At 42.4% G+C, this 139,615-nt stretch overlaps 6 protein-coding genes and 1 long non-coding RNA gene across 15 annotated transcripts; 3 read left to right on the forward strand and 4 right to left on the reverse strand.

Annotated features, from left to right (window-relative positions):
* Window positions 1-1,532: 1,532 nt before the first annotated feature.
* On the reverse strand, window positions 1,533-8,721 carry LOC105283855 (actin-binding Rho-activating protein). Of its 2 annotated transcripts, none has more exons than XM_011346954.3 (4): window positions 8,162-8,721; window positions 3,116-3,246; window positions 2,752-3,001; window positions 1,533-2,524 (listed from the first exon to the last, which is right to left on the reverse strand). In XM_011346954.3, the coding sequence occupies exons 1-4, from the start codon at window positions 8,186-8,188 to the stop codon at window positions 2,417-2,419; spliced, it is 516 nt and encodes a 171-aa protein (XP_011345256.1). In that variant the 5' UTR covers window positions 8,189-8,721; the 3' UTR covers window positions 1,533-2,416. The 2 variants fall into 2 exon arrangements, with proteins under 2 accessions (XP_011345256.1, XP_011345266.1); XM_011346964.3 differs by lacking the exon at window positions 8,162-8,721 and adding an exon at window positions 3,986-4,177.
* Window positions 8,722-9,218: 497 nt separating this feature from the next.
* Window positions 9,219-14,648, forward strand: LOC105283863 (elongation factor 1-alpha). 4 transcript variants are annotated; one of them, XM_011346990.3, is made up of 4 exons: window positions 9,219-9,343; window positions 11,713-12,555; window positions 12,770-13,263; window positions 13,573-14,648. In XM_011346990.3, the coding sequence occupies exons 2-4, from the start codon at window positions 11,733-11,735 to the stop codon at window positions 13,639-13,641; spliced, it is 1,386 nt and encodes a 461-aa protein (XP_011345292.1). In that variant the 5' UTR covers window positions 9,219-9,343; window positions 11,713-11,732; the 3' UTR covers window positions 13,642-14,648. The 4 variants fall into 4 exon arrangements, with proteins under 4 accessions (XP_011345292.1, XP_011345299.1, XP_011345279.1 ...); XM_011346997.3 differs by having other exon boundaries at window positions 9,220-9,343; window positions 11,710-12,555; XM_011346977.2 differs by lacking the exon at window positions 9,219-9,343 and adding an exon at window positions 9,519-9,827 and having other exon boundaries at window positions 11,710-12,555.
* Window positions 14,649-14,971: 323 nt separating this feature from the next.
* Window positions 14,972-56,941, reverse strand: LOC105283880 (transcription factor cwo). Of its 3 annotated transcripts, XM_011347010.3 has the most exons (5): window positions 54,916-55,621; window positions 35,933-36,062; window positions 17,816-17,996; window positions 17,304-17,540; window positions 14,972-17,013 (listed from the first exon to the last, which is right to left on the reverse strand). In XM_011347010.3, the coding sequence occupies exons 1-5, from the start codon at window positions 54,975-54,977 to the stop codon at window positions 16,412-16,414; spliced, it is 1,212 nt and encodes a 403-aa protein (XP_011345312.2). In that variant the 5' UTR covers window positions 54,978-55,621; the 3' UTR covers window positions 14,972-16,411. The 3 variants fall into 3 exon arrangements, 2 of the variants coding, with proteins under 2 accessions (XP_011345312.2, XP_011345320.2); XM_011347018.3 differs by lacking the exons at window positions 35,933-36,062; window positions 54,916-55,621 and adding an exon at window positions 20,024-20,928; XR_894764.1 differs by lacking the exons at window positions 14,972-17,013; window positions 17,304-17,540; window positions 17,816-17,996; window positions 35,933-36,062 and adding an exon at window positions 49,683-51,371 and having other exon boundaries at window positions 54,916-56,941.
* An 18,484-nt stretch (window positions 56,942-75,425) lies between these two features.
* Window positions 75,426-81,080, reverse strand: LOC105283895 (calcium homeostasis endoplasmic reticulum protein). 2 transcript variants are annotated; one of them, XM_011347027.3, is made up of 8 exons: window positions 80,720-81,078; window positions 79,957-80,127; window positions 78,656-79,319; window positions 78,502-78,573; window positions 77,809-78,205; window positions 77,326-77,729; window positions 76,854-77,219; window positions 75,426-76,726 (listed from the first exon to the last, which is right to left on the reverse strand). In XM_011347027.3, the coding sequence occupies exons 1-8, from the start codon at window positions 80,736-80,738 to the stop codon at window positions 76,432-76,434; spliced, it is 2,388 nt and encodes a 795-aa protein (XP_011345329.2). In that variant the 5' UTR covers window positions 80,739-81,078; the 3' UTR covers window positions 75,426-76,431. The 2 variants fall into 2 exon arrangements, with proteins under 2 accessions (XP_011345329.2, XP_026825209.1); XM_026969408.1 differs by having other exon boundaries at window positions 78,656-79,257; window positions 79,957-81,080.
* A 1,671-nt stretch (window positions 81,081-82,751) lies between these two features.
* Window positions 82,752-85,571, forward strand: LOC105283933 (eukaryotic translation initiation factor 3 subunit G). 2 transcript variants are annotated; one of them, XM_011347075.3, is made up of 4 exons: window positions 82,764-82,907; window positions 83,421-83,509; window positions 83,722-84,180; window positions 84,339-85,571. In XM_011347075.3, the coding sequence occupies exons 2-4, from the start codon at window positions 83,479-83,481 to the stop codon at window positions 84,749-84,751; spliced, it is 903 nt and encodes a 300-aa protein (XP_011345377.1). In that variant the 5' UTR covers window positions 82,764-82,907; window positions 83,421-83,478; the 3' UTR covers window positions 84,752-85,571. The 2 variants fall into 2 exon arrangements, with proteins under 2 accessions (XP_011345383.1, XP_011345377.1); XM_011347081.3 differs by lacking the exon at window positions 83,421-83,509 and having other exon boundaries at window positions 82,752-82,907.
* On the reverse strand, window positions 85,063-114,021 carry LOC105283926. The gene is made up of 4 exons (XM_011347062.3): window positions 112,104-114,021; window positions 105,993-106,202; window positions 103,798-104,078; window positions 85,063-86,246 (listed from the first exon to the last, which is right to left on the reverse strand). Exons 1-4 carry the CDS (start codon window positions 112,999-113,001, stop codon window positions 86,004-86,006), a joined length of 1,632 nt encoding a protein of 543 aa, XP_011345364.1. The 5' UTR covers window positions 113,002-114,021; the 3' UTR covers window positions 85,063-86,003.
* LOC105283920 lies at window positions 86,235-89,207 on the forward strand. Its single transcript, XR_894775.3, has 2 exons — window positions 86,235-86,302; window positions 86,495-89,207. It is a non-coding gene; the product is annotated as an uncharacterized LOC105283920 (long non-coding RNA).
* Window positions 114,022-139,615: the final 25,594 nt, after the last annotated feature.

Consider the following 139,615-nt stretch of genomic DNA (forward strand, 5'->3'; position numbering starts at 1 on the left):
AAATCCGGGAACTAATGTAAAATGCATGCAAAATATAATATATTGAAGAATTCCCGAAAATCATTAATACATCATATAATGAGTCGTAAAGCTGCTAAGAATTCCATCCATTTTACATCACGGCTTTTCATGACGTAATTAAAATTGATGCGATAATCCTCCAACATATCGATCAAACGCGATCGCTGTCCAAGGGAATTATATCCGCGATCGACGCGTGCAATCTCCGCACACATATCCCTCCCTTTTTGACACGAGTTTCCGTCTTTTGGAACATTTTTTACCCTTCCCATTTATCGTTGACATATCGAAATGCGCTTTAAGAACAGTAACATGTCCCGCGAACGAACGAACGAGCGAGAATAGAGAGACTCGACAGAGCGAAGTAATTGTAGACCATCTTGGTTTCATTGTGGCTGTCGCTCGTAATCGGAGATGATAGAACGAAAAAATATATTGCGCTTCTCGAGACTCGCACGTATGCATTATCGTTGCAAATAAATAAAGACTTAGACATTTTTCATATCTATAAAAATGCCTTTTACGTTATATTACAATATTTCGTCTCTCTCCATCGGACTTGTCTAATTGTTTTAAATACAAATAACAAGCTAAAAAGTACGTAAAGAGGCGCGAATGTCTGTTGAGACATCTCGTTTAGCAACTAAAATTTCAGCGAGTCGAAAGAGACGCGGAGACAAGAAGATAAGAGGAAGACGTCGGCTTCCGTTGCAATATACGACTACCGCTACTGCCAATGTAGAAATAGAGACCCTATGATCGATGTTCTACTCGGAGGGAGTGTACATTTGATGATCGAAATATTTATGTATCATCGAGAGTGCTGTATCGAACTTGCTGCCTTCGAAAATGTAAAAGATTCGGACTTGTACTCCCATCGTTTACTTAGCGCTAAACATATGGTCATTTGCATCCTCGATTTCTCTACCGATCTGATACGAATACGTATCGAAACGTAAGTGTTCTGAGCTTTGCTAAGCGAAAACTAGAGATGACACGTGGATAGCCAAAATGGTTTAGCGTTAAACTCGCGATGGGAATTGCGAGACTGCGGTCTGTTCTGTATCACGTTGAAGAGGCTCATCGAAGCTTCCGTTTGAACGGAAAATATCCCTTCAGCGTCGTCGCCTACCCTTTTCACGCGAGAGGTATATGCGGCAGGGCGCTCCTCCCCTCTCCTCTTATTAATTAGTTTTTTTTTACTTTGATATCGTCTTTACCGAGATCACTTGGCGTTCGCTGACCTAAGTAATCGAGCTACACTGTGTAACAAAGTACGCGTTGTAAAGTGATTGTATATACAAATATAAATTATGCGATTATCTCCCGTCGCACAGAGCTTTTCTTTCCTCCCCGGAAAAATTTGTTTCTGTCTAAAGTTATCAACTTTTAAATAAAGAAAAGTACATACCAGAAACAGGTAATAGGTCTTGTAAATCTTGTATATGCATAAGAATATATAGATTATACGTAATACAGAATAACGTTTCTTTCAGAGACAAAAACGGACGGAAGATGTACCAATTATTTATTTTACATCGGAGATATTTACAAAATTGATTGTTCTGTTGGAAGATTCCGTAAAAACTGTGCTAATCGTGTCAATCATTCTGTTCATTCATCACATTAACGTGTCGCGCTCGCGCTGCATGTAAAATATTTACATCGATTCGCATTCATTCACTAATATACTGTATTTCACATACAAAATTGATAAATTATAGTCTGTTTGATAAGAAAATGTCCGGCAGTCTGTCAGAGAAAAATGTGATCAAATTAACTCATAGAAAAATTTATTATATAACACTAAAAATGCATACATCCATTCTACTCGATTAAAATTAAAATGCTTTCATACTAATAGTGTGTCCAATCGCCATCGTTGCCAATAATTAATCATTTGTCAATAATTGCCTGACATCTTCGAGACTATTACTTTTCACTACCTTAACAACATATTCTTGCGGTACAAATCTTCATATCAAGCGAATATGCCTACATAGAACATGGTTTCAAATCGCAATGCATATGCGGCACTCATGGCGAAATATATTTTTCTATTACGAAAGTCGAATGATAACTGAAGTTTTCTCTAGAAAGCATCTTAGAGAAAGGGCCGTTCTATCGATTCCCGTTGGAATTTCCTGTCTAATTGTAAGTCCTTTATGGTTTCCATGTAAAAGTTTCGCCGGACACTCTCTTATCAAGCAGACTGTACAAAATCGAATTAAATACAAATTAGATACATGCTACATAATGGTAATTTGTGACACTAAACTATAGACGAACAAATATAAGCTAACGTGGAACACATGCAGGGTTCCTTAAAGAAAACCGCGACTGTCATTTCGAGGATGAGTAACATTAATGAAAATATACGGAGGCATAATTCGCATTAACTAGCCGGTGTGTCATTTCTGATCTCTTCAAGTCGCTGATTATATTCCTCGCGGATTTCTTCGATAGGCTTGACTAAGAATATCGGTACATCATCGTCTCTCCTCTGCAGAAAAATTTAATTTGTTATATATAATTCATAACATTGCACATATGAAACTAACACATGATAAAATAGATGCATAAAGCAGTAATTATTAACTTGTTCCAGATCTGTTCTTTACAGAAATATGTGACATACAAAAAACAATATATTTACAACTAACTAGATAAAGAATATTTGCAAGTCTCAATATCACACAGAATCATCTTAGCAAGTTCGAGCAAACTTACCTGGAACAGGCATTCGCCTTCGAATTCTAAATACTTCTGCTTCCTCGCCCTCAACAGCAGTCCTACACACTTGTTACTAATATTAGTGTAAATGTTGAAGATATCACCGAACGTAATGCCAATTACGTTGGGTTGATCCCGGCAGGGAGTGCCTTCTTGATTGATAATGTCGCAAAGCTCAAGGATCTCCTTCAATACATGAGCATTTGCTTTGCGGCCACGTAGATCGGACAAGGAACCCGCTTCTGGTCTAAAAAGATAATAATAAAATAGTTTAATTATTAATTAAGAAAGATATATCAATTATTTATGTTTGTCATAAAAGAAAATATGAGATCGATTTAGATCTTTAAATTTCGCGTACCTGCCGTATTCTTCCTTGGAGAATTTTGGCTTTTCGATGTTCAGACCAGACGTGAACGGGTTTTTGCTCTGCTTGTCTTTATGCTTGCTGGCATATTGATTGAACATAGCAACCTTGGCGCCCAAGGATTCCTTTAAATATATGGATACGGAGACATTAATTTTTAATCCGCTATTTGTCAGTTAGAAAATATACTATCATCATTTTTCAAATCGAATAAACAGCATTCTACGTTCTACAGTCTCAGATCCAAGAAATAAAAAAGTAAAAATGCGAATTGTAAAACGCAAATTCTGAAAAATTTCAAATTCGAGATGCTTCGGGAAGACTACACGATATAACTTCACAGACGTCATTTGGCGCCTAATGATTCAGAAATTTTTGAAATTCTGCCAAATTGAACATACGAATTGACCCTGACCATAAAAGACGTCTTAATGGCATCTTGACAAATTTCCACAACCATATCTGTAGTTACATACATTCAGGCATTGATATCGTATATATCTCCGAAGGAGAGAAAACTATAAAATTTACATTATTTCTAGTTAACGGTATATATTTCCAGTGAGAAAACAGGATTGTAAAGACATTTCAATTCAAATATTATAATTTTCTAAAAATTACAATTTTTACGTACTATTGAAAAAGATCATGCAAAATAGTTTTGAAAAGAAAATATTACACATCGTAGAAAGTTATATTATTTATCAAAGTTTCTAAAGCATAATAATCTTTTATCTGTTATTTTCTTAATTAGTCTTGCATAAAAATTAAAAAAGAAAATTCTAATTTACATCACATTATTTCAGCATGTTATCGTTAACAAATCTTTCGACGATAACAGAGAAAGTTTTCCAATATACTCACATACATAACTGGAGACATTGCAACGTTGCGATTAATCCAAGGAAATTGCGGAACGATAATACTATATTTTAAGGCGAAGGTATTATAATTAATAAAAACTGTCTCTTTAACCGATACAGTACTTGCACTTTCGATGTCTCGCTACCAAGTGAACTGTTCACTCGCTTCTGTCGACGCGAATACGGCGTCGCGACGCCGCGCGTCTCTTTTTATAAGAAACCGACGGCATCGAGAGGCTCCCACCGTTCGGTATTTCTGCCGAAATATGTGCCATATTTCCGAGCTGATTGCCAGACTCTTGATTCGCTGCCAGACGACCCTGCGCGCACCGGAAATGATAACTCTTCAATAGCGAGCGCGACCCAGGTGGCCCTCGCGAATTCATTCATGTTCCGCTTTCAGGGATCAATTCACCAAACTATCTTGGTATTCGTAAATATACGCAAATAGCCCGCCAATAATTTAGCTAAGTAATTCTTCAAACACATTGAGATTCTGTAGGAACCTTCGATGTATACCAAAGAAAGAAAACATCCGCGCTTCGAGATTCGTAAGCACACAGATTCCTCTCTAATTTTGGACATCGCAATCTTCAATTCACAGCGATTTCATCTCGATGTTGTGATAATCATGTATCGGAAACTTTATTATTTAGACTTAAATTTGGACTATTTAAATACATCAAAATGCATTATTTTCTCCATAATTGTGCACACAAATGAACACAAGGAATTACCATAAAAACTTATATTAATTATATTTTATTAGGTTTTTAATTCGCTGAACATTTCGACATTTCAGTAAGTTACAGTGTCTACTTCTTATATCCGTCTGCTAATATGTACATAAAACTGGAATCCATATAAACCTTTGCAACTACAATTGCAAGTGAGTTAAAAGTAATAAATTAATTCCATGCAAAGGCGTCATATTGCAAGAGGACCATAAATCAATACTCTCGCCCGTTGCAATTATATTGATTCGCGTGCACGTTCTTCGGAATTGGCGGCCTTTACATAACGAACGCGCGGACGTTCAGGAAATCTAAATGCACGTGTCCAGCAAAGAGACATGCGACGAGTACAGCGCGTACTCGACGGCATGGCGCGAACCTGATCTACCGAAATTAACTTTTGACGACAATTTGTCACTGACAGGCCGACGATATACGAGCTGGATCACGCGTGTAAATCTCGGACGCGCATAAATCAGGGCACGAGATAGCACACATCGCTAAGAGCCTTACAAATACTCGGCGTTCTTAATTTGTCGGCCAGGAATTGAGTAGTTTTGTGAATTACGATGATTTCTTTATGTGTGCGTGACATTTTCTATTGCTGCATTAAATGTTAAGCATCAAAATTAAATGTATCTCTCGAGTCATCACAAATTCTGCTTTTATTTAACTCAAAACTGCACATTGCACACGGACTTTTACTTATTTTTTTTAAACCGTTCATGAGTTTAAAAATATAGTTATTGCATATGAAAATTATAATTTTAAAATATGATCGTGATTGTGATGGCGTCGCAGCGCACGATTTACGTAATGTATTGTACATAGTAATAATAAATCATAATAAATCATCTCCTGCGTGGAATTTAATACTCTTTAAATCAACACACAGAGATCGATCATTCGTAAACATCAAAGATTCACGAGAAATATTCAACTACGCACGAATGCGTCGCCGGATGGCCAGCCATAAAAGGGGCTTCAACGAGTTTCAGTGACGCTTATGACGCCGTGTTCTCAGCACTCCGGAAACGCTGAATTAGATCGGATTCTGCGTCGCGCGCTCATCAATGGACCAGTGTATCATAACGTTCTTTCTGCTGCGGTAAATGCAAATTCTAGAAATGAAAATGAAAATCTTTATTCCGAAATAAGAACCACTTCCTTCAAAATCCTGATTAAGTCTAAGAATTTCGCAAAAATTATTTTCTACTTAAACTTTAAAAATTTAGAGTCATCTTCATATATGAAATCAGTCAGTAATGTCAAAAGATTCGACAGATAATTATTATACAAAAAGTCTTTATGTTTCACAGCGACCAAATATGCGCTTCAATCTGAGGGATCTACGCGCGCAAATTTCACACGTGCGTCAACGTACGTAAATGCACGCGCCATTGACCGGTGTCAACGATACGTGGGCGTCAGACGAGACATCGGTATTCGAGTCTTTTCCACATCACAATCCCAAGGAGTATTTGGCACTCGTGTCCACCTCGCATTATTCACTGGCGATATTCGCGTGACAGAAGCGGCGCACTCGCGCGTCGCCTGTTCTTAAACGGAAGATAATACCGGAGGCAACTTCCGGAAGTGTCATTTTATTGCGAACTTCTGAGTCACTGACATACTTAGATAATCAGAAATGCACGTGCTCGTTGGGGATGCGAGACGACGTGCTAAAGTTTTGAACGAATGAAGATGAATCCCTCTCTTCGCGCTTTTATTTTATTTTATTGACATATCTTGTTGGTCAATTTAAAATTGAATAAAATTGAATACAATTGAATTTAAAATGATATTTAAAATTGAAAAGAATAGAAGATATTCTTCTGCGATATTTTCTCTTCGGCGCTACGAGAATACATTTTGCGAATCCATTGGAATATCAGCCGAAAAAGTTTGAAACCGTTTTATTGTAAGGGAAGAGATAGATCGGGTCATCTCGAACAGGGTCACCGAACAGAAAGGGTCGCAACTCCTTTATCCGTGACCTTGGTCGGTGCCAAACATGACCTCGTTCGACTGGTTGCCTTCCTTCGTTACATGATAGTTCAAAATGCACACGCGTTTGATGTTTGTCGCGACATCTTCAAAGACCCTTTATCTTCAAAAATAGCTTAATATAAAAATAAAATATAAGAAGTAACATTTTTTCTCCCAACTGGCCATTCTTGTTGCATTCGATATTTCTATCACATCACAAATTTATTTAACGCGGCTAGATTTTTATCGGCTAGATACGCAAATGATAAGACTTAGAAAAGTGTAATTTATTAATGGGTAATCATAATAATAAATAAAGACAGATTATGTAACAAACTTGCAACAACTATCATCGAAGGGTGGAAGAAAGTGGGTTATTTTAGCATAACGATCGACCTGGTTAAAATGAAGCGTCCCTTAAGCGGGTCGTTCATGTGCACGCTCGGCCAGAAGCGGAAACCAAGAAAAGTATCTGCCAGTTATTAATCACGCTGCTGGAAGTCTCATTTACATTTCTAAAAGATTGATCAGATACGTATTTCGCTCTGCACATCTTCAGCGTCTGAGTTCGCATTCCATTCTCGACGTCGACGATTAATCGGAATTATCGTTGATACCCTTTTAGTATCATGTAAGTCTTCAACGTACATTAGAATAACAAATGAGTCGTAATGCCAATCATAGTACGCTGTACGCGGAAATCGCGACCTAGTACCTCTCTTTTCCTCCTTCTGCGTTATTTCCGACCGAGGAACGGTATTTTCGGCCGCGTTCGTCACGACTCCGGAACTTACGGTGATCAACCGCCGTTTTCGACTCTATTTTACGCGCATCGGCTTTGACGATTATCCTGAGTTATCCGCTAAAGCGGAAGTGATTCATCCAAACAATGTCTCCTCGGAAAGGAACATTCGCGGCGCAACGATGAAAGAACTAGAGTCATTCTTTGCTTTCATAAGTCATGTTGCATCAACGTGAATCTTCATGTCTCTTGAAAAGAAATATCACTAAAAGATTCTAAAAATTCTAAAAATAGAATTGATTTATTTGCATGAGCGAGGAATGTGGCGAGAGAATTGTGAGAAAATTGGAAGTGACATGATCAGCAAGCCGATTACTTCTCCATTAATCAGATCCACCAAGCGGTCATCGATCCGGCATAATAAATAAACTCAAAATCACTCTTTGTGCGATTAATACTCGCGATCTGCACACATCGTATATCGTATGAAAGCGGGTATAGTTATAGGAATACGAGAGTGTTAGTAGAAACAACAAGAAGGGAAGAGCAAGCAGAGAACAAGACACCCAGTGAGATCAAGAGAAAGAGCAGCTTTATTCGATATAAGTTCACTGCACACAATTGCAAATTCAATTTAATTGCAAACTGAACACGACGCAGTTGGTTGAGATGTTTTGCCAATGCAGACGGTGCAGACGATCTTGCTACTGACCTCCTCCGAATCGCTGCAGCACTCCATCTTCGGGGCGCGAAGCAATCAACGCTAAAATCTTGTCTCAAAACTATCGAGTTACGTAATTCGATCAATTAGGAAATATTAAGTTACGTTATTGCGCACATCAAATTTAATTTTCCTCGCGATCTTTGAAGGCAGCACTGACCTCTCTCACGATGACTTTGGAATGGCTGCTCGGTTCTATTTATGAATCTAGCGGACACGTGACGCAGACGAGCGCCTTCCTCGAGAATTAAAATCGCGTTTAAGCGACAGAGGTGCAATAAAGCGTTTTATTATCGTACGATGATTATGATTTTTGCAAAAAAAAGAAGTTTTAGCAGAACAATAACACGTAAATAAAAAAGTGAGTTTGTACAAAATTTGAAGTAGTTAAAATCGGGTATGGTATATGATTCGTTTTTATTTTCCTACGATATTTAAAGATCTTGTGAATGTTTAATAGTGTTATTTGAGGCTTATAAATTCAATTTATTGTAATTTACAATATAGATTTTCTAAAAACAATTTAAGAAAAGCAGTGCTTCCTCCTCTCTCATCAGTCATCACCTTTCCTCATAGACAACTTTCAAATGAAAAATAAGAAGAGACAATATTTAATAACATTTTTAATATTTAATAAGAAGAGTCGAAAAAAACTACAAATAAGTAGGATCGATATATAAAAAAAGATAACGCGCAAGATACGTCGCCGACAACCCGGACATCGTCCAATTACACCCACCAGGGCTCTTCCTCACGGATCAGTCACCCTGAAGAACGCGCTTTCAGCACGGGGTTGCGGCGCAAGCTTGCGTGTCGTGGCGGAATGCACGGGCGAACGAGCGACGATCATAGTCATCGCCGGCGAAGTCGTTCTTTTGTCGTCGCCGACGAAGAAAATAGACGCTCGCCGACCGACCCGGGGCCAATCAGGGAGGATCGCGATGCCGGGAACGTGCGAGCGCAAGCGCTGCTTGGACATGTTCAGATGGCACAGCGGTCGTTTGTTCGTTCCCCAGGTAGAGCTTTCTCCCTTTCTCCTTCTGCCCCGTCGTCCACTCTCTTTCTCCCTCGTCTCTCTCCCTCGCTCCCCGAGCTTGCGCGCGCGGCAAGATAGGAAGCACGGTCTCCGCGGTCGATCCTCAGCGGCGAGATCCATCGACGTCAAATTCCCGGGTGAGTAAAGCACTCCGTGCACCGACGACAGTCCCGACGGTTTCCGCGATCGGCGCGAGAGCTTTCGCGAAAGCCGGCCGCCGTGAAAGCTCGGAGCTTCGATCGGTCTCGCTCGGTGCAAGCTTCGGAGCCGGTTCGCTCGCTCGCGCGCGCCCGCCAGCGAGAGTATCGATTCGAGCCGGCGCGCCGCTCCTCGGGCGAGTCCGCCCTCGGCTCCGTCGCTCCGTCGTTCATCGCAAGCGCGTTCGCGAGCGTCCCTCGCCGGGCTTTCGTCCCGTCCGTTGCAGGTGAAGGGTTTCCCCGTGCGTCCCGAGAGCGGCAGACGGTGACGAGGGAGCCGGCCATTACGCGACATCGCGCCGGATCGAGCTTGCGGTTGCTACGTGCGCGTCGAGCTTTCGCGGCTGCGAGTTTTCCTGGGTGCGCGATTTCCCGGCAGGTTTAGTGCCGCTCGGGGGTGCTCGTTGTTGCGATCGATCGATCGGTAAGTGGTACCGCGACTTTCCTGGTGACAAGCATCGCCGCAAATGGTGATCCTGTTGCGCGATGTGTCGTAATCGTATCGTAACACGCGTTACACTGTGTCCAAGTGCTCGAGAGAATCGCGATCTCCGCGATCGCCGATCGCCCTACGTACCGTTCGTACGATCGTAACGTAATGTGCGAGGAGTGACGAAACGGGAACCTCCTCGAAGGTGGCGGTATCACGGGGTTTCCCGTGATGGCACCGCAAAGGCGCGGTGCTTTGATGCGAATAATCGCCGCCGAGAAATGGCCGCCTTCGTGGGGGCTACGACTATTATTAGAAAATGCAGGCCGTTACTCGCTACGAGTAGACGTGCGAGTCGCAACGCATCGCGCGAGAACCAAGAGGCGATGATAGAGGAGTGCAATTAATCGCGCGATGATGATCGTCTAAGTACTCCGAATTCGGTCGTCAGAACTAATTCGATTTTTTCTCCCTCTATGGTGTTATAGCGTGCATTTCTAGTGATCCAAACTTCAAGATGCTACGTTGATCTCGCACAAGTAGTTTGAATAAAAAACGAGTCCCGTATTTTTCTAAATTAAAATATTTGTGTTTTAGTTACAGAGATCATTTATTTTCTAATTATGATTGCCAGATATTAACTGATATTTACGTTATTAATTTGGCTCCCCGTTCATTGTTATTTGAAAGGAAATACGTGGCTTTTTTAAAATCCCTGCGCACCGCACCCTGTACGTGGGACGAGAATGGCTAAGACAGCATCGTGCACCCTTTATTGATCTAAAAGGCAGACTCGCGGGACGGATTACCTGGGCCGCACGGATTACGAGCCGATTTGGAATTATTGGAACACAATTGTCTCCGCTAATTAAGCTCGCACCAACCGACGTAATTGAGCCGCGAAATCATTTTTGCACGCTTCTACGCGGCGGATCGCAACGCGTCGACCAATATCCGGGGAATAACCGCGCACACTCGATCCGATACCACTCATATTTATACATACATATATGCTGAAAGAGAGAGAGAGTTCACGAGCCCTGCGTGGCTCTCTCCTTGAAACGAATCAATACCCTTTGTGGCTTGCGAAAGGTTCTCCGTTCTCTTGCGCGCGTCAATATTTATTGTCCCTTTAATGTCCGATCAACGCGCTGCGCGTGAAGCTTTTTTATATAGTCATCCAAAGATAAAGATTACTGTTTCTAATAAAAATTTAAAATTAAATTACTTACATTACATATTGTAATTTTATAATATTGATATAAAAATTTTATGTTTTATGTAATTAAGTCTTTTTGTAAAAATTATGTGTGTATATAAATATCTCTATATTATATCAAAGATATTTTTTATGCGATACATCATCTCTAAACATAGATATACTATAAATATCTTCTAATGAACAATCATGTTTAGATTACGCTTAATTCCATCGCTAGAAGTCTGTAAAATTATTATATTATATTGTTGAACATATTTTGATATTGATATTTAATTATCATTTCATTACCATTCGAACGCGAATAACTGATACAAATCGGTCACTGCTGTTTACTCCATCTCTATATACTCTATATATTTATACAACTGTGCTATTAGAATACTACAAAGCTGATCTATGCGTGGAAGTCCAAGATTGGCTTAAAACGGTTCTCTTCGCGTCTATATACACCGATTTAGTAACTGCAAACTGTCTATAGACAGACTGCTTCGTGACTATATCTATTACTAGCAAGAAATGTTTGTGCGTACAACGTTGGATACTATGACCGTCAAACTCTCAAAACGATAGCTACGCACCAAGCGTTACACACGCCTACCTTTCACTCGTTCACTGTTAAATCATCACTGATAATCATTCTTGCAACTGTTCCAGCAGATAATTAGACTCTCGCCACCATGGGTAAGGAGAAGATCCACATAAACATCGTGGTGATCGGCCACGTAGACTCGGGTAAATCCACGACCACCGGCCACCTGATCTACAAATGTGGTGGCATCGACAAGCGGACGATCGAGAAGTTCGAGAAAGAGGCGCAGGAGATGGGCAAGGGCTCGTTCAAGTACGCCTGGGTGCTGGACAAGCTTAAAGCGGAGCGCGAGCGCGGCATCACCATCGACATTGCCCTGTGGAAGTTCGAGACAGCCAAGTACTACGTCACCATCATCGACGCGCCCGGACATCGCGACTTTATCAAGAACATGATCACCGGGACCAGTCAGGCGGACTGCGCGGTGCTGATCGTCGCGGCTGGTATCGGCGAGTTCGAGGCGGGTATCTCGAAGAACGGACAGACCCGCGAGCACGCCCTGCTCGCCTTCACGTTGGGGGTGAAACAGCTGATCGTTGGCGTCAACAAGATGGACATGACTGATCCGCCATACTCGGAGACCCGCTTTGAGGAGATCAAGAAGGAAGTGTCGTCGTACATTAAGAAGATCGGTTACAATACCGCCTCGGTCGCCTTCGTGCCGATTTCCGGCTGGCACGGCGACAACATGCTCGAACCGTCCCCGAAGACACCCTGGTACAAGGGCTGGAAGGTGGAGCGCAAGGACGGCAACGCCGACGGCAAGACGCTCATTGAGGCTCTAGACGCCATCCTGCCGCCATCCAGGCCCACCGACAAGGCCCTGCGACTACCGCTTCAGGATGTCTACAAGATCGGCGGTATCGGAACCGTACCTGTCGGTCGTGTGGAGACTGGCATCCTGAAGCCTGGTAATTGAAAATATATAACTGAATTCAAAAGATTATATAACTCGTTTGTGCAAGAGTAGTTTGAACATGAACCAGGATTTATTAATAACACTCTTATAATTAAATTCCAGTTTAAATTTGGACTACCCTGATACATATGTTTCCTTCGACTTGTTTTTAAATGAATTGTAAAAGAAGATTTGAGCACCTTTATGTAACTTTCTGATTCTTTAAGGTATGCTGGTGACCTTCGCGCCGGCGGCTCTCACCACTGAGGTGAAATCGGTCGAGATGCACCATGAAGCGCTGACGGAAGCCCTGCCGGGTGACAATGTCGGCTTCAACGTGAAGAACATCTCCGTGAAGGAGCTGAGGCGCGGCTACGTGGCGGGTGACTCCAAGAACCAGCCGCCTCGCGGCGCCGCCGACTTCACTGCCCAGGTGATCGTGTTGAATCATCCGGGACAGATCAGCAACGGCTACACGCCGGTGCTCGACTGCCACACTGCTCATATTGCCTGCAAATTCGCCGAGATTAAGGAGAAGTGTGACCGCCGTACGGGCAAGACCACCGAGGAGAATCCAAAGAGCATCAAGAGCGGCGACGCCGCCATCGTGATGCTGCAGCCGACCAAGCCGATGTGCGTCGAGGCCTTCCAGGAGTTCCCACCTCTGGGCCGCTTCGCGGTCCGCGATATGCGTCAAACCGTCGCCGTGGGTGTTATTAAGGTACGGGGGATTACCTTTGAGTCACGGGATCCGGAGGATTAAGAACGAAATCCGCTTCGGATATAGAGTGGACTTTGGGGATTATTCCCGCGCTTTTGCTCTAAAGCCTCGGAAGCCCCGAAGCTCTGGAAATCCTTCTCCAAGCTTGATATTTTACGATCGATCCTAAAGTGCCTCCCAAAGCGCTCTTGATTTTCAATTCGACGCAACTAAAGATTGTCTTTGAAAAATAATATATAAATAATAATTTTTCATACTACACTACTTTTGACAAGGATGTACTTAGCGATTGTTAATCTCTTTCCGCAGAGCGTCACCTTCAAAGACACCCAGGGCAAGGTAACAAAGGCCGCGGAGAAAGCACAGAAGAAAAAGTAACCATCAAGCTTCCTCGGAAGCTCGCAGTCCGCCGGCTGGTATTCTGCGACAGCAGGCGTTACCGCCCAGCAGGGACCCACCGTCAGGACGCAGCACGCCGCCGCGGCGGCTGCTCCACTCGACTCATACTCGTCGACTAATACCAAAAATCATAAGATGTTGTGCTTACCCCCGTTACATTACCCGGTAGTGTTGAACCCGCGCATCTATCCAAACCTGCACATTCAGTTCACCCACGCCCCGCGCACGCCTCACATATGCTAGGAGGAGCCGTTGCCCCGCGTCTTATCGCGTTCAAATCAATTATTACTCAATATTGACGATATGTGTCCGATATTACCAGGTACTCAGTTCCCTTGGACTCTTGGTGTAGTTAGGTTTTTCAATTGATACAACACCGAGCATCACATCACCAACAGCAGCAGCAACTACAACAACAAACAACAACGGAGTGTCGCGAAGACAGCCATCTTCACGCCGGGATCTTCTCGCCCGTGAGGGAGAGAAGAAGCGTGGCAGCGGCTGCATCGTCTCTCCTCCTACCGGATGCCGTCGCAGGGACGCGGCGGATCTGTTACTCCGTCGCGAGCCACACGATGTGATCGGTGACGATCGAGGCGAGCGCCGCTGGCACGTCTCCTGACGCAGATCTCTCTCGATCGATTCTTTTCGAAGGGTTCGTTAAGGCTGATTTGTTCCGAGACTTGGTTGCCTCGTTGTGCGATTAGTTTTATTATATAATACTTATAAGATACTTATCGTAGTTAGGGATCATTAGAGAGACTATGCTCCCTTGCCCCCTACCCCTTCCTAGTCGTTGCCGGCGGATGCCTGCCCCCTCGAAGAAAACGGTGCGATCGTCTTCTTGGAGAGGGTGAGACATCCGTCGCACGAGTCGCCTACGTTAATCTCGGCGCTCTCCCATCCGCTGACCATAGACGCGTTCTATGATATTGTTTTGACCCTTAGCCAGTATTACGTTGATGTAATAAAAATCTTTAATTGCATTCAGGTCTTTATTTTCTTCTCTTCCCGTTTCCCCTCGATTATTACGCATCTCCCTATATAGAACGGCGGAAAAAATATTCTTATAAATATTTATAAATAATTATTAACGGATTTACTAGGATTTTATCCAAACTGAGAAAAGGATCTGCTTGATTCAGCTGTGAAAGCAGGCAGAGAATCTACTGCCAAGAATTCTCTATCTATTTTTCAGATAACTTACTGTCACTGTATGGATGTTACAAGTGCGAACGCGTGTTCAGCCCACCGAGATAAAATCCGAGATGTTTCAACTTCTATCTTAAAGGGTAGACGTGAAAACGAGTTTTTATGGTAAATATAATTTATTTCGCATAAATTCTTTTGTTAAAGTTACAACTAGACATGATATGTACAAATATATTTAAGCGATTTTGCAAGAATTTTTCTCAGTGTAATGCAGGTTTCGGTCAGTCTTTAGTTGCTGAGGCCCGTTCCTATCGGGGCGTCAAGCAGACTCAATCCTCTCGTGATCGAACATAATACAGGATCATTATATTTTTACGCGTGGGCAAACAAAAAAGAAAAGAGAAAGGATGAAACACTTCTTTCGTACATTCGTGGGATCACATAAGTGGAATTCACGAATCGATATATAATATATATGTAGGCACTTTTACATTAGCTAACTTAAATCTCGAATACGAAAAAATCGCCGGATCAACTCGTCGGGATTTCGAAGGAAAGTCATGCGTCTCTGCGTGCAAATCGATATACTTTGTTGGCTCGATAACATTTAACTATTGTCATGTATTTGCTTACAAGCTAGCGGAGATAAAATCTTCTTTTTTTTACCGATTGCATGAAAAACGATTGTTTCGTTTCGAGATCCCTTCTTAGACGCAACGTGCCTCTTCACTGATTGGACGCGCAGTCAATGCGCAATTGTCATACTGCTGTTTTGACTTGACATAGTCAACGTCGCGGATGATTTTCGTCGAACTGGTAAGTGGAAAGTAAGCGTCGGACGAGAAGTAGAAATGCGGCGAGCGGACAAGAGGATAGAGACAGTGTCCATCGGGGGAGGGGGGGGGGGGCGGAGAAGGAAAAGGGAAAAAACGGGGAGAAGTGTGCTTATGCGAATTATATGAATTAACGACGAAGAAAGACCCACCGAAGCCGAAACGACTTAGAGCTTTCTATTCTTAATACCCTACTTATGTACAACCCTTAACGCACGTTCTTTCTCTCTCTCGAACACTCGTAAATGCTAAAGCGACCCACAGCCTCAGTAAATGTACAGACATCCTTGACTTCGGGTTTCCTGCGCAACGTACACCAAAAAAGCGACCCATACACGATGCGATGTGTTTGTCACCTTCAATTGCGATTGCAATATCTCGCCAATAATCACGATTTAACGTAACGTTAATGGGATCTAGCAATAGTTTTAATTAATTTAATTAAGTGATTACGTGTCAATAAATATCGCATATAGGCCGCTTGATTCCGTCCATATTACATAAATTACGACTAACAGGATAGAGGAGGTACCACAAGCACCCCTCGTGGTTGTCGGGAGCACCACGGATGGCCTCACCATCGCTTTTGACTCTGTGAGGGCACCTCAAAGGTACTGTTCAACAGTATCTACAGCTGCCCGGATAACGAGTTCGATTTCCGATTTCTGTCTCACGGAACACAGCCGGAAGAATCAATAGACGCGAACGATGACGTGCCGTTCGTTCCGCTCGCTCTATCCCTTCCCGCCTCGCCCTCTGCATGTCTAGTGTTGATGAGTGGGACTGTGGTGTTGCGACCACGCAGGCGGCGTCGAGTGGTTGAAGTTGACCGAGATCGTGACCGGGTGGAGAACAATGTCGGGCCCGGTGTCCGGTATGAAGCTTAGGTGCGGCCTGATGAGAGACGCCTCGACCGTTAGCGGCACGTAGAATGAGCCGGCGTCGTGCAGGGCAAAGATCGGCACCCCTTGCGACGTAGAAGAGGGTGGCTTGTCCAGACCGATGCCGTTGGACACCGGCGGCGAACACGGCTTCACTCTCTCCGCCGAGAACCTCTGCTTGATCGAACTCTTGAACTTGTAGTTGGTCGGCCGGTCCTGACAGGACGTAGCGCCGGGCGGCGTGCTGTGCGAGTGGGTGCTGTGATTGCTATCATCGCTGACTATCGTTGGCGGCTGCACGATTGCCGGTCGCAACAGCGGGCGTTCTGGGTCGCCGAATGAGCTTACGCCTGAGCTTGAGCCGTGGTCCGAGTGGCCGCCGTTCGGTTGGCATATTGTCGGAATGCTCGCATGCGCGTAGCTGGCGCCATTCATCGCGCCATTCATCACCGGCAATTCGGGATGCGGGAAGCCCAATCGGTCACCTGCAATATTTAAGACAAACTCTAACAATCGTCCCACGTCTCATACTAAGCGATTAATCGTACGAGACGCTCATTAGCAAGAGCTGGTTAAAGTGACAGTCCGACAAAAAAAGGAAAAATGTGAAGACAATGGGTCAAACAAATTAAAGGCTTCGGAAAATGTTAAAGGGATTGAAGAAAGAATTAAAGCTCGCAGTTTCCATTTTAGTTTTAGTTTAGTTTTTATAGAGAGTCTTGAGCTGTTGCGTCTTTCTCATTACTTTTCTCACATCAAAAGTACGAATGCATACTCGTGGCTAAGATCTTGTCGCAGTGCTGCTGCAAGTGGCTGATGAGCTGCACACAGATGGAATCCCTTGCGAAGAAACCCTCGATCTCCACGAGGAAGTGCATCGTCTCGCTCAAGCACTCTTGAAAGCCCAGCCTGTAGTGTTCCGCAGCGGTGGATGCGACAGTCGAATGGGACACGCTGTCCACGCTGTCTTCGGGATGCGTGTGCACTGGCGTTACGGGCAAATGCTTGGTGTCTAAACAAATAATAGGAATACATTGGCAAGTGGACGATCGGCGGAAACGGCGCGTTATTAATTTTCGAAGGTATTATCGAGAAAATGCAAATTTCTGATTCGCGCTCTGCAAATATCAGTAATCTTACGCTTCACGAAGTTTGCGGATTGAAACTGACTGTTCTATTTTCAATTCGTAGAAATACAATACGTTACGTAACATTACCGTCTCGAAAACAATTTTATTTGAAAGATTGATTGCGATTGGATCGATCAAACTTGGAGAGCAAACTCACCCTGGAGGCCTTGAAGATGCTTCATATGGCGGATTGCCATCTCAATGATCTCCGTCTTTTCGACGCGGCCTCGACCCTTCTTCAAGTATTCTGCTGGTATGAGCCTGCTTAGGTCGGCCAGGCAGTTGTTCATACGATCTCTTCTACGTTTCTCGATGATTCTGTGTGACATAGGATCTTGCTGCAACAAAAATGGACATAATCATTATTTACTGAACACGTTCGCAGCTCTTTTTTTATTCTCCTTACATATAATCACATAATTCATATTGCATCGTTGATATTAAAAGAGACACACTATTTAATAATAAAAATTGAAATCCGTAAGATATTCTATTTCTCAAAAAATACGAATTTTACCTTATGACACAATATTGTCGTGTCTGATTTGTTTACTTCGCATATGTTTAATACCGCGTAAAATAAAAAAAGATGCTAATATACGGTAAAAAGTTTACAAACAAGATTCGCGAGAATATGACTCCATCTACCCAAGTCTTCATTCAGTTCGCAGTAGTAATAGTCAGATAATGGTCAGACAAAAAGTAGCGCTCATTTTATCGTACGTTAATTTTTTAATCCTTTCCATGTTAATCTCGCTAATTAGCTGAGAAATACTTAAGACATCAAGGTCTCTGAAAACCAATTAAATAAAGTTATAATAAAATTTATGATACGTTAACATCTTAATTACATTTTCTCGGGAATGAAATACAGCATTGTGCAATATTCACTGTCACCGCCAATATGCATCTTGAGACAACGTTGATCCGTCACGAACGAGGGAGATTATAATTACGCTATCGCGCGTGAATTAAAAGCACTTTATCGTTTTTAAAGGTCACGACTGGACCGCGATTATCTATATGTACGTGCTGTGTGTCACGGTCTCGTGGCACGTATCGCAGTTAGTTAAGTAACCGTTTAATTCGGTAAAATGCACGTCTACGCGCAAATATGCGGAAATATAATTCCGAATGTATGAGCATGAGGAAACGTAATGCAACATGCAAATCTTGCTGGATACATTTGATAGAATCGTACGACGCGCTCTCTGCAATCTCAATTTCCGCGAGTTCTTTAAATAAATTGAAACGACACGAGCACGTATTGACTACTTCTGGAATGGACATTTTTCACTCGCAACTACAAAAGTGCATTTGTTTTTAACGAGTAAAGAATTCAGGCAGTTTGCTATTTTTTTCTATAATTTTACGACGTCCGAGCAGAGTTCTCATATTTTGGAAATTACTATAATTTGCGCGTTTTTAATATTCTTTAACATTTTTCTTTACGTCATTGGACCTTACACATAATTATTTTTCAAAACTTATTTTGTCATCTTCGAAATAAGCAACATATACTTGACTCTTTCAAATAATCATGGTTTTACTCTTTGAGATAATTGATGAACTACAATACGAATGCATAGATCTGTATATGTGTCAGATTCATAAAACTTTCCGAGATAATAAGAATGCTTGGATTGCAATGAGAGTATGTTTAAAATAACAAACTAGCAATAGCAACGTCACAATGACGCCACAAGTTTTGTGGTAATTTACGAGCGCATTCAAACGGCGGTAACGTAATGCTCGTTGCTGGCACGCAGCCAGCATCGGATGTATTCCAGTGAAGTTCATTCATGCGAAATTACGCAAGCGAAGCAGATACGAAAACGACAGTCGACACGAAAATGACGTAAAACAATGTAAAAATTTATAAATTGAAATAAAAAGGCGGAGTAACCGCAGAGCAACTCTGAAGATAGTTTTAAATGAGACGCTCAAAACTTCGACCGACTTACAACAATGTTCTTTCGAAAAAAAATTTAATTAGACGTTGTTTTATTTCCAATAAATTAAGTTTAAATTCAGTTAGTATTGAAATAAAGTTTATCTAAAATTTCAAAAAGTTATAATATTAAAGCGTCATCAGTAAAGGGCAATATTATACTTTAAATTTCCAATTTTTTATAATGCACAAGTAATAAGTTCAAAATCAAACGCGCAGGACAATTCGCAAATGAAAGTATATATTGGTAGAGAGCATGCAAATGTGAAATTAAGCATTTTCCAACGATAGTAAGAATCCTCTCTTTTCTCTCTCTCTCTCTATCTTTCTCTCTCAAGAAATGGACATCCTCGGGAGGCAGGAAGAAAATATCGATTCCGCTTCCAAAGCAACGTATTCTTGCAATATATTCACCTCTTTATTCAAGCATCGTCTCTTCCTCGGAGGCGGCGAATGCACCGATGCATCAACGTGACTGTTCGTCGGATAGTATTGCATATTCAGGATATTATCCATACTGTGCGTCACCATCCTGCCTTGAGTGACAAGCAACGTGAAATAGAAAAGGCAAAGAGGAACCTCGTCGAATATTCCTCCACAAAGTTCTTCAAGCGCAGGAGAATATCGATCCTTTGAGAGATCGATCGCTCTCTATTTCTGAGTCGATCTCTCTGTCGTTTCTCTTTCCAAAAATATCCTCATGCGCAGATACCACGTGATACACGCGTGTATCATTTAAAGGTTTCACGGTGATCGATACTGAGGTCTTCGTGCTGGCCAGAATTCACTTTCGAAGAGATATTTCCACGGAGGAAACTTGGTCCCGAATCGTATCCTTTTCGGTCAAGTCGCACAAACAAGTTCGTCACTATGCAAACGATTGTACTTGCAGCCTGAAGAGTAACAGTTCTCCCGCAAGCAAGATATTGGTCCGTCTTTAAATTCACTTTTCAATTCGCAGTCTTGTATCTCCCGTGCGACTTGAAGATGTACTCTCGTCCAAGTACACTGTTCAAATTAAAATCCTTAAAACACTGTTCGATTCACTGCGATATATTTATACACATACTGCGAAAAACGTCTATATTGTATCACAATTGCTGCTCAAAATTATTATTCTTAAAAGCAGATTTCTCCAAAGTGCGAGCGCGGTGTGCAATTATCAACACTCCGTGCGAGACTTCCTCTTGACACTCGAATCGGGGACGAGCGATGTCTCGCGCTCAATCGAGCAACAAGCTCCGTGCTGTGCGTGCTCACGAACGGCAAGCACGACGACGACTACGCGCGATCGACGGCGACGCTCGAGTTTCTTCGGCGACCCGGGAGGGAGAGACGTCGCGCCGCGCCGCGCCGCCTCGACGGCGACGGGGACGAGGAGGCATCACGTGTCGGAAACGCGACGCATTACGCCCAACACGTGAGGCAACGCGCGCCTTGGCCGGCCAGTTCTGCTTCTGGCCGCTTCTGGCTGCGAGAGCCAGAACTACCGCACGGCGCACACGCGTGCGAGTGACACGACCACCGTATCTGATCGCGCCGTTTGACCCCCTCCGGGTTTCGTACCCCCAGGGGCACCACCGTTTGCTTCCACGCACAAAGCCCGTATCTTCCCGTCAAATCGCGCGAACGACTGTGACGCGTTTACAACGGCTCGTGAATAATGTACGAATATTTCGCGAGCGCAACACGAGCTAAGAAATATCGAAAGAAACGACTCTATGTTTATTTAACAGCCACGAGACATTTACGACGGTTCTGTGCACGTGCTACACGGGCATACTGAAAAAATAATCCAGTTTTTTTAGAAAAAATTGATTATTTTCTCGAAAATTGGTTATTTCTGCCTTAAACTCTTTTCAAAAGCGTATTTTTGTAATCCTTTTGTGTTATGTACTGTTATTGTATTGTACGTGTATTTACAAGATCTTTTTCGTTCTTTTTTTGAACTGCATGAACGAACTAATATTTTATGGAAACAGATTTAGCTGCGATATTTCCAGACATGTTATGTATAAAAGAGTGCAATTTTGCTTATTGTTATTATTCATATCGTACCCCATTCAACAATTTGCGTTCTGCGAAAGAAACTAATTTTGAAATTCGTTAAATTTAAACTATATTTGTTGGATTACGATTATCAATTGATCAGTCAAAGAAATTCTATATATACATTTGATGTGATTTATGTTGAAAATTATATCCCCACACCTGTCTCTGCATAAATCGTAAACATATTAATTGCATTAATTAAATTTAATATCCGTTTATCTCTGTAATGAAATATTTAATTATCACCGTCAGCAATTTCGTCCAGTCTATATTCCAGGGAATATTACGGTCCATTTAACAAAAGAACTGGTGATTAATAATAATAGAATCGCAAGAGAGATACGAGGAATTAAATATTGGCTTATGAAAGCGAGCCAGGATTAATAAAGCGCACATTTCAATTCATTATACAATAACTTTTAGTATAATAGATCAATTAATCTATGTTTTCAAAACTGATTGCTGTTATCATAATACAAGGAGTTATACGAAATTTATGCAAAACGGGAATGACTATCGAATGCATCGCTAAACCTAAGGCCACTTTCTTCTTGCGTAGTGAATGAAATAAAATGACACAATCGACAATTAGGAAGGCATGAAATATTCATACGGCACGATGCTATTAATCATTTAATTGTTCGATTCAACATTAATGGATTCAATAACCGCAGAGAGACGTTTACCGCGAAACGCAAACGCGCTTTAATGATGTTATTAAAATTTATTAGAAATCCGTAAACGATGTGATGAGGCAAACTTAATTGCATTATTTTTACAATCTATTTAATACCATACGTTGTAAAAACGCCAGTTCCTCATGAGTTAGTCACTCTGCTTGCTTTCGATGAATTGCTATATGTGCGTTTCTATCGCTATCTGTTGTATGTATCAAATTCATGAAATATTTTTCATAGGTAGATATACTTGCAAACCCTTTAATAACAATTTTGAGAAAGAAAGAAATTGAAATTTAAGTTTTTCTAATTTCTAACTTTTAAATTTATGCTAACAATTAATAAAAAAATAAGTCATATTTGCATACTCTGCAAAACATTTTCTTAACTTAGCAATTTCTTGCTAACTAACTTTTACTTAAAAGAAATTTTAAAGTTATGAGGAATCGTTTAATTTGCATCGTACCATGTGTAAAATTTTTAAATTCCAATTAAAAATTATCTGAGTTGAGGTCACCGCGATAAACGCGTATATCCGGTTAACAGGAGAATTTTGTTCCCCAACGAACAAATAAAACTTCATTTTACTGCGACACTTTGCTTTCACCTAATTTGACGTAATTTCCTTCTCTCATATTCTCATATAAACAAATTATTCTATCCTTATCTATTATATACAAAAACACATAAAATGCGGCGTAGCGAAATGTTGTTCACTTATCTGTTTCTTGCTAATCTCTATCGACATAATTATTATCGTTTCAGTTACAAAGTCTAACTTAATACATGGAAAGAAATATAAGCAAATGTTTCCTCCATTACCATTTCAATAATAAAATAAATAATTAATAAATGCAATTCTATCAAAATACATTTATGTAAATTCAATTCAATGCTAAGTAAGCCAACGTGACTTTTATATGGAAGCATTAATGATCCTAAATCAATAAAAAAACAATCCATAATTAATAAATCTCGTGACATCACATCGCCCGAATTCATCCAACAGATTACATTTCTCCTCGATAAGCGAGCAAGACGTCTTCAGAAAGCTGCAGCGGCAAGTTGGAGAACAGAGATCTCAAAGTGCACATTGACCGGCGATTGCTTCAGAGCGGCGGGACAGCGAGCGCGTCGAGAGAAAAAATCTGACGAAGGAAAAAAGCAGCGCGAGAACCGCTTTAACGGGGTCGTGTTATCGGCGTACCGGATATAACCGGACCGAGGTGATCTCCGCGCGCTGCTCTCTCCTCATGAAAGCTCGCATTATGACCGGGGGTTTATCAGCGTGCGCGCTGACCGCGGTGGTCCCAGCCAGTGTTTTTCATACGATAACCGGGCATCACCGGATCTCCTCCAGCATCTCTTGACGACAACAACCGGAGCCGGCGGCTCTTATCGTCGACCCGTCTCGTGCGCAAATCCGCTTTTGTTTGGATATCGCCGATATGTCCATAGTCTGCGGTCCAACAGCATCCAGCAGCGCTTTAAACTTCGTCGTTAAGACTACACTGCAAAACATGTCCACTTTAAATATAACGGAAAAAAAGGAATTTTTTTCCGCTTTTACTTTAAGTGTGAAATTAAAGCGGTATATATATATTATATATATATATATATATATATTATATATTTGTCTGATCATCCGATGGCAATTCAAATTCGTCACAATCACATGCGGTACATTTGTCTCGAGGATTACCACGTCGATCGATTCCCATATTGCTTGGATTACGACGATTAGACAAAAATATATGTCTAACACTTTATAACCATGTAACTCTACAACTATAAAGATGATCAGAAGAAATTCACGCTGCTGCCATATTGCGAGTTGCCATAGTTACGTTATTTTCGTCCGCTTTAAATATGTATGACCGAAATCGTAACCGATGATCACATCCTTTATAATATCCGTTATAATGCTAGATTATTCGATTTTACATAAAGATTTTATATTAAAATCCTTTATATAAATAGGACTGGTAATAATCTAGCATTATAACGGATATTATAAAGGATGTGATCATCGGTTACGATTTCGGTCATACATATTTAAAGCGGACGAAAATAACGTAACTATGGCAACTCACAATATATTATATATATATATATATATATGATTCCGATTTAATTTCACACTTAAAGTTAAAGCGGAAAAAAATTCCTTTTTTTCCGTTATATTTAAAGTGGACATGTTTTGCAGTGTACGGGTGCATCTTTAGATCGCTTGGAGTTCTAGCTAATTTCGATCTAGCTAATTTCGAGCGTGAGACTATAATAATATTTCTAATTTAATCGTTAATACCTATATATTATATTGTACAAATAATGGTGTATTTTTATTCAATTTTATCCTATGAATAGTTGATGAAACCATTCCTACGTTGTTAAAATCGGATGTGTGGATAATAGATCCCATGCGGAAATTTATGCGTCATTCACATAGCTGATGGGGCAGCCAAGTGATGTACGAATGCACGGAATGGTGGCAATTCATCATGGAAATTGCTGGTTTGAAAAGGCTGAAACGGAAATTTGGGAGATTCGGATGTCAAGTGCTCTTTCGTCGGTAAACTTTTCAACTTTTTCGATATAACGAGGAGCGGGTTATTGGCAGCTTTGAAGAACCTCTCAGTTTTCACGAACTATAAAACTTTGCGCAGATCATCATCAACAAGAGTGCTTATTGTGCATTGTTGAAGACAAGATCAGCGCGCATGCATGAGCAATGAGGTGTACGCGAGGAGGAAAATCCAGCCCGCTTATGCAAATCGGTGCATGGTGCACTCTGTGACACGCACATACGTCTATTTTAGATGCTTGAAAATAAATTATCTGATGCGTCGAAGCAGCTGCAGATCAACGATACACGGAACTGACGGAAGACGTACGGGATTCTCTTCAAGCGGATTTTGTGGCACGCTCGATGCGAATGATACGATTATCAAATATTCATCATCACTTCAATCCACATTTACGCTAGGCTTATGTACGCTGTGCATTTTATCAGAGCATGAAAAATATAGAAATTATTTAAGGAACTTTGCTGGAAGAAAAACGGTATGCGCGCATTTACGACCAAGCATGTACAATTTACGTCGTGCCCTACATTGCGAAAAGCGTTCCTCCAGATGGTCGTCAAGAATTTCTGCTCTTCTGCGTAATTTACGACTGCGACCTTGCAGCCGCAAAAAGGTGGCGTTAAATGTTATCTGCATAAATTAAGATTTGTTTTTAGCTAGCGCAAGCCAATGTTAAAACCAGATCGAGAGCTCTGGGAACCTTGAACGGTCCCGCGAGATGCACTTTGCAAACCTTCACGTGCACGTGACGTTCGCGGGGTAAGTGGTAAGTAAAAACTTTTAATACAACGTATCTGTAGAAAAGGATCGATAGGAAAGAATAGAATTTATTGTAACGACAGACTAATGAAAGCCTTGAAATTTAAAATTTTATGCACATCGTGGCATTCAACAAATATTGTATTTTGTCAAACAGCTATTTTTATCACTTTTCTGATGAGACTTTTAGAAATCGACCTGTGTGCCGCTGAATCGCAAAAACAGAGTACTAAAGAGCATTTTCGAGATCAAAGATAACATCCTGACGATCGAGAGCATAGATAAAAAGAAGAGAAGCTATCGACAAAGATAGATGATGTGTAAAATTAAAAGCTGGCCTAATCTCTAATGTGGAAGCGAAATATACATATAATTTGTTCGTCATATTAATGCTAATTGCAATATTACACAACAATGATTAAAATTTACACGACGAAAATACTGTAGATTCTCGATTAATCACATTTTCTCATTAATAGGTGTTTTTTATTTCCACTAATCGATTTCAGTTCATTATTTTCCCCAGATTATATAACTTTCTCTTTTATCGTGTTATCGATAACGAGCGAAAGGAATGGCTCATCGAACTGAAGCCTCGGCTGACGTCGCTCCCTGACTATGAGCAAAGCAAATGTATCGCCAAGGAGATACATTAGCGAGAAGAAACATGTGACCAAGCTCGGATGGAGCGTACGCGTTGGCGGGTAAACACGTCCTGTTTTCAACCAAACGGTGACGCATTCGGAAACGCACTATTTTCGCCGCGGTGTCGCGTGTCCGAGCCGGATCGCGCCCTCATGCGAGCAAATATAGACGAACGGCAATTGGTCCATCCGCCAAATATTCAATTTTTCGGAAAAGTATACAGAGAGAGAAAGTATCTCTCCTCCGCTTCCCAGTCAAAAACGTCTCGATCAAAAACGATGTTCGTTTCGATTCTGACCTGAAACACGCTGTTCGTTTGCATACAATAACATTTCGCGCACTAAGTGCTAGTATGCAAATGCAATTACGATACACATACATAAGCTCACACGTGGCTTATCGGTTTCTATTTTCTGTACTTTTGTTTTTTTTTAAATAAGCGGCTGGTTATTCTTACATAAAAGGAAGAGAAAAATGTACAAAACGGAAACCGATAAGCCACGTGTCGACTGTATACTTGCCGGTTGCCGTTTGCGGCGTTTGCAGCAGAGAAGACTAGTTGTTTACTGATTCAGTTGTTTACGAGTTTAATATTAACGCGCTCGCGCCGGCGGGTGCATTTTATGCACGACGCAACTCGTATTAATGTGACATTTGACAATCGTTATTCGGATACGCGTATGAGTCATCTATTATTAGCACCGCGGGGAATAAAATTACATGCACTCGGTTGCGGCACGTATTGTCGCGTGATATTTTCAGCGTGCGAGGTATAAGTGACCAGTAATTTCCTATCTCGTTCCATTGATGTTACGGAGGAACGCGTTCGTCGGCAGAAACCAGAAAGATTGCCAATTAATTTCTCGCGATCAGCTGCATTGAATCAAACGAATTGGCGATAACCAGATCCAATCAATGTATTGAAATCGATCAACCGACCGAATCGCGATTCTAATTAATTAATCTAATCGCGATTAATTAAAAACGAACTGAGCGGCATTTCTGCCGGTGCAGAAACCTCCAGCGAAAAACAGAGATCCGATACATCCTCCGATGTACGAAGCGATCCAGACATAACAAGCGTTATCGAAGTACAAATTTGTTTATTGAATCTGTCGGCGAGTTTTCGTTCCGCGAAGAGTTTAATTGAAGGTCGCTCTCTCTTTCCTCGAGCATTATTAATAATTTAAAAACCGTGGAGCGCTTGAAAATTAGCGGTTATATTTTCTCGCATTCTGATGTAGCCTGAGCAATCAGAACATCGATGCTGATAAATACGCGCATACGCGGCCAACGGCGGCCGCTGTATCGCGCCGGTTCATAGCACGATCGTAACCCCCGATCAGCTATCGGAAGGAGCAGCGTTATCGGCGCCATTAATGACCATTGCACGAAGTCTACTGTGCGATACCCACTGATGACCATGCGGACGGAGCACGCTCCGATACGCGGAAAGCTCGAAATAATCGCTACGTCAAAGTCTCATGACGCCATATCGCCCCCTAATGAGCCCCCCACGTAGCACGTGATGCCGAGAGAGCGGCCGTGACGAGCCGCCATCTCCGATCGCACATCGTCCTCGTCGATTAATCACCGGGCAATTAAACCGACACGTGCAAAAACGCAATCACGCTATAACAGATATAAATCAATGAACACTTTTGCGCGATATTTATACATTGTATCATCGGCTGTTATTCAACTTAAAATCGCATTTAGCAATTAGTCAGCTAAGGAATTGTTCGCCAAACTAATACGCCTTGCTGTTTTGTACGTAAAATATTTCATGGAAAACGTATTTTTTATATAGATAAATACGTATCTGTTTTCGAATAAATGCATGTCTCGACTTTTATATAAATAAGTACAATTTTTATGAGATATTAAAATGTGGCCGATCAGTGCACAGAGCTCGGTGGATCGCCGGTTAGATGGAGTCACCAGCCTGGCGAAAGTCAGTATTCGGTCAGTCGAAAAGTTTGATTCGATTTTCAATAGCTGACGCTACATACGTGCAACACAGGCAACGATGTTGATAATGTCTACATGTTATATCCCGCCATAAAAGTGACGCTTTCAGCTATCTTTACAATGCACTTAGCACGTGGCATTAGTGCATTTACATCGTGTTTACGCGCTGTATTTATTAAGTGAAAATAAGCATTAATAGACTGCATTTGCGTCATATTATGCTATTTAAATTTAGAAAAGCTATAAATGTCTCTGGACACCCAATGACAGTGGATCACAATTTAATCATCGATTTAATCACTCCAAATTGAAGAATTTCTACTGCAAAAACCGCGCAGAAGTTAAACATTGCATGTGTAGTATATTTAGTCATTTAGTAAAATTTGACACAAAACTCAAACCAAACTTTTTATTGAGATACAGACAAGTAAACTCTAACCGACGTGATTTGCCCGAGCCTTCATGTAAAATCTTCATGTAAATTCGTGACGAACGATGATTCAGCTTTCAAAAATAAAAAAATGCTTATTTCATAGATCACAGTCCTATTAATTACTAATTATGTCTCGACATTAAAAACGCACGGATTTTCGCTCACAACGTAATCCTCCATCGAAAAGTGCTGTACCCCTCGTGTGACTTCGTTTTCGACAGCTGAACAAACGGTCACACTTACATTGATGTCATTGACTGAGAAAAAAAAGTTACGATTGATTAATCAGATATGTAAGCCTGTGCGGGCGAGAGTCAAACGGCAGGTATATAACACGTGCACAAACAGACAGAGAGAGAGAGAGAGAGAGAGAGGGACGGAGAGCAACAGCGCGCGATAAATGCGTATCGCGGCACGCGTTGAGTCACGCGGTAATTCCGCTCGCTCGATGCTCGGTAGCACGTGAAACTCGAACTCGGCCTCCGCGAGAAAACAACCTTATTACGGGGAATCACGCGAAATCAGAAACCGCACGGGAATCATCCTCCGCAACGACGATGATTCTCTGCGTGACGCAGAAAATCCGAGCCGCGCCGAGGAGCGTCCCTTCCGCGAGCTGTTGCCGGGAAATGCGACTTTCGCCCATGAGCTGCGAGCACGGATTGCATCATGTCTGTTTACTTATTGTCCCGCAAAGTTTCCGATCGCACAAATACCGCTTCTGCCAAACGCAGGAGCGCCGCGAGATCTATAAATAATGCGCGTGATGTTTTCAGCTTGCGCCGATCCGCCTCAACTTCGCGGCGTTTAAATGTCATCCGGTGCGCTATTACCGGCTTATCGCGAGCAATTGCACGAGATTAGAAGCCGTGTATTCGCAGAGCGCAAAAAAAGAGTCTATCGGTAAGATCGATAAAGCGCATCGTTACTTCGATTTGGTGAAATAAAATACGGGACATCCGCGTCGTATATATTCGACCGATCGACGACGCAAGTAATATATCGGGATACGTGTCGCGCGCGAACGCAAATCTCCGTCACGAAAGTTGTTTCTGCCAACGGATCTCTCGATATAGCACGAAATTAAATGTGGCCCGCGACGAATTTAACCTGGTAGCCCCGAGACTGTTACAGCGAACGTGTACACGCACGTTCTAATTTTAACGGGTTTGCCATTTGGATCAACGACTTCACGCTTTCAATGTGACGCTGACTGCTATAAGAAAAGTTATTCGCGATTAGGAGCGACATATTTATTGCCTGTTGCATGAACGTGCATTTTTAGTCCTAAAAGCATGCATCTTAAATTGCGTTAGAAAGAGAGAGAGAGAGAGAGAGAAACAAAAATGAGAAAAAAATTGTCTTCAAGAAAATTGTATAATTAGACAGTTTCTCTTAGATTTGTGTACAATTTTCTTGAAGACAAATTTTATATGTTTCTTTATGTTGTTTTCTTCGCATTTTGCAGAATTTGAAAATAGGATCTCGAAGTTCTAGATGCAACATCCTGCATGTGACGCCGCTGCAAGCATTATTTGGGTCATGTGTGATCGTCGTCGCAACTCGATCGTTTTCCATTAGTAGTTTTCTGGTCACGTTACTCATTTCCATGGGCATCGTCGCCGTGTGCTGCCGAGTTGGTGATATTTTATGGAAATAAACGGGAACGGAAAATGCAAGCCCCAGTGAATCAAGATCGATGGAAACAAAATCTGTTTTATTTTTACGAGCAACATCAAATCGCAATCAGATAACAGACTACTTTTATACGCATTTCCCGTATAAGTAACTTTTCAATTTATAATATCAAATATTCCATCATATTATGATTGTGATAATATTCATTTACAATTAAATTTAAGTATATTCAATTATTTGTCATTGAAGAAAGAAGCCTTTCGTCTCTTCACAAATATCACGAGAGACACACACACACACACACACACACACACATCACACGTCAGCCGACGCGTTCCTGGACGCAGTTGGACGCTATCAGACAGCCGCCTTTCGAAACTCATCGCCGTGCGAAGCGGCGTGCTTTCAACGACGGTTCCAGAAAGCGACCAGAAGCGCGTGACTCGAATTATCTCGTCTGCCACGTGCAGATCGCGACGAGGGGAGCGAGAGAAACCGCAGGTAGAGCAGCCCCGAGGTTATCTCAACTTTTATACCGATCCACTTGCGATGCATGACATCCTCAAACCGTTAGAACGCGCTTGTCGTGCAAAACCGCATCCCGGGGACGTAACTAAACTAAGCTCGCATAATTAAATTAAGCTTACGTAAATGTTGTAAGATCTGGAAAGATAGTCGAGACTGACAGGTCGTATAGAGGATCGGAATGAAAACAAGTTGATCACAACAGTAGCAGTATTGGCCGTACAGTCTGACCTAGGCGTGTGAACCAGGCATCCCGGAGAGTTCGAGTTCAAATCTAAGGCAGTCTCCTAGTTATTTTTCGCCTCTTACAATTCAGAAGTGGGATAAAATCCGCTACCCCTCGAAGACAGTTGAGATTCATCCGCTACCCCTCGGAGAGGAGGGAGTTGAGAAGCAGCTGGCCGGTAGTGAAGCCTGAACATGGAGGTCGGGACGGACTCAGAGGAGTGAACCAACATGGGGATTGGGAAGGACTCAGAGGAGTGAACCAACATGGAGGTTGGGAGGGACTCAGAAGAGTGAACCAACATGGAGGTTGGGAGGGACTCAGAAGAGTGAACCAAAAATGGATGTTGGGAGGGACTCAGAAGAGTGAACCAAAAATGGAGGTTGGGAGGGACTCAAGTGGAGTGAACCGACGATTTGGAGACATTCGGGGACGAATGTAATGTCAGGCTGGCCGAGCTGTAAGATCTGGAAAGACAGTTGAGACTGACAGGTCGTATAGAGGATCGGAATGAAAACAAGTTGATCACAACAGTAGCAGTATTGGCCGTACAGTCTAAGACCTAGGCGTGTGAACCAGGCATCCCGGAGAGTTCGAGTTCAAATCTAAGGCAGTCTCCTAGTTATTTTTCGCCTCTTACAATTCAGAAGTGGGATAAAATCCGCTACCCCTCGAAGACAGTTGAGATTCATCCGCTACCCCTCGGAGAGGAGGGAGTTGAGAAGCAGCTGGCCGGTAGTGAAGCCTGAACATGGAGGTCGGGACGGACTCAGAGGAGTGAACCAACATGGAGATTGGGAAGGACTCAGAGGAGTGAACCAACATGGAGATTGGGAAGGACTCAGAGGAGTGAACCAACATGGAGGTTGGGAGGGACTCAGAAGAGTGAACCAACATGGAGGTTGGGAGGGACTCAGAAGAGTGAACCAAAAATGGATGTTGGGAGGGATTCAAGTGGAGTGAACCGACGATTTGGAGACATTCGGGGACGAATGTAATGTCAGGCTGGCCGAGCTGTAAGATCTGGAAAGACAGTTGAGACTGACAGGTCGTATAGAGGATCGGAATGAAAACAAGTTGATCACAACAGTAGCAGTATTGGCCGTACAGTCTAAGACCTAGGCGTGTGAACCAGGCATCCCGGAGAGTTCGAGTTCAAATCTAAGGCAGTCTCCTAGTTATTTTTCGCCTCTTACAATTCAGAAGTGGGATAAAATCCGCTACCCCTCGAAGACAGTTGAGATTCATCCGCTACCCCTCGGAGAGGAGGGACTTGAGAAGCAGCTGGCCGGTAGTGAAGCCTGAACATGGAGGTCGGGACGGACTCAGAGGAGTGAACCAACATGGAGATTGGGAAGGACTCAGAGGAGTGAACCAACATGGAGATTGGGAAGGACTCAGAGGAGTGAACCAACATGGAGGTTGGGAGGGACTCAGAAGAGTGAACCAAAAATGGATGTTGGGAGGGACTCAGAAGAGTGAACCAAAAATGGAGGTTGGGAGGGACTCAAGTGGAGTGAACCGACGATTTGGAGACATTCGGGGACGAATGTAATGTCAGGCTGGCCGAGCTGTAAGATCTGGAAAGACAGTCGAGACTGACAGGTCGTATAGAGGATCGGAATGAAAACAAGTTGATCACAACAGTAGCAGTATTGGCCGTACAGTCTAAGACCTAGGCGTGTAAACCAGGCATCCCGGAGAGTTCGAGTTCAAATCTAAGGCAGTCTCCTAGTTATTTTTCGCCTCTTACAATTCAGAAGTGGGATAAAATCCGCTACCCCTCGAAGACAGTTGAGATTCATCCGCTACCCCTCGGAGAGGAGGGAGTTGAGAAGCAGCTGGCCGGTAGTGAAGCCTGAACATGGAGGTCGGGACGGACTCAGAGGAGTGAACCAACATGGGGATTGGGAAGGACTCAGAGGAGTGAACCAACATGGAGGTTGGGAGGGACTCAGAAGAGTGAACCAACATGGAGGTTGGGAGGGACTCAGAAGAGTGAACCAAAAATGGATGTTGGGAGGGACTCAGAAGAGTGAACCAAAAATGGAGGTTGGGAGGGACTCAAGTGGAGTGAACCGACGATTTGGAGACATTCGGGGACGAATGTAATGTCAGGCTGGCCGAGCTGTAAGATCTGGAAAGACAGTCGAGACTGACAGGTCGTATAGAGGATCGGAATGAAAACAAGTTGATCACAACAGTAGCAGTATTGGCCGTACAGTTTAAGACCTAGGCGTGTGAACCAGGGATCCCGGAGAGTTCGAGTTCAAATCTAAGGCAGTCTCCTAGTTATTTTTCGCCTCTTACAATGTATAATCGTATTCATGGAAATTAACTGTTTACAGTACTGTTTGCTGCTATTATCAATTATTCAGCAGGTAAAATGCAGACTTGTTGCAACGCTATGATTACAAAAAATGTGAAACAATGTCGAAATCGAGTCGAAGGATCGGCCCAAAAATTTCCCTTCGTTTCTGACTTCTTCACGTATAACTGAACGAGTGTAATCGTGCACAAGTCCTGATTCATAGCCGTGACCGATAAACGACGTGCCTGGTATTCCCCGCCGATGAATCGTTTTCGCTCATGGCAAGACGACCACTACTTCGATGTTACAAGACGCGTGAGTCGTGCGTGCGTGCGGGCACGTAAGCGCACGAAGGCGCGCCGTCCTCTCCCTATTTCGTCAGATAAAAAAAATGTTCGAGCTGCGGATTAACACGACGCACACAGGGACACGAGGCAATCCTCATGGACGAAGCCGCGATGTCGATGCGCCGCTGATTCGACGTCAATCGTGCCGATTTATATAATTCGCCAACGCAACGCGGATTAGGCGCGCTTCACTGGCGAACGCGCGCGCGAATAATCTTTTGCGAATTCTCCGTCGGTGCGTGCAACTTCGCGCGTGATAAATGACCGATGAGAGAAATTGCCGATTGCAACGTTATGCAATTCGGGGATTCATCAAGCGATTGCGCAAGGGGTGGATAGGAGCGCGCAGATTTCTCTCTCGCGATCTATTCTCACGATAATGCGATTAGGGACTGACACCGTCTTAGACGTCGATCGCGGATATTCTCTAGTTTATTCACATCGCAGTCTCTTATGTACGCGAACACCAGCTTGGAAATCGATAACACGCCCGTACGGCTCAAGTCAATTACTCGCCCCATAAAGTACTAGCTTCCTTAGATTCGTTCGATTACTTGAGATTATTAGATTTTCGGAGAGACTCGCTGCACGACTCGCGAGGCGAAATAATAGCGTTAGTCGCGCTTCTATCCGCGGGCAACTTCTATCACCGGACAACGCTGCTTTCTCCTAATTATCATGAATTCGTACGTGTCAGAAAAAAAAGAGACACTCCAGACGAACGCTCTTTTCTCATTCAGACTCACGTAACCGTTGCAGCATCTCGAGGAGACACCTAGTCACGCTTCCGAGATACTTCCTGAACAAGCTTCGGTAAGAGCAGCGATTGCGACACGAAAGAAAAAAGAGAAATTTACCAAACAGATTGTCAACTGGATAAGATCCGAGTGAAGGATCACACAGTTTGCCGAGGGACAATTCTTGTGACAAGTAACATCCGCTCGATCATTAATGCCGTCTAACAACGGAAAGAAAATTGCAGGAACACGTAAGACGTGGCGCAAGACGATTTATCGCGACGTAAAATATCGGGATACGTCATTTTGCTAACACTTTCCTGATAATAAAACTTGTATCTTAATATCAATGTACGTACACGTACGCGGACGTTTACTGAAAGTACGTTTACACGTTGCTCGGAATCCTGGAGCGGAAATGACATTCAGCGTGAAGCACCTTCTGCAGACGCATTACAATGGAAACGTGTGTCACGAGTAGCAGCAGAAGCATCGCGTCAGCCATTATTCTCAGCCTCGCTTATCACTACTATAAAATGCGCGTTCTATAAATACGACATTGATAGCGTGATACGTCAGGTTCCTGGCGCTATAAACTATACATAACGATGCAATGCTATAACATAATAATGCGACGTACATTATTGAAAACCACGAATTGTTTTTTCGTGATCAGAATCATGTGTTGCGAAAGGACTGGAGGATTTTTCTCAAATTTAAGCGACACGACGATCGAATGCGGGTTAACGCGATGATAGTTCCTGGTAAGAATTTAGCACGTCCGATTTCGCGCGATCGCGCTGTGTCACAATCCTCGTTTTCAGGACGCGACGTGACTAATGCGTAGCATCGTCGGAGCACATTGTTGCGTCATCGCTGATTCGACAACACGGAAACCTTTCTCCACGTGCGCGATGGCCTAAATACCTCGCGGTTTCTCGTGCTCCGATTTCGGGATCCATCTTCCGGTCACCGGAAGATAACAAGGGAAGACATGCTTTACTTTAAGAAATATTTTTTCTTTATCTGTTATTTTTATTATTTTATATCTTTTATCTGTGCATATATATATGTGTGTAAAATGTAATTTATACGAGGTAATGTGTACATTTAAAAATTAGATATTCTTTATTTAGTTAGTAAATGGAGTCAAGTTGTGCGAAATAATAATCAGCTTTTTTCCACACGTAGACAATATATGCTTCGAATTAACGTTGCATCGTAATTTTCTCAGAAGATCTAAAATATTTGTGCGCTTTCATTTAAAGAGATGTTGCGAAACGCAACGAACCGACGCAGATATCTGACGGGCATAAAGGAACGAAATGCAAAGTGGTATCGCATTGCTTTAACATTTTGCTGATCGATATGAAAATTATTACGGAACCAATCGTGTACAAATGAGTGTATGACTCACTCTAGAAACCTTCTTCTTGGTGTAAACCTCGTCATCCTCCGAGGCCGTGGCGAAGTTCAGGTTGCCCTCGCAATATCCCGCTCCTATGCCCATTCTGTATATCTCGTCCTTGCAGGATCTACCATCCAGACTAAAAAAAGAACAGAATGCTTAATTAACTTATGAACTAATCTATAAACTTTCAATATATGTATATCCGACAACGTAGCATAATTCACAAATAACTCAACATCTTGTTGTTCCCATTTAAAGTCATATGCATGAAAATATAATTGCGATTTACACGTATATATAATATTTGTAGATCTTAAAACAGTGCAAACGTATGCAAACTGTTACAAGCAAGTTGTGAATTTTATTTAATGCGTGATACGTAACCATGTCCTCGAAAAACTAGAACATTCATGCTGAATCATCGAATGAATTTAAATTTACCCCGTTTTGCCATTCGCTTGTACAAAAAGTATTTATGCTACAAGCGGAAGATTTTTATTTTTATGCGACAAAGTGTGCAATTTTTACATAGAAAGTCAAATCGCACACGTATAAACGCGAAACTTGATACACAGAAATGCGAGCTACGACGTACTTGGATTTGCGGTATATTTTCCGCACAAAGCTTACGTAACGTAACGACACGACACGAATGTTTCAGTCAATAACCCTGTGCATGTCCCTTGCCCCGTTATAGATTTTCCGCTGTAAATAGAGTGAACGAGAGAAGCACCGAGTCCCCGCGACGCATTATTGATAAGCCCGGTAATGTCGTTGCTTATGAAACTTGCAGGCGACACGGTTTCCCTCGTCACTACGAGCGCAACGGCTCGTCGGGAGTTCGGACCGTGTGCGATGTGAATTTTTAACGGTCGGGTTAAGGAGTCCCGCTGTCTTTCCCATGCGATGGCACGGATATGCAATTTCGCCGACGCAGTTAGAAGGTCGGCATCGGTAATCCGCTAATAAGCCATCAGCGTGTCCTATTCGATCGTAACTGATGCACGTGGAAGTCAGTGTGGAGAAGCTAGTAGGAGATAATTTTGACAAGACGGTCCGCTGGACAGGGTGTATGCCGGCAAGAAATATCACGGCCACTTCCAATAACTGCTTAATTAGATAAATATATGCGTCAGTAAGTCGCAGACGCTATTCGCTATTGTTTCTCTCTTTTGCCACACGCCCCTCTCACACTTCTGTCTCTGTCTTCTCATCTGTCGCTATTTATGTCGGTCATCAGGCAAACGGTGCCTTTCGAAATTACAAATCGCGACGGCATACCAACTTATTTGTTTCGCGTTAGAAACCGTAAATACCGGTTCATTCAGGTGTTTATCCCGAAAACAGTTAGCCCGTCGACGTTCCGAATAAAATCCGCTTACACTGCTCTAGTCCAGTGGTCACGATCAATTGAAATATGCTAGTTCTAGCTTCGTCTATTCTATTAAATACATGACGTCAAAAAGATTCTTACATCCAATGAGATGAATTAAATTCATATCGTTTGGCACGTGGACTTAATCGAAGTTTCAAGATTAATTCCATGTGCCAAGGATTTACCGCTTGTGTCATCAAGAATGTCACTGATTGCTTCAGGAAGCGTACGACAGCGTGAGAAACTCTCAACTAAGCTCACATTTCTCTAGGAAAGAGAAATGTGAGCTTAGTTTTCCTCACGGCTACACGTGGATGGCACAAAACATGTCCACTGATCATGCATACGGCTAAGAACGTCATTTATCGCACGTGCACGAATTTCTTACGACGATGCACTTACTTATTCGGACCTAGTGTTTCGGCGCACGTCGTATATTGATATTTTTCAATACGTATACTAGGAAGCATTCCTCGTTGGATTGGACCCTCTTTTAGCATGAACATATTACTCTCTTTTATACGTGGCGCTCGCTATCGATACACTGCAAAACATGTCCACTTTAACTAGATTATTACCAGTCCTATTTATATAAAGGATTTTAATATAAAATCTTTATGTAAAATCGAATAATCTAGCATTATAACGGATATTATAAAGGATGTGATCATCGGTTACGATTCCGGTCATACATATTTAAAGCGGACGAAAATAACGTAACTATGACAACTCGCAATGATTCCGCTTTAATTTCACACTTACAAGTTAAAGCGGAAAAAAATGACTTTTTTCCGTTATAGTTTCGCGGAATTTAAAGTGGACATGTTTTGCAGTGTAGGACTGCCTTGTCGATCTCGGCGCAAGCATTATAGATGCAACAATTATCGACGTAAGAAATTCGAACAGTGTCGACTAGTAAAATTTCAAAGTCATTTTTAACATTAAACATTGCAACATCAATTTTAGTTATTTAATTTAATAAATATTTTTAGGAGTCCAATGTAATCGCGCGCATTAAAATTTTTAAAATTTTTAATTTTGAAAATAAAAAAAAGTTAAAGTAAAGAGGAGAGATTAGTCGAAAAATTATCTGTGTTTATTTCTTCAAAGGATAACGGTGAACATTAATAATGAAAAGACAGATTAAGAGAAATTTGAAATGAAACTAATCGTTTCCAGTAATATCGACGGTATTGGTAATTCATATACCAGGGAAGCGGATTGGAAAGCGCCGTATCTCCGTGATAGCTCGGCGATAACACGTAATCAATATCGGCGACAGATATCGATGACTCCGCCACGTCGTGCAGATAGTGCCTAGCGAAAAAACGGCATAAATGCGTGAAAAAAATCGGACTACCGTGGTGAAAGTGTCGTTATTTCGTATTGTCAACATCCCTTGTTAGGCGTGACACGCCTACGCGCGTTGCATGTTACGTGCATCCTACGCGGTAGTAGGATGAAACTCCGGATTATTTCGTAACACGGAGCTCCGTGTTACTCCATTAATAGCAGCAACAATTACGCGAGGCCGCCCGCCGTCCAGAGAATGACCGGAATTTTCTGACTATGCACGAGGAACGACGTCGACGATGACGCAACGTCGCGGTACACGTGGAGATGAGACTTCGATCCGGTGAAATGCCCTTTCCCGAGCCCTTGCAGCAGCCCACGCTTACGTACGCTCCTACGTAACGTCTCTTGGAGGGTTTATCGTGCTTAACCCTTAACATTTTCGGATAATTTCTTGCCTGTTCACGGGTATTTAACAGAAAATAAACGTTTACAGAGTAGAGAATAGAATAGCGAAGGAGATACAAAACAATTCGGAGAACTACACTGACAAGTAACACTACCCAAGTGTCACACGCCGATTTTGATAAGCTTTGAATATGTTGTTGTCTAGGTCAAAATATGAGATACATATTTTTTTATATCGGCCCGTTTTGCCATTAAGGGGGTGAAACACCCTCTTGAAAAAAATCGGGTTTTATATTTCTTAGCGAATACCGTCGAAACAATAAAACATATAAGAAAAAGTTTCAAGTAAAAGTTTTATGGATTCTAATGTACTTTATAACAGTGCAATCAGATTTATAAGAAATGTTAGTATATATGCAATTATAGAGAAAAAAACAAACAAATTTAGAAATATTGAAAAAAATAAAAAAAGTAAAATTTTCTTGTCAGCTCTACGTTGACCATTTCTGGGTCCGGCAGAGGGCGAGAACCTGACTTATTTTGTTAATTAAAAGTAATCCCCCGACTTCATTGTTATCTCTGTGCGAAAAAACTGTTGCCAGGAGTAACTAGCGTATTAAATACGAGAATACGGACGGGGCGCGTATGTAGCGATATAGAGGTACTTTTAGCTTATTTTTGAAAAATGCGTTTTCAGAATATGACCTTATCATATATGGTTGAATTGTCGTTAAATATGCTTGAAGTTTTGCTGAAAGATAAATTTTAAAATTTTCAAAAATTGTGGAGGGGGAAAGGAATTTCGAAAAATATGACATTTTCGAAAAATCTGATTGCACTGTTATAAAGTACATTAGAATCCATAAAACTTTTACTTGAAACTTTTTCTTATATGTTTTATTGTTTCGACGGTATTCGCTAAGAAATATAAAACCCGATTTTTTTCAAGAGGGTGTTTCACCCCCTTAATGGCAAAACGGGCCGATATAAAAAAATATGTATCTCATATTTTGACCTAGACAACAACATATTCAAAGCTTATCAAAATCGGCGTGTGACACTTGGGTAGTGTTACTTGTGAGAAAAATTTTTCATCGGATAAACCGATTAAATAGTTTTCCGATTGTTAATTTTGTTTTCCGATTACCTTCATCGGATATGTCCGATCATTTTCCTTTGTCTTTTATGCACTTTAATCGGATATATCCGTTTGTTACTATGTAATCGGTTTATCCGATGAAAATTTTTCTCAGTGTAATTTTTCCTGAGTACGCAAACAATAAATGGATAATAATAAGATGTAAGAAAATTGATTGTACGATTAATCTCAATCTCAAGAATTTTCTCGACTGTTAGCTTGTTCCATTCCAACACTAAGATGAAATTTAAAGCGGTTCTTCGGAAAACCGCAAACCGTTGCTGATCTTTAATCATCTTGACAAAGCTGCGCGAACAACCCGCATCAGAGGCGAACCGCAAAATATTAGCTCTTAAAGTCGGTCTGTGAAATCGCTCATGTCTTTTTTTCCTTTTGATTTTTACGGTTGTCAGATGTCAGATTATTTATAAGCACTTGCCTAGTTTCAAAATCGGCTTTAAGGCGTCGGCTCTCGATTGACAGTATAATAAATATTCCACCACTTCCTCCGCGGAGAATATGGATCAAAGGAGGACAACAATGACGTAATAAACCACTACAAAAACATTGCACTCCGGGTACAACAACATTCTATCAATGAAACAACCAATTATTCATGGATTTACGTGTTTTTTCTCGGTTCCAAAATGTTCTTAATTTGAAATTTCAATTTACAACATGTAATCGCAAAAATAAAATTATTAACCATTACAGTTTGCGAATTTTTTCCAGGACTTTATTTTACACAGATGTAGGTATTTATCTTCAAAATATCTTTCTAAGAATTCGATATAAAAAAATGTTGGACCCTTCCTCAGAGTCCCGTCATAAAGAAGATTTAACAAAGACCGAAGCGTTTCTTTGAAATTTCGAGGGATCCGACGTGCCACGTCAATCTCCGGACTGCCGCCAGCCAGATCCTGCAATTTTGATCGGCCAACCGAGAGATCCGGCCTGGTGAGATCGCGCACCAGCAAACCCACCGTACCCGAGATCCACGCAAGGCGTCCTTCATCGACCTTACTGCCCACCACGTCGCTCGCTCGCGCGTGCATTCACTTTCACGTTCGGCTGCGCGGGCGCACGTGCGTGTGGCGATTCATTTAATAGCGATCTCTCCTCGCGAATGGCCGTGGTGCCGTGGGCATCGTTCTCGGAAATTTGCGTCGATTACACGACGAGATGCGCTCGCGACGTCCGGCATTTAGATGATTCAAAATCCATATTCGCGAGACGATCCTCCCACGTCTTTCCACCCCCAGCGCTACAAATGGAACACCGAGAGCGGGGAATTCGAGTTCGCGTGGGCGTTCACGGAATTCAATCGCCCGTATTTTCCTGCAACCTCATCTTTCGTATTGCCGGGAGTTCATTTCGAGGATTTAGCGATGCAAAGATGATAAAAATATTTCGGATCCGGTGTCACGTTGGGCCTGACGTCATCGACTTTCGTCGTTTCAGGCGAGACGAGCGAAATGCGAAAGTGCGCGAGGCGGATGTTGTCTTTCGCGTAACTCACATTCATGGAAATCAGGATTTCGTTCGTGAGATCCGATCGCGAGATTGGGTATACCACAGCGATCGATAGACTGGCAGAGGACGCGATACCACGCCTGCCGGGTCTAGGTCTCCAAGGAGGCGAACCAGATTCCAGGCCGAGTCGAGCTAAGATCGAGATCTGGAGGCGTCCTTCGACGACCTTTTTGCACGCCATAACTCTACGCATCGGTGCGGTACCATTCACTTTCACACGGCGCTGCGGCGTACGCAGTGCGTGCGAATGTGCGTAGGCATGCGGGTAGGTATGCGCATACCTACGCATAAACAAACGCCGACGGTAGTAAAATGCAGGTACGCATTCGCCGCGCCGTTTAATCGCTGCTGCTATTATTACGCGTTTATCATCTTAATAACGCATTCTTTGCTGTGTCCCCCCACGTAGCAGTTCATCATTCCGGCTCGCTAGACCGTGCGTTTATACCCGGAACGTCGCGCTGTGGTGTGTTGCATTCGATTATTGCGGAATTATTCGTACCGAAACGAAGCAAACTTCTGATACGGTCGTAAAAGATAGGCTTTTTCATGTTACGTTTGATGGAAAACATTCTTTTGCACAAATGATACAAAAACGTGATGCAAAGATAAAATATTTTGTTAATAATCTACAAATCTACAAATTTATTTACAATCTCATGGTAAAAAAGCCACAGTTAAAGCCTGATAAATTTGTCATGTAGTTACGAATGAATTAATCTGTTTAAAAAGTGCAAAGAATTACTGCACGAAATGATCAAACGGCTATCAAAGATTATAGACAATTATTGATGAAAAATTGCAGAAAGTTACTGGAAAAGATAAATTTATTTCAAAAAGCGAAATGAAACATTTCTATCTATCCTTGCCTTTAATTTTTCTAATACTGATAATCGACTCTTCATGGGCCTTCACGGCCCTTCATTTTTGACGAAGCTGCTTTATTCAGGGAATGACGGACCGCGGTATGGACGTCATACCAGTGGATAGGACGTGGTATGTCGCGACACGTGAATAGCAGCAACGTGCTCATGCACGCATGCAGGCACGCACGCACGCACATCGTGTGCGACCACGGTCATGCGTGCATCACTGACGTCAACGATCGTGTCTCCTTATCAGCCGTCCGAGCGATCGATCGATCGATCGCTGCTTTGCATTAATGGGTGCGCTTAGCGCTAAAAATGCTTCTAAACACTTTCTGTCCTTTTATTTACTTAACAAGAGCAAAAGGTTACTTGCGTGGAGCTGAACGTAGTGATGCGTAAATACACGCACACCGCATGCAAGCGCACGTGCACGTTACGACCGGAAGGGAAGGACGTACTTGTCACTCGTCACTTTGCCATGATTAAGCACCGTGGAGTGATTCGCAACAATCTCATTGTTAATCGCTTGGCTCGGACTTCTCTTCCTTAGACTCGCGATTCAAAAGTTACGGGGAACTGTCAAGGCCGTCATTCATAGCGTTTTCAATGCTGGATACCTTGCTAATCGAAGACTGGGACTGAAACTTGTTTAGACGCGCAGTTGCGTCATTTTTGGAAATCGAAATTAATCGGATAATAATAAAGAGATCTCGTTCTTCAGTTTCTGAAAAGGTTTGACCAATGATGATGCGTTAATTAAAGTGTTAATCCACATAGCATGGCAGTGGCGCGATTCAGTCGGTCCAGACTCCAGACCGCGTATGTATAATATTTATAATAGCAAGCGAACTGAACGCAGCAGCCCGCCGCGAACGATGCGATTGACCGGCCGCTTGATGAGCACATAATCTTCAGTTTTATCTGCAATTATGCAAGAACGACGAGGATGATGATTTATGCGCATGATTTACAGCCTTTCGTGTACCTCGCAACGAGGACTCCGCGGACGGACTGCACTGATCCATGAATGCCGAAAGCGGCGGCTCTCGCTCTGTCGCATTTTGCAATCGATGACGAGGCTCGTCTTCCCGTCGTCGATGCTTAATTGGCAGTTGACAGCTGCGGAACAGATGCACCGACCGTTCTAGACGAGCTCTCGCGTTCTCGTTCCTAGGCCTTCCCAGCAAAATCGAGCGATCGGCCGGCCCTAAGTTATTCTCAGCCCGACTGCCCGAAGGTCGTCGCCTTGAGTGGCCGCCTCCATTAGCATAATTCGCGAAATCGTACCTGCGGGCATCGCCGATCCGTTTCGACAGCTCGAGCTCAAACCCGCCGGCTCGCGAGCCGTCGCGGTCACGTGAAATCGCACGCGCGAACCGTACATGTCATTTATTTACGACGGCATAAACAATTCTTGCAAACCGCGACACGGGAACGTGCATCGGTCGCTCGTTCCAGGTGGTCTGTCCAGGCCGAGCGTGATTTAAGCGTGTTCCGTGAATCGATCTTGATTCGTCGGACCAGACGGCGCGGCTCGAGCTCTCGCAAGCTTCAAGAAAAACCTATGGGTTTCTATCGGTTTCCTCTGGTGGAATGTCCAATGAAACGTTCGTTACAAGTGTCGTGTCTCTCTCGAAGGGCAAACGTCCGTTCTCGTGTTCTCGTTGCAAAACGCCGATCCATTATGTCGATCCATCGGCCGAGCAGGTATTTCGAGAGGCAACCACTCGCACTACCGCGGGCATCGATTAGCGCGGTACGGCGCGTGTTCTCGCATGCGTCGGGCATAATTCTTTCGCGTTACGCAAGCTTCACGAGCCGAAAGTCCCCGCGAAATCGCATGCACCTATTCGCCGTCGATCACGCGCACGGAGCTACGAAAGGTCAAGGATACATTATAGTATGTACGCCTGGTTCACCATCAAAATCACTGAATCGTCAAACACTATTTGTAGCCTCCAAACCGCCATCCATATTCAGTGATCTCAGAATATAAGAATAAATAAGAGAGAAAATAATATAAAAACTGCGTATAATATATTTCATGATATTTCTACAAAAGAATCTTTTTCTCGATGCTCAAAGAATGCTGAAGAAACATAATAATGAAACACGTAATATCCGTATAGTGAGATAAGTATTTTTATTATATACTATTATTTGTCATAAATAGTTTCTCTTATAACATGCTATCCTTAATGCTCCTTATGATAAGGAGCTATCAGATGCAAAAGGAAGAAAGCCACCAGCTGCATCTGTTCTCGCATTGCGTATTGTTTTGCTCGACTATATGGTCGCGAAGAGAGCGCGCCGTGTATACTCGTATATACCGGGTCGTTCGTGTAAAAATACTAACCTACATCCCGCCGAGCGCGTGTCATGCAACGTGACTTCTGGCTCGCCGCCGCTTCGTGCCAATGATCGTACGCTCCCTGGCACGATAGTCGTTTGATCCGCGAGTTCGTCAGAAACGAGCGTGATGTTATAGATCAAACGTATTATCATGCAGCAGATGCATTATTCAATACAGTTAAATTAGCCCGATTACATATAAATGTATGTACAAATATGTGTATAATAATTGGTCTCGAATTAATCAAATATAATAATATTTTTCTCAAATATTTGTGATGTATTTAGTCAGAAAGAATTGTGTACTTTTATTCCGAAAATTATCAAGGTTCTTGAATTTATTTTCCAAGTCTCACCGACCATTTGCTAGTCTGGATATGATCCTGGACATCAGCTTGGTTTCATCTCCGCATAATCCCACGGGAAGCAGAATATATTTCACAATTCTAGAAATAGTACGACCGACACCGGTTAAATCTACTGGCGCCGTCCTCGATTTCGTAATTTCGTCGAGGCGAACCTTGACTTCGTCATGGTGTCAAAAAAATCGAAAGTCAAATGACGAGGATATTTGCAAGGTTGTCTCAAGTAGGAGGCGTGCGTTGCGGATTGTCAAAAATTGTTGAAAAGGACCCATCGCTTTATTGAATCTCGCAATATATTCTGATTGCAGAGATGACATAGTGGCGAAAGGATGAAACAAATTTCTCTCTTTCCGTCCGTTCGAAAGTTAAGCGATTCATCAATCGCGAAAGTTTGAATATAGCAGAACGGAAGATCAAAGTTTGAATATAGGTGAACAGAGAACGATCTCTAGAACGAGAGGCGACAGTCCACAGTTTTTCGCAATGAATCATCTGCCTGTCCGATAATGAGATCGCTGTACTATTTTCCACGAGCAGCAGCGCGTGCATTCATCGCTCGCGCGCGCTCGTGAGGCACGCACACACGTGCATATACGCGCAACGAGGACGGCGAAGTGCCAAGGTGACTCTCACTTTTTCCCGAACGACACTGAATCCTTCTATAACGATAGGAGTATCGACCTCGGACAGAGAGGCTACGAGAATTTGTAAACCGATAAATAATTTCACGAAAGCAACTACGGACAGTCACGGACAAATAGAATTAATTAATCATTTCTACGATGTTTTGCACCATAAAATCGTTAAGAGATGATGTACAGGGTGTCCCGGGTTTTAACCGACAAACTGCGGGAGCATATTCTACTAGTGGAAATAAGAAAAAATTCTTATATCGAGTTTGCTTAGAAATGCTTTATTACAAAGTTATAAACCAATATTGAAAAGAAATATCAGATAAGTAACAACGGATTTTTTCACAAAAATATAAATTATCTACGCAATGATTTAGTGACGCATTTCAAAATGTTGTCCTCGCACATCGATACAAGCTAGACATCGACGTAGTACAGAATTTGTTACGGTACGACATTCCTGAAAATTTTGTTGCATCTCAGTAACTGAATTAGTAATTCGTTGCTTTAAATCTTCAAGCGAGATTACTTCTGTACTGTAAACTTATTTTTTAAAGTTCCCCATAAATAAAAATCAAGAGGCGTTAAATCGGGCGATCTCGGAGGCCAGAAAACCGGTCCTCCTCGAGCAATCCACCTATGAGCGTAATGTTCATCTAACCAGTTTCTAACTTGTCTAGCATAGTGCGATGGACAACCGTCTAACTGTATCCAGCTGTTTTGGCGAAACTGCAGTGGCACATTTTCCATCAAAATTGGTACATGTGAATACACATAACATAAACATCTTCGACCTTGCAAATTCTACGCTATGTTCCGTTGTTACTTATCTCATATTTCTTTTCAATATTGGTTTATAACTTTGTAATAAAGCATTTCTAAGCAAACTCGATATAAGAATTTTTTCTTATTTCCACTGGTAGAATATGCTCCCGCAGTTTGTCGGTTAAAACCCGGGACACCTTGTAGATCTAGCAGTAACCGCGAGGAGTTAGTCGATGCAAATAATCATTAAATTCGCTGAAAATATTACGCACATAAGATTAATATATTTGCGCTTTTCCTATTAACGAGAACTCGAAAAGTCTGGCAGGAAATCAAATTACGAGTGACAGCTGTGTTGAGAACTTGCGTTCGCACTACTAATAATACCTCTCGCAAGTGATCTCGATAAAAACAAGGTGAAGTCGCACTTGTCCGATCATCCCCCGTCCAAACGACCCCATCGTCCGATCATACTATCTGGCGGTCCTGCGGGCGCCTTTGTCCAAAAATTCGACTTACGACAAGAACTTGAACAAAGCGATGCGAGGGAAACGACGTGAATCTTATTTCGTACACTGCTTGCTGGCACTTTGTCTCGCCTTATCGCGACACGAATGGCTTTATCGTCGAAATTTTCCATCGCGCGTGAACCGAGCGAGGAGGCCCCGACGAATCGTGATCGCGTCGCCGTGCGATGTCGAAACGTCTGATACATACGCACGTGTTGATTTTCAGCTCGCACGCAATGACGGACTACAGCGGGGATGGGGGGGATCGGGGAGACGATTGGCGATCGATTAACCCGACCGCGCCGGTCGAAAGTCGATTTACGCGCAAACGGGCGCATCTGGGTGTCGTCGCACGAGATGCAAAAGCCCATGGCCGGCGATAATAAATAGCCGATGACAGGCGCGGCTGCGGCGGGGTATGTATAAATATCGCGCGACCGCCACGTCGCCAGAATTATTGGTGCTCGTATCGAATTCCATTGATGTCATCGCCGGACTCCTATTTCGGAGGTCCTCGCGCCGCTAGGCCTCACTCGTGTACTCCGCAACCCCGCAATCGTGAATGCATTGCCGCACGCACAACGCACGCATACATACATGTGCAGGCAGTTTTGTCAAGAAATCTACCGTCTCTATTCTTTAGACGAAAATCCTTGCGTTGTTGATTCGCTTGCCTAATGCGATGATGTTTCTGCGAAACTAAAGTCGCGTTATCCTGATAAGAACCGATGATGGCGTGACTATTTGGCGTGGCAATTCGCAGATAATTAGCCATTTAGACGCAGATAATTATCGTGCGAGTACTTATTACTCGCAAGTATAAAGAATGGTTGTATGAAAATTTTATAAAGCGTGAAAAGAAATCAGCTTATGTTTACCTCCACCTGATTTAGTCTATTTAGTTATGAATACATGATTTTGTTATTTACCTATTCAATGTAATTTAGTTAATTAGTAGTTATCAGATATAAACAAGAAACAAAAACAGATTTCTTTTCCTGGGGTAAAATAGAAGAGGGTATTTTTTAATTCTAAATACATAGAAAAAAGAGCAAAAGAAAAAAAAGCAGAGCAATAGTCGATAGATTCTAATGCGATATGCATCCAAGAGCAAGTAAAGTGATTAGAAGATCGAACTCATCGATCAACACCTTATCATGACAGACAAGTGCTCTTTGCAAAACCGTATGTACCGAAGACAACAGCGGAAAGTTTTAGTCTCCCCCTTACAGAGAAGTTATCGATGTTGATTGCAATTCCGAAATCATAAAGGAAAAGTACGGAGGCTAAAGATGCAGCTCGTAATATTCGTCTGATGCGCTGCTCCAAGAACGGGGAGAGAACTTGCTGCTGAAGGAGGTCAGAGATTTAGTGTGCGAGGGAGCAGCGCTCTTAATTCATATCGAATGATTTAAAAACGCTCATACGGAACGGCCGTGATTTATGCCGGAGCACGTGTCACGACTCATTTGTCATCGTTATCCTTTTCCGATCCTGATCACGTCGTGTAATGATCATGCACCGAAGAAAAACGTTCCCAGAGCGTATGGGGAAAGCAGTGCTCCAGAAAGGCGATCGCGAAAATAGAAGAAATGTGATAGCATAGTATTCTCCAGCGATAACATTAATATCCATCGGTCTAACAATTTCACAAAGACACTCTTAAATAATCACCCCTCGCAAAAATTTACCGGTAATTCTATCGCTCTCGTATTTATCACATCAGCTTACCGTTTCACCATTTATTTACCGTATCATTTGTCTCTATTCTTTACCGCTACTTTCATTATTTCGCTATTAATTTCATAATCAAACATTATATCGTCCCTCGCATGATACATGACTCGCGACCGTTGTGATTAGCCCCTTATTCTCTCCTGCTCGATTGCGGGCGTTACTCGCGGGCATGGCATTTTAATTCCAGAAAGATAACGCGCACTGCCAAGACATATTTGCGTCAAGCGCGAGACACAATGCTGCTAGGAGGAATTTATACTACTTGAGCGCAAAAAGTCGGCGCGCAATTGCGGCGGTCGTGGTAACACGCGATAATTATCGCGATTTGCCGTCGCACTCGGAAAATGTGTTCGGAATAGGCCTCCACAATAGCAGGCACTTTAGAGATTTACTCTGCACATGGAGCCACGTGGAGCCATGCAAAATGCATGCAGGCACGCTACACACGCGCGTACACGTATGTTAATTATGCACATTTCTTGAATATGCATATCTAAACACTCGCAGTCAGCGTCGTGCGCGCGCAACGTTTCGCTACGCGCTATTATACTCTCTTGAGCTGTACGACACGTGTCACTAATTCGTATGGATTAATTCTTCCGACAAACTGTTTGTTGACTCGTCAGGCTGCTTGATCGACAGGTGAAACGTGTAAGAACATTCATGATGCAGAACGCAACAGGCGCTTCACGCATCGTCATTTTCCATTAGCGTTTCACAATTCAGCCTGTTGAATTTTGCGGTCTCGTGAGTAAACTTGGGAATATTATTTTTCTTTTAAGTGCTTAGCATTTCTGAAGAGGAATTCTCGCCGGCTACACTGCAAATTCAAGTGCGCAGTAACTGCACATTTCTATGTAAAATCACACGTTTATTGTGTGCTTAACTTGATTTTCTATATAAAAATCATGCATTTAGATATCGAATCTAGATGTTTTCAACAATGTGACTGAGTCTTTAATAGCATTCTTTCTCAATACATCGATTTTTTTTCTGTCCTATCAATTCATATAATGAAACTGTAACATCATATTGAAATACTAACAATATTAGTGAAATTCTAATATAGTTTAATGTTACTTTTTGCCCAGGGTACATTTCATCGATGTATCAATTATTTACTTTCACTTAACATTTATTATTACATTATGTTACTCTCAGTAGTAAATAAATCGCTCGTAATAAGCGAATATGTAATACCTGCTAATAGGCGATTAATTATTCAAGATTAAATACGGTCTTAAACACGCCGTAATATAACACGTAATATTTTTCGCAGAAATAACATCTGCACGTATACCGTGAGAAACTCGCGTACGGAGGCTTTTCACATAATCCCAATTTATCATCAGTTACCCCAGATTATACTCCCAACGTTTCCAGAGCTCAATAAAGGCGAATGTTGCAATATAATGCATAGCATTACTCAGAAATGCTTCCGTGTTGCAACTGAATCTAGGAAGCACGGACCGAATTTGCCACTGTTTTACATCTTCAAATTAACTAAAATAGAACGGACATAGAAAAAGAGAGAGAGGGAATTTGACAGTCGAATAAAATCAACAAGATTCCATCATGTCAGGAATGCGGTCGAGAATTCAGAAATTCGTGCGTGTCACCGACGTCGCCGAAAAAACGCGATATACTCTTATCGACAGTATCAGAGTACGGATAACGCTGCTCCGAAATACCTAGTATCCGCCCGGCGCCCGGTATCTTGAATCGCGACGCGGCCCCGTTCAGGTCGCGGTTCGTTTCCATGACGCAGGCACTCATCCCGCTTACGTCAGTCGCCATAGCCTTCGTCGCGACGTGCGTCGCGCGCGTGTGGGTATTGTTACCGCGACGACGTTACGACGTAGCCGATATCAAAATTGCGAACGGCCGAGACTAGTTCGAAAGCTGCTTATCTCTTTGCCAAATGCGAGTTCGTGACTCGCGAGGTGAGATATCGCGATCTGCCGGAGCGATATTTCCGTCAGACCGCGGGACGTGTATCCCTAAGGAAGAGAAAAATAAAAATAAGGCAAGGAGGTGCAAATCTGGAATCAAAATCGCACGCGAGAAAAGCACCGATTGATCTCAGACATTATATTTTGCAGATTAACGTTGTGTCAAAGCAAGGGAAGGTTTAAACTCCTTGACATTGTATATATTAATTAGCACGTTAATCCTTTGTATACTTTTTAATTTTATTTTTTTAATTTTCTATAATTTCCACAAGTTGTTGTTTGGACGCTGTCAGTGTCTTGGCGCTCCTTTCGATTTGATCTTCGGCATCTGTGCGCGACAGCTTGCATCCTCTTCATAACTAATTGCGTTAACTAGCGCAGGTGGTCGGACGTGCGGAAATCGCGTGTGGATATCCATACGCGTGTATCTACATAGGTACGCAGGCACACACGCGAATAAATCCGTGGGTATCGATTGGCGGTGTCAACGGCCGATGCGATAGCTCGTATCGCCAATCTGCGAAATGTCGTTTTATAGATAGAACAGCTCGGAGCCGACTTGGCCTCGCTCGCCACGTATGCTCAAAGGTTACATTCCAGACGTTATGGACAAAAAGAGTTTTTCCACATTGCTGTACATATATATAACCATGGAACAATAATATCTAAGGATTAACAATGTTACCTCCACAATAAAAATAACATTAATAACAGAATCACATTTAATTTAAATTACATTTAGTGGTTACTAGAATAATGTATAATTATTTGTACTATACTATACATCGTTACTTTTAATATCATTTAATATCATTTTTAATATCAGACGTTTTTAATATAAACGATAACCATCACTTTAATGTCCAAACTCAAACGACGCATTTTCGATATTGAAGATGCAACCTGCATGGTGACTCTTCGTTTTCTCGATCACACATATCGAGCTAGTAACATGTACGTTTAATTGACGCCCGCCGATAGTCTGCAATTTCTATCTTATCTCGCACACGCGGCCATGAATCTTTCGGTGGTGCGCTCTTTCAAGGGGATACAAATATAAAGCATATCTCTCTCTCTCTCTCTGTATAAGTCTAATTATCTGAATGCGAACGGCGGGACCGCGGGGAGGTGGAGGAAAGGTATACGTCACGTTCGAGCCGAGGCACCTGCGTGTGCTCGCGATAACGATAACATCGCACGCGGTTTTCCGCATACTGGAAAGCAGATCATGCGATAACGTCCCTCTCGACATCGCGGGCTCCGAGACGTCACACTAAAATCATGAATGAAACCGATCGCTATGTGTGTGCGCTATACCTTTGTTTGTTTAATGAGATCCGCGATGAGACGAAAGCGGATTGCATAATACAAGTTTTCCGTTATCCAAAAATTATCGTCGCTCGCGGAGGAAAACTGGGTATCTTACCTCGTGCGCTGAAAGTTTAAAATTATTTGAGAAAGGCGCTAAAGAAGATTAAAAAACTCACATTCGCGTGTACTGAAAGATCTAAATATTCTACTACCCTCGTAAGTCATGTTCCGGTGTACAAGTCTCACGACAAAGAGGACGAATGGCGAATTATTCAGCTGTTTTCGAGACCGATGAAAGAACTTGGATGTAAGAAAAACAGCAAAGCGAACTATCAGAATAGAAGACTGGAAGCACCGTGTGCTTGGCGATGTTACGCAACGAAAATACGCGCAGGCTTAAACACGTAAATATTTTTTTACGTAATAACCCACTTGTGAGTGTAACAAGAGCAGAGAAGGGAATGTACACGTCGCGAATTTTCAGTTCCAGCCATTTTTCTCAGATCTCGCATTACGTTCAAGCATCATAATTTAACTCGCCGATGACCGGAAGACAAACCAGAGATAACTAACGAGCACGCGAAGCCGCGAGTTCTGGGCAGGACCTCAGAGAACTCTCCGCTCATTATGTCACCAGTTGACGCAAAACTGCCCCGCGTTTATCGCTCTCGCTCTTTTCCTCCTTTTTTTCCAATCGTCACGCGCTATGCCGTGCGCACGCGTGTCGTGTCTCTCTTTTTCCTCTCGCGTGAAGCAAAAAAAGGAGACTCCATCCTGCGAGTTGCGACTCCGCGAAGCCGTCCATCGGCCATCGCGCCGGCGATCCGCTCGTGTGCGACGTGCTCGCGAAGTGCTCGAATTGCGAAACGAATAACGACACGTCGCTCGTCCCTGCGTGGTGCAATCCAGAGCCGACAGAGCCGCCTCCATCTTGCACGCACGTGCACGCGACGCTGTAAGAGGCGTAATGACTTGTATTTCGCTGCACGCGTCTCTCTATACACGTGACGAATGACGGCAGCCGGTTGACCGCGGTGAAACACGTTCCGACCCGTGACTCCGCCGTTTACGCGCGACAGCGTGAACTCGTAGAAATCTCGCATTTTTTCCCGTTCGCGTGCTCGTAAACAGCGCGGCGCGCATCCCGAACGCGGTTAAACCGAGCGGTTTTAAACCATTTAAAATATCGGTGCGCGCAGCAGCCGTGCCCGCGCTCGCATTATTAATATTTACCTGGCGATATTTATATTCGCGTTTATCCGCGATCGCATTTATCTGCGTCAATTTATGCCGCTCCGCTCTTTATTTGTTACGTGTTTTTTTAAATATTTTTCGAAATATATATTTCAAAACGGAGACAGCTGCGCTCCCGGAATGGAAGCGGAGCTGTTAGCTCCCTCGCTGGAATCTAATTGAAATTCAAATGCGAACGGAAAATCGCGTTTGTGTGTACAAATAAATGCCTGTTATTTCTCACGACTCGCGCGCACACGTCGAGTTGACGGTAATCGATAGTGTTAGTAGCAGTGGTTGCGGTAATTGATAAAGCTAAACTTTGTACGAGAGAGATCTCTATTAAATCTCATTATCTTATATGGCCTCACGCACAATCAACGAGTCCACTTACGTTTTCGATATTATCCGGACTAAATTACTTACGCTGCCTACATTTTCTTTCTCTATATCTAATCTGCAGATACGCACCCACAGAAAAGATTTCTGGACTTAATGCTATTACTCTTTAAACTATCATAAAATAAGATCGCTATAGCGACAATCATATTTATTATTGAAAAGAAGCATATTTTAATCTTGAATAGAAAATTCGAAAATCTAGATTCAAATAATCTTGGTGCTATCCCATTAATTTTCTCAGAAGGATTTAGATACAAATTTGTAGCAAGTTAAAAATATTCTTGATTTAAGAATATTGTGAGATCTAAAAGACATCTTATTCTATTCTTCTAAGAGAATTTGTAGAATCTGCACAAAACGGCCAATATTTATGTGTTGCAATCGAAAATCGGGAAAGTGTTTCTGTTATTTACAATGAATAAGTGCAATACTCTACAAGAAATATTAAAAGATATGGAAATGTCTTATCTCGAATCTTATTTCTCAAGTAAGTATATTGTATATACTTACTTACATTTCCATGTCTTTTAATATTTCTTGTAGAGTATTGCACTTATTCATTGTAAATAACAGAAACACTTTCCCGATTTTCGATTGCAACACATAAGTATTGGCCGTTTTATCCGAATAAAGGACGCAGGAGCGCCGAGTCGACGAGCGACCGTGAGAAATGATGCGTCGACATCGACAAAGCCTACTATAAAGTGGCGCTAATATCAGGTTATTCTACATACAAGAATATATGAGCATAAATTTGTACACGTTACTCTTGTCTCAAGACAGTAAGACAATCTTATTTAATTCGAGAGAGAAGAATAGAAATTACTGATTTAAATTAAAAATTGTTTTATCTTCATATTTTTTATACTTGTAACACGATTAAATTAGTCAAGAATATTTTTCGTCTTGGTATCAGAAATCCTTTCTGGGGGTGCGATCTTAGATACTGCAGCTTAAACAGAGACGACAAACTGGCCAGCACTCGCTGAGCACAAACTACTGGCGCGTGCGCAGCTGATCTTCGACCTCTAATTAATTCGGTTACTTTAAAAGCACTCGCGTGTATACACGCACGCACGTGTGCATATGTACACCTGACACGCACGTGCACTTACCTCTCGTATTTCACCTGCATCGAGTGCGCGGAGTCCTCCCAGTAATTCTGTGTCTCCATCATCCTGCCGCATAGAACGGCGGCGGGTACCGCTGGCTCTTCCGGATTCTCGCAACGATCACTTCCGCCCTCGCTCCACTTCGCCTCCTCTCGTATCTCGCGCGTCCGCGCTGCGCTGCTCCGTTACTCGGCTACTCGCGTTCTCTCGCGCTCCGCGAAACTCCTGCGGAGTGCCGGATGCACAGGCGCGCGCGCGCGAGCGGCGGGAACCGTAATCGACGGAGCGAAGCGCGTAATCACGTGACGGCCCGCTCGAATCGGGCGACGCTTCTCGGATTCCTTCGCCCGTCCGATTCGGGAGCTCTCGATCGATGCGTTCGTGCACGATCGGCGAGTTTGAATTTGAATTCGAGTGCGGAGGCGCGCGCTGCTCGCGGTCGATCGCGCCGGCGATAACGACGACGACGTCGATGACGGCACACGCGTGGGAAGAATCCTCCCGGCTCGCACGCACGCACGCACGGCACGACGTTGAGAGGGTGTACCGCGCGCGGAGGAGGTTAGGTTGGTTTCACGTCCACGGGCTCACTGAACACGCGACGGGGACGGCCGGCGGGCGCTCCGAGAATTCGCCTACGACGCTCCGAGTCCGGTCTCGCGACGCGCGATATCCGTGCTGGCGCCCTCTTTCTCCTGCCTCCCACCTTCTCGCGCGCGCTCTCACTCTTCTCACCTCTTCTCCCTCTTTCTCTTCCTGTTCTCCGCCCTCCCGTCCTCTCCTCTTCTTCTCTCTTCCTCCGTGCTGCCGCGCACGGGCCAGCGACCGACCGGTCACGCCGATCCACCTTCGTCGCGAGGACGGTCGAGAATCGAGAACTCGCTCGATCTCCACTCTTCGTCCTCCTCTGCAAGTCGCGGATTATCCTTTCGCGCGCTTCGCCTCCGTTTTCTTTCTTCGTCTCTCCCAGCGACCTCTCGCGTTTCAACTCGCGACGCGCACCTTCACGACGAATTGCTTCCGCGGGAGATCTCTCGGCACGGCGCGCCGCGCTCGATGTCCGCCACGCCGCTTCGCCCGGCGTCACCCTCCGATTCCCACGCTTCTCGGCTGCCGCGCGAGGACACCGCGGACACGGCGATAGCCGACCTCGGGGTATGCCGATGGCAGCCGGGCACCGCTCTTTCGGAGCGCGCGAGGGAACACGCGCGATGCCAGGGGCGTTCGGCGCGGCTGATAAGGCCGTTGACTCGCGACCGCGAAATTCCGCGACCGCTGCCTCGGGACAGTCGGCAGCCTCGCGACGCGTGTCGCCTCGCACTCGCTCGCAGTCGCGATCGGAAGAGGTCGCGGGGACGAACTCGCGGAACCGCGGCGGTACTCGCGACCGATCCACCTCGTACGGATGCCTCGATGCGCGATCGCCGATGGGTGGATGGACAGATCGCGCTCCGAGTGACTCGGCGGGGCGAATGACGGTGCGGATGCAGGTGCGCAACACGCGCGTCGTCGCCTCGCGGCCGCGCCACGCGTGATCACGCGCGGCCCTACTCGACGCGAGCGGCGCGATCCCCGCTCTGGTGGGAGTAAATCCGGAGCCGCTGCCCAGGTGCGGCTGCGACGACCGCGAGATCGGGCACGCGGGGAATAGTACTGTTGCCGCGAACAACATGGTATCAAGCATTAACTCGAGTCGCGGAAATTTTCAGAAATTTCCTAGCGTTGTCACAATTATCGGGAATCGTAAAATAAGAAAATACATAAGCATTCCTGTGTGACAGACGTTCGCGGTTCTTTTTTAGCAAATAATCGCCGAGGTTTCGTTATCGCTTGTTCTAAATATACAGTGCTGGCAAAAAGTTCCGGAACGGTTAAAAATCTTGGAAAATAATGATTTAGTGGAAAAATGTTTCAAACAAAAAGTATAGGGCTTAAAAGAATCTATTAAATGATGATATGTATTTGACCTTGGTATGACCTTGGAAAGCCCGGTCATGGTCAACATAAAAATCTTGAATGGAAACCCCTATTTTTTATTACATATTCTTGTAGCTTAGCTCGAGAGCTCTTCGAAACGCTATAATAAATTTTTTTTCTCTCACGTACTTTTTGACTTATGAGGCTCGAAGGTTACACAGTACCGCCGGCATTAGAATTACCCAAGGTGTACCGCGTGGAGGTTGCACGGTCGGATTTACACCTCTCTTGTGTGTGTGTGTGCGTATGTGCGCGTGTATGAGTGTGCGTGTGTTTTTCATAAAACTAACTTCACAAAAATAGTTTATACTCGTACGTACGAACAACGGCATTAATGCCGTCCGAAAATACGCGTGACGCACCTAAGAAAGCGCGTCACTTACAAACTTTCTCGCGCATAGGTGCGGTGTTCCGATAACTATTTTGCTCGCTCGTGTTTACCTCACCTACAACCGGCACTGTGTAAGCGACCCGATTTTTCCACTAAATCATTATCTTCCAAGATTTTTAACCGTTCCGGAACTTTTTGCCAGCACTGTATAAAGGAATTCAATACTTGATAGTAGTCGATATTGGGGACATCCGAGAAACTTCGGCATTAGCGAAATTTATTCCGAGACCGGAGCGACGTAGGCGAAATTGATTTCCTGACGGGAGGTAGGTAGCGTCTGCGGAAATTATAAATAACGAAATTTTCTTTCAAGAATCGCGCGGAGTCGCGAGTTCTCGTTCGCAAGTTCGGAGCGTGCAGTGACGCGAGCGGGCGATGGCGGTGAGCGAGCGCGCGCGATAAAGCCCTGAAGCGTTCTCGACGCATCACGTGTCGAGATAATCGTACGCGGAACGATACGATACGGCGTCTGAAAATAGCTCGGTGCGCGCGTGCACCACATGCGCGACCGTCAAAACAAAAACAAACATGATCCCGAGAAACGTTGCATCTCATCGATCGGCAACGATATTTCGGCGTCAGGAAGAGATCGTTTTACGCGCGGATGATTACGATCGGTAACGGCACCACCAGTCTACAGACCTATATGTGTTCTCGTCATTTCCAAACGTTCCACGGATAAATGATCTCGCGGATTTATTCGAGTACGAAGATAGCGTACGAGCACGTCGATATCGCCGTTGGAAATGATCGTAAAATCGGATGAGGAAATACCAGAAGACGGCGTACGATTTAATCTTGAAGATAAAAGAACATTATTGCTGTGCTGTTGTCGTACCGAGTTCGGATGATTCAGATCACCGTATAAATAGCGATGACATAAAGTAACGTGATAACTACGAGTTAACTTTTAAAACCGGCGAGTGAGTTTTTAGAATCCTTAAAAAAGGATTTGAGAAACCGTAAAATCTTCTGGCTTTAGTCAAAGTTAATAGAACTCTTCCCTTTAATAGCGTTTTCATTGCTGATCGATAATAATAGGGTGCTTGTATCTCGGTATTATTACTCTCTCATCGCTCTTCGCATCGCTTCCTATTAAGTCCACGCGTGAAGCGCAAAATTCGTGACGAATTTATCTTTCAAGTACATCTATGAAGAATGTGGTAAAAACACGTTTCTGTTGTGAGGATTAATAGTTGCTTGCAAAATTGCGATTTTATTCTTTCCGGCGATTTATAAAAAGACTTTTTGTGCCTTTTTATAGATGCTTATATAAATATTTGTACGTCAAGTTATGCAATATATTCATTATGAGACATTAATACAATTAACAGTGTCGGTATGCATCGTTTACTTTGTTTAATGTAATTTATTATTTATATTTAATGTAATTTGCATTTATATATATTACAAAGATTTTTTACATACGAATTATTTTATTTGGCATAATATGACGATAATATAATTTTAATAAGCCTAGACCTAATGCCACACCTAAAACTCTTACATCTAATCGTATGATATCATGTTCGATGCGTTCTCGTAACACCGGTGACATTGAAAATCAATCCCTGATAACTGACGCGTCTCAGATCACGAATTTTATTGCATCAAGTCGAACGTATGTGTTTTTATCGTATAAAAAATCATGCACAAGAAAAATATCAGCACATATACTTTTTAAAGACTTAACAGAAAATTTTGTTAATTAAAAACTAATTTTTGAAAACTGGAAAAACGTGTAAATGTAATGTTGCGGAATGCAACAGCCTAAAAGTAATCAAACGCACTCGAAGTTGCAAAAAAACGATAAATGAATTTTAAAATTAACAATATATAAAGACGACAAATGTTTTTAATTTGTGCTCCGTATCTATAGCATAAGAGAACAGAAAGATTCAAATGTCATAAATTTATAAATTATGTGTGTGTGTCAACGCGATCGATAGGTATAAAGTAACAACTACATGCTAAGTCGCTGCCAAGTAGCTTTCAAACAGGCTATCGAGGATCGAACCTGAACTGTGCAACTTCGTCCTCGCGGCGGGGACGCCGGCCGATGATGTGAATGCACGCGGGTGATGGGGACTGCAGCTTGCACGAAAAAATAAAAGAAAAGAAGAACAAGAGAGAGAGAGAGAGAGAGAGAAAATATTGGCAACTTTCCAGGTGAAAGTCTCCGCGCAACTCGCGTGGGCGAAGCGGGGACTTGAGACGCTACTGACCAAGGCACGTAGCATAACCGTCCCATGACGGCGGCGGGGGATGGACGGGGAGGCGGCGAGGAAGGTGAGTGGCGATCGGGGGCGTGGAGTGGGGAGCACGCGGCGGTCACCACGCTATGCGACACGTGCGCGTGACGTCACGGGGCCAGTCACGCGAGCACCGTGTGCTCCCGGTCACGTGTTCTGTCACGCGCTCGCCGCTTCGTCCCTCCCTCTGCCTCCCCCTCCTCCACAGCCACCCCCCCCCCCCGCCGATTGACCGTCGGTTCTCCTTTCTAACGCGGCTATATGCGCATGTATATCTCATCGCTTTTCTTTCTCTCTTTCTCCCGCGACAATCTATTACGTTCCCCCAAGTGCATGCTCTCTCCTCTCTCTTCCGTCATCTCCTCTGGCGTAATCATTTTAAGACGATGATTTCGCGATTACCTTCTGATGTCTGCTGACGCTAAGATTTTACGATTGCTCTTCGACCCTTGGATTCCTGATTCGAGTCGTTTGCTTCTCCACCAAATAACAACTAATGCGAAATATTTAACGTAAACATAAATAATGTATGCTTCTCAGTACATGACGCAACAAACGTCCCTGTAGGTTTGTTTTGTTCGTATGTAAATTTTAATTAATGCCGATAATTCTGATAATGGCCAAAGTTGTTTGCCCGCGGTATATTTACATTCTCTGTAAATATTATTCTTTTTTTCCTACATATTTACATTATATATATATATATATATTTAAATGTTGTATTCAACGTTTTTTTTGTGTGCTAGACTTGAGCTTAGACTTGTTTCTATTAATGCTAATTGCAAGTCTGCTTCTGATCTGAGAAATTGTTTTTGACTGAAAGAGGTCACAGAGAGCAGAGGAGTAGGTACTTGAAGAAAAAAGAAAGAGATAAGTCTTCCCCGTCCACGCAGTGCGCCGAGAGGGCAAGGAGCATGACGTCGAACTGCGAGCATCTCGTAACGTAAAGCGCTTTGTGAAAGAACGATTGATCGCGGGGTATAAATATGACGCGCTCCAAGTATGCGCGCAGCACGTGCAAGTGCCGCCCACGCGGGAGCACTATTTCCAGCGTGAGAAATTCAATTGGAGTGAAAAAAGGGTCAGCGCTTACGTCGCGCGTTGCCTCTAAAGAGACGTAGGATGGTAGGAAACTTTGCTCGCGCGCGCTCGTGGGATTTTCAGGTTCAAGTACGGAGGCGAACGTGCATCTTGGGAACGCGAGGACCTATCGGGCCTGCGTCTGTCGTTTCCACCCCGTGCACGGGAGTCCAAATACCAGGACGAGAAGGGAACGTCGTCGTGACGAGCGAGCGCTATAATTACGCGCCGAGCGAGCGAATGTTCTAATTTGTCAAGGACAAACGAGCGGACAGACCGCGGTTTCACGAGGCGCGATTTTTCAGGCGCGACGATTGATGAGGAGGCTTGGCCGATACTATTTACCCTCGCGCCAGCATTTTCCGAGCACTTTCATCCTGCGAGGAAACATGCGCGGGAGGATCTGGCGCGAACATCGAGCAAGTCTGTTTGCAAGACTTGTCGCTGAGTGAAAAGTTGTGTTGAGCTCTCGGGAGATTTTTTTCGATACTGTATCATTTAACAATCTATTGTGTTAGCCAAAAAGTAATTGCGTTTTTTTCCAATAGAGGGACATACATGTCTTGAAATGTAACTAACTTCATTCTAAACCGCAAATTCATTATGTAGGTTAACAACTCACGGTTCAAGCTTGTTTTAGAAAAAGAAAGTACACGATTTCGTTAACAATTGTTTGTTTGCCGTCGATTTCAAAATGGAAAATCAAAAAGAACATTTTCCTCATATTTTCTTTTATTACTTCCGAAAAGGGAAAAACGCTGTGCAAGCTCATCAAAAGTTATGTCATGTATATGGCGAAGATGCTTTAAAACTGCGGCAGTGTCAAAATTCGTTTACTAAATTTCGATCTGCAGATTTTAATGTGAAAGATGCACCACGCTCAGGAAGGCCAATCGAAATTGATGATGACAAAATAAAGGCACTGATCGATTCGAATCGGCGTTTAACGACACGAGAGATTGCTGAGAATCTTAACATATCGAAATCGAGTGTTGAAAACCATTCAAAACGACTTGGATACATTGGTAAGCTCGATATTTGGGTAGCACATGAGCTGACAGAAATTCATCTCACTAAGCGTATTGACATCTGCGATTCTCTTTTGAAACGTGAGGAAAATGATCGATTTTTGAAACGCATGATAACAGGCGACGAAAAATGGATCGTCTACAACAACGTCAAACGAAAAAGATGGTGGAGCAAGCGTGATGAACCTGCTGAAAGCACTTGAAAAGCAGATATTCACCAAAGAAAGATTATGCTGTCAGTCTGGTGGGACTGTGTATTTTGAGCTGCTTGCAAGGAATCAAACCATTCATTCAGACGTATACTGTCGTCAACTGGATAAATTAAATGATGCCATCAAACAGAAACGTCGAGAATTGGTGAATCGCAAAGGTGTTGTGTTTCACCATGATAACGCTAGACCACGTACAAGTTTGGTCACTCGTGAAAAATTCTTGCAGCTTCGATGGGATGTGTTACCATGATGTTACCACATCCACCATATTCGCCAGACCTGGCACCATCAGATTACCATTTGTTTCGTTCTTTGCAAAACGCCTTGAATGGTAAAACCTTTACTGCTGATGAGGATATCAAATCGTTGTTGGAATTGTTTTTTGCTGAAAAAGATAAGAACTTTTTTGAGCGCGGAATCATGAAGTTGCCTGAAAAATGGCAGAAGATAATCAAACAAAATGGACAATATATTGTTTAATAAAGTTTTTGTTTCCCATGAAAAATTCGCCTTTTATTTATATAAAAAAAAACGCAATTACTTTTGGGCCAACCCAATATAATTACGAATGTTTCTTTCTCTTTGCTGAACGATCCCAAGATCTGCCCTTTTCAATTTACAATTCAACGCTGGCCGTTTTCACGTATCATAGGAACGTATCACTAACGCTGATATCCAAGAAACTCGTCAGAGGTTGTTTCCGCCCTCAGTTAAAGGCACGTCGATATTTGTTAGCGTGCATTCCTGCCGCTTTCGCACCAAAAAGTCACGTAGCCCGAAATGACGATCGCCGTTTAAGCGACGCATATAATTTCATTCCGGCCGGCGCACAGAGAATCCCGTCGAGCGCCGACGAAGGAATTTAAATTGGCTCGTCTTGTAGGCAGGATCCGGAACTACAGGTTCAACAGCTGCTCGCGTCTCGGAAAGCGCGGGGCGAGAGGAAGGAGAGAGAATTATTTCGTTGAACGAGTCGCGCCGGCGCTCGAGCGACTCGCCTCGCGCTGCAAAAGTTTGTTTAGTGCATCCAGTGATACAATAGAAGCAAGACATAATACAAGCGAGACTCTGCAAAAGTTTCTTTAGAGCGTTCACGTAGTATTATTTAATATTATTTAATATTCAGAAAATCCATGTTTATCGATTTAGCGTCGTGGATGAAAAAGAGAGTTCCTCGAAAAGGGACCACCGCGAATCAAGTCTGCTGAGATGGCATTTATAACTGTCATTTATCTTTTCTTCCCTTACCCGAGGGCGTCGGTGGATAAGGATTGATTATTTGTTAGCTCGCGTGAATCAGGGGTGGGCGCGTGTCATGCGTAGAGGAGAATCCCCTATTTATGAGATATGCTCCTAATATGAGATAATGGAGTTTCTGCTAAACTAGTGAGCACCATCTGTTAATTCCACCATAAACTTATTACTCTTGGTGTAAAATGTATTTAGTGAAAAATTCATTGTTCGTTATTGCGTTTAGCTTTTGCAAGAAAAGGTTTGGGAAATTGTGAACATGTCAAAGAAACTTAAGGTAAGTCTTTAAACCTTGTTTATTACATAATAAAGAAATGGTTGGCAATAAATTCAGTATGCAATGATAGAGTAGAATCGTAGTAACAGGAAAATACGCGATTTGTTGAATTGCTTAATTGTAGAGGTTAGATTTCATGATCGCGGAACCGCTGGGCGTGTGGCTCGTATAATGAGATATTCAGGGTACTCTTAATATGAGATAATTATTGCTCGAATATGAAGATTATGTAGTGTAATAAAAAGAAAGATAATACTACTTAAGGTTAAAGAAAAGTTAATACGAATTTATATTACGAATTTTTGTGTATTTAAATTTTATAGAATCTGACTATGGAGGTTAGAGAAACGAGGAAGCGTTGACAGTGGAATCGTGAAGATTTGGCGAAGGCTGTGGCAGCAGTATTTTTATAAAAATATCTAATAAAGTTTTTTACTTGCAATACTGATGTATTTTGCACTTTTAACACCGATTTCTCAAGGTCTTATTAATCTTATATTAGGAGCACACTTTCGCGATCTTGCGTAAAGCTGTTTTTTCAAATTTTTTTAATTTTCAGAAAAAATAATATTTAAAGTAGATTTTTCATTTCACCAAGTTTTAGCTTATTAAATTCTCTCCAAGAGAACGTATTACATTTTTAAATTCTGCCTATAGATTTCCTTACATTCGGCAAAATCGATATGGTATCTCATAATCGGGGACTTTCCTCTAATACTGCGCCAGAATCAAGAATAACCCGGACTCGGCGTGGATCGCGTTTATTTCCTCGCGTTTCGCGTGCACAGGATAAGTCCGGCTATTTTCGTGTCGGCCGGCGCGCACGTTACGTTCGTCCGCGCATACGTCAAGTTCGTGCCTACTTTGTCGCTGGGATCCGATTTTGGGATCGCCCCTTCCTGCTTATATCAAATTCGCGCGCTAATTTCGTCGCCGGTTCTGAGATCTCGTGCGAAACACACAGTCGCGGCCACAGAGAGAAAGTCGTGCTCACGATCACATAATTAATTCATAATTCATCCGATGAATGTATGCTAATCGCGGCGGAACTATTTTTACAGAAAGAGAGAGAAATAATTCACGATACTGTCACAGGGAAAAGATTCGCGTGCCGCTGAACTCTCAACGGAAGCATTGCACCCCATACAGCACCGATTAATACAGAAAGCTTTCAGGAAGGTTTTAAAATCATTTCAAGATTTCACATTTCATATGCAACATTTCTGAAAGGATTCCGCAATATGTCATATGAAATGTTGCAACAGAAATGTTTCTAAAACCTACCACATGCAATAAATTTGAAAAAATGTGAATATTGTAAAAAGTAAAATTATATATATATACAGGGTGGCCCATTTTAATTTATACAGTCGATTTTTTAAAAAACTAAAAGAGATACGAAAAAATGTTTCAGACAGACATGTCACGATTTCGAGGGGGACATAAGATGATACCATTGGTTTGACCTTGAATAGTCGTTTGAAGGTCACGCGAAGATCACCTTCAATTTCTTAAATTGAAACCCCAACTTTTTATTGCAGATTCTTATTCTCCATCGAAAAGTAAGTAACTTTTGTCTGAAACATTTTTCCGAAAAATGTTATCTTATGTCCTTAAAATGTCCTCAAAACTTATCTTGAAGATCATTTTAAGGACATAAGATGACATTTTTCGGAAAAATGTTTCAGACAAAAGTTGCATGTTTTCTCGCGTAGAATCCGAATCCGTAATAAAAAATACCATGTCTCATTAAAAAAAAAATTTCAGAATTCTAACTTCCGGTCTGAAATTTTTTTTTTAATGAGACATGGTATTTTTTATTACGGATTCGGATTCTACGCGAGAAAACATGCAACTTTTGTCTGAAACATTTTTCCGAAAAATGTCATCTTATGTCCTTAAAATGATCTTCAAGATAAGTTTTGAGGACATTTTAAGGACATAAGATAACATTTTTCGGAAAAATGTTTCAGACAAAAGTTACTTACTTTTCGATGGAGAATAAGAATCTGCAATAAAAAGTTGGGGTTTCAATTTAAGAAATTGAAGGTGATCTTCGCGTGACCTTCAAACGACTATTCAAGGTCAAACCAATGGTATCATCTTATGTCCCCCTCGAAATCGTGACATGTCTGTCTGAAACATTTTTTCGTATCTCTTTTAGTTTTTTAAAAAATCGACTGTATAAATTAAAATGGGCCACCCTGTATATACCTAGACCAAGTATTCGATCTTTAGTGAAGCTAACCAGTTGACAAAAAAATGCATTATCTTCACGTATCCTTTTTTTCTTTCAAATATAAGTGTTGGTTGAACAGAGAATTATATATCTATATAATTCTTTCCTTTTAATCAACTATTTGGAGGAAGAAAAAGGAAAATATATAATATAAGAATGGCTCTTTGTCAATGCGCCAACAATTCACGCTTTTTAAAGGGAAACTTGGTGAATACTTGGTTTAGCTATGTATGTGTATATCTATATATCTTATATATATATATATATATATATATATATATATATGCGTATCTATATACATCTTATATATAGTATGTATTTTTTTTATTAAGCATATTTCAGAAATCATATTTATTATATTAATTAGATTGCAAATATTAAATAAAAACGTACAATAAAAATAATAAATACATTTTATATATAATTTTTATTATAACTTTTTAGTATTTGCAATCTTCTGAATACTCGTATAATAAATTTAAATATAATTTCTGAAGTATTTTCAATTTATTTTAATAAGAGCTTTGTAATTTGTGTGCAACATCATAGGAAAGTTTCAAAATTATTTCAATTAACCTTTAGTAATATATCAAAAAGATTTCAGCTATTTTAATAATCTTTCGGCAATATTTCAGTAAGGTTGCAAATTGATCTATACCTTTCAGCAACCTTTCTATAAGGTTTTGAATGCAAGTGTCACGGACATTTTGCTATTCCGGAGTTGTCTCATAACTGTTGCAGAAACATTTTGCAATATTTATGAGATGCTTTCATCCGTCAGATGAAATACTTCTGAAATATTTCTGAAATGTTTTCGTGCTGTATGGGACGTGACGAGAGCGCGGCGATAAAGTACTTTAGGGGAGGTTTTCGCGATTTGATTTTCTCAAACGTTAAGACGTCACGCTGACAAAAAAACTTTCTCATGACCTGAACATTTTCCTTTCAGTAATATCTTACTTTTATTTCGCCAGCGAGTTCACCGTTAAGGTGAAAGACGTAGTAGGCGGTAATTAAGGCTGAATGTAGCTGGATTATATCATTGCGAAACGTTTGGTCTTCCGTAGGTGCTTCGGGACAAAAAGGCCACGTGAAACGTAACCGATGGACGAGGCGAGGCTATTTTATGCGGGACGAGTGCGTGACATAATCGTTTGCGCGGCTCTTCCGCGACGATTATTTACCGCGTCACCTTTAAATGACCATCCGCGTCGACGGCCGGGAGACGGCGGTGGACGTTTACATAATCCCGATAAAATACCTCGCGCTTTCTAGTTCAGCACTCGCGTGTCCCCCGAGGCGGCCTTACGGCGCTTTCGTAATGGACGAAAAAGGTCCGCACGTGTGCGCCGTTTAGCCGCGACCGCGACCGCTCTTTCCGTCGTCGACTCGATTTTAATTTCCAATCTCGCCGGCGCAGCCCGGCTGCTCAATCGCGTGTAACTTGATACGCGCTCGCGCGCGCACGAAAATTCTGTCGAGCGTGTGAAATAAGCCTTCCCTCGACCGTTCGAGATCGTGCATTTAGCCATGCATTTTGTGCACAACTTTCCGCAAATGTGTGTGCGTGTTTTTCGTTTTAACACTCCGGCTAAATCTATCTCTCTCTGATAATTACGCGAAGGATTGCTCGATGATAATGATGAGCAATGGTTGCACGTTGCCGATTTGAAAGAACGTTTTCTGATTTTGACAGGCAGAAAAGAGGTAGATAAATTTGTCCGAGGGCAAAAGCGTGCGTTCGTATGGCTGAATGCAGCGCGATCGCGCATTCCTCTTGCCTTCCCTTCTCCTCGGCCGTCCACCGGAATCCGTGTCGACCTCTTCGGCAGAACAAGGTTCATTTTGCGATTCCGAACACTCGCTCGGTCGTTGCGTGTGCGTATCCCCAATACGACGCTGTGCCGTCGCCGCGCTTATTGCGTATCCCGTCCTCGTTGACTACTTGCGTTGTATTCTGACACGGTGACAGAAAATGGAAAAGAATGCGAGGCGAGGTTGATCGAGGAGGTGGAAGAAATATTTATTATGCAATGTGTCGAACGGAGTTTCGCTCAAACTGAACAATTTGGAGAGATCTCTCTTACATATACTTAAGATAAAGGATGTGTCAGTTTTTTTCTATTCTGTATAGTGGTGTTTACAAGTTTGAGGAGACTCGTATCGCGTTCACGATTGCATAAGAAGATAATACTGAAAAGCGTATTAAAAATTACAATATATGATGTTATTAATAAAACATCCGGAAGAAGCCTTTACAAAAAGTATTTCTGGAATTGAGAATGAGATTCCACAGATTGTGCGATCTATGGGTTGGCCAAAAAGTAATTGCGTTTTTTTTTATATAAATAAAAGGCGAATTTTTCATGGGAAACAAAAACTTTATTAAACAATATATTGTCCATTTTGTTTGATTATCTTCTGCCATTTTTCAGGCAACTTCACGATTCCGCGCTCAAAAAAGTTCTTATCTTTTTCAGCAAAAAACAATTCCAACAACGATTTGATATCCTCATCAGCAGTAAAGGTTTTACCATTCAAGGCGTTTTGCAAAGAACGAAACAAATGGTAATCTGATGGTGCCAGGTCTGGCGAATATGGTGGATGTGGTAACATCATGGTAACACATCCCATCGAAGCTGCAAGAATTTTTCACGAGTGACCAAACTTGTACGTGGTCTAGCGTTATCATGGTGAAACACAACACCTTTGCGATTCACCAATTCTCGACGTTTCTGTTTGATGGCATCATTTAATTTATCCAGTTGACGACAGTATACGTCTGAATTAATGGTTTGATTCCTTGCAAGCAGCTCAAAATACACAGTCCCACCAGACTGACAGCATAATCTTTCTTTGGTGAATATCTGCTTTTCAAGTGCTTTCAGCAGGTTCATCACGCTTGCTCCACCATCTTTTTCGTTTGACGTTGTTGTAGACGATCCATTTTTCGTCGCCTGTTATCATGCGTTTCAAAAATCGATCATTTTCCTCACGTTTCAAAAGAGAATCGCAGATGTCAATACGCTTAGTGAGATGAATTTCTGTCAGCTCATGTGCTACCCAAATATCGAGCTTACCAATGTATCCAAGTCGTTTTGAATGGTTTTCAACACTCGATTTCGATATGTTAAGATTCTCAGCAATCTCTCGTGTCGTTAAACGCCGATTCGAATCGATCAGTGCCTTTATTTTGTCATCATCAATTTCGATTGGCCTTCCTGAGCGTGGTGCATCTTTCACATTAAAATCTGCAGATCGAAATTTAGTAAACGAATTTTGACACTGCCGCAGTTTTAAAGCATCTTCGCCATATACATGACATAACTTTTGATGAGCTTGCACAGCGTTTTTCCCTTTTCGGAAGTAATAAAAGAAAATATGAGGAAAATGTTCTTTTTGATTTTCCATTTTGAAATCGACGGCAAATAAACAATTGTTAACGAAATCGTGTACTTTCTTTTTGTAAAACAAGCTTGAACTGTGAGTTGTTAACCTACATAATGAATTTGCGGTTTAGAATGAAGTTAGTTACATTTCAAGACATGTATGTCCATCTATTGGAAAAAAACGCAATTACTTTTTGGCCAACCCAATAAAATAAACTATGCAACCTTGTTCAATATTTATGATCCTTTCTTTTCTCTATCTATCGTCAATTCTTTTTCTTCACAATAAAAATTTTTGCTTTTCACAAAACGGCTATTGAATCAAGGAGCCTGATTGAACGAGCAATTCGGGCGAATTTCTCGAAAACGCCTCGCGAAAGTGCGAGTGCACGTCGTAGTGCCGAACGTGCGCGTCCAGCGCACGTTTCCAGGTCTCGTCCAGGCATCGCCACGCGCATCTACGGGGGGAGGAAAACGGAGGAGGCTGCCCGGACTATTTTCCACCTACTTTCCCGTATTATGCAAGCGCGCGAGCGCGACGGCCGGGCGGTTTGAGCGTGCCGCAATTTGCGCAATAAACCGCACCGGTGACGATGTCATCGAACACCGTCGCCGTGCAGCGCGAAATATACAGCCGCCACCGTCGTGCATACTGCGTGCACGTGTCGGAAAGGGTGAACGCGTGGTCGCGCGCGTGACACCGCGCGGCCGAGGCGTGCCCTTCTCCCGATCACGTGGAATGTAACGCGGTGTACATTCTCTCTCCTCTCCTCTCCCCGTCCTTTCCCACCCTCCCCCCCACCCCCTCCTCCATGTCACGCCACTGCACGGACAGCGTGCACTTCTCGCGCACCGTCACGACTCTCCGTGCCTCCCTTTCTGTCACGCTATTTCCAACTACTTGTATGTACGTATGTACATGTATGAACGCGTGGACCACGCATTGCAACGCGAGAACCTGCTCGGTGATCTTACTTAAACTGCTAAACGAACACAGAAACGGAAAGGCTTGAGAAACAGTGTAGGCTTCGTTTATGTTTTTAACCGATAATTTCGCATTTTCTTTGATTTTCATCCTTGATAAGGAGAAATTCTTGGAAACATGTTAAATAATCACGCGCCAATTCGAAGAGATATTCGGAGAAGAGCTAGGTGATCGTGGTGACCCTGCAAAGGAAATATTGTCATTTCTCGTCATTTCTTCGTGCTAATAATAATAGCCTGTCGTAATAATTGCGTCAACGCGCAACACATTGCTGCAGCACGATTGCGCAAGCCATCGTTCTCGGTTTGAGCCGTTTGAGGAACGTGTCTGCTCGCTTTCTTCCTTCCCTTCCTTTCAAGCCACCAACTTGCAACAAGTGGAAAGTCTTCCCCGGCAGGGAAAAGGGATGAAGCCCCACACGCGAGCAAGCGTAGACTCGGGCTTCCCAGAAAGATCATCGGAGGTAACGCGACTTACGGGCCAGCCAGGTCGTACAATTAACGGCGATTATCACAATTAGCGCCGATAATAGCCACGACGCGCCGCGCCGGTACGATCAAACGCGCGGTAAGAAACGGCATGGCACAGGCGTTTATTGAAGACCAAGCTGCACATAAACGACACACTCGATCCCTTCAAGGCAATAGCTCTCCGGCGTCTGGAATGTGTAACAAACTCAATCTATCTATATCCCCAGATTAAGTTTATAACGTTTTGATCTCTCGCTTTTTCTCATTCAAACGTCAAGCAGGTTCTTAAGATAGACGATCTACGTTTCCATTCGCCTGTAGTTCCCACATTCAGCGGGACGGTTTGCTGCGAACATGACTAATACCATTTCCGAAAGCTACGCTTAATGCTCGGCTCAGCTTTAAAGCGGATTAGCGGTCGCGATAAGGATGATAAGCGAAGTAGAACGTTCGTACCATTGCACAGTGGGCTAAACTCGAAAAAAGCTGGCCAAAAGTAATAACTCGAAAACATGACGTTTTAGAAAAAAATGTTTCAAATAAAAGTTATAGGGTTTTAAATCAGGTATTAGATAATAATACTAGTATGACCTTGAATAGCGTTGCCAAGGTCACGCAAAGGTCACCTTGAATTTTTTAAATGGGAACCTCCAGTTTTCATTAGATATTTTTGTAGCTTACCTCAAGAGCTTTTCAGAACACTATAACAAAGTATTTATCCGTTAAATACTTCGAAGTTATGAAGCTTGAAAGTTACAGTCGCTACCGCGCCGCGTCGTACGTTTCGCGGCATTTAAAAATTTCACGGTGATCTGTACATGATCTTGACAACACTATCAAGGTCATACTGGTATTGCTATGTAATGCTTCACTTAAAAACCTATAACTTTCATTTCAAACATTTTTTACCAAAACGCCAAATTTTCGAGTTATTACGATATGAAAATTAAAATGAAACATCCTGTAGATAACGCAAAGGTGTGCGTTGGTGTGCACAATTCAAACGGAAATACTTAGTTTGAATCCTACACAAGATGATAAAACAAGAATCCCAAACAGCCTTTTACAGCTATTTAAAAAAAATGATATTGAACTTTACTTCTTTCTTATATTTTAAGAAACCAAAAACTTAGATTAACACAAATTGATGAACAAACATTTTTAATGGTTATAACTGTTTGGGAAAAGAGTTTCAATTCTATTTATAGAGTAAAAAGCAAAATTACTTGCATCCGCATACAAGAATGTAAGCTGTAGCCTATACTCATTCATAATTCGTTTTTCGGAACATTAACGCGTTGCCTCCTATTAATTGTTGATTAAGGGGAAGGAAATTTTTCCTACGAAACTCCATTCACATTTTTGAAAATACTGATATCCATGAATCAAAAAAGGTCGAAGTGCACAGATTTCCAAGAGTTGAAAAAATTCGACTTTTGGCCAGCTTTTTTCGATTCTAGCCCACTGTGCATTGATAGAGTATGAGGCGACTCGATGCAAACGGCCCGTAAAGGAAACCGAGCGGTATAACCGTGACCACTTAAAACTGTCGCCAGACTTGCACTTCCGGCCTAAATACGCGCCTCGTGTACGAGATCCGGTTTTTACGTGACAGCTACGTGCGAGGTCACTCGTCGCAGAATGCGATTTAGTTTTCGAAAGTAGGTACGGTCGTGGCGAGCAGGTGATACCTTGCAACGCGTTCGGTTATCAACCCAACGATGGCAAACCATCGTTCACCATGGTCGACACTCGAGATAATGAAGAAAACATTTTTCAAATTTTCGCGATACACATAAACGACAAAATTAAAATTTGATTCTGCACAATTTGCTACCAAATCTCGTCAAATAACAATAATAATATTCAAGTAAAACTATACTATTTACATAAAAAAATATATAAATGTGATTGGAAAATAGCTACGAATGTATGATATAAAATTTATTATTACATAACGCCGTTAAATAAAAAACCCTCTATACTGTAAATTGGAGCTTTTTATATCTTTATCGAGGAAATAAATTTTTATGTACCTATTAATTAAAAAAAGGTCATTGCGTATTAACTGCATTACCGTTTATGTGACGTTGTTATAGGTTGCACTCGCCTTAGAGGTCACAAAGATTAGCTCTCCATGAGAAACTGTGTTCTCCGGCACACCATAAATAGCCAACGATAACGGCACCATTGCTGTTGTATCGTAACGTGCATCATAAAATTAAGTATTTGCTTCATTAATGATCCGCATCAAAAGGTCAACAGTTTGAACCCCTTTCAGAAATGTCAATTTGCGTTGTGCTGGTTGGCTCCCGAGCTACCGCCGCGTAACCGTGGATCCGTCAATCCTTTTATCTTCTGCTTTAACGCGCGAAGCTATTATTTATCGTAACTATTTTCATTTCGCGTTTATCTATTTTATTTTCATCTTATCTGCAATAAAATGTAATAAGCGTGCACGCGAGAAAATTAATGTGTAAAAGAATAACATATTTCTCTGAAGGGGATCCTGGAGTCGTCTGTATTACCGGCGGAATTGGTCGATCTTACTGTACTAATTACTCTTTAATGATTGTATAGAATGAAAAATCCTTCTCCACGATTAAAGTATACAAAGAAATATACCGAGCGAAACTCGACTTTATGTTAAAAACGACAAAAAACATTTACAGTTTTATTATCGGCTTATTGTGACGTCACCTCGTACATTAATGTTCTTAATATAAATGTTTTGCAGTTTGTGTGGCCAAACTTTGATAATCGCAAGGACGGGACAAAACGAAAGAATATGGGGAAGCTTTTAGAAATGAGTTTAGAAGCCTAGTGCAAAAGTAATTAGTGCAGAAAGATTCGTGATCATTTCGTGCCTACGTATGCCTGTGAAATAGTGGCTGAATAAAAAATTGTGATTTTTTTCCGTTTGGAAAGTTAAGTCCTGCTTTTCACATTACATTATTGTGTGTACTTTCATCGTGGAAAAGGATTTTTCATTCTGTGAATTCAATAGAAAGAAAATGCAGGAAAATCACCGATTCCGCCGGTAATCCAGACGCCGCGACGGAGCTCACTGGCCACTCCAGGATCCCCTTAATAAATTTCAATCAAGAACAGACTTGCTCGGGAGAAACTGCCGGAGAAGACGTTGCGTCCCCGAAAACTGCCGCGTTATCGGACTTGCCACTTTTTTCTCGGACGCTCATTTCTCGGTACGCGATTGTTCAACGAGTCGGCGATTTTTATCCTGCGTTTCTATGAACGACAGCTTAAACGCCCTGACAACCGAGATGCCACGACGTTCCAAGAATAACGTTCAGCGTCGACGGCGCGGCGCATCCGCGCGCTCTTTCTCTCCCTCGCCAAATCGTCGACGTAATCGGCTTCTTATCGGCTCGCGGATTTCTTCTCATGCCCGGCGTCACGTTTACGCCGAACGTGCCGCATCGGTTGCACGAGTACACGCGCGCGCACGTTTCTCACGAACACCCTGGGACTCCCCGATAGCCTGCCGATAACGGACCGCCCGTCGCAGCGGAAACGTGGGTTTCCGATGGTGGTCGCTCGCGTTTGCCGGGCCGGTTTGCTCGCGCTTCGCAACTCGGGATCCGCCAATGCCGGTTACCAATCTGCGATCTGCCAGACGAACGTGACAGCGTCCGCGTCTTCCCTCGCGGATCGGTCAATTATGTCAATCACATTGGGGGTCAGCCGGCGTTCGCGCACGCACCACCGAGTGCATCGACACGCGTGCACCGTGCGGACGCGAGAGACGCTGATGCGGCGATGACGCGTGCATCGAGCTGTCTTCCATGAAATTCTGATAATTATCAGTGTTCCTTTTAATAATTAAACGCTATCGCACGCTGAAGGCGTATAATCGAGATATCGTCTTTCGACCAACCCTGTTTCAACGCTCCAAAGCTTGTACGCGTTTGTATCATATTGAAAATTATAAAATATGAAGTGTCTCTAAGCACACACACACATATACTCACATACACACGAAATATAGATGCATAAAATCGAATTACAGACGAGGCTTTAAAAATTTGCAGAATTGAAAAAGCTGCATTGAGTCGCCGTTTTACATGGCTAATCTTTGAAAATAAAATTTCGTTTTTTGCGACACTCTGAATTTTCTGCAGGCTCATGGAAGAGCAAATTATCGCTTTCACTTGCTGAACGCGCAGATTTGTTTGCGCTCGTGCGATAGTTGCGAGGCGTTCCAGCTAAGTTCGCAGGCCAGCGGGTTAACATTCTACGCAACTTTCGCGCAATCGGTGGCGGCTAGAGCGATCGCGCGTATCGCACGACACGGAAAAAGAATCGCCGGAGTTGTGACAGAAACGGCCGTAGTCCGGCTTTTGTTTACGTCTCGACGCGACGGCCGAGGCACCGCTATCGTCACGAGAAACCGGTTCGCCGTTGGATTCAGTCGGTTTTGATATCAGCTGCCGCTGGGGGAGTTCAGAAAGGCGACTCGACGATTAACTTGTACCCGGTCATTCGTCGAGCCGTTCGTAGCCAGTTAAACCAGGCTCGCTTGCACGCTTTTTCTTTCTTTCATCTCGTGCACGCACGTGGTGCGCGACAAGAGATGCTTGTGCCGCGAAACCGAAGAACGCTCTATTACGCCGCGCGATATTCGTGCTGCAAGTAAAACCGTTTTGGTCTTATCTTCTTTCTCTTCGCGAAAATAAAGGATTCCGTCGATATCGAGCAAGGCTGAAACAAAATTTTAACAATTTAATAAGTTAAGTTTGCAACAAATTAGGCACGCAAATTGCAAACCTTGATTAACGATGGAACGTAATGAAATTGAAGATAGCCAATTGACAAAATGAAGAAAATATGAAAAAGAAAATGAATGCACTATTTTACAGTAAAGAATAACGGATTATAATCGACCTAATCGAGAGACACGAAGGAAACGAATGGCAAATATGTATAAAAGTTCACATTTGCTTCCGTAATAAATGTACAGTTTTTATTTTTGAGCTATCATCGTGTATGCAATATAATCATTTGTTAACGTACTAAATACAAGTACTCTTGCGTTCCTTGCGCTCATGCAATAACCGCATGGAACAAACTTGTACTTCTGTACGCGGGTTGTATAGCATCCTGCACAGCAAACGCGTGAAAATCGAGCAAGACTGTAATTGTTACGCGCGCGTGAAACGATTAAAATGTTAAACAAGATCGAAGATTTCTCCTGACGGACATTGACTTGGATCGCTTTAATCTCGCCCGACGCGAGACATAGAATGCAGATATCTATAATCGATCAATCTCTTTTATCAGACTTTCGTAACGAGACTCCTTCGATACTTGTCTTTTTATTAAAAGACGTACTCTGTCTTAATTTCCCTTCCTTTTCAGCATTTTGCATAGAATCTGCCTGCGAAACAACAGAATCAAGATCACCAATGTAGGCACAATTTTTTTACATTTATATAATGTGTCACATAATAGATCATATATTATACGATATTATTCTGAATATTTATTAAAAATCATGCGCATATATGATAATTATCGAAAATTCGAGATACATTCTGGTCGTATCTATAATTTTATCTATGATCGAAAATGTACAATTTTGTCCCACGTGAATCAAGTTCTCACTAGTCGCCGTCTGTTACGAGTAGGATTGTGACAGCTGCCGATAAAATCGTGTAATCGGAGTGGTACAGCGTAAAAACATTCGATATCCATTTGTGATCATTGAAAATCGAATAAAAGACAATTGCTTAATTTGGAGTCGATGAAGTGCGTCGATTTTCGAAGTCAGCCCTCATAGGCGAATCAATCGCATATAAATGCTTCTGAAAACTCTGAATCAATCATCCATCATCGCGATGCGAGAGAAGATCTCGAGAGACATTTTTTCGAGAGAGGATCTCGTGTCAGGCAAAGAATCGGTGCTATTCAGTAATATTCGAACAGTTCCACACTTCGCCGATAACGATCAATCGCGTTCAGCCCTTTCTTCGGCTCGCTCCTCAGCTCGAGCTTTCATCCTGGTGATGAACGCCTGACCCTTGCTCTTCCGAAAAGTCTCGTACGGGTCGTTCAGGTTGATACCGACTCCCTTGTACTGATCGTTCTTGTCGCGAATCTCGCCACTGGAAATCGGCGCCTCGATACCTTGCTCGTTCGCGCCGAGACCCGCGCCAGCCCAGCCCATCTTTTTCAGCAACTGATGTCCCTTGTTGCTCTCGTCGATGCCGATCTCTTGCGGTGCCTTGCTGTACGTGGAACCACTGCAGGTGGGGGCAATGCAAAACACAATTGGAATAACAAAAACCCGCAGCGAGTATTGTCGTGTCGTAGTCACTAAAAAAAAAGAAGAAAAAGAAGACTAGAACATCGACGCTAGAAGACACTTACAGAAAACTGGGAGGAGTCGGGCTTCTGTCCTGCCTGTCGATCCTTCTGTCCGGACTGCGATCCTTATTACTGTTCCTCCTTCTGCGGCTTCTGCTAACGTGATTGCTGTTGCGACTGTTGCGCCTGTGATTAGCTGCGGGCGATCTCGATCTACTCCTGCCACGCGATCGTGAGCGCGATCTGCTGCGCGACTTGCTCCTGTATCGTTTCTTTGGCGGACTAGGACTCTTGGATCTCGGTCGCAGGATCGGCGATGGGGATTTGGATCTCTGCCTAATACCAGTGGCTATGTCCTCCTCCTTGCGCTTACGAGCGGCATTCTTCGCCTTGTAATACTCGTACAGTCCCAATTTTTCCCATCCATCACTGCAAGTTTGATGAAAAATTAAATTAAAAATTTATATATAGAGTATAAAAATATCGTGTGACTCGCGACCACATCGAGACTGTTACGATTGCCCAATGATCCCACCTATCTCTGGGAGAATCATGATTCGGCGGCGCATAAAACGCCTCTACCGCCGCAACTAGGCGATCACTCGGTGGAGCCGGCGGCGGAAGTCTTATCGCGTCTGGATCCAATGGCTTATATTCGCCGTCCTCTAGCTTGATCAAGGGTACCATTAGACCAGCTGGAAGCTCGAAGTAAGGCATACTAGGCATCAAATCCTCCACGGAAGGTTCGTGGATAACGGGTGGCGGTCCGAAGCCTGGCGGCGGCTTCGAGAAGTCCGGTAGGGGAACGTTGGTGAACGGTGGTGGTTCGTTCGACGGCGGTACGCCCCATCCTGGAGGTGGCTGACTGAAGTTTACGTCCGTCCCCATCGTACCGGGAGGACCGGAATGACTAGGCGGCATCGGCATGTTTTGCTGATTCTGCACAAATAAGATTCTGGATAAGAACACGCGAAACTTCAGATTCAAACTTAAGCCAGAAGCGCAAAAATAGTATTACTATTTGTGGCGGTGGCGGTGGTGGAGCTTTCAGCTGCTGATCTATCGCTATTTTCTGCTGCTCGATATTCTGGATTTGTCTCAGCGCGTGATTGACGAATGCCTGATGCTGCGCCTGGTAGTTATCGAACGTCTGTTTCGTCGACGCTGTGATAGGGGTGATCGCAGTGGCGTGTTGTGCTACCAAATTAGCTTGGTATTCTGACCACGATGTGCTCGGTTGTTTCAACTTATCTATGATCCCTTCGTCAAAGTAATTGTTCTTTGATTCCCACAAACTCAACAGCTTATTCAGCTTATTCAGCTGTTCCTCGGATGCTGCTAGTGAGGTGTTACAGAACATGGGAACAACAACACTTTCCATTGCCTTGCGAAGATCCATAGACTTTTTTCTTGCACTGAAGAAGTTTCTAATTAAGTATCTCGTACGGAGTTGCAGAGGTGTAACATCTAGCTCATATTATTGTTCAACACTGTCGCAACATGATAGATGTACGTATCAATAGGTTAAAAAAATTGGGCAATTTTTAAGAGGGAGCTTTGAAATGTGGGAGATGTGGGGAAAAAATGAGATCGGTGAATGCACGGATGTACCTTGGGAATTAAATTCATAAGAATAAAATATAACCTTGCTTTGAGTAAAATTGTTAACGGGATCTTTGTTACTTTGCGCATTATAGAGTTCTATACTAACCAATGATGTAATACGTCGTTCACCAGATAAATAATGTGTAGTTTATGGCTAAAAGTCGTTCCTTGAATAACCCTGAAAAAGAAATATACATAGATATGAATAAGTATCTAGGACGTAAATACGTCGGAGCGGCAGTTAAATTGTTTATACACACTTCTTCAGCAAATGATCGGCGACGACTTGATTACTTTGCGAAGTGAGCGAATTCTGAAGTATCCAGGCCTTTCCCGCGCTTATGCTGTCCTTGGTGCAGCTATCGATGATTGGTTGTAGCACCGTGTCAAACGCAGCCAGATCTGTGTTCGTGCTTTGCGCGCTGCTTTGCAACGCCTGTTCCTGTGCCTGCCTCACAGCGTCCTCTACTCTTCCCTGCTGTTGTGCCATCAACGCAGCATGCTGCGCAGCCAGGTTCTGTTCTGATTGTCTCACTTGTTCCTGCAAGGTCGTCTGCTGCGACTGTAGATTCGCCAGCTCATTCTGCAGCCACGCGGGTGGGCCCGCGATGTTAACCGCTTGCGCGACTCCGCCAATCGGCGGATTCACACCTCCCATGCCGCCGGGAACCGGTCCAATCGGCGGCCCTGCATTTCCCGGCCCCCCGCCGATCTGCCCAGGTAAAACGGGACCGCCTTGGCTTCCGACTTGGGGTCCGATCCCGACCACCGGATTTATGCCATTGTTTTGCGTACTCAGACCGGACGCAAGATTGACGTTATTCAGTGGCTGCGAGACGGTGTTTGCGGCTGTTTGCTGCTGCTGCGAAACGTTTAAACGTGGGTCTGCATTTTGCATTGGATTTATTCCTTTTTGCTTTAAAACTGTAAACGAATGACGGTGGATTATTGTGAGGTGCCTGAATCCTTTTCAAGCGATATTTCAAAAATTTGTATACATATAGTCCGATATTGTGTTTTTTTGTTCTTATCTGCCGAGTCTTATCCTCTACCATAAGAAAATTCTTGGCATTTACACGAGAGAAGTACGGTATCGGAAAACTCAATAAGTCTTTTGGGAGCACTATACTTTTTTTCTGTTTCTTTCTCTTTTTTTCTTTTACATTTTGACAGTACTAGTATAGTTTATTACAGGGCACACTAGTTTAGACGGTAGGTCTTATTTTCCCATATGGATTGAAGCGATACACAGAGAGAATATATGCCGTATTAGATAAGCTCCAGCAAGAATTTCAAACTACATTTCCTCAAAATTGCCATTGCCAAGGAATACAAGATGTCGTTAGTGTAAAAGCGTTTTCCGCATATACAAATAGCAATCCCAAAATCTTGAAAGGAAGATCGTTTCCTATTCGACGAATAATACATTTTGTACGTTTGCAATGATGGAATCGGATCCTGTATCGCTTTTCAAAGTCATTCCTTTGCTCCTTGCGTAAAGCATGGCCTTTTTTTATGCTTCTCGATTGCTGTAGCTGTTAAGGGGATATGTCCCACTTACTGGCTTGCTCTGTAGTCACTTTGTATTGATAGTAGTTGAAATGCTCCCCGCCGAACAGGAACCCAAATTTTGGGTTGTCTTTCTGCTTGTTTTTTGTCATCTGCTCGAACTCTGGGCCATTGCGAGCGACAAACTGCGCCAGTTTGTCTATGATGTTCCGTAACTCTGTATCTAGATATTACATGAAAAATAACCAAATTAAATCCAACCGAATAACGAATTAAAATCTAATAAAAGTATTTAGTTACATCAATTTGCTATTGTTCGTAGCTCCATTCCTTTAGAAGCTTATTTATACTCTAAATTAATCAAATTACCAAATTTTTAAGTATAACTAAGATATTACACTTATAAAAATGGACAAAATGATAAGAATAACAGAAATGAAAAAATCTATTAAAATAGGCAATAAATTATGCGAATCGCATAAAATGCACAAATTTATCCATAAAAACTTCATTTTTATTATCTTCCTATTGAAACTTTCAGAACGCAACATAATTTAACAAAACTTTCACAGGTAACCCAATTGAAGAAAACATCCAGGCATTGAAAAATAAAATATAATTTATCATTTTTTCGGGAAAGATCGCTTGATACAATTCAAAGGGAACGATAAAATGCAGAGGTAAGATTTATTACATCTTCAGGTTACTATGCGAGTGTGCGTGTTTGGCATGATCGTGGAAAACGAAAGAGGAAATGGTACGTGCGAGAGAACATGTTGGAGCCGGATCGACGAACCTCAAAATGGCTTGCATACCTGCGGGAGCCTGGTCCATCGTCTTGAACGTTCGACTGTTGCGATCTTGCAATAACCGCCTGTCAAAACGTTACGTATTCACTTGTTCCACCAATGTCTTGTGCATCAACGTGACATGTCTCCGTGCAACATGATTCACTCACGATGGACCGGACAACGCGCTAAGCATCGCCATTACAATCTCGCGGCAGCGAAGAGTCTCGCCAATCGCGTCATAAGTACGACACTAATGCCAGCCTAACTGTTTTTTAGGGACTTTAGTTGGTGCTACTTTTTCCCCTGAAAGATTAAAGATTTTTATTAGATGTCTAATTATCTTTAGATTTTGACGTAAGAAGACTCAGGGCGCAGTCCCATGGTGCGGAACGTGCGCAATGCGGAATTGGCGGAACGCTCGTGATTGGTTCGATCATTGTTACGTTCGTTCCGCCGAGTTCTTTCCGCACATTTTCATTTTATCGCGGAGTTACGTTACTCGCGTCTGTCGTGGAGTTAGCAACATGACATTTCGTGGAGGTCGAAGTAATAGCAATGCTATTGCAATCAGAGGGGCATATTCGACATACTTCCAAGGTACTGGTGCGTTAAGTTACCAGTGGGAAAAGGCGTTGCAAAATGGTTTTTAAGTTGTCTTTGCAAAAAATATATGGTAAATAGTATTGTCAGTAAATGGCTTCACAAATCTCGAGTATAATGTTTTAGATTGTATTTCAGTGTAATCAGGAGCCGCATTTCAGGCGAAATAGATTCTCGAACAACATATTTTTTAATGATGATTGGTTGGACCAATGTTAATAACGTTTTAAATAATTGTGATGGCATTCGAAAATAATCTATATATTTTTCTATGTCTTCGACCAACGTTTCTTTTACAAGATTATCGCTTGCTCCTTGTAGCAATCTTCTTTCGGCACTAAATATGCTTCGTACCCAACACTTCCGTTGATTCTGTATATTTTCATTTTTTCTTGCAATTCTGTATAAAAAATACAGTTTTACAATTTTGCGACGTATCTCCTGTTTTTTAAATACACACCAACTTTGTTTTAATGTTTTTAGTAGCTCACAAATAACAACAAACAATTCTTCAGAATTCATCGTTTTGCCTACATGCATTTCGCCTACGCGCATCGACTCGTAGTAATTCCGACCCGCTGAAGTTTATTTTCCTATGTCCCATGCAGCGGAAAACGCGGAAGCGTAATTTGTGCGCGCCAATAATATATTCTATTCCGATAGACACAACAGAAGAATCTACGGAAAACATCATGTGATTGGCGGAGGCCAATTGCGCTTCCGCAAGTTCTGCCGCATGGGACATAGGAAAATACATTTCAGCGGAGTACAGTTGGCGGAACGTCTGTGATTGGACGGACTTCATTCCGCCAATTCCGCATTGCGCACGTTCCGCACCATGGGACTGCGCCCTCATTCGATAAGAAATAGTAGCGAAATAAAAAATATTTCATGCACGTCGTAAAGTCGTACTACTCAAAAATAAAAGTACGTCTGACACGTCATTGAGTCGTACTACTACCTCGTGTTTTAATCTGTAGCGAGCGTATTATTTATTTGATTGTTATGCTACATTTACGGCAGTTTTAACGCACGAGGAACTATTACAACATCTCGGTTTAGGTGAAAATATATAAAGATGCTGACTTTATTTAATACAGACTAGTACTGCTTAATTAATGCACGTGCGACTTATCGCGCGAGCAATTAGCTTCTCCTTGTTCTTTTGATTCCTTCCAAGGCTCTCCATCTCGGTATTCGTGCTGCCCTCTCATTGGTCGGGCTAGTTCTGCCTTGCACTCCTTAGATGCCGCCACAAATCACAGAGAGTGGAGGCTCGTAGCGGACTTTTTCGGAACTAACTCTCTTGCAGATAAATTTTTCATGTAAAAGTGCGACTGCGAGGAGAAATTATTAATGCTATATATTACTACTGCTAACTTTTTTTCTATTTGTACGAAAAAATTGCATTATTATAATTCTGGCATATGTGGTAGCACTGATGAAAAATGTTTCAGGAACCTCCGATGAGAGCGCTACGAAACTAGCAACTCCTCCATTTTGAGGAATCCTTTCCGCAACGTGTTCAGTAGTTTTCATTTTTGCATGGTGTTTCGCTTACAGTTTGTCTCGTATCATCTGCAAATTGTACCTTTCGTACGATAATTCTACGGTAAGCAAATAGTACTTTCTTTAAACTCATTAAGTTTTGCTTTCTCGCATCGAGCGGTTCGAATTGACGACACGTGAGAATTTCGTCGACAGTTGTGATATGTATTTTTATTTATCTAAGTTTTATTTATATACGTATTTGACTTACTCAATGGAAACTGTTAATTAGAAAGTGACTCGTTAAAGATTGCAATTTTTCGAAGCATTAGTGCGTAGAGTAACTTATAGGTTAGGTTATCATGTCTTACGTGGGTGCGTTCGCGATGGACGCTCATATATGAAATAATAAAGCACTAATTAAATAGTCTATTAACATTGTAGAGAGAAATTTGCTTTTGTAATATTGCTGATCTATATTGGATCATGATCTACCAGAATACCTGTACATATACAAATATATGTTAAAAAGTATAATGGATTAATAATATTCTTGCAAGAAAAAAATCATTGATATTTCTAATGTTATTAATATGTTAAAAATAGAATGGTATGTAACATGTCTAATTTGTTTCAGCACTTGTATTTACATTTTCTGGCTGTATAATAGCATTTTATTTTATTATAAAAATAAGATGATTGACATAAATGATGTGACTTTAATAGGTTAAGTATATCAAAAATATCTATATAACACTAATATTGATTTAACATTGATGATTCATTTGCACAGACTCGAGATTCATATTTAGATAAGGCATTTAATGTATTTGCGAAGAAAAAATTAACATTTCGGTATTTTGGGACTTGACATTTATTTGTACATATAAGAGATTTTATAATTTTCTTACATATGTAACTTATATACCTTCAAATAGTTGCAGACATGCCAGTTGCACAATCCGAAGTAAAGTCCAGCTGGGCCGATGAAGTCGAAGAGGAGGGAGGAGCATTGCCATCTCCTTCGGAGGTTTACGAGAACGGTTTCAAGATTCTCACCGAGTTTAAGTACAACCAAGAAAACAAGAAAGTCAAGGTTGTGCGTACGTACAAGGTAGAGCGACGCGTCGTTTCGAAAACGATCGCGGCTCGTAAAAACTGGGCGAAATTCGGCGACTCCGCCGACGACAGGCCGGGCCCTAATCCGGCCACCACCGTCGGCGGTGAAGATGTCTTCATGCAGTTCATATCTAGCAAAGAGGAGGAGAACAAGGTCGAGGAAGATTCCCTGGACAAATTGAAGAGCATGGGTGACAAGGGCGTCGTCAAGTGCCGTAACTGCAATGGTGATCACTGGACCTCCAAGTGCCCCTACAAGGACACTGTTCTTGCTGGTGGTAAGTTAAATATTGATCATAGGCAATCAGCAAAGCATAAAATATTCACTAAAATCGAATTAAATATGAATTTTCTTGTACGTTGAATAAATCGACGTGCAAGTTATCTATTATCCGCGCGAAATCTCCAAGTCGCCAAAAAAATTCTCCGTTTTTAGGAAAAGTACCAGACGACAAGAAACCTCTGGTTAACACGGGAGTACCCGGCGCAATGGCTGAGCTGAAACCGCAGAGTGGCAAGTACGTGCCACCCGGAATGCGCGACGGCGGCAACAAACGCGGAGATTCCATGCAGATGCAGAGGCGCGATGATACGACCGCCATTCGTATCTCCAATCTGTCGCAGAGCACCACGGACGCGGATCTGGACGAGCTGGTGAAGCCGTTCGGCTCTGTAGTGAAGCAGTTCCTCGCCAAAGAGAAGCTCTCCAATCTCTGCAAAGGCTTCGCTTACGTACATTTCAAGCACAAGGCCGATGCCGCAAGAGCGATCGCCACTCTGGACGGTTACGGATACGATCATCTTATCTTGAGCGTCGAATGGTCGAAGCCACAAGTGCAGAATAACTGAACGCGAAGAGACAGGAACAGTGGACGCGCGGACGGAAATGTGAAATGTGTAGGTCGATTGCTGCACAAAACCTCTATGAAAATAGAACTGTATTTCTACAAATACAAATTCTCTAGTGCTATTCTTGCTTGTACATCCTTAATTATCTTCCTCTCCTTGTAATTATAAATTATTATCACAATAATTTATAATTACAAGAGGAGGAAAAGGAGAAAATTGTTCATTAGATTAGCGGATGTAGATTAGATTTATCAGATTGGGATTAGGTGAGCAAAATCTGAAAGCTCATTGACTCGTTGATCGAAAGTTCAGATTGCATATAGACAGTTTTATTTCAGTATATTACATAGATTATATTGAATCACAATGAACGTAATTACATTTGGATTTGACCGCGTGCGAGCCGCATTTACGAGTAGACTTGGCTACATATTTTCGAAATCGTAACGTTACGTCTAATACAACCTTACACAATGGCTTATAGAAGATTTCTTGAAGGTACATCCATGGCTAATTACAATATAATACATCATTTGTCGTATACTTCTCGGGACCAGTTTGCGACGACGCGCGTCGTTGCTCTTGAAGAATAAATTCACAGGTCGCGTGATTCGACAAATGTTATCGAGGATGAGACCAACGATCACTGAACAATGGAGCATTGTATCGCTGGCAATCGAGTGAGGCTCGAGAGAGACGGAACATCGCATGCAACTCGTATTTATGTGTTAGGCTATTCGTTCCATATAATGAATCGAATAATCGAGAATATTCCCTGTGATAGTCCAATGTAATATCGCCAATAAAAGATCGGTCAACTGGAAAGGTGCATGATTAAAATCAATCGGCATGATATCTCTCTTGGACTCGCGCACTGCTTGTTTCTATAATATATATTCTTTAGTATAAAAGAAATCGTGATTTATTTTACGCGTATGACGCAAAATATGTCAACGAGAAATGTATATATTTTCATATCCATAATTAATTAATGAATTCATTTGGTTAATTAGTCAATATTAAAATTGCGCGCGCGTGTGTTATTCACGTATCGATGATACATGTATCCTAAAACAAACACTTTTGGGTGAATTGGTTTTTTTGGTAACATTTTAAATGTCTATTAAACTTATTTTATGATGACTGATTTGTTTCCTTTTTTTATCCAGCTGAGGTATCCTTGATTCACAAATTACGAATTGTCGCTACTTCATCAAAATTCGGATGGGAGATGCTGAAGCGGTGAGCTTTATCACGTGACATTGATCTCCTCGTCTTCCTCGTTCTCCGTTTGTTCCTCGGGCCTTTGGGGGCTCGTGAGCGGACTCACGTCGCTCAGGTCCATCCTGGGCCGATCACCGTCAGCGTCGCTCAGATCCGGGTTCGGGTTATTCTTGTTCGGTAAGGTCTGCTCGCGCGAACCGCCTGTCGCCAACAGCTCTCGCTCTTTGCTGTTCCGCCATTTCATACGTCGATTTTGAAACCAGATCTTCACCTGCGAATACAAAACCACGACTCATTATCTGTTTGCGATGGAATCCAATTGCAGAGGTATAACGCTATACTTAAATTTAATAAATTATTCGCGACTATATTAAAATGCATTTTACGTTCATTCCCTCTTTAAAGCTAGAACTAATATTAAAATGAACAAACAATAAAAGATCTTGCCATAAAGCAAATCTATATTATTGGACGGCAAATCTCTTTCACAATTTAAACCCATTTTCATTCTCGTTTCAGTTTTTCTCTCAGCGTTTGCGGTTGATTCAACGCAAATCGGTGATCTAACAATTATGATAATAATCACACATTTTACTTGTACGGAATTTTTGGAGGGGCGTATCTTTACATAAACAAGTAATAAAAAAGGATGTAGTAGATCATTCAGCCCAAGCAGCGTGTGTAATCAAGGAAGAGAGGAAAGTCGTTACTTTCCTGCGTGAAGGACTCACACGCTTAACAGGACTGCCGGAACGGGCCAACGTCAAACGCACACCCCCGAAAGTCTCGCCCACCCTCGTTTCCGCCTGGGCTCGCCTCGCCTCGCCGTAGCAGCCCCATTAGCCACTTTATTATACGCGTTCTACCTTGAGCGAATCGTTGACCCCGGGGCGCGGATTGATCCACCTAAACAACTTTCTGAATTTTCATTCGCCATCACCGCCGCCGCCACCGCCGCGGTGTGCACTTGACACCATCGACGGACTCACCACCTTTGGGGTGAGTCCGTGCTCACTCACACGAATAAAATACTTCGCGCTGCCCCTGATTGATGCCGCGGGACGTGACGTTCGATAATTCGCAGACATTCGCCGAGCGTCGTTCAGAAAACGCGATAGCCAAGTGGCTTCCGCTTCGAAAGCTCGCGATCGCTCTCGGGCGATTGTAAATCCCGCTCGTTTCGATTGCGCTTTCTCTATCCTTGTGATACGATGAATGCAACTGAAGTGAACTTACCCTTATCGCTGTGGAATACCTATACGTTCTTCTACTTGATTTGCGTCACTTCTAATCTCTAAAGTTGCAGAGAAAAAGCAGACGCGGATATAATATTATGAAAAAAATATATTATAGAGTAAATATGCGCAATCTCTCTTTTCTGCAATCGCACATTGGAAATTTATCATTATTTGTATATTTGTCGTTATTTGAATATATCATTGTAGAAGTTTAGAACACAATATTTTTAATTAGAATTAAGTTCTTCGAGGAGCTATGAATACAATGTCCCATTCTCGAATAATAAAAACAGTAACAGCTAATTTAAGAACGATTAAGCGAGCGAGAGGGTGCAGCATGTTACCGAATTTAATCGAAGCACAATTCAACGGCAACGCTATCTTGTGATTTTAAATAATTTTTCGAAGTGTTTCATATGCACCGATAGATGGGCTGGGATGACGCGGACAAAATTTTCGACACTTTCGCAATGTATATCTTATTCGGCGGACGCACGCACGTATTCGCCGGACGTGCGTGCGTTTGACACCGCGCGCCATCATTAATACGGCTCTCGACCTAGAGAGATTGAAATTTAATGTAATTTATTATTTTTTAATATCCTATGAAACGTTTTACGCGGATATTTTCGATGCACGGCCCCGACCGGTCACTCTCGACGGAGGGAGGACGGGCGGGCAGGCGTGTGCGCTTGACATCGCGCGAGTTAAACGGGTTTTGACGCGTTAATGTGTTTTTCCGCTTTATAGCGAGATCACCGGGGACCGTTGCATCGAGAAAGAATCACGATCATGAGCGCTCGTCGAGTAGAATTGTTTACACGAACGCTATTTAATGCACGAACAATCCTAATCGTGTACTTAATCGCGTCAAATTATTTATAAAACGGCATTTATAGTTATGGCCGTTTAGGATGGCATAATTTATTCGTTATATTCGTTATTAATTGCGTATATGTGTAAATCGAATGTCCAACCGTGACATCGTAATGTCAGATATGAAGAGGTACTGGGAATATAAAATTATATTATAAAAGAAATATAATTATTGTACAATAATGCCCACGATCATTTTCGAGCTTTTAATATACGAGAGCAGAATTAATAGTCTCAGCGCGATAGTGAGTAGTTAAAACTTCTATGTGAATCGAGATATCTGTTTCTTACAGATCGAGCGCGTCACATTCATTCTCATTAAGTGCCAGAGCGTGCAATAAAGCTATTAACGCAAACACGTTCGATCCGCAATACGTTCCCGGCATCATTATAGACCTCAACGCGACACTAATAATTCTATCAATTACATGATTCGTTTTATCGGTGTAACGCGCTGACTCACCGCTCGTCCAATTGCGTGTCAATAATATTTGTAGCATTTATACCTAATGCTCGTAATATTGCAGAATACGCGTTTAACCAGAAGTCAATCACAGTTCACACGCACGTAGAGCTAAAATCAATTCATGGCGAATTACAGTGAATTTGATTGTACTTGCTGATAGAAATCTGAATATCGGTGGAATTTTGTAACAAGTATTAAATTTTACTAGTGCGGTAATCTGGATCTCAAAATAAGTACGTGGAAGATATAAAAACAATTTATATTGAACGACTGATTATTCCATCAGAGCTACGGATTTGTAATTTAAAATATGAAAAATACTTAAAAAATATTAAAAACAGGAAGATTAAATTAAATTAGAGATTAATTAATTATAATTATAATTAAGTATAATAAAATTAAAATTAAAAATAAAAGCGTGTGTGTGTTCCTCATATCCTCGTGTTATTTAATTTATATAACTTTTCTTTAATTTTTCAAATCTTATTAAGAAAATATCAGCTCGAGAGAGTTAATGCGACAATTAAATTGTAATTGATGAAAAAATTGAATATCAATTCGCAAACTTTGTTTAATAATCATAATAATGCTCTCTAAACAAATGACATAAACTGGCGACTTGTTATACAGAAAATACAAATCTATGCAAAAATAAGTGTGTCCTGATTTTACATTCTAACAACTAGTTAGTTCATAAGTCCATGTACAAGTATTCCGTTCACGATTATTAAAGCGTTTAAGATTTTCTTTTCTGTTATATTGTTGAACATTGTTGTCGATAAGTGAACAAGTTAACAAACTGGTGCTGTAGTGTTTGGGAAATTACGCGTCGAATGCCGTACAGCATGAGAGAGATTCTAAAAGGTGAGGAAGTTATATGCGTCTGCGACGAATTAATTCGCCTATACTCGCCCAGCAAATTTTCATATGGTGGGATGTATGCGCTTGACACCATGTAGACCCTAACGATCTGACGCGCTAATACACTCTTTAGCTCTAGGGTGTTAGCCAGACCAGGACCGTACACCGTTACTGACCGTTTACAACCTCCGCCTCCACGAGCAACGTGTGTGTATGTGTGTGTGAGGGAAAGGGGGGTGTGCGCGCGTCCACGTAAATGACGCGTGCAAGTTTTAGGATATTTAACCGCTTCGTGTCTGAAAGCGATAATTTATGTATTCGCTAAATATCGTTTGACGAGCCCTCTCCAAGTTGCCATTACGTGTTAAACCACCCTTAAACAATATAGGATGAAATGTCACTTCTGCAAGAGTAAATCTCTGTGCTACATTATGAGGGAAGGCTGCAGGATTATCCGAATATTTAAAAGGATAATAAATGAGCGACAGGACTCTCGTGAACAGTGAAATTATAAAGGGTGTGAAATTTTTTTCTTGAATATAGTACTAACTTAGCTTAGAAGGTTCTAATTACATTGCACGTGCTATGCTCCCGAGTCCGACAGAAAAATGGACCTTCTGAAGAGAGATTGCGCGCGCAAGATGCTCGCGTCGCGAGTTTTCTCTACCGTCTGACGATGATAGTCGTGGAGAACGAGATTAAGCATCGTGGGGATGAACGGACAGGGTGACGAAATCGGTGAAACGGCGGCGTGCAATTCAACTTCGCCGAAAAGCGTGCGGCGACGGCGGCAGCGTTCTCTCAGGACGGAGGTGCTTTGTTACTTTTGTTAGTTCCCGGCCTGCCTGCCGCTGACGGGACAATCAATCACCGCCGTCTCTCGGTAAACGCAAAACGAAAAGAAGGAATGAACGAGAGGAAGAGAGAAAGAAGCGGGGAGAGGGGAAGAGTGAGAGGACCGGGGGTGAGAAGATCGAAAGTAGAGTTCCGTGGTTACCCTACGGTATATGTGCGAGTCGCCAGTTTATGCCGCTTGTCTGGAGAACATGAATGACGAAGTCCAAATGGTTCTTCAAGCAAAGCCACAAGATATTTGGAAACCCCCCCTAGAAAGCAGTTAAATGAGAGGAAAATAATCGTGATTATTCATCATTACGAAAAATTTGCTTCTAATGCGATAGAAAAACATCTTAAAAAGTAAATTTAAAAGAAGAAGAAGAAGTTTAATCGAGAGTGAGAAGGAAACCGATGATAAAAATCAATGATTATTAAGAAAAGAGTTGTAAATAAAAGAAAATAGAATTCTATGCAAGAATATGCAATCAAGTGTGACGGTCCTGATTTTACATTCTAATAATTGATTCATAAGTATAAGTATTCAATTCTTGATTATTGAAGAAAGTTTGCGAGTTAAAATCTTCTTCGGATTATACCTGGTTTTTTTCAGGATCACGGATAAACAGTTGTCAAATTCATGACTGCGTGTACATCGCGGTTCTAAAAAGACCCCTCAACTCGAATTTCAAGCACGCTTCCTCAGAAAATCCAGCTGCGAGCGAGCAGCGTGTCGATTTCAATATCTCCTCCCTCGGCTATAAGAAATGCGATATAGCTATAATCCGTAGCGCACGGTTATGCAAAATGTTAAAAATCAAATGTCAATGAATATTCTTCATCCGCGATAAAGGATGATATAGATAAAGACAGAAATAAATGTAGATAATAAAAGATAAGCCATTGCTTCAAAATACAATATGTGAATACAATCGAAATGAATATAACAATACAATATCCATTAACAATATGATTAATAAATATTAGTCCATTAAAAGCGAAAGCTGCTTATTTATACTAAATAGGACGAAATCGATAAAAAGAGAATTAGTAATTACAACATCAGAAAATATTACGATCTTTATACAATAATTATTTTCATAACTTTCAAAGATAGACATTGACCAGTTAGAATAATAAATAGGCAAATCTTCATTATTGCTATTTCATTCTGATATAATGCAAATTCCAACTGAAGTTGAATCTTGGAAAATTAGGTAACTCGTCAAACAGCTAATCGTTCATTCCCGATCATCCCCTAAACTACAGCCGATCGGTCCACCCCGATCGTTCAAATATCGCTATAGTCGCGAGGATCGGGCATAACGACGACATCCGAAAGGCGTTATATAGAGTGCGCGAGTGGGTAATCGTTAAACGATTGGCTGTGGCCTCTCTCTCTCCCTTTCTTTCTCTCCCTGTCTTCCACCCTTTCTCCATCCCTCCTAGAGGAAACCCCGGGCTGGAAATCCTCCTCCGTTTAACTCCCTGCCCCATTCCTCGCACTCACGCGCCCGCCCTTACTTCCGCCTACCCTCATGCACCCCCTCATGTTTCACCCCTGTCCCCGCAGTCGTCCACCCCCGGCCGCTCTTTCACTCAACTCCCTGTGCCATCCACGCTGTGCCTAGTGCGGTGGTGGCGCCATCTGGTGCAGTTTAATAAAAGACGATCGATTATGACGTCGGCCTCAGAACTACCCCTCAGCTCACTCTAGCCGCTCCTCCCTCGACCTCCCCCGTCTCCGGTCTGGTCACAGATCCTCATCCCCTCAACCTCTCTTTCTCTCTAATTCACTCCCGCCTCTTTTTTCAGGCTCCCTCTCACACACTCGTCGATTCTATGTCCCATAATAGTGCAGAAAGGACAGAGAGGGGTAAAGCGTAAGAGAAAGAGTCGTGGAGGGTCCAGTTTGTGGAGAGAGAGAAAAAAATTATATTCCGTAGGGTACGAAAAGGCACTAAGAGATATTTGCCCGGCACGATCTTTATATAACGCGCGACATGGCAACATGGTCAAGATTATTTATGTATTTCTCATTCTTTTACATCTCTACAAATATCAAGAATTATTTTCTGATTATATATCTTCATAACTGTGATACCATGAATAACAACACATCATGTCAGGTAACGTAATTAAGTTAATTGTAATCGTATTGGATTTCGTAAAAAAGGAACAACAATCTATTGAATATTTATAATGAAAATCCGCAATTAAAAATTTACTAATCCAAAGATCGCCGTATATGTGCTGATCTTGATCTCATTTATTTAAAAATTATTTTTTCTTCTTGGAGAGGCTTTTTTCCGGAAATAATAAAAAATCCTTTCTCTCCGAATTTTCTCTCCGTATTCGTGTTAATTCTTCACGTGGAATAGGCAAGGTAAGAGAGGAGAGAGCGGTCCTGGAGGGTTGAGGGCACGGGGTGGAGGAGGACGAAAGAGACGATAGAAAGCCGAAAGCAGAGGTTACCGTCCGTACAGGGATACACGGGGGTGAGGTCAGCGAGGCTGGCATGGACCGCGGGGAAGGGTGGATCAAACGTAAAAAGTACGGCACAAAGCTGCCGGCGTGGCGCGATCCTGCGGGCGAAGGGCAGACGGCTGCCTGATGTATGGAAAGGAAGTCGCGCGATAATAGAGGGGAAAAAGGGCCTTTGCGGATTTATCGGCGCCGCGCCGCCCCGGTGACGATTTAATCGATTGTTTTTCTCGGAGCGGATAAAGGCGATAATTGCGAACACCGGCGGGGTTTCGTTTAATTCTTTGAGGCGCGGTGGTATGAAAAATCACTTATACCGTTACCCCTTTGCTGATTGCCTATGACCGTTTGATTATTCCGCTAATCGAGACCTAATGGTGGATAATTTGCGCTACCTCATATAAAGCAAATTTATCAACAAGAAAAATAAAATGTATCTTTTTATGTAACTTTATAACATGAAAGATATATTTTTCACTTGTGTGATGCTGGTCATCAATTTCGGATTGACGTTCTTGATTCAAAGAGTTAATCCTGCACGTTGAAAAATTCTTGCATCAATAATAGTGAAATATTTTTTATCATATATTTAGAAGAGAAAGAAAGAGAATATCATTATATAAAATTTTAACAGTAGTGTGACACAATTATTTATTTTCATGTGTACCAATTTTTCTGAAACCTTAACTGAAGTAAACAAGACAAAGCCATTACAAAAGAAAATCTTAATAAAGAAAAGACACATTTGACAGCTTCTTTTAAGTACTTTTTATTTCAGAAATTTAATTATTGTCGATATTAGCACATAAATATTATATCAAGTAAAGCTTTTTATACATGAAAGAGTGCAGACATCAGTTAGGATGGTGCGATCGTAAAAGTAAAAAGAGCAGCGCAAGCTACGCGTCACGATTCAACTAGAGATGAGCTAGCAATTGCTGATGTAGAATGAAAAAAGTCATGCGATTTCATGTCTGGGACATGTATGAAACTTTCTCGTTCAACGAAATATCAGTCGTCGTCGACGTCAAATTTCGATGTTTTGTTCTCCACAAATTCTGATTTTGGACTGAGTATTGCTAAAGATTTTATTTAGATAGAGATAATAAACGCGCAACAATTTGCATCAATGTTCAATTTCTAAGCAATTGGTGTCTATTTGTTTCGCATCAGTATCTTGATGCGAAAGAATGTTTTCGTGCGACATGAATTACTTTGGTCATTGCTAATAGAAATCTTTCTCGGCGTAAAACTCGTAATAGAACGACGCGCGATGCGGGTCAGAATATTTGTGAATTGCCGCGGGGGCGAGAGAGGAATCCTGTATTTACCGTTATACAATCGTTCGATTTTATGGATACGATCCCGCGAGCAGGGGTGTAAGAGAGGCGAACATGTCCCGAAATTGACGTCAGTCCGTGATAAGAGGGAAGGGAAGGGGAGATTTACTACAGTCGGGATACAATTTGCGAATTTACAATCCGTCTGCGTGCAGGTCGTATAACGGCGGGCTACAGCTGCGAGAGTGGCTACGATCTGGCACGAATCGGAAGTGATATTTCCGGGAAAAATGTCGTGAGAGAGCGAGATGCGAGCGCATCGGTCCACGACGTTGTCGCAGCTCGCATATCCGATATTGTCCTTGTTAAATTAATTTTAAATGTTTTATACAATACATATACCAATCTGTTTTCTTTTCTCAAGCAATAATAAATAATAGGATATTTTAAACAAAATTAAATGTCTTAATTCCACACATGAAATGTGAAAACTCCATACTTCATTCAATTTGAAGTCGTTTTAACAGAATCTATATTTGATAGTTAATTTCAAAAATGTCTAAAGCTGAAGATAAAAAATCAAATGTGTTCTTATCAGATTCGTTATCAAAACCGTTTCAGCATTCATCGAGATTTTGGATTTTTAGTAATCCTCACTAACTGCATACTTGAATTAATTTTAGATATTCATAACTCGCTTTAAAGTTACATTTATTTCGGAAACAGTGACCGCAAAGCGACTTTCGTTGAGAGGAGTCATCGATGCTAGATTCGGATCTTCAGCTCTCGGCTTTACTGTGATGCGGCCACCATAAGTGATTAAAGTTGATTCACAAAGGCGAGATCTATATGCATACCGCGGTATTGTATATTCATGGTTTCTTAGCTTTCGCGTCCGTCTCCGGCGCGCGCGAGGGGACAACGGTGCTTTCTCAAAGTAAAATCCATAATGCATGAAGGTCCACGGGCTAAGCCGAAGAGCTTAAAGCCGTAAGATATTGCGCGGCGTTATATTCATGTTATGCCCTGAGAGAGGCAGGCCTTTGTTTTTAATATCTGCAGCAGATTGTAGCTGCGCCGAAGCGTTTAGGGTAACATTATGGTGGTCGTCTTCCGCCAGACTTTGATCCACCCGCGATCAAGATGAATGAGCTTCCCGCCAGACCCAAACGTTTAAAAACGCGAATTTATCGTAGTACAAGAGTAAAATAATTACGTAAAACCGCACAAATTTTATTACATAATTATGAGAAAAAATTTAAATTACTATAAAAAATTTTATAGTGCCATATTACTCTCGTAATAATATAACGTAATAATTTCTCATCGTTCCGTATGTAATACTGTAATTTATCAAAATTTTTCTTTTAACTATATTATTATATTATAATATTAATACATTATACATCTTTTCGCAATGGAAGAACTAGTCGAGGGGATTGGGTGCAACCAAGAGAGCGCAACGGATCGTCAATCTATAAGCGGGTCTACGTTATCGCGTAACAAATATATATCTTGTAAGAGAATACGAGTCCGGGGAGCCAGACGAAGTTGAGGAGAATCGAATCAGGTTCTCTCTCGGGACAGGCATCAAACGTACATATTTCCGATTGACTGGAGCTTTTTGACGATTGCAGCAGATACTTAGATTCTCCTTCGCCGACGGTGAGCTGGCGGCGTCGGCGGCGGATTGCTCTCGTAAAAGCTTGCCCAAAGCAAACTCGAATCAACGACGGCCCTAATGGCTACAAATTGATTTGACCGACGGAATCCAGGAAACTCGATATCCTCCTCTTGAAACGCCAAACCTAATGGCCGATCTATCTAACGTGTCAACGTCAGTGCCGTGGGAAAGGGCGATCTGCGCGACCGACGTAGAAATTGAATCACGCGAAGAACGTTTACCTTCGCCCCGTCGCGATAATAATTAAATGCTGCTCGAGTTCATGGCGAGTTCACAACGACTTCCCTTTTCGTCTGTCGACGACTCCGATGACTCGAGCTCTAAGAAGTCTTTTTATTTATACACGTTATTTTCCACGTAAATTTATGTCTATTTAACAAATGATTTAATTGTTCCATTATCATTAAAGTGATTGAGCATGACTGCGATTTAGAAATCCTCTTTGCTTTATGTATGAAAGAAAAGTTCCACGATAGCGTTTTATCGCGTACGTTTTTTTTCTTTTGCACAGATTATATAGGCTCCTAACAGTACGAGAGGAGCAAGGAAGAAATCATTTCTTTTCCCCATTCTTTATAATATAATTCACGAAATCTATAAGAGATCTGAACAGGACACTCGCCCTACCACAGCAAAATGAAGAAATGAGATTGGATAACACACACGTACAACGTCGGGATTTAATTTAATGCTTTAAAATCTCGCAAATAATGGCATTGTGCATCTGTTGATTAGGCAGGCATATTAAAAAACGCATAAATTTGCACAATTTAATAATACTATAATTTTATCGACATAAGTATAATTTAATATAGTGTGCGACTTTTTCTCAATGATATTCTCTGAATAAGATAATCAGGCAGAGTTTAGAATATTAATATTTATAATAAAAATTATGCATTAATCACAATTTCCATAAAACAATACTGCATCAACTATTATTTAATAAAGTGGAATGAAATAAAATAAAAACGCACAACTTCGTAACGATTGAGATATTAATATGCAAGTAATAAAAAACGCGGCCTCTAATCGTGGATTATGTTTAATATAAAATACTTATTTTGCATTACAGTTCATTCGTGCAGCGAGGAAAATAAAGCAAAATAAGGGCTCGCAGTGCGTATAAAATGGCAGATTTCTGCCGTGGCCGAATAACAAGACTCCAAGATTCGTGGGACGTCGAGTAAGTTCTGTGAAATCGGCCGGGTGCAAGTAGGATCCGCGCTTTTATATCGCGAATTAAGCTCGCGGCGTGACTCTGACAGCTCTGGCAACTTGTAAGAAGAAGGGAGACCGCCGCCCCGTGCCCGTCGGTTCTGATTATTAAAAAGATAACAAGCCCCGGAGGCTCTCTTTAATTTTTCCGTCGTTTCCGCGGGCAGATCCGACATTGCGGAGACGTCCCGGGCATAAAAGTGGCCGGCCTCCTCATAATTCCAGATAATTTAAGGTCGACGGCGTTGATGAGTTCTACCTACGGGCGACGCGAGAGCGATTCTCTCTGACAAGACGTTGCGCTGCTGTCTTAATGTTCCCCGGGGCGGAATTGAAAAGCTACGTCTTTTAATTCCTCGACATCGTGTATATTTCTTAATAACTTAAAAATTTATTTACGGTTGTAGCCGAAGCTGCGATTAATTAACGATATTTTTATTATGGAATATCGCAAACTCTCTAAATTTGTCGATTCCGTAATGAGTAAATTTTGAGAATTATGTCTTCTTTCAATCCAGAATTTTGAAATAGATATAAAAGCAAGGTATAAAATTCAGAATAAAGACGGATCAAGTTTAAAATTAAATTTGCAAAATTTATTTTAAATATGAAATCATATTTGAAGGTACAAATTATGATGAACTGTTCATATAATCAGCAATCTATGATAGTTGAGACATGATTTTGATCTCATATGAAAGAATTGTGAATAAAATATGCAATATTATTCCTGATACAGAAATCGATGATGAGCGTTCATGACTTTCGAGAGCCGGTTTCTCTCGCGATAAATCAACATCTTCATCTCGTTAAAGGCGCTGAGTAGGATAAGGGTGGTATAGTACGTACAGCCAAGAAAGGGGTTGGCTCTCGCTCGCCATCACTAATTACTTTAGTTATCCCCCTTTAACCCTCGACGTTCCTCTTAAACCCACCCTCGTCATAAACTGTAGTGAAGCCTCGAACCTGTGTGAAACGGCACCTCGCCTTCCCTCATCCATCCCTGTTCCCCCTTCATCCCACCGCCATCCTCTGCCGTCCCTCAAAGTACAGATTACCTCGTGGAAAAGCTTTATTATTATCATCCACCCGTGGCACCGCAAGTCCTTAATTAAATTCGAGAAAAGATTCATGGGTCCGGCACAATCCGAAGTTCGATAATTTGAGCCAATCTTCGCATCGCGATATCACACGCGTGTCTTCGGCTCTAAAGCCATCGTATTAAAAACGGGTAGCAAGATTGTTCTTAGAAAATTTCGCTGTTAGAGAAAACTTTACTGCTTTGTCGGGTCTTGATTAAAAAATTCGAGGAAGTTTCCGCCACGGTAATATTGATGTTTTTATGCGAACATTGAAAAATCATGAAAATCACGATCAGTTTAACTAAAAGAGCGAGAAAAGTATTTTCGTATTATTTTTTTATAGATTAATCTAGGTGTACCATAATGTGCCACACATAACAATACAATAATAGGCTACGCTGGCGGTAACAATGCCACTTCGCCAGGAATCCGACAAGTCGATAGCCCGATAACTTAGATTGCAATATCGACGGGAGTTCCGATAGCGATATTATCGCGCTCGCGCTTGGTACATTAAGGGAGACGTGAAATTCGGCATCTGCTACCAACACTTCGCCGCTATTAAGAGACATCGAGAAGGAAAGCGAGAAAAAGAGAGAGAAAGAAAGAGAGAGAGAGCGCGGTGGCAAAACGCGAAAGGCAGAGAGAAAGAACTATCATTGGACAATAATCGCTTTTATGGGTGTTCGTGTGGCGAACCGTGATATTAGATAGCCGGCAGACGAGTGCGCAGAATCGCAGCCCTCAAATCGCGGGAACTCTCGTCCACGGAACCACCCTCTAATAAAGTTGGGAAAAGTTTCTCTCTCGCGCGATAAAAAGTAATGTTAGAGATATTGCGGGTGCGTTCAGTTGGAGTTCAATTGCTTTTAACGGCGGGATCAAGTTCGATATGTACTTACGAAGCTGAATCGCTTCGCGGTGCCCAAGTATCGTTTCATTGGGATCGGGTGATTGAAATTGCCATTTCGAAACCGTACCGAAACTTGCTTCTCGTTTCGCTCGCTCGCTCGTTCGTTCGTTCGCGCATTCAGTAGAAATCAAGTTTGCCGGAAATTCGAATCTAATTATATCTGTATGAAGTACGAAGAGGGAAGAGGAAACAGGAGAGATGTTATACTGACGGTGCTCGAACAGCAAACTCGCAATTTTCAAGCAAGAGATATTCAAAGACATTTCGACGTTCTGCGATATATGGGACGTCTGAAATTTCAGCGATCCAGTTTCGGAGAGAGAAGCGCGTGTTTACGTCTTATCATAGAATTCAGGAATCCGGAACGTTTTCGCCGAAGCATGTTCGCGAGGAGAGAGTTTGCTCGGATTGCGCGGATATCCGCTCGAGCCTCATCACGCTGTTTGCAATCGCTCAACGAGAAGGAGAGAAATAAAAGTGGTCACGTGGCGGAAGAAGGATGCAAAATTTTGGTATGCGGATTGCGGAGCCGCAAGAAACGTCAATTCACTCTTCTTCGCGCGAGGGTTGAGAGGATCGGAACGCGGGGAACTCCTTGCATGCACATGTCTCTAATACGTGTGCATGTATGCGCGCTCGATCCTTAGATTTTCTCGTAAAACCAGCGACAGAGTGAGCCTCGACCAATGGCGGTGGAGGCATGGCGCTCGAGGTGTGAATTATACATGAGGATATATCCCTACACTGCCCTAGCTACCGCCTGTCCCTTTCTCGCGCAGGGCACCGTCGCCGTCCTTGCTCCCCCGTATATTCAGCGCGCGACCACCATTCATCCAACCAGACATCGCTTCTTGTTTGCTCTATCTTCTCACGCACTTCCCGGTAACAGATTTCGAGCAAAGCGATAATTATTTGGAATTTTAAATGATCAGAGATTCGATCAGTGGAGCAGCTCATACGTGCGATTATCAGCTGATTTCATTAATTCGGTTTTATCTCTTTTTGGTATCAGATAATGTCCGTTAAATTCATAGTCTTTTAATATAGTCTTTTTGACTTTTTACATCTTGTGATAATTGCTGTTCTCATATTCATCCGACTGGAGGTCGCTTCTTGCTTGCGCAATTTTGCTCAATTATCGATATAATATATTAGTTGAAGTAATTTTTTAATATGAAATTGAAGTATTCGAATAGCTTATCACCACATATTTCAACAACGTTGATTCATTTAAAAAAGGAAATGTCAGAATACTGACACATGAGGCATCTTCCTCGAGCACGAGAATTAATTACAAAAGAGCAATCTGGGCTTATCGTACCTGAGCAACAATCTATTCGCTTCCACATATTACAGAGCGAGTCTAATTATCTCGGTTGGAGTCACACACCCCTTAAGTACCGGCGTACTACGTTTTACGTACGTGCATCGCGGATACGGTATCGACGTGCCGTGATACGTTCGCCAGAAAGAGCGAGCTCTCTGGCTGTGTTGGAGATAGATAGAGAGAGAGAGAGGGCACATAATATCCACGGGTTGGGGTTAATCGGGCGATGCCAGTTCATTAGTTGCACACACGTAGGTATGCGTAGCCTATACGGTGTTATACTCTGCACATTGCACGGGCGTCCCGACGCCACGCCGCTGCAGCTACACACACACAAGACGCAAACGAACAAACACACACACACACACATCGCTCGACTGCCGGACCGACCCGGCGACGCTAATGAAACTAAACGGTAGCCGGAAATGGTAGTGCGAGTTAGTTTCATTTGATTTCATGAGCGTACTTCCGGCAAGCATCGTGACGACCGAACGCGCGGCCATCGAGCTTTTATCTCATTTCCACGTCGTCTGTATCGTCCGTACACTTGTATGAACGTTCAGATGAAAAACATATCACATTAATGCTTTAGAACGAGTCTTCAAAAGATAATCCGTGTGATAGATACTGCGCCAACGCAGAAACGTTCTTCTGAAGCTAATATGCAAAGTTGGTGGAACGTGTAATATTAAAAATGTAATTTTAATACATGTATAAAGATCGTATTCTTTTTTCCTACCTATCGCGATCGTAATTATTATTTTCTATCAGCAACAGGTATGTAATGCGCCGTGCGCTATGTTTCATGACACTCGTTGCTACATGGACGATCGCGTTTATCACGCTAAATTGCATCTGGTTTCGCATTAAATGTTTAACAATAATCTTACGAGCGCGTATCGAATTGTGAAAAGAGAAAATTTCGATATAGATACGTTGCATTTGTTCTATTGCGTTTGTTCTCCTGACGGATGCTGCGTGATTGGCATTAAAATAATTACGTAAAGCTAATTATTATTCTACTGCAACTTAGTGAGCTGCGATCGCTCGATCGTTTCTTGAAATCATTTATATCGCGCGATTAGACGAACACGTGCACACGAATGTGTGCAATTTCGCTCGCACGTACTGGCATGGTGTACGCGGTACTCGACAAAATCGAGCATTAGTCCCTATCAATCTGTCAAATGGAGTCGCGAGAAACTGACGCGGTGGCGGAACTAAATTCGCTCGGCGCCAAGTACGAGGGATTCGTACTTCGTTAGAACGACAATTAGTGCCCTAATAAGGTCATTAAGCACAATATATTATTCTCTACGAACAGCCCCTTCTCTCTTCGCTTCTCTTCTCTTCTCCTGGTCTCGCACGCGTCTAACTGCTCGATTATGGTAGCCCGTTATCGAGAAGCGTGATTATCTCTCGCGCGAGAATCATCTTGAAAATCGCTATTCACTCCTTCTAATAAGCTCTTACCGTCGACCCAGTTTCCCGGAAGTTATCCGTGATCTATATATCATAATCGAATTCGGAACTCATCGCGAACGATCTTGATGAGAAAAGCAGGATTATAAAGTTATGATGACTCAAATGAGCGAGTGATGCTAAATCCGATGTCCACTGATTGTTAACGAAGCATCTTTTTTATTTAGAGAAATTACATGATTACGATACAAGAGAGAAAAACCAAACTCAACGCAATTATCTTGTCAAGTATGTGGTTGATCTCTACACCCTCAGAAAGGATTTCTGATAACAAGACGAAAAATATTCTTGACTAATTTAATCGTATTACAAGTATAAAAAATATGAAAATAAAACAATTTTTAATTTAAATCAGTAATTTCTATTCTTCTCTCTCGAATTAAATAAGATTGTCTTACTGTCTTGAGACAAGAGTAACATGTACAAATTTATGCTTATATATTCTTGTATGTAGAATAATTTGATATTAGCGCCACTTTATAGTAGGCTTTGTCGATGTCGACGCATCATTTTCTCACAGTCGCTCGTCGACTCGGCGCTCCTGCGTCCTTTATTCGGATAAAACGGCCAATATTTATGTGTTGCAATCGAAAATCGGGAAAGTGTTTCTGTTATTTACAATGAATAAGTGCAATACTCTACAAGAAATATTAAAAGATATGGAAATGTCTTATCTCGAATCTTATTTCTCAAGTATATACAGGGTGTCCGGTAATGATCGCCCCAGCTTCCGTACACGAGTAGAACGGATCGAGACGAAGAGAAAAGTCCTATACCGTTTTGCGATATTCGCAATAATAATCGAAATATTGAATATTAAAGTCAAGCGAATCCAGAGCGCGGAGGCGAGTGCCGAGCCGCTCGAGGTATAGGATTATTATTGCGAATATCGCAAAACGGTATAGGACTTTTCTCTTCGTCTCGATCCGCTCTACTCGTGTACGGAAGCTGGGGCGATCATTACTGGACACCCTGTATATACTTACTTGAGAAATAAGATTCGAGATAAGACATTTCCATATCTTTTAATATTTCTTGTAGAGTATTGCACTTATTCATTGTAAATAACAGAAACACTTTCCCGATTTTCGATTGCAACACATAAATATTGGCCGTTTTGTGCAGATTCTACAAATTCTCTTAGAAGAATAGAATAAGATGTCTTTTAGATCTCACAATATTCTTAAATCAAGAATATTTTGAACTTGCTACAAATTTTTATCTAAATCCTTCTGAGAAAATTAATGGGATAGCACCAAGATTATTTGAATCTAGATTTTCGAATTTTCTATTCAAGATTAAAATATGCTTCTTTTCAATAATAAATATGATTGTCGCTATAGCGATCTTATTTTATAATAGTTTAAAGAGTAATAGCATTAAGTCCAGAAATCTTTTCTGTGGGTGTAACTGATCTGTTGGTATTAATAACGGAATAATTTTCTCGTTAGGAGTACGTTAGTAAATTTTGTAGTTCAATTACGGTCCAGATTAGCACATTGTACAGATTTGCTTGAACTACTATTGCGCCTAGGAGATCATTAAGCACGAGATTAAACACCGCACGCCGTCTCTATGCTCACGGCGCAGCCTCTCGATTGTAATACAACGCGAGCACATCCGCCTATCATCGCGCATGCAAATCTGCCTGCATGTGACATGCCTGATACGATTATCGAGAGCGAGGATTCTGGATCACAAGGAATCGAATTATACGCTTCGATGCGGGCTGTAATTGATATGCAACTGATTTGCGTCGCTTGGAAAGCTACAACGCGAGAAGAAGAGAGGATGTATCTCGCTGCACTTGCGCGTGTATAAATTTATCGAGATCGTAAAGTAAAAATGTATAATTAGTGTAATTACATGTAGCGTCCTGATCGCTGTCAGATTGCACATACTGCAAACGCCGAGATAACCGAATGTTGGAGAACAGTACATAATTATACACTAATTATATTCGAATATTGCAACGCGCGAATTATATTTGATGGCTATTTAACATATTCGAGTAATAGAATATATAAAAATGTTCGGAATAATTTCTAGATACACTAATTCTGATGTAATCACTCACCTGTGAATCTTTGAGACCCAATTTCTCGGCGAGTTTCTTGCGATCCGGTTTGCTGATGTATTTTTGTAACTGGAACCTTTTCTCGAGTCCACGTCGCTGGAGATCAGAGAAAACGGCTCTTCTCATCATTCCACGACGTGGTTTTCCGCGCGCGTTCGTCGCCCACGGAAAAACCAGACCGGTCCCGGAAAAATCGCCAATGCTACCTTGAATGGTCCCTGGAAATACGGCGCCTCCACCGGGTGTACCTGGATGATGACTTCCGGTCCCGGAACTAGCCACTGTCGATCGACAATATAACATGATGATGTGATAAATTTAGTAAATTTGTTGCGTTATTCCGATAATAATTTAATTCAGAACGAAAATATTGACGTCGACCTCGATAAAAGATTTACGAGTACAATTTAATATATAAGAAAGCCATCAAGAAGAAACTATGTCATGTATCCAGTAATGAAAAAGGAGATTTTAAATTAACAAATTTCAAGGAAACGTTGACATTACATAGCAAATATTACACGGCATTTAAATATTGTTTTCGAAAACGAGAGCTAATAATTCCATTTTATTTTGTGTTTATTAAGGCTCATCAAAAATTGGAAAATTTGAAAACACCTACATTTTACAAGGAAAACAATCGCAAAGATAACATGAAAACACGAGCGACAGGGAGATGCGTACGTGGATGTAACGTAGATGTAACCCACACAAAAAATTGTTTAACGCATACATTACGCGACGCGCGAGCCGTGCGATTCACTCGATAGTGGTTATATCAAAGTCATCTAATAACAGACGGGCAATTGAATCTCCAGATCGTGTCTGCGCGATATTGCCAAGCTGAGCATGATGGTATTATCTGCACCGATGATATTTGCACGCACTTGTTGCATGCGTGCATTTTGCCTTGTGGCGGAGCATGTACATAATATGGTAGTGCTTTCACTGCACTTCATATGCACTCCATGTCCCATACGAGCCTACCTATAACAAGATATTCGATAAACCCGGTGTGTGCCCCGCGCACGTGGCCGCGCGCGGCGTTTATACGCGCCCTCGCTCGCTGGCTAGCTGGCTGGCTGACTGGCGCCATATGCGGAAGTTTCGGTTTTAAACGTTCATCCACGCCCGTGTTTCCGCGTCGCCCGTCCGCGCTTGTTTATTAACTGCACGTGGAGTATATCGTGTGCTACGAAATAATGAATACCAAAACTTGGAATACCTACGATCCACGTGTCTGTGTGTGTGCGTATGTGTGTGGACGAGAAATACCCCAGCACATACATTGACTTTAAAATACCATGCACCAGGAACTAAGAACTGCTGGATGAAGTATGAACGGGTAGTATTGTGAATATCAATTCGGGATCCTTTGTAACCAATATAGTATATTCGAGTTATCCTCCTTTGTTAATCATTGTTAATTAGTCAAATAATTAGCTCAAGACACCAGTGGTTAAAATCATGAAAATCCTTATTAACGACCAAAACTGGTGGACAAATATTGACGACACGAAGTTTCGACCTCGAATTTGGGTCCTTTTCAAGTGTCAAAACAGTCACTTTCTACAAACAAGTATGAATTCAGAGAAATAATAAAAATAATAACATATAATTAGTTAAAAACAGAGAGGTGTGCATGTTGTAAAGATTGACATACTTCCAAAAAGCAACCGTCAAAAGTGTGCGTTAACGAAAGACGACCGAAGCACCAACGGAAGAGAACACGTCACAACGTTACAGAAACTGTGCGTTAAAAGACTCGAATACGAATGACTAGTTCACGAGTTCCGAGATAAATGTGTTTTTCTCAAAATATTATTGTATATGCTCGGTAAGTTCTCCGTGTCCCTCTGCAGGGTCAAGGTATTACCGTGTTGTTAACATTAGTCCAGTCAAAATCGTGGTCATTTTCAAGTCTATGTCGGCTAACAACAGATATATTGTCAACATGCTTCCTGATATCCCGACTATTTTGACACTTGAAAGGACCCAAATTCGAGGTCGAAACGTCGTGTCGTCAATATTTTTCCACCAGTTTTGGTCGTTAATAAATAAGGATTTTCATGATTGTTAATTAGGTTCACGCATAATGCCTGAATTCATTCGGGTTCAATTGGGTCAGCTTGATTAAGCTGATGTCGTGCTAGATTATTTAAAAAATTTCTTTTTAATTATTTGTACTGCCTTACCTGTCAGATATGGACCTCTATAGAACAATTGTTGCAGCGTGTGATGAGCATTCGGCGGTAAATGTCGTTGGGGAGGTTGATGACTCGGCCTGTGATAAGGGTGATAAGCTGCCGGCCTCGCGATCGGCTTAGCGATATTGTAACCCGCCGAATTTTGCAGATTTTGCAGGAAGGCGGGTATCGCTTCCGGCGGAAGTCCTTGAAAGTTATCTACACAAAAATATAGTGTCCTATTATTAAGATTTCGTATCTAATAAAATTTAACTTTGGAATTTTCTCTTTATCAATATTAGTCATGAGAGACTAATTACACGCGAAAAGAAGTCAAGCTCAGAATACACAAATGTGATTGCCAAATGTAACGAATTTAAAATAAATAAGGTTTTTAAGCTCGATTTGTAGCATAAATTGTTAAAGCTTGACAAACTTACAATTTCGCTGCATTTCTAAAATAGTTTATTAACTAAAGATATTATTTTACATTATGAAATTTGACTGCAGCAATTATTCCAAATAGACCCGAGTCGAAATTTTAGTTCTACATTGAACCTCGAATTCTTCATTTGAGGCGTTATTCAGCGTCTATTTAGCTACTACTTTAACACTAAAATATGTCCGAAATTTCCTTTTTTGCCGCTAGAGCGTCAAAGCAGGTTACGATCAAGATTATAGCCGAACGTTGCAGGGTCAAAATAGCATCTTAACATCTGTTTGTAGGAGTTTGAGTTTCAATGTAAGAGTTCTAGGTTCTATTTTCCTAAAAGTAGGTTCGTACGACTGCTAAAAGCATTAAAGTAGGCGCAAAATTTCGACTCGGGGAGTTCCAGCGTTTTATTTACGAACCAAGTATGCATCACATAATTTACATGCAATTTTAAACAAACATTTCCGTTTCAAATTTCATGCGTTTTATTATTTATTGCAGTAAAAATATGTCGATGCAATTAGTATTGTGCTGCGCGTATCAAGAGAATCTGCGTAGAGGTGAAACGTAACGATTTATCGACGGCAGTTCGTAAAATATTCATACTAATTCATGCGAAAATCGCACGGCGTTTTATGAAAGTTTCGAGAGGCTTCCCGGATATGGAGACGTAAACCGCCCGGCGATTAAATATGGAACGCGCCCCGGCTGTTTCACGATAAAATGTGCCCGGGGTGGCGGATTTACGTGCGAGCGAATACCTAAGTCGTCGTATTCCTTCGTGTTGCATAATTCGGGTCGACACCCCCGAGACTAAAACCCTCCTTAACTGCTTCAGGCGGAGCCCGATCTCTTGTTGGCGCACGCTTCAACACCTCCGGCCGGGGTAAATAGCCAGACATTCGTGCGACCGACTGCCTTTGGTATCGTCGGTCTTGTGCGCCGTAAAATACAACCGTATGGACGTATTACTAATTTATGTGCGTTATGTGATTTTATAGTGTCTTATGTAAGTCTTATTTAAGGGATGGCATAAATTTGTCTTCCTTCGTTCTTTCTTGGTTTTGTTAAAGGTCGATAGATTTTATATTCTTTGTCAATTTGAAATCATAGAGAATGCAATGAATATACAGTACATATCCATAATAGGTTAGTAATCCTTGAATCGTTAATTTAATAATTTGATAAACTCTTTTCCTTTGCTACTCCCTATTGTGTTTTTATTAAATATGTATAAATTTTTCATCTCAATATGCATTAATCTGACTGTGCTTAATTATAGTGATTTAATAAAATCGCTCGGTAAATAGCGTTCGTCAAGATTCTTTATCATCGTGCAGCAGCATTTTGTTCATCCCCCTGTCGCGCATCTCTCCGCAAGAAGATTTACCGACAACAGAAAAGTTAACTGCATGCTCTGACGCGTACGCACCCTCTCGAGAAGAGGAGCTTGAATGTGAAAGAAAATTCGGTCGATTTTCCGTCTCCAGCTCCGCCACCCGACGAGTTCACCCTTCGGCAGGTCGAACTCGTCCACCTATCCACATTAATAATGCCTAAAAGGGGCTGGACGCTCCGATTGTGCCATTTCCAACATGTTTTTTTCCAGCGTCGCTCCGCCACGCCCAATGACAGTGAAAGACAGAGAGAAAGGGAGAGAGAGAGAAGTTCGCTAAAAAAGTGACGTGTTTGAAAATAATAAAATAATGGAAGCTCGAGGCCGGTTCGAGGCGGAAAGAGAGACGCAAGGAGAGACGAAGAGAGAAAAAGGGCTCGCCTTGCGTCCGCGAGCAGACAATGCCCTGACAATGGCCCATACACGACGTCCCATTGTGCATCCCGCACCGTACCCCATAAAATACTCATCGCCTTTTATCGTTGTTTTCGTAGCCGGCCAATGAGAGAAGCGCGCTGCTTAACCGCGACGGTCTAATAACCGGGCTTAGCCTCCAACGGAAACACTGAATGGGAATAGTTTTTTAAGTCGCCCCACCTACCCCACCGACATCACAGTCAGTCCCTTCGTTCGTCACCCTCCTCCTACCCTCTCTCGTTGGCCCCCTTACGGTACCCCCTTCCTCTCTCGCGTCATGTGAGATTAAACCTCCTGTCTGCGGTCTCGAGAAACTCCGGGGACAGCTCGCGTGTTGTTACAGTTGTGGGGCCCCCCTCGTGTCCTTCCTTCGTTTTTTTGTGCGCCTGGCTTAAGCGGAGCCCCCTCCCAGCCTTGGGTTACGGGGTTGCAACATATATCGCTGGTTATTCTTTCGGATTACGGTCACGGATGCATTATTAACTAGATACCGCGCTGCAGGTCTGTACTTCGTGAAGAATACGCGTGGGGGAAAGAGCCCTGCTGCTCGTTTCTCGGATCCTCCGTGAACAGGAGCGTGTTTGTCTTAGGATAGGCTTGGCGAACCGATCTTCCACGAGGATCTGAAACGTTCCCGGATCACGGGCGATTGATCGACCGTAAGGAACAGATTGACGTGATGCGATACGACAACACAGATACGTGCTTTTTCTCGTATTAATAACGTCCATTTTCGAGATTCTTATCACATTTTGTATGATCTGCATCCATTTGATTCAAATGTAACATTCAGGATAGTGTGTGGTTCGCGTTTAAAAAGTCTAGTATGTTGAAAAGCTATTTCATATTGACAAAACCGAGTATCAACGTTTACAAATTCATTTTGTGGGAATGCAACGCAATGATACAAATGTGAGAAATAAATTCGACTTTTTCTTTTTTTCTGTTTGTTGCATGAGATAAATATTGTCTGATCATGACGTACATCCGAAAAAAATAAGATTTTTAATGAGATCATTTTCATCAAATATATCTGGATTAATTATTTGATATCTTCAATTTTATACATATTCTTTGAAATTGTTTATAGTCTTTTGTTGCTTTCTTCAATCCCTGCCTCTCCCTCTCTTCTGTCCACGAGCTTCTAATTAACCAGCGAATAAAATGTGATTTTTTTCCATGGGAGATACGCGTATTGAGACGAGCTCCAACGTGCTCGACACACAGTCGATACCGAAAAATATCAATAATCGCTACGATACGCAACAAAAAACATGTGCCGCGAGAGGTGGCTCGCTGGACAGAGGGGGTACGCGAGGGGCAAAACAGGGGTAGCAGTAAATCGCGGGACGATTGGTGAAAATGCTATTCGAAATTCAACGTCGCTCGCCCGTCAGACACCGACTGCCCCCCTTCCCCTTTCCTCCCCCGCGTTGGATCATCCCACGTAGCTCTGACCATCCGAACCCCTCGCGCTCCCTCCCCGCATCAAATTCCCGTCCCGCCGCGAGCAGCCCTCGCGTCTCCCGTCGATGAATTTCGAGTTTGTTGCCAATCACTTTTTCGCGCAATTATTTCACAACATTTCGACATGACGTACAAGCCCGCGGGGGGTGGTTACCACCGGGGCACGATTGGGAGTATGAAGAGGGGTGAGGATGTGTACGCGAGGAGGAGGAGGACATAGGAGTGAGGGGGGAGGACAGTGGGTGGACGCCGGTGCCCGCGCTCATGGATGTTGGAGGGTCTATTCGCGGCGAGAGGTCGACGATGGGGAACGGGAGGGAAGATGAGAGAGGAGAGGGAGAGAGGTGCGGTCTCGGTACGTACGGGGGGACCAGGGGAGTTGTAACACATGCACGTGGCACGGTCAATGCATCCGCTATCCGACAAACGCACGAACCCCCGCGTTCCCACCCCGTGTATCTCGAACGTACCGAATTTCCCCATTGCCACCCCTGCTCTCGACTCTCCTCCTCACCCCCGCGCGATGTCCCCTTTTCCACCCCCGCGTATCCTTCTGCCGGCAGATGCGTGCAACTCGCCGATGTTAAATGCAACATTCGCCTCTTTCCACCTTCGTGGAGCCCCACACGCGCTCTCCTGCCGCCTCCCCCGCATCGGCGAATACCCCCGCTGACCCTTCGCGCGACGATTTGCGTACAGTTTATGCATCTAGTACATACGTCTACGCGCGATTATCGCGCGCGCACACGCTCTTTATCGACTCGCGTCAATCATGAGCGCGGGGGGAGGGTGGACGTGGAGGATGGCAAGGGAGGGTCGGCTGGCACCACGGAGGAAAGAGTGACAACGAGGACACGCCGGCAGAAGATTGGTCGGCACGCGTGTATGCGTATTCGCGCGAGGGTCCAGCGGCCCGTCGGACGCGCGGAACCTGCGAATGTTCAGGTGTCCTGTGAATGACGGGACGGTATTGTAATCTCCGCGTGGGGTATACCGGCAGCCGCAACAACTTTTCCCAATTTTCCCAAGCATTACTCTGTCGCATTCGCGGTGTAATGCAATCCAGGCATGCGATTAATGATATATAAAATTATATTATAATCATAACGATAATAAAATTATCCGATTGTCTCGCTTAATTCAACGTCATCTGATCTGAATAGCATCTGATCAAAATTCCGTCCTACGGAATCTCGGTCAGATTAATTCGCAACGAATTCACAACGGATAAGGCTCAGGCTGGGCCACAACGAGCGAGGGAAACGCGATAAGCGACGCGGCAATACATCATTGAATCCTGCCGCTTGTCTAATATTATAGGCACCAATCGTAAGGGCTTAATATTGGGGTGAAGGTAAGTGGCCGACCAGCTGACGCCCTGTGCGCTCCACCCCGCACGCACGCTGCGCGACTCGTCTTGAGGGTGTGCGGATGAGATTTAGGGACCGGCGACAGAAGTCTGCTCGCGACACTGATTTGTGGTGAGCTTTGTTTCAACACTCTCTCCGCGAACGCCGGCCGATCACCGCGCGAAATTCTTCGTCCCGACGATGTCTTTCCGATGAGAAGGGTGAACGAATCTGTGAATACGTAATCGCGGGGACCATCGATTCTGAGATATGTATGTTCTGCCGAACCGCGCATGACATTGTCTCTATTATATCTGGTGCTTTCCACGACGACGGAAGATGATAGATACATAGAGCGCATTGGTGAGCAAGAAATATATAGTTCTGTTAGGAAATATTTCTCTCATGAAGATTATTTAATTATCGCACGAATCTAATTGAATGAAAACATGTTAAAGCTACACATTTTTATACGATATGTGGTTCGAATGTTTAGCAAAGATGGTATGACATCAGTTGTAATCAATAAATTCAAATACTAATAAATTAGTAATTAGGATATGGTTCTCTATTATAATTGTAATCAGGTATAGAGTATAAATTAAGCAAATCCTAGTACTCAGCAGAAGAAAATTCTCTTGCAAACTTTAGATACTTTTCATCCCTGAAACGTGATTAAAAAAATATGGTAAAAGTTTCTTCTATTTTCATTACTTCGTTAATTATCGCGAGCTCAGTTTTCTTGACTTTCAGAAAATCTTTTTTTTTAAGTTTTTTTCTTTTGCAAATATTTTGTAGGTTTTATGTGATATACTTGTAACATCGCGTTTTCTCTAATCAGTCCAGTTAAATAATGTAACCCTATTTATTGTAATAACATACGAAATTTCTTTTTAAAGTATTTTCTGTTTTCTTTTGTTTTGGCCTACTTTTATGGACCGTAAGAATTTCATTTCAAGCCTGAAAAACCATACTTCGGGAGAATCTCATGCCGATCAAGTGTCAAGGCAATTATCGAATCAATTATGTCATGGTGTGCACGTTTATTACTGAATTACCGGGATGCGGCCTCCTGTCGTGATTGCCACCGAGTATGGCGCTAACGCTGAACTTGAGCTGCGGCTTGTCCTTCTCCTGGATGGTCCTGCAAGCGGGTCCGGTACACTGCTCGTCGCCGCAGGAGCAGGCGGTGGTCCTCTCGCCTATTCTGTCGACGGCACGCTCGACCGCCGCCGCTGCCGCCGCCGCCACCACCGTCTCCCTCTCCCCCGATACGATCGTCATCTCGTCGGACGTGTGCATGACGTTTCTGCATCCAAGGTCGTACCGTCTGTCTATCTCGATCGCGGAGACGCGTTCGCCCAGCATCATCTCATCCCTGTCGGCCGCCTGAGGACCACCCTCCAGCTCCGCGCTCAGAATCGGGTCCTCGTCCACGTTCGAATTGCACGACTCTACGCCCGAGTTGGATCGATTGTCGATCCTCTCGTTGCAGAGCCTCTCCATCGCGCACAGCCGGTCTACCACCATAGGACCATCCATCCTCTCGTTCTCTACATCCACGTATACGCCCTGACTCCTGTCTACCAAGACCTCCTTCTCGCGCTGGAGGAGCTGCATCCTGTCGTGCTGTCGCTCGCAGGATCTACCGCCACTGGATCTCTGCTGATCCCTGCTGCCACAATCGATCATCATGCGATCGCGCGCGCTGCCGATCGAGCCGGACCGTTCCAGATGATCCTGCGTGAGATCATTGGGAGAGGATCTGTTGTCTCGGGCGAGTCTGAGACTTGCCTCGCATTCTCTCTCGCGCTGTCGCGCCACCAAACTCGCCGCCCAGTTCAAGGTCAAGCTGGTGAGGTCCGTACCCGGCGACGCCTTGCTCTGGAGCAGGTTCTCCATCAAAAAGGGCGAGGTCATGGCATTCTTCAGCATCGCCGCTGACGAGGGGAACATATCACGGCTGCTAGGCCCTCCGATCGTCACGATCGTCGTGTCGCAGGATGCGAAATATCGAGAATATCCTTCGGAACTGGTTGCGAAGCTTCTTTCACACGGAATCTTTGACGCGGAATCTTTCGACTTTGATTATCGTGTTACTTACCACAACGCAATCAACCAACGTCCTTTTTAAGCGATATTAGGTTCATTGCTTTTTCTAGTGCAATTTTTCAACGCTGCATTTATCACGTTTATCACATTTAAGATCTGCATGTGAACCTCGATCGCTTTGGAAATCACGTTTCCGCGATCCCAAGATTGTTAAGGACTCTAATGACTACAATTTCCAATTTAATCTTCTTTAATTATTTAATCTCCTATCTTGTCACCACTTGATTACGTCTCAAGCCACTAATCGCACTTCAATTTTTCCAAGAAATTTCCGGATTCATCGGATCAGTCAGGCGGTTATCTGTCTTTCATTTGGCGAGCGCAAATTATTTCAACATCACTCTGAATCGAAGTTGCATGACGCACGATGTTGAAACTTGAGTATCCGACTCAAATATCCAGCACGAATACAGGAGAAACAAAGTTGCACTGTGCTCTCGTGTAACGACGTGTACTCAGCTCCGACAAACAAGCTGATCCCCTTTTCCCGCGAACATCTCGTCGCAAGGATCGACCGGAAGGATCGCGGGATACCGTTCGTCTGCGAAGTCGCGCGTGTCACATGATCGGTGCCGCGCGTTCCGGCGCACGCAAACGTTTCGTCCTCACGCCGGACGACGTGGACGTGCGATTTCGGCAGCAGGATGTCAACTGGCGTGCCTGCGTGCGTGCCTTCCGAACGCATGGAAGGGGGGTTAGTGGTGGCGGCGGCAACGTGAGAGCATGCAACCCTCGAATGAAGGCCCACAAAGGCGATATAGAGGTGGCTCACTCGTCCCACCTCCCCCTCGTCCTCACCCCGACCGGCATCGCCGGCATTCTCGAAACACCACCCCGTACGTACGTGCAGCAGGCAGTGGCCTTAGAAGGGTGCGCGAGGGGTGGCCGCTTCGCGCGACGTGTCCCTCCCCTGCCCCATCTTCTTCATCCCCCTCCCGCCGTTTTCCACCCCTTCTTTTCCTTTTAGGTGAGATAATACGGACTATAAGCCGAGCAATTCGGGGTTTGGCTCGCTCGGTAATGCCGTAATAAAATCATACTCCCATCAAACGGCGCTGCGCGCACCCCCTTGAGAGGCAAAGGAAAAGAGGAAGGCGGGAAGAGAGGGAGGGCGGAAGAACGCACGAAAACCGCCGCGCCGGTGGGGTCCAGAGGTGGAGGCTGCGGCGAAAAGAGAGGGGTGGTAAGCGGCTCGCCGCCTCGCAGCACGCCGAGGGTAGGAAAAAAGCCTGGAGACTCGCATTCCTTTGGTCCCAACGATTGGATTTTATTTGACGAAGCCGCCCCGCGGACCGTCCAATCGTCTGCCTCGCCGGCAAACGCCGGCCACGCCCATTTACCCCTTCGCACTCCCTCCGGCTCCTCGCGCTTCCGCTCGCACCCCGTTTCCCGCGTATCGCCCCGCTCGCCCCTTCGCTATCCCCTACCGCCAGCACTACCCCGTTTGCTCTCTTTCGATGGGTAGGGATTGCAGGAAAGGCGGCCCTCTACACTCTTATCAACTTTATTATCTCGCACTACTACTGACTAACCTGCGCGCTCGCGCACGTGTTATCGCGTTCGTGTTGCATGGACTTGCGGGGTAGCACGCAGAGGGTACGATGTAATTTTCTTGTAGGTGTAGGTAATTATATTATCGCCGACGAGTGAGATGGAAAGTGAGAGAAAGAAAGAGATGGAGAGGCTTGCAGTGTCCCTCCACCTCGAATCCACTGGCATAATAATAATGATAACAATAATAATGATAATAATAATAACCGGCGGCGAGAACGAGAGAGACTTGGCGATCGTCCATGATCGCGTTGGCTTCTTCAAATCACGATAATCACGCGATAATGACGATATCGATATTATAGAGTCGTTCGCGGGATTATTATAACTGCCGACACGCAGTAGAAATGCCCAAGTTTTTCACGTAAAGAGAACGTTTTAATTAATTTTGATACATTTAGTTTCTTTATTCTAAACATATCTTGTTAATTCGCGAGTATGTTCGAGTTATTGAGCTTTGGCAAACAAATGTATGTGTATGGAAATTTAAAACATTCATATCTCTTTTTTTTACGAGCCTGATATGATGCACGTCTTTGAATCAATATCTTAAAGAGAGCTCTTCCGCCAAGAACGATGTATACTAAAAATGTATTATCTTTGAAAATAACGTTCGGGAAAATCGACAGAAGATAGACCGTGATATTAGCATATTTTCTTCCTGCTATGCATATGAAAGCTTCGTTTAATCAGAACTAGAAGAGGATTTCAAACGTCAAACATTTGCGTCACAAATTCAATAATCTCTTATAATTGTGAATTTTGTCATTACATAAATCTGGTTGCGCGATATCGTATTCCAAACTTGTAGCATTAGACCATCGAGATTCGTAATTTTCTTTTAGTTTCAATTTTTTTAACATAAGAATAATTGTTCTAAAAACTTATGAAAGACTTCAGATATTGTCAATTAATATTATCTACATTATTATATGACTAAAAATATGTTTTCGTTAATTAAAGATAATTATTACACCAATAAAAGTCTTGGAAAGGGATGTAATAGCTCACACCAAATTGTTGCAAGTTTAACTTCCAGTACCTAAAATTGCCCGCAAAATCTCGTACCGCAAACGCTCATATAGTGTCATGCGGGATAGTGTCATACGACAACACTACGTCGCCGTCACCACGCTCGCGTAATTTCACCACCCCCGATGTGGCCCGGGCCAACGAAAGTGACGACGGCACCGCGTGGGCGCATCCGCGTGCGCATTATCGTGGAAGGCGCGGCAGAGCACGTTGGCCGTCCGCGTCCGTGCCGGAAATGTCCGTAGGGTTAATTAAATTAACGAGCGCGACGCCGGTGTGGACCGTGTGGACGTGCGCGCACATGGGGTGGCACACGCATACACACGCGTACGTACAGCGCGCGTTCCTGACAGCGCGTGATAAGTCTCCTCTCCCGATGCTCGCCCCAAGAATTCCACATAAAGGCGGCGTACACGCGGCCATACATATATATGTCCCTTTTAAAAGCGCGAGAATAAAGACCGGAAAGAAGGTAGACGAAGAAGAGCGAGAGGGCGAATATGGGAGTTGAAGAGAGAGAAGAGGTAGACGAGGTGGACGAGAAGCACGCAACGATGTGCTCCGCACTTAAGTAGAGTCTCGGCCGTCTATTACCGACAAAGGGGGTTGAAAAGGGAGACTGGAGCGAGAAGGATAATGCAGAAAGAACGAGAAAGAGGGAACGAGCACGAGTAGGTTGGTGCAGGGTGCAAGGGGATTTTTCTTACGCGATTTTCCACCCTCTATAACGGCGTACGTCCACCACCGCACCGCCGTCAGCTTCGGCCACGTGGTGGTGGAGGGTCGGAGGCAGCCAACGCGAAGCGTGCACCGCGCGCCATCCTACACCCCCACGGGATCCGAGCCCTCCCACCCCCGCGGGCTGCCCCCCGCGGCGGGGGATGGGATGCTGCGACCACGCCTACGTTTCGGAATCACCTCTACCTCGTCGACGTCACGACTTATCACCCTCTCAGAGGCAGCGGCGGTAGCGGCGACGGCGGTGGTGGTGGTTGCGGAGAAACGATTGTGGAAGTGGCCGAAGGAGAGGCAGGAGAGACGAAGGTGGCCGCGACGACGAAGGAAAAAAATAATGAAATGAACATCGGGACGGAATGGTGGAATTATTATACGAGCGCCGACAACGGGGGTGGCCGTGGATGCCGACTCGGTTAGCTTATATAAATTGGGGGCGGTTCGGTATAAGGTACTTCCGTGAAGGGAATAACGCCGAGGAACGATTCGTCTCGTACCCCAGGCTCACGGGGTGTGGAATAATTATTTATTCATACGACGTGATGGATCCTTATGAGTGGCCGTAGCAATGGCGATCTCATTTTCGAAGTCGCGATGAGGCATGATCATGGTTCGAAGCTTTGAAAAACCCGAAATCTTGTGCAGATGGAATTATATAATATCTACAATTGGACATTATACACTTTTACTAATTTTACATACATTTTTATAATATTACATTTGTTAATAATGAGAATCAATTATACAGATTGAAATAATCGTACGTTTCAGTTAGAAAAGGATTTGGTTGATTCGAGTGCATCTAGTTACTCTGAAAGTTTACTCGAAAGCGTTAACGTTAAACCAACAGTTAACACGCGACAATTTAATAATATTTGTTAATGAGACTAATCCTTTTATCACTTTATTCCTTGGCTATTCCTCTATAAATTCATAAAGCTTAAGGAATAAATTCTGTTCTTGCACTATATTGAAACGATATAAAGCATGATCAATGTAACCTGCCTCAATTACCTAATATAAATTGGGGACGGTTTGAACGGCGGCACTCTCTCTCCCGTTATACTTCACGAAGGGAAGAGAGGCGAGAAATGATTTATTTCGGTGCCGGGGTGAAGTAATTATGGACTCACCTCTGACGAAGTGACCTGAACAATAAAGTACATGGAAAATTATAATTTTCATACATTTAATTATTAATAATTCCGTCGCGAAATTTTTATTGCAAAAGAAGATTCTTTTGTTATACTATTAAAAAAAAATTAATTATTATTATAAATATCATCAGTTATTTTGTTAATAACAATTTCACATGATATAATATTGTAATAATTGTAGAACGCTTGGTTTTCTTGTTTCTGAAATAATTCCGATATGTCCTATAATAATAAGTACGTTTCCGTGAACAATTCTTTATGATTCCACGCTAGCGATATAATTCCAACGATAAGTGTAAACGAGACAGGAAACTATGTCCTCGTCCTCCCCTGTTCGTCCCGCCGTAGCAATATTACCCTTATTTGCATCCTTGAACTTTCCTAGCACCGTACCTAAACTTCTTTGTCGTACTTGCCGCGCGAGCTAATGCTAATAAGGATACCGTCTGTTTGAAATTGATATTTAAGCGGTAAGTTGTACGACCGATGAGAACATTAATTGAGAGTAATCTTTCTACAAGAGTAATTAGCTGATACTGACAATTCTCTCGAATATTAGTTATTATCTATAGATCATAGACAGCATAAAAATATAAAGTTACCATCTTGGTTACATCAATTTATAATGGTAGTAAAATATTTTTTATTATATACGCTCTGATATCGACGCTTTGGGAAATCAAAGCATCGATGGGAATTATGATAATACGAATCCTAATATCCATTTTCCATTTCTGGATTATTTCGCGAGGGTGATTCTCGTCGATTTGACAGGAATGACAGGAAAACAAAATTCGTTCTCTGTGCAAAGACAATAATCTGGATTTCCATTTATCACTCCGTTTACGCGACTCAACAGCTTTCGGTGACGTGCGCGCGAAACAAAGTCACGAAAAGTAAGCGCTATACGCCTCGGATAGCAGGATAATCGTGGGGTGGCCGGGATAATAATATTATTCTGATAGGGGGCAGTTGTGAGCACATGACGCCACGGACTTATGCGATGTCTCTTATCCCGTAACAATATACGTACGTGTCGGCATACACTGTGTCCTAGAATAATCCCGTTTTCCTCTTCCAATATCAAGTCCTTTTTGCAGTTATTACATATATCAAATTCTTTTACTTCAGTGAAAAGTAAGCATTTTTTTAAATTCTCCAGTTTTTAATATCTTTTGAATAATTAAATGTTTACTGCTCATTATGCGCGTATAAAAATCCATCCAAAATTAACTGAAGAATAAAATATTTATCCTTTATCTCTTAAAGACTAATCTCTACGTAATAATTAATTGCATTTTTGTATTCAATTGCTATAAACTTCTATACTCTATATTCTCTATAAACTTTTATTCTGACAAGAGCTCAACACATCTCGGAAAAGTACAATTTTCACTTAAATTTTTGAATTGTAGTTATTTCGATTTTATCGAATTCTGTAACTCCGTAAGTAACAATTCTCTTCACGACATTGACGCAACTATATACCGGTTTAATTTCGGATATTCACAGTTTAGACAGAACGCGACAGCTCTGATACACCCTGTATATGCGTCATTGTCGTTGCCGGAACGACGAGCCGCGGGCCGAGAGCTCGAGTTATATTATTCGCGTGCGCGTCGAACGCAACGAATCGTGCGTGAAATCGACTTTATTAGTTGCTTCGCCCCAATAACGCGCGCATTAAATACATATATCGCGTCGACACTCTTACGTGTCGCGCCCGCAATCATTTCAGTCGCATTGCTCCGACAGCCCTTGCATTTAACGCGCTTAATAAAGGGCCAATCTACGATGCGCTATGCAACACATATTATCTATATCGAACGATTATTGCGATTAAGACTGTCATCCACTAAAAACATTTAATAAAATCAAGAATCTAATTGTTCATATTAAATTTTTTATAAATTATTAATATTATAAATTATTAAGCCCTAACAGTAGTATTATTTTCAAAAATTAGTACTAATTTCCAAATATATAAAATTCTATCGATCCCATTTATGTTAATCTTTCGAAATGCTCTAAATATATGAATTAAATATTAGATTAGATATATCGATATATCGTTTAGAAACATAATTAAAAATTTTTCATTTTCACTTGAAAAATATCTTATTAACGTTCAGCTTTGTTGATAAGCGCGATCTGTTATTCCTGAAAGAAATAATCACCGGATACCGAGTTTTCAATGCTGTCCTCAAGAGCGTGAATCCGCGCACTGTTTTCCGTACAGCCTCGCAACAATGCGATTCTCTCGCGGTAACAAGCCGCGGAGGTACAAAGCCGTGAAAACGTCGTTCCGCGCGCAAGAAAGACGTATCGAGTGAGTAAGTTATTACATAGGTGGCCCGGGTATATAAATTGTCACCTAGCAGTCGCACGTAGGGACCGTCGTCGTGTCGCTACGGGTTCGAGATTGCTTTGTTTGGTATAAAGGGCCGTGCGGAGGTGGCGGCGACGTAGAGGGATAATAAAGGAGCGAGCACCAGAAGGATGGAAGGGTTGGAAAAATCCGATATCTCGGGTGAAATGAGAACTTGGGCGCGATATCGATGTATATCATATACGCGCTCGTATACACCTCCTCGACCGGAACCTGCGACTCTTTTCGTCTTGCATTTTATGTAGCACAACTCTCGTTCCGCTTCGAATGTTGCTACGCGAGGGTAGCTCTTTCTTCCTGCTTCAAGTGCCTCATTTGCAATTGAGTGCTACTTATGTACGTTACTTACATGAACGTTATCAATTGAAATATAAAAGAGATTTTTCGATCTATGTTTCTCTAAAAATGCACCGTTAATATGTCGCGCAGGAAAAAATTCCATTTGCTAAAGAATTTAAAAAATAATCTTTAAATGTTTTCAAGGTGTAAGCGCAGTTAAGGGGGTATTCTAGTGTAAAAGCGGAATTTGTATGCTATTTTGGTGAATTTTTTTTGAAAAAAGTATAAGGTTTTTTGAGGCAGGGTTTTCCCTGCTTATTCATACATATTTGGTGTATGTTTCCAAATTTTTGTAGTAGACAATAACTATAAATAAGCGCTGCACATGATATTAAATAAGAACATGAAAAAAGAAGTTGGTCCATGGTTCCCATGATTTCAGCTGTTCTGTTCATCTGAAACAAAAAAACCAAAGAGATTTTTAATTAGTATGAGTGTGGCTATAGCAGGTACCAGAATGAAAAAAAATGTTGAAAATTTAAAACATGACTTCATTGAGAAAATTAAGTTTCGATTTGTGCCATTTTTTTCACCATTGAAGGGCTGTAGAAATTCCAAAAAACAATATTTCGACTTGATTGTGGTAGGGGCTATAGCCACACATATACTGAAGATGTGTGCAAAAGCCTGAGTCAATTGATTAACTGGTTTTTGAGATATCATGGGAACCAATTTGAAAAACATGGTTTCGAGAAAAACACGCTCCGAGCGGGTGATACGAGCTTCGTTCCGGGAGTTTGCGTACATCACCGCTTGCTGACCAATACTAACTCCCATCACGTTCATAAGTTTGAAAATTGGCATAAATCCTTTATTGAAAATTATAACTGCCAAGAATGTTGCTATTTCAACAACTTTCACGCCAGCATGGAGATGTTTTGGAGCAAAAGTCCAAATCAATGAATTTAGAGATTCATTGTACTATATAACCTGTACTATACAAAGGCTCCAATTCAAATGTACGACCTTCAAAGAATAACGATCTTCCGATCCTATCTAAAATACTAACACAATGCTTTGTTGTGTGCCGCGCGGTCCAACCGCCGAGCGCGCGCCAGAGGTTATTTTCTATTAGGTGCTATTACTTTGTTAATTTTGCGAATCGGGCTAAATCTTCTCGCAGACATATTTTCCATACCATATACTTGCAAAATATGCCAAAAAAAAAATTCGATTTTTCTGACATGCTACACTAGAATACCCCCTTAATTGCTGTAAGGAATGAGTAATCTAATTTAGTTAATATCATCATATTGGAGAGATAATATTGGAGGTCGCACGATTAGAAGCACCGAATATTTTATTACATTTCGAAGCATTACGCATCGAGATGTTAACGGAAACACGAGAGTCGTTCGTGTTTATTCTCACGTTCGATACATATGTTAGATATCCACGCGAGAGGAAACTGGTATTCGGTGGTCACGTACGTCGTTCACGGAAAAATGTAATAGCTGAAAAAAAGAGCGAACAGAGCGAGGGCGCCCTTTTTACTGTACGCGCGCGCTCGCGGATTGACGGAAAAAGGGTAAGAAAACAATTTTCAGAGCGCTCGTGCCTGGCCTCCGAAACGGCGTTTGTCGCCCGTCGCCCTAGACACGTTCGCGCACCGTTGCTGTTTTCGCGTTCGCTTTTCCTGCTTTTAAAAAAGCTTCCACGCGCGTCCACCGACGTAATTCAACGGTGTAAATCGACGTTGCGCCACGCATTCTGCATCCTCGGCGCGCAAGCAAGCGCCTCGAAATCCGCGACTCGGTTAGTAAACGTAACAGGAAATAGTGAAAAATATTTATTTTTTTCTTCAGGCAAAACTATTTTCGTAGCTTGGCAGGAGCCAGTTCCGCGAACGTGCATGCATCAAGCGTGCTTTCCCTCTTCAAATTTTATTTAATATAAATAATGTAAATTATTACGCCATAAATCCATATTTAAAATTCCACGCTGAAACATATTTGGGAATCATGCCACGAGCAATATAAACTTTTCCTGGAGATCCGAAAAACAGCAACTCTATTTAAAATCACGAAGTGAATCTTCCCTTTTGCGATCGGTCGAGATAACTGTATCTTCCTATTTACTTGATTATGACATCCTTGAGACGCATATGACGTCGTGCAACCAAGACGCTATCTCGTTATAATTTCGTACAAATATCTCTTTGTAGCATAATCTTCCCACCATGTGTCGTGGCATAAGGTTGTAACAAGGTTGCACGTCGCGGATCGTTTTGCCCGCCAGAGAAGCGGCTTTCCAGCTTCCGCTCGTCGGTGCTTTCGCAAGGTGTGCGCGTGCGTCTGTGTGCCTCATGTGACACTTGAACCCTCGGCTCCACGCCTCCGGGGGTAAACGTGCGAACGCACGGAAGAGAAAGAGAGAGAGAGAACACAAGAGAGGGTGAGAAACAGAGATGGAAGAGTCGAAGGGTTCGTGTTAATTAATATCACGTCACCCGTGCGCGCTGCCCAGCTAAAATCTGTCTCCACCGCGACTCTCTCCGCCGAAATATTCCTCTTCTACCCTTCCACCACTTCCGTCACCATCATCCACCTTCTCCCGTTCCCCTTTGACACCGCTGAGATTACGCGTCTCGTTTTGATGATGATCGCGGTTATAGATCACCTGACATGAAAAATCAATTGTGCGGTATCTTAAAGAAAATGAATGTTCGGACAAAACGTGCTCGACAGTGGAGTCGAAGAGAAAATATATTTATATAAATATCATATTAATAGTGAGATGGAAATAGCGTAAAATTATTATCAGCGATTATTATTTGCGATAACTATCAGAATTTAATTATAGCTTTTGTTCTTCTCTTTCTTCCTATTTTCAAATAGAGAAAATTCTGAAATTTGATGCCTTTTTGGAAATCTGTGAGATATTCGTCTATATTCGCATAGCTCTATTAAATAGTGTACTCCTAATGAAACATAAATTGGATCACGCATTCACTTTCAATGATTGATGCAGAGTGACGACCGAGATAAAGAGCGAATCGCCTAAATACACCTTAAATTTCCCGCAAGCTCATGCATAATATGCGTACGAATTTGCATACGCGTGCAAATACGTACACATGCGGCGGGGCCGCGGGGCTCAATTTCTACAGCAGTTATTTCAGTATCGCTTTACATACCGCGGAATGGTACGGTACATGCATCCGCAGAATCCATTCCGCGGATCCCGACGAATTTATTTGTAGCGATGAAACGGAAAAAGCAATACCAAAAAACGTATTTTTGCAGAGAATGCAATCCTGCAATCGGCCCGCAGAAAAAAACCCTGCCGCGGTAATGGCGAACCCGTTAAACCGTCAGTGATTAACCCTTCGCCGTTATATTGGACAAAAGTAAAATATTATTCCACAATGTACCTACATTCGCTTATATCTTGTTAAATATTTAAATGCTATTTCATGTTCCTTTATCATTATCATAAATATTTCGTGTACAATTTGATGGAAATAATTTTTGTTATAACACGAAGCTCGTTAACACGATGCTCATGCTTCAGAAAAAATTATATTATCTCATAGAGGGATTTATTGAAATTACACGATTAAATATATATATATAATTTATATATACATATAATATAAAACAGACAACAAATTAAAGATAAATTTAACAGGACAATTTAGAAGCATCTTATCTTGCCTTCTTCTTGCGACTTGATTGCAAATGTACAGTCGAGCAGCTTCTAGTCATTTGAAAACTGGATCAAACTGGACGGTCGAATGCTACACTGACGCGCCCAACGAACGAGCTTTATCGGGCGGGCAGGACACGGTCGGGGATGGATCCTGCGGTCCATTCACAGCATCCGCGTTGACGCTTTGATCATTTGTTTCATGGCGGGCGATGAAAGCGGCCGATGAAGGCGATGACAGCTAATGCGCCGTGAGGGGTGCAGCACGGCGGTGTTTTCACGGTGGTGGTCGAATCGTCGAATTCGCTCACCGACCTTTTCCCTCTCGCCCTCTTTCTCTCGCCATCTCTCTCTTTCTCGCTCTCGTTAAAACGAGCCACGACTTTAAATGACATTTCCCTCGGAGCGACAAAAACGGCCCAAGTGTCGAGGTGAAGCGTTGACACGTCGATATAAGCCGGGGCTTATAACGCGGCCGAGGATGGCGCTCGAATAAATTACGGGGCCAGAAGAACCGACGGAATTTTCCGCATCGATGCGGATATTCGCGCGATAATACAGGTGATGTGGCCAGATTTTGGATTCAGCGGACCGCATGAAGAGTTCACTTATTAACTGTTATATATACTACACCTTGCGGTACGCTTTTCATTTTCTTTTAAGACTATTTATAGTCTTATAGAATATTTATACACGTATATAAAGAAATATATATCTGTAATATGTTATATATAACAGTTTTATTTGTTAATCTATGTAATATTGATAGAGTTGGTTTACTTAGTATGCTCGATTGTATGACTGTATACAAAACTATCGAATCTAAAAGCGAGATTTCCTTAACAAAATGTGGATGTCTACAAAATACTGCAAACTTGCATCAGGGCAGAGGTAATAGCAAAAGAACAGAAATTATGTATGACTGTATACAAGACGTCCTAAATTTAGTGAAACATTATACACGGCGCATTGACTTTTTATGAAATTCGATATTGGATTTTTTTCGAGATCGCTGCAATGAACTGCAACAAGCGTAACTCAATCACTGCTGTTTCAGCGAGATTATGACAAATAAATTTCTGCAAGGATTTATTATATACACGCGAATGTCACGTGGATGAGGATTTCGAAAGAAACGTGTATTCAGTGGAAAGGACGAAGAGAGCACGAGCAGGCAGAGAGAATCGTAGAATCAAATATCCGCCGTACTTTCACGGTACGCTTCCCTAATTTGTATTGCGTATGGCAGCGATGCCGAGATATTAGGGGCAGTTATCGCAACGTATTGCTCCTAATCGTTCTCCACCCCGAAGGGAGCGGCGGCCGCGAGCGAAGGGTGGTAACGCATCGAACGGAGACGGAAAATCGAAAGAGAAGGACGTTTCGGGAGGACGAGAGACGGAAGAGGTTTATACGGGGCTATATATCCGCCAAAGAGAGAAAAAGAGAGGAAGGGTCGGCGCGGGGTCGGTCTAAGGGAGAAAGAGAGACAGGCAAGGTCGAAAGAGAGCGCGGGGGAAAACGCGAGAAAGACAGACAAGGAGAGAAAGGGAAAGAGAACGATCAGGGAACACAGCGTGCACTGGTGCTTTTGACAGGCCGATGAATTGAATAATCGCAAGTCGAGTCGAGTCGGAGGGGGTCCGCCAAATCTCAGTCCCCAATACGTCGGTATATAGATGTAGACGTCCGTGCCGGGCCGAACGTGTGTACGCACACGCTCGCGTGCGCGCAGAAGTATATACGCGATATATAAATATACGTGAGGGGGTTTTACATCGAACTCCCCCTCCTTCCCTCTCTTACTCGTGGATTATCAGCTTTGTGGAAATGAGCACGCCGGCGATATTATCGTCGACATATACAAGGGTTGGAACGTTCTTCCCCGTTGTTCAGATCCGATTTATCGAATTGGATCTTACTTCGCGTTCCGGCACAAGAGAGCGTCCTGTGCACCAATTATCCGGATTCTCATATTTTCCAAAATCGATTGGATTACGTAACGACATGTTTCCTTTCAGAGCTTCAAGAACATGAAAGAACGTGATCCTTTCCATGCTATGTAGAATTTCTCAAGATGTAACTTTTACTTTATGATAAATAAAAACCGTATTTATATATAAAAAACAATATTCCATAGAGGGGTGAGACCAAAAAGGGATGCAGATAAAGATCTGTGCAAACTTGCAAAGTATACGACAGTCTTCGAGATACGAAAACTGATATTATATTTTTCAACGAGAAACTGCGTTTTTTCGCAATTGGTTTTTTTATCGAAATACAATACATACTTTCGCATATATTGGAATCAAGCAGGTTCAAACGCACCCGTATAATCTAGGGATACCCCATACACATGCGTAACAAGAGTCGGATTTACTCGAACCCGCAGCCCTATTGTGCACGCTCGTGACACCTACGCGATGCGTTTGATGTTCGAAGGCAAACACGAACAATCGAATGCCCGTAATATATTAATTCGAGTGGCACAACGCGCGGAGGATCCACCGCGGGGAATTACGCGCTTCGACAGTTCGTAAGCCTCGAGCGGCGCCTGGCGCGCACGTGGCCTTTCCACTTCTGCTACCGCTTCTGTTCTGAACGTGTGCCCAGCGGGAGATGTGGCTCGATCCCATAACCGTGTGGTGCTCCATTTCTTATTGGGAATGCGTAAAGAGACGCGCGCACGCGACGCTACGATAAAAGGGAAATGTGCCTGCGCTTTGAAGCTTACCTGACCAAACAAGAATCAGACACGCAAACAGTTTCTACGTGCGCATTTAAATCTTTCAAATAAAATTAAAACCCTCTCCAATATCGGCAATATTATACACAAATATGAATTCCCTATGCGTGAATAAAAAATAATATAACATTAATAAAACTTTATGATATCGTCAAGCGATAAAGAGAAACTTCAATATTTTAATTAAAAAAAAGAAAAAAAATAGCGAATAAAATTTGAACATCATATTTCGTCGGGAGCCATTAAAACATACATTCATTTTATTTCCTCCGGAAAAGCCGCGGAAAAGGGAGGTTGACGTTAACATCAGAAAATGTATAATAGAACGTTTCGTCGTTTCGGTGGGGCGAGGGAGGAGGGAAATTAATGACATTCGTGACGGCGTTGCTGTTGATCATATGAAAAATCGCGTACGTGGCATCGGGCGTGGAGTCACGCCAAGAACATTCGGAATCGGAGCTCGAACGCGGCACAAACACGCGGTCGCAGCGTCGTCTCGTGAAAGGCAATACGTTACAAGAGGCAAGCCAGACCTAGCTACCTACCCACCGGTGTGGGTATAGGTTTACGTATAACCGGCTTCTACTATGCGCTCGGGTAGCCCGGATAGGTACATACCGGCGAATGAGAACGGGCGGAAACCAGTCAGAGAGCTCGCGGAGCTCTAGCGAGCTAGCGCGAGCCCGAGCCGGAGTCGAGCCGAGTCGGGTCGGGTCGAGCGTCTGGTGCGTTTGACGTTGATACCGCGATAAGATGAAAGAGCCTCGAAGCTTATATCCGAACCTATATGACTGTATTGTTGCGCACGTCTAAGCACGCACGTAATGCCGTGCCGATACAACGCTGATACATCTTAGACGTGCTGGCGTTTGCCGCGCGGCGTGTGCGCACACTATATCGGAAACGTACGTACCGTGGCGGAGAGAACATACGCGGGGCATTCGCCGTACAAAGAGAAACGACCGTATCGTAACCAGACTCCGGGCGTAATTAGAGAATGATGTCGGAGCACGTATTGCGGGAGGTTCCGCGCTGGATAAATTTCCGAAGACAGATGCGATCGCGAATATCGATCTGGGATCCGCGCAAGTTAGCGAGTCTCGTTTCTCTCCTGGCTCGATTGGATTCCATAGGAGTGGTTTTGTGCGAAATGCCAGCGGCTTTGTTTAATATTTTCAGTTATTACATTAAAAATCTCTTTTACAATTCATTTACTTTCCACCGGCTAAAAATGTCTTTTTATTTATCTTTATAGTGTTTAAGAGTAAAATTAAAAATTACTAATTAAATTACTTTTTCTTAGGAAGATTGAAGAAGATAAACAGTGATTAGTCGCCATTTCGTTGCTGTGTCGTTCAAATTCTTCGTTATCCATTTGATCGAGCGGGCCGAAAGGGAAAAAGCGGTGGGCGGTGCATTTATTTAAACTGCAGGTGCCCGTGGAAAAAATGCGGCTCTCTACCTGGACACGCGTGCGTGCGTGCGCGTGCATGTACGCGGATGTACACACGACGTGGAGCTCTCCTGCGGCTGACGAGCGGCCGAGCAACAAACGCTAGCAGGAAAATGCGGGTCCGGTTGTGGCTCGAAAATCAAGCCCGACGATTGCCGGGACACATCCTATTAGTTTTCCATTTATTCGCGACTTTCCTCCCGCGTTATATCCCCCTCTTTACGCTTGCAAATAATGCAGATCGTCGTACTGCATCAAATTTGTTCAAAGATTCTTTGCTTGAACTCGCCGATTCGACGCTACCCTTGCGCGACAGAATTCTAGGATGTCCCTCGCACGACGGAAAAACGCGCGCAAAAAAGATTCCCGTGCCGCAACTGAATCGTATCATCCTGCAATCTGCGCGATGTGGTCCAGAGTGCGTGCTCCACGTCGTCGTACGCCAGAGTACCATCCACACGCGATTACACGTACATGTGGCATTGATTGGTCGAGCGGAGTGGCTCTCGAGTGTCTTAAAGGGCCGAGGGACGGAGATGCTCCGGCGGCGCCATGGGAAGGCACGGGGCGACGTACGGTATTATAGTTGCTATCTGTCTTCGCGTATGTATGTCGGTCGGCAGTCAGGAACACTCGTCCAGAAATGTCACCCGCACGCAGCGTCTATAAAGGATTTCTATGGATCGGTCGCGTGCCACCGTGCGAGCTGCGTGTACGTACGTACATCCTCCGATTGTAAGTAGGAGAGCCCGGGCATCGTTCTCTCGACCCACAGCCGATTACATCCTAGGGCGTTGTAAATCCGCCCCCGTTCGTGTAATTCCGCGCTCTGTCTCTTTGACAGAGACTCTCGCCGCAATGGCTGCCGCGTGGCCTTTCATCTTTGATTGGTAATTATGATAAAGGATTTTATCGATAGTCTTCCATGCTCCGGCTGTTTGCGTGAATAAAGCATAATACGCTTGTGCAATAATTGTTGTAGCTTTCATGATTAATTCTTGTACTTTGTATGTAAAATGCATGAAAGTATTAATTATTTTATATTTGATATCAAATTTATACAAAGGAATATTTTGAAAAAAATTAAGTTTTCGATAGAAATATTTGGGAAACATAATTTTAATATATAAAACTCGATTTTTTCGAAAGATGAATTTTTTTATGTGTCTTCCAAAAGTTAGCATACTATCGTCATGAGATTATTCCCCAGCTTGATCTAGAATCGGGTCGCTTATTACGCAAATACGAGGCACGATGAATCCTCCCTACTCGCAGCGGTGTGCGTAGCGTCGTCAGTTAAATGCCCGAATTATTCGGCCCTTTATTTCCAAATGGTAATAAAAAGTTTCCGCGACATTAAGCATCTTGTCTCTATTCCGTCAATCTGGGAGAGAGAGGCTTACCTGAGCTAAGCAGCAGGTTATGCAAATTTACGAGGACCGAATGCTCGCTATGATTTTGCTATTGAGAAAGCGAGAGAAAGAGAGAGGAAAAACGCTTTTAATTACCGTATTATGCGAAGGCTCATTTCGTCACGGGACGAATTGCCGCGAACTGTTTATTACTGTGTGCCATGGAGAGGTCAATCGATCATCTTAATCGTTCAATCGAGCGGATCGCAGATAAAGAGAAATTCTACCTTCCCGAAGAGCAGCCCGGACCGTGCCTTCATCGCGAATAATTAATGTAACGCTGACGTTGTAATTGCTTGTTAATGGGCACAACGCATCTGCTCCCTGCCCTCGCGAGAACGCATACATTTAACCCTCTACTACGCGGCTTATGTCGAGGGGAGGGAACGAAATCGAGAGCTAAAGATAACCGAGAGGAAAAATTGGTAAAATAATTCGGAACGACAATATTTAAATTGGACTACTGCATCTAGCAGTGTAAGTTCATACTGCATATACGTACATATATATATATACAAATACTCTACCTCATAATTATTTATTCTGACGTGTAAAAAATATTGTTTCTTATTTTATGTTTAATTAAATCCTCTGTTAGTCAGACACACACGCGAATTTTAAGCCAAGCATTGAAACGCAATTTGACGCCGAGCAGAAATTAAATTAGTCAATGCGAATGTACACTTCGCTGACATGAAAGAAAATTAATTTAAATGCGCCCTTGAAGCATTTACAACTCGTTCCTTGCATGGAGAATATTTTACGTCCATCCAGTTAACAGAGTTGCGAAATCCCTTTGAATAAAAATTTTCTGTGTAATTATCAACATTTAATTATTGCATTATTGCATTTAATAGTTTGCTGCATTTGCGAGAACGATGAAGGAAATTTTTTTAATTAACGCAATAATTGACTTATTTATCTATTCGCCTTATTTCAATCATTAATTTATTTACTCTTTTGCACTTTGCGCTTTCATTAAAATGTTTCTGACCAAGTATTATCAAAACGCACTCTCGTTATCAAAAACAGTGCGTTACGCGGACACTTAAAGTGAATTTAAGAAAAAAACTGCACAATACACATCGAGGGGTTAATATAAACAAGAGAATAAAAAGACGACTGGCCACGCAGTCGAAGTTTATGTCCCACTTCCTTCCAGCGAGAGAGCTGAAGTCGATCCTCTCGAGGGTGCGTTCGATCGTTTCTCGGTGTACCGCATGCACGCGCACGAGCACACGGATACGGAAACGGAAACGGTAACGGAACGCATACAGACACGCGCGAACGTAGCCTCGGACCTTCGCGCAGAGCAGCGGAGCTATGCCGTGCAACGCGAGGAGTTGGTTGGTTCCATTTGAGTCAGGGTATCGAGGTGTCAATAGCAGCTGCTGTGTTACACACAAGACCCCTGCCTACGGCACCCCCCTTGTTGTATTCACTTCACTTCTTCACCCTTATCTACAGCTCAAACTTGGATACTAGAGAGGGATATTCATGTCCAGACGGTAAACGAGCTCGGACGCGCTCTCCACAAGGATCTTTCTAGCCGAGACTGCGTGATATCTATCATCATAATGGAACATCGTTATGATTACAATGGAGGATATGTGTAATGTGTAATAAGCACGTGTAATCGGCACAGTTATGCATGCACTTGAGTTTTCTTAATTTTCTGGAGACCAGAAAGATCAACGATTAGTTTGGCAAACTGAAATTTTGAAGAGTGATTTATTACTCGTTGTATAAATTATTGCAAACGTAATTAAAAGGATCATTAACTGATGCAGAGTTTAGTTCAAAGTTTTTAGTATCTTTATATTTTACAATCTATCTCGTTCGATTCTCTATATTTAATGTATCCATCATTGATCACCGGTTATCAATAACATGTTCCATAACAAGTATCATCAAATTGTTTTGTGCACAAAATATTTGATTTGCTTTTATCTTCATATTTTTGCGAGGTTTTTCGAGTTATTATTTATTTTGCGTAAATAGAATTTTCGACTGTCTATTAATTGCTAATACCATGTTCCAGTGTTATCTCTGATCGTTCGCATAAAAAAGCATTAGCGTGAGGGTCGTGCTTGTCTCTCGTTTGAGCCGGGGTGCAATTAAGGTCCGGACCACGAGAGAGGGTGCAGTTGAGCGGCGACAATATGCAAGTAAGTCACTCCGGTGGAGCGCGATAAAATGCGCGCTTCCTCTCGCGGATTCGGCGCCGCCGCGCCGTGCGCTCGCTCGCGCGCATCCGCTCGCATCCAGAGCAGCACGGGGTGAGTGGGTGGAGCAGCGCACCCCGCTGTTTTTAAGCGTCGATGACTAATTGGCGATGTCGCGGCCAGGCGTTGAGACACACCCTGCTCTTTCTCACTCCCCCGCGATCCTCTCTCGGCATATCCTCCGCACGATCCGATCCCCGACCCTCCTCTGCTCCTCTCAAAGTCGACGACTGATTTTATATTGGGTATGTACATCCTTCTCGGCGATGTATGAAAATATATTTGTATCTCATCCCTTATTATGACAGACCCTTTTTGTGTCCTGACCAAGACTTGCAACAGAGTTATCGAGCTATCGGAAGATATCCATTTATTAATTATAAGCTAATGTAAATTAAACTGGCTATTAGTCATTAATAAGAAAAAAAATAATTTTCAGCAATTTTCTAACTAACATAACTGTTATTGATAATAATATTTCGACTTTGTTGAAAAGATTTTGTTTAAATATATTAAACGCATTTTTATGTTACTAGGAATATCTTCGCGAAATGTTTTTGCTAAATTAGATTGTAAATTTCTTCTCTTTGAATGTAGGTTTATTACGTCATACGACGATAGCTTCCTGAAATTTATCGTATCACGAGTTCATGAAACTAATAAGCGTTGGATATACCTCCCACCTCATAATAATTTATGCGTTCAAACTTTATTATGGTAATCCGTAATATGCATTCCAAACATTGTAATTACATTATGGATTTCTATTATCTTGACGCACAGCCACCACGAATTTAGATGAGTTTTTATTAACACAATATCAAACTATCCATGCGCGTGCAGCAATAGATTTTCTTCTATCGTTAAATTACAAAATATTTTGCAAACTGTTTCCACACAAAGGATAATTAACACTTTCCCCAAACACAATGTAGAATTAATACGCTGTTAATTATAGAGATATTCAAAGTATATATAATATTTTAATAATTAATAATAAAATGTAGACAAATAATAATATTTGTTTATAATATAATAATATTGTTTGCTCTTGTTCGCTAATTACATATAAGCTTCAACGAAATTTTTATTTTCAATTAGATTAAAACATTTAATTACAACATTAAAAGACCCAAAAATTTTGATCGAGATATTGCTTCTAACTGATCAAAGATCTTAATTGAAGATGTAATACTTCTGCAGCACTCTGTACACATTTACACGAGATCGGCCATACCTCGCTACTGCTTACCCTCCCACTACGTAATGGAGAAATGGTACTCCTCTATCTCGACGAACCGGCTGGAAGGAGGAAGCGAAACGGAGGGAGGAATGACACCTCTTTGTTAAAGGCGTTGGTTAACACTTGGCTATAATAACGTAATATAGCGTGTACAGTCCGTTCAAGCAGCGTAGTAATGCATTTAGAACTTAATATTTGTACGATGATTAAAATATCTATAATAAGATTTATATACTACAAGATATAAACAAAGAGTAAGTTCAAATTAAAATAAATAATAAAAATGAAAAACCTGTTAATTATTTAATTTCATTACTGGTTTAAAAGGATAGTGCATGCTTCGTGTACACAGACAAAAATTTAATACAATACATCAGCACGTTGTAATTGCAGTTTATTATATATTATTATGCACACTGAAATAAGAAGTAAATACACAGTGGTATTTAGAATAATAGCTAAATTTCCGTCTGTATGCTATATGAATAAAACACACATTACATGTCCCGGAAAAATATCCGACTAAAAAATTCAATAACAACCGAGCTCTCTCGAGATATGAAAGAGCTGGCGGATAAAAGGAGGTGAACCCTGTGGGTAACACCCCGTATTTGCGGCGAAACCGAGGATCGCGCGACTCGGCACCGCTAATAATGGTCGCAAAATCAAGTTCCCGACAATGAGATCGACTGACGCAGTCGCCCGATTTTACCCCATTTTCCCCGAAAAAAAGCGACGTGCGCGCCGAAAAAAAGACTCCGATTCCGCTTCTACGGGCGAATCCACCCCTAACCATTTTTCCCCCGATTTCAGAAACGGCCGGATTATGCCGCCCACTTTCGATAGTCTCTCTCTCTTTCTCGCTGTCTACTGCCTTTTCGATCCAACACCTTTCTCCTTCTTGTGTTTTTTTCTCCACGGATTTTTCAATGGCAAACTATCGCACGGCTGTTAAGGTATTGTTGCGAAAGGACCCGGCGTGCGTCATCAGTCACTCTTCCTCTACGGGGTGACCGGCAATAATACCGGCATAATGGCCGATTGCCGACCGGCCATGCAATAATGCACGCTCCTGACACGAGATCGAGGATTTTATTATGACGCATTGCGTTCCCTCTCCCCGTCATTACGCGTGTCACGTAATTCGCATGCCGTTTCGCCACCGCCCGTACCATCACACTTCCTTCTCGATCGCCGAATTAATGCGCGAATCGCGGTAATGTGACTGATACATGTGTACGATGGACCGATGAAGAGATGCGTGATATATCTCGCGTGTTTATCACGTGGGATTATGGGGTCCATCGAACAATTTGTCCAGATGGATGCAAGGATCTTATGCGACCATGCATTCATATGCGTTGCGCTTTATCTCTTTTTCTTCTTCTTCTTCTTCTTCTGCTGGAATAAATTGCTTAATATACATTTTTGCGAGCGAAAAGTTTCTTATTATTTATTAGATTGATCTATATATTTTACGTTTTTCTTAGTTATTTATATTTTCTATCTTGAATCTCTGTTTAATGATTTATGTTTTATTGTTAGATGTACATTTCATATATATACACATAGTTTTCGCGGAATAATCGCAACATTTTCTCTAATTTTTACTCTAATGATGATTGCAGTAAATGTCGTTATTTTTAGCGATATTGTTAGTTCAACGTTTAATATTTCCGTTTGTACTCGATACGCCATAATTTGACATATATGGCTGGCACGAACCGCAACCGCAGCGTTGCTAATTTGCGCTGCTCTTACATTATCGCTCACATCATTATTGTCCAATTAAATATTGCATATAATCAATTACATTGATATCTGCATATGTGTAATATCGTTTCCGATATTAGTTACGAACGTTAAATTTCAATATCTTATCGATTACATAGCTTTTCTGGCAATATATCTTTTAAATGGACCCGAGGTAAATTTAGCGTTCTTAAATCTTTACCAGCGAATATAATCCCTATAACAGCGTACCCCCGTTTTTGCCAGAGGCGTCGGGGGGTTACTAAAAGGCACACTCCGCTGTTTGACCAAGCTGTGCAAATATAAACGAACATCGTGTATATCCGGACACAAGAGGAACACAATTCGGCCCCGTGCTCCCAACTTCCCCTGGTTAGCAAACATTTTAACAGGATTAGAGCACACTTACGCGGGCTAATCTGGTCAAATAGTCCTTTGGGAAACCGCAGGCTTTAAGTAGCTGTCACGGAGTTGTTGACCTAAACGTGATCTACGCGATCACGTTCGATCGCGATATTTCACAAAATTCCGACTCGAGAAACCGTTCTTGAGACTCTATCCGGAGGTTTTAGAAAACTGCGGTTGAAAACCTAAAGAATCACGAAGGCTAAAGGCGTTCTTACCAATTTGCATAAATGATTTGAATTAAATAAATTATTTGCATAAATTATCACGAGTTTAAGTTAATTTAAATTCTTAGGAAATATATTAATGATTTTTTTAATAGATATACATTTATTCTAAATAAGTGTTTTTAGAATGTCTTGCAGATAATGTCGGTAAGCGCAAATGTACAACCATGTTACGTACGTTAGGTTATATAATACAAAACTGTAGTTATAATCGTCAATTTGCACGCATAATCACGCGAGTTATGTATCCTTCCTGCGGTACGATTATAATCATGGAAGCCAAACATATATATGCAGACGGACACGCGATACCTGTATATCGCGTTTTAATTAATGCAGCACAACGCAACGTGCGCCTATGACAGCTCCTAATTTAATTTCGTTCATTAATTCCGAAATATGTTTTTCCTCTTTTCCAGCCGCATATTTATTTTCGTCGTCACGGGAATTAGTCCTCCTGCCTCGACGTCGAACGCAAAAAATAATACAGCCTACATGTGCACACGCGCATTTACAATGTAACTTGTCCCTTCGCGGGAGACACGTATTGGTAGCGCGTACGTTGGCGAAAACTGTTGTTGTAAATGGCTGTTGCGCGAATGCAAAATATGGAAATAGACTCGTGCGGAATTGACAAGGCAAACCTTGGACTTTCTGCCGGTACCTCGCGAGAGCACATGCACTGTTCATTATACATTCAAAATATTGTCTTTGCATATATGTGCATGCCGTGTAACCGCGTGTCGCAGAAAAAAAGAAGCCACGCCGCGGCCGCGTGTTTGCTTAGAAACGTCAGTAGTGTCAGTTCACCGTGACACGCTCTTTTGTGACAGACGTCCCTGCCGAAGGCGCGATTACATTTGCGTATATGCATATGAAAATATTTGCGCTTCCTACAACCCTTGCCGGAGCTTGTACATCGTGTCGTACGGATGTAAGTGTATGCCGAAGTTTCATCAACTTTTTTTAACGTATCGACATAAAATGAAGACGATGTTTCATTAACAATTTTTCAAACCCTTTCGATATATTACGTATTTTAAATCTGTTGCAATTTAGCAGTTTACTTTTTATGTTTACCATTCTACATGTACACACGTTTGTGCATCTTCCTTGGTACATTACTAAGCAAAAATGACGTCGTCGCAAACTGTCGGAGAGAATCACGCCGTGACACCGGACTGTTACCCAACTGTTGGCGACCGCGTGTGCAACGTCATAAGAACTTCACGCATCGTCGCGTGATGAATATAATGGCCACTAATGGAATATCGCCGCCACTCGCAACTAACTCTCTCACCGCATCCCTCTCGTCTCTCTGTTTCTCTTTTACTCTATCTCTCTCGCCGCGCGCTATTAGAACGCACACGCCCGCCGTCGCCGCACTCGTAGATGGCCATTAATCACGGACATAAGCAGGCGACTAATTGTCGGCTGCTTTCAGGGTGAGAGGGACAGACAGCGCGCGGATGCTGGATAGAGAGGCGTAAAATCGCGTCCCTTTATCGGAGACGGAGGGCGGCACGCACCCCTTGCGCTCGCGTCACGACCCTCTCTCGCTCCCGGACAGATTCAATCGCGTCGCACGACACAGCGGAGGATCACGCTGTGAAAATGATCGCTGCGGATCCTGCGGATGTGACTCGCCGATTTCTCGTTCGTTTGTTACTCCATCATCGTGTATCGTTTCCCATCGATTCTCGTCGTCACCGTCTGCGCATCCTGCGCTTTGCTTCTCTAAGCGATGCTGTTAATACCAGTTTTATTTAATTGTTTCGAGTTAGAAATATCTAAAATTTCTTCTGAAAATATGATTTGAGAATATTCAGAGAAATTAAAAATATGTATTTGAAGTAACTTGCAACAATCTTCAATAAAATATTTATGTGTTTTATAATCTTTCTTTTTGTCTGTATAGATTTAAATGGATAATTCTTGTTTCTGAGAGATATCAATTAACATGACATCAATGGTAAACTGTGGTTTCCGAAAGTTATTCATTTTCTTTTGTTTGGCATCATATTATGTGCACGTGAAGATGGACACAAATGGATTTTTACCAAATTTACAGGAGACGTATATCTATAATAAGTTTGATCGAAAATCTACAACGCTAAGTATTTCGAGAGAATATCTCGTTCACGCCTCGATTAAAATGACTCGAGCAGTAAAAAATTAAGCGAATGGCTCGCGTGGTATTTCACAAAGGGCAACCCTGCGGCAACGACAATTCGTAGTTGCATCCGTAGCGAGTTGACATAAAGGCGCGATGTATCTATGGGCACGAATCAAACGACGGCGCGTAAGTCGTTCCTCCGATAATCAATCATCGCACGCCTATTCGCGGGACAGAAGGACGATCTGTCATCCACTTTCGTCTCGTTACGTCGGTCCATTCTGCCAGAGAATCGCTTCGGACGCCTAGCTCTATTTAACTAAATTGTACCATGCGAAGAGGGTATCTATACTTTTCAAATAACGTACTTTTGAAAGTTTAGTCTAGAAAAATTCCAGCACATGCATGCATTTATGTGCATCATACGTAAAGAATGTAGCAAAATAGAAAGATTAATATTTTTCCAGAAACAAATGTCGATGAAGAAATTAATTTTTTAGTTGTTGCTAATTTTCAACATGAAATATCTTACATCAATCAGTCACAAACTTTAAACAATCTCAAGAGAAACATTCCCTCAATCTAAAACTGATAAATAATAAACGGAATTTTTGGATTAGCAAAACAGAGAGATATCTTGTAGAGTATTAAAAAGCTACGTTGTAATATAAAAAATTTCTATTACACTCTTCAAAACTAAGACATCTTGGGACTGAATCCTAAATGGCAACGTTATTATCACGCATTACAGATATTACAAGAATCTGTAGTTTAGTAAATTCGCAAACTAGATGACTAGGGAAGAGATTAAAATTCGTGCACAGATCGCAAGTAATAATGCGTAAGATGACGGAGAACAGAAGGACTGCATTCACAATTTATGAGAAAATATCGCTTTAATAGAGGTATTGGCACCTATTAAAGGAACATGTGCAAAATACGAGCGTGAATCGGCATTATGTGTATGTGTGTATGCAGATACGTTCTCAGTCAGGAAGCGACAGGATCTGACTGCCATTAGGTCGCCGACAAATGCACCGGGCGACCCGCCTGACTGCACATCCCGACGCATCGAATAGTGGATCGCCGCTAATGACGTTGATTCGTTCTACTTCGCGCCACCGGCGTTATAGTTGCGTGTTACATTATTCGCCTGGATTCTTCCCAGACGTCGGTCTGCGAGCGATCATCTCGTCCTGGCAGCTGGCGATGAAAATTTCGTAACCATCAGAGCAGCGCGACGAACGCTGCAGAGTGATGCATCATGCCTAATCAGTTACTTGCCGAGATGCTAGCAAAGATATTTCTTAGGAAAGTATACTGCATCCTCCCTCTGAGTGTAATAGAAGCTCTGAACAGAAGCTCTGAATATAAATGACCTTCTTCCACTTTTCTATTTCCTGAAGTGATAAATTTGTAATTTGTCACTTCACGAAACACGAGTTTCGGATAAAGTGCCAGTAAAATAGATAGAGTGAAGTTAATCGATATCTCGAACTTGCATATATTATATTAGATGTGCCAGAAGATAAATCTCTGTCGGAGCAACTTTCGAAACTCGGGATGCTACATTCGCGTAATAATTGCAATAATCATTCATTATGTGAATATGCTACGAATGTTAAATTTTGGATAACATCCTTGCCTCGTGCGTGCACGCCACATACACGTCGCGCATAACGTGGTATATTTTGATTCTCGATTTTACTGCGTTTTGTAGCTCTGCCTATTAAGCTCGCGATTTAATCTCGGGCGGGCACGGCCATTCGCGAAAAGAAAAAAGAGGAAAGATATTCACTCGATGGCTGACGACGCGACGAACGATAGAGAGGGATATCTCCCTAAATGGTCACGGTGTAAGGAGAGCATCATACGAATCCGATTTGGATAATACGAGGGGGAGAAGATCCTGCCGCCGAAATCCCATCCCACGTCGCCACGGGTTAAACCCATCTCCACTCCCCGAAAAGTTCGCGCTTAATATTATTAAATTAAAGGACAATGGCTGGCCGCGCTCGCGCCACGCCG

Source organism: Ooceraea biroi, chromosome 4 (genome assembly GCF_003672135.1).
Source record: "Ooceraea biroi isolate clonal line C1 chromosome 4, Obir_v5.4, whole genome shotgun sequence".
Lineage (NCBI taxonomy): Eukaryota > Metazoa > Arthropoda > Insecta > Hymenoptera > Formicidae > Ooceraea > Ooceraea biroi.

Excerpts from the sequence above, each read along its gene's own strand:
- LOC105283895 (XM_011347027.3), bottom strand. Across the intron at positions 79,320-79,956 it reads AGTGACTACAGAGCAAGCCA|TTTTAAAGCAAAAAGGAATA; the intron begins GTAAGTGGGACA and ends ATTCGTTTACAG. Across the intron at positions 76,727-76,853 it reads CCGACTCCTCCCAGTTTTCT|TGGTTCCACGTACAGCAAGG; the intron begins GTAAGTGTCTTC and ends CCCCACCTGCAG.
- LOC105283863 (XM_011346990.3), top strand. The coding sequence starts at position 11,733 with ATGGGTAAGGAGAAGATCCACATAAACATCGTGGTGATCGGCCACGTA. Across the intron at positions 12,556-12,769 it reads GACTGGCATCCTGAAGCCTG|GTATGCTGGTGACCTTCGCG; the intron begins GTAATTGAAAAT and ends TGATTCTTTAAG. Across the intron at positions 13,264-13,572 it reads TCGCCGTGGGTGTTATTAAG|AGCGTCACCTTCAAAGACAC; the intron begins GTACGGGGGATT and ends CTCTTTCCGCAG.
- LOC105283926 (XM_011347062.3), bottom strand. The coding sequence starts at position 113,001 with ATGTTCCCCTCGTCAGCGGCGATGCTGAAGAATGCCATGACCTCGCCC. Across the intron at positions 106,203-112,103 it reads CGACAGGAGGCCGCATCCCG|ATAACTTTCAAGGACTTCCG; the intron begins GTAATTCAGTAA and ends ATTTTTGTGTAG. Across the intron at positions 104,079-105,992 it reads TAGAGGTCCATATCTGACAG|TGGCTAGTTCCGGGACCGGA; the intron begins GTAAGGCAGTAC and ends GTCGATCGACAG.
- LOC105283855 (XM_011346954.3), bottom strand. The coding sequence starts at position 8,188 with ATGGAGTGCTGCAGCGATTCGGAGGAG. Across the intron at positions 3,002-3,115 it reads TCCAAGGAAGAATACGGCAG|ACCAGAAGCGGGTTCCTTGT; the intron begins GTACGCGAAATT and ends TTATCTTTTTAG. Across the intron at positions 2,525-2,751 it reads AAGGCGAATGCCTGTTCCAG|AGGAGAGACGATGATGTACC; the intron begins GTAAGTTTGCTC and ends ATTTTTCTGCAG.
- LOC105283880 (XM_011347010.3), bottom strand. The coding sequence starts at position 54,977 with ATGATGGAGACACAGAATTACTGGGAGGACTCCGCGCACTCGATGCAG. Across the intron at positions 17,541-17,815 it reads GCATCTTCAAGGCCTCCAGG|ACACCAAGCATTTGCCCGTA; the intron begins GTGAGTTTGCTC and ends TTATTTGTTTAG. Across the intron at positions 17,014-17,303 it reads CGACAAGATCTTAGCCACGA|GTGACCGATTGGGCTTCCCG; the intron begins GTATGCATTCGT and ends TAAATATTGCAG.
- LOC105283933 (XM_011347075.3), top strand. The coding sequence starts at position 83,479 with ATGATTGACATAAATGATGTGACTTTAATAG. Across the intron at positions 83,510-83,721 it reads AAATGATGTGACTTTAATAG|TTGCAGACATGCCAGTTGCA; the intron begins GTTAAGTATATC and ends ACCTTCAAATAG. Across the intron at positions 84,181-84,338 it reads GGACACTGTTCTTGCTGGTG|GAAAAGTACCAGACGACAAG; the intron begins GTAAGTTAAATA and ends CTCCGTTTTTAG.